At 47.4% G+C, this 142,946-nt stretch overlaps 3 protein-coding genes across 13 annotated transcripts; 1 reads left to right on the top strand and 2 right to left on the bottom strand.

Annotated features, from left to right (window-relative positions):
* Positions 1 to 30,160: 30,160 nt before the first annotated feature.
* On the bottom strand, positions 30,161 to 37,808 carry MRPL46 (mitochondrial ribosomal protein L46). Of its 3 annotated transcripts, none has more exons than XM_084817339.1 (4): positions 37,590 to 37,808; positions 35,270 to 35,468; positions 33,083 to 33,256; positions 30,161 to 30,350 (listed from the first exon to the last, which is right to left on the bottom strand). In XM_084817339.1, the coding sequence occupies exons 1-4, from the start codon at positions 37,797 to 37,799 to the stop codon at positions 30,250 to 30,252; spliced, it is 684 nt and encodes a 227-aa protein (XP_084673465.1). In that variant the 5' UTR covers positions 37,800 to 37,808; the 3' UTR covers positions 30,161 to 30,249. The 3 variants fall into 3 exon arrangements, with proteins under 3 accessions (XP_084673465.1, XP_084673464.1, XP_084673466.1); XM_084817338.1 differs by having other exon boundaries at positions 30,281 to 30,703; XM_084817340.1 differs by lacking the exon at positions 37,590 to 37,808 and adding an exon at positions 36,576 to 36,982 and having other exon boundaries at positions 30,281 to 30,703.
* Positions 37,809 to 40,042: 2,234 nt separating this feature from the next.
* On the top strand, positions 40,043 to 60,883 carry MRPS11 (mitochondrial ribosomal protein S11). 3 transcript variants are annotated; one of them, XM_084817341.1, is made up of 7 exons: positions 40,043 to 40,119; positions 45,456 to 45,573; positions 46,132 to 46,254; positions 47,514 to 47,612; positions 51,764 to 51,893; positions 56,663 to 56,728; positions 60,454 to 60,765. In XM_084817341.1, exons 2-7 carry the CDS (start codon positions 45,458 to 45,460, stop codon positions 60,559 to 60,561), a joined length of 642 nt encoding a protein of 213 aa, XP_084673467.1. In that variant the 5' UTR covers positions 40,043 to 40,119; positions 45,456 to 45,457; the 3' UTR covers positions 60,562 to 60,765. The 3 variants fall into 3 exon arrangements, with proteins under 3 accessions (XP_084673467.1, XP_084673468.1, XP_084673469.1); XM_084817342.1 differs by lacking the exon at positions 45,456 to 45,573 and having other exon boundaries at positions 60,454 to 60,883; XM_084817343.1 differs by lacking the exon at positions 45,456 to 45,573 and having other exon boundaries at positions 46,135 to 46,254.
* An 18,313-nt stretch (positions 60,884 to 79,196) lies between these two features.
* Positions 79,197 to 117,463, bottom strand: DET1 (DET1 partner of COP1 E3 ubiquitin ligase). Of its 7 annotated transcripts, none has more exons than XM_084817332.1 (6): positions 117,328 to 117,415; positions 112,489 to 113,639; positions 100,633 to 100,823; positions 96,722 to 96,913; positions 81,666 to 81,737; positions 79,197 to 80,977 (listed from the first exon to the last, which is right to left on the bottom strand). In XM_084817332.1, exons 2-6 carry the CDS (start codon positions 113,569 to 113,571, stop codon positions 80,917 to 80,919), a joined length of 1,599 nt encoding a protein of 532 aa, XP_084673458.1. In that variant the 5' UTR covers positions 113,572 to 113,639; positions 117,328 to 117,415; the 3' UTR covers positions 79,197 to 80,916. The 7 variants fall into 7 exon arrangements, 6 of the variants coding, with proteins under 6 accessions (XP_084673458.1, XP_084673459.1, XP_084673461.1 ...); XR_014785405.1 differs by lacking the exons at positions 79,197 to 80,977; positions 81,666 to 81,737 and adding exons at positions 86,637 to 88,208; positions 88,910 to 89,046; XM_084817333.1 differs by lacking the exon at positions 81,666 to 81,737 and having other exon boundaries at positions 80,827 to 80,977.
* Positions 117,464 to 142,946: the final 25,483 nt, after the last annotated feature.

The raw sequence follows: 142,946 nt of genomic DNA, 5'->3' as shown, positions 1-142,946 counted from the left end.
ATGGGGGATGTTATTTCCAAGTAAACATACACACAACTGCACTGCCAGGCTGCAATCCAAGCCGTGCCTTCAAACAGAGGACTGTCCTCAAAGAGGACACATGGCCACCCTACATTGGGCACGGGGGGCTTTACTTCCAAGTAAACAAGCATACACTTGCACTGCCAGGCTGCAATCCAAGCCGTGCCTTCAAACAGAGGACTGTCCTCAGATAGCCCTTCAAACAGAGGACTGTCCTTTGTAAAGTAAGATGTGTGGCCACCCTATCCTTCCTCCTAAGCTGCTCTGGTACTCTGAGCAACTCCCCCAATTGTGTCATGACACAGACTCTCTCCTGCCTTGCCATGTACCGCCCTTTGCTCCCTCACCTCACTTAGTCTCGTCTATCCAACCCAGCGTTTGTCCTCTAGCCTGTCCGTGATAATATCTCCAGTTGTTGCTCCTCTGTTACTGTTTGCCTCTTCTGGTACCTGATACAGCCTGTTCACAACCACATCACCTGCTTCAGGCCCATGTCCCCATTGCCCAATGCCAGCCCCAGACTTAGCAGGTCATATTCTCTTGAACTGGTTCAGAAAAACGACCTGAGATCTTCCAAAACGGTTTGGAAGGTCCCAAGTAATTTCCGAGTCAGCCGAGGTGAGCTTTGGGGAACTTCCCTCTCTCTCTACTGAAGACCTCTTTTAAAAGACCACCAGGTATCACCTCCCTCTGCTGCCAGAGTGTCTAAGCACCACCCCCTGAGTCTCCGGGTTTGAGGCTGAGGAGATATGACAGTCCTCTCTCTGCTGTCCATCGTCTAGAATTAAGGCTGCAACCCTATGTATGCTTACTCAGAAAACAGTCCTACAACTCCCAGAATTTCCCAGCCAAGAATGCTAGGAGTTGTCGGTCTTTTTTTTCTGTCTAAGCATGCACAGGGTTGCACCTTAACTTAAGCCATCTACATGGGTGTCTCAAAGGAGACATCCATGGAGGATGGCACTCGCCCGCCTCTTGCACTGTGCCCCTGGTTATCATGCATCATTGCTGTTATTGGGGTGGGGTGGGGGGGTCTTGCAGAGCAGGAGGCTGCAAGGAGAAGGACGAGGAGGGAAAGGGAATGGGGCGATTGCCCAGTGAGGTGAAAAGAGCATTTACTCAGCTGAGCAGATTAGAACAGTGTGTCACTTCACCCAGCAAATTATCTTTCTTTTGCTATTTTTTCTCTTCTCTTATTAAAGCCCCAGCCACTCACTGACCAGAATTTGAATGGGGTTGATTTGGGCGCGGGGGGGGGGGTGTCATAGCCGAAGAATGCAAGAATTGCCTTGCTGGATCAGTAACCGTACAACCAGAATTGTGACTGGCTTTCCACATTTTAGCAAATATAGCACGTGTGTGTGTGTGTGTGTGTGCACGCGCACGCGCACACACACACAAACACACATCCTGCCAGTGGGCGTAACATAGTGGTGTGCTATGCCTTTTCAGGAGTGTCTTTAAGTTTTTAAAATCCATGTTTAAAGCTGTGCTAAAATGTTTTCTTTTTCTTTCTCTCTTTCTCTCTTTGATTTATGTCCTGCCCTTTCTCATAAAGAGCCCAGAGCAGCTAACCACCTATACAAAACACACTACACCACATAAACAACATTAAAACCATGACTCTAAAATCACAAATATATAATAACATACAATGCACCCATCAACACAATCAAAAAACAAACAGAGCGCTTGCCAAACCCCCAACATCTGCAAAAATAAATAAGTCTTTAACTGGTGTCTAAATGATAATATCGGGGGGACAGCTGAATTTCTACCAGAAGAGAGTTCCACAGCTGGGGTGATACCACCAAAAGGTCCCTGCCATGTACGGTAGCCCCACAGGCCACATTCCTCAAGGCCACCCCAAGCAAAGCCTCTCTGGATGATCTTAAATCCCAGGGGAGTCGGTACTGGGGAAGGCCAAGGCTGGTATAAGGGGTAGGCATGGCTGAGCACCTTCCATGGACCCACATCCCAGCAGGGGTCCACTGACAAGAGCCTCATGGAGTTGCTCCTACTCTTTACCATTCTGCACAGCTGCAGCTTCCAGACCATCTTCCAGGTTAGCCCCACGTACAGAGTATTGCAATACTCCAACTGGGAAGTTATCAGAGCATGGCCTACTGGCGACAGGTTATCCTGCTATTTAACTGCTATTTTTAAATTAATGTTTTGTGTTAATATTTTAATTCCAATTGGGACGTTATCAGAGCATGGGCTGCTGTCACCAGGTTATCCTGCTATTTAAGTGCTACTGTACCCATATATTAATTTTACTTTTAAATTAGTTTGATTTTTAATTTTAATTTTTTAATATTTTAATTCCAATTGGGAAGTTATCCGAGTATGGGCTACTGTCCATGCTGTCGCCTGCTATTTAAACACTAATGTAATTAGTGTTATTTTAATTTTATTTTTGACATAATTTTAATTATGTCAAGGTAAGCCCAAAAATGTTTTAGCACAAATTTTAGTGCCTCTGACTTAACATGGGCACACTTCCTCACAGCGCCGGCACTCCCATGAAGCAAGGGGAAGCCACCGCCTCAGGTGATAGAGTGGGAGGAGCAGCAAATTGTGGTGCTCCCCCCTGCTCCCATCAGTAAGACCCTCGGTTGCCTCCAGCGGGTGCTCCAGAGAGCCCTGCCAGCTGCTTTCCTCCTGTGGCCTTTCCTGTAGCAAGAGAGCAGCCAGTGGGGCTCTGTACAGGCAATCTCCTGGGACACCCCTCCAAGGAAGGAACCCCATTGAGCCAGGCCTTTCAGATTGGCTGGATCTCTGCAGACCCACATGGCTTGATGGTAAAGGTAAGGGGAAAGGGGGTGAGGGGATGCAATGTGATAAAGGGAAGGGGAGCATGATGCGGTGATGGGAAAAAGAAGGTGGGGTGAGGAGAAGGGGGGATGTGATGCGGGAACAGGGTGGAAGGGGCGGTGGGAAGGAGAAGTGGAGGTGACATGGTAAAGGGAAGGGAAAGAGGGTTTGGGGGGGTTGCATGTGCTCTCTCACCTCAGGCAGCAGGAGAGTTTGCACCCAGGCTGCCTCCTCATCCAAGTGGCCTATCCCAAACCACGATCATGAAGTGTTCTGGTTCTATGTGGCAGAGAAATCCAGTGGCTGGGAACAACTTTTCAGGATCCTGATAATCTCAGCTTTGCATTTGCACATTTTTAAAAGCAATCAGACAAACGAAACAACATCATTATCATCTCTGGCTCTCGGAACTTCTTAGAAAAATGTGAAAATGCTTTAGTACGAGAGTAGAGCAGGATAAGGCTTTCAAGCAATCAAAGAACAAGTCTTAGCAAAGTTACCTCTCATATCCACATTATACCTTGCGTTGCTATCTGTATTCTGGCACTACGTAAACACTTTTGCCGAAACGATGAAGTCTTGAATCATGAATATTTTAACGCATTCACAGAAGCTCATGTTGTATAATCTCATCAAAATCATGTCTGATCAGATGCAACCTAGAGCAAAATCTGCAATGTGTGGCAATAGTAAGATGCTGATGAATGTTTAAGACTACAAAACCCATGATGCAATGACACCTGGAATAAAAGATATCTGCACAACAAAGTGTTTATGAAGCCTTAAGATGACAACCCCCATGACACATTGTGTCCAGAGGCAAAAAAAACGATAAATGTATAGACAAAAATGTCTGGTGCCTTTAATGGAACTGGACAACTCCAGGAAAACCAAAGCAAAGGAGAACGGCTGAAATCTGAATTGTTGTTGTTGTTCAGTCGTTCAGTCGTGTCCGACTCTTCGTGACCCCATGGACCATAGCACGCCAGGCCTTCCTGTCCTGCGCTCTCTCCCGGAGCGTGCTCAAGTTCATATTCATTGCATCCGTGATGCTATCTAGCCATCTCATCCTCTGCCGTCCCCTTCTCCTTTTGCCTTCAGTCTTTCCCAGCATCAGGGTCTTTTCCAGGGAGTTTTCTCTTCGCATTAGGTGGCCAAAATATTGGAGCTTCAGCTTCATTATCTGTCCTTCCAATGAGCAGTCAGGGTTGATTTTCTTTAGGATGGACTGATTTGACCTCCTTGCAGTCCAGGGGACTCGTAAGAGTCTTCTCCAGCACCACAGTTCGAAAGCATCAATTCTTCGGCGCTCAGCCTTCCTTATAGTCCAGCTCTCACAACCATACATTACTACTGAGAAAACCATAGCTTTGATTAGACGGACCTTTGTCGGCAAGGTGATGTCTCTGCTTCTTACTATGCTGTCTAGGTTTGCCATAGCTTTCCTCCCAAGGAGCAAGCGTCTTTTAATTTCATGGCTACAGTCACCATCTGCGGTGATCTTGGAGCCCAAGAAAGTAAAATCTGTCACTGCTTCCATTTCTTCCCCTTCTATATGCCAGGAAGTGATAGGGCCAGATGACATGATCTTAGTTTTTTTAATGTTGAGTTTCAAACCAGCTTTTGCACTCTCCTCTTTCACCCTCAACAAGAGGCTCTTGAGATCCTCTTCGCTTTCTGCCATTAGGGTGGTATCGTCTGCATATCGGAGGTTGTTGATAATTCTCCCGGCAATTTTAATTCCGACCTCTGATTCATCCAACCCGGCATTTCTCATGATGTACTCTGCATATAAGTTAAATAAGCAGGGTGACAATATGCAGCCTTGTCGTACTCCTTTCCCAATTTTGAACCAATCAGTTGTTCCATCTCTGGTTCTTACTGTTGCTTCTTGACCCTCGTACGGGTTTCTCAGGAGACAGGTAAGGTGGTCTGGTACTCCCATCACTTTAAGAATTTGCCACAGTTTGTTGTGATCCACACAATCAAAGGCTTTAGCGTAGTCTAAATTTCATGGAGAAAGCAAGAGAATTCCAGAAATCTGAATAGGAAGATGGATTTTCAGTGCTTGGGACTTTAAATCGATTGCTTGGGGCTTTAAAAATAGAACTGGGACTCCTCCTACAAGATTCACACAGCAGAATATCAGGCCTAAGAGGAGAATTTGAGGATGTTATCCAGGTGACTAATGCCTTATCTACCAGCTCATTATGGAATATTTTGGCTCGCTAACAAGCCATCAGGTATCTCCAGTTGTTGTTCCTCTGACTACAGCTTGTCAGTGCCTTCTTGAGGCCAAAGAACTCTTACCTTCTCTTTGCCCCTTGTCCGCCAAGAGATCTCATGTCTATTTGCAGTACATGCAGTCAACAGTTCAATTTGTCTCCACCTAACTCCCTGATCCTAACTCCGGTGGGAGTCTCCAGTTCCCATGCTGAACCTGCATTGACAGTACCAGATTAATATTCATCAGGAAAACGCAAGCCTACTTGCAGAACCCTGAGTCAGCCGCTTGCAACAGACCCAGACTTACTGCCCTGACTTGGCCCCAACTGGGAGATCATTTCAAATCTCATTAGTGCAACAGGAACAGTCATCATGCACAAGGGATGCAGATGGGTCGGACAACACATCTTCCACCTCCAAATGTCCTGTGGATGTAAGGTCTCAAGCAAATGGCTGCACAAATACAGTTATCTGGTTCAAATTCTGTAGACTTGTCTACTAAAAGGACAATTGCTTGCTGCTGGCCTGATGCTATTCATTTCAAAGTAGGTCACCAACCATTAAAATAGCCATGACAATGTTAAAGCACAGCCATAACAATGTTGCAGCACAGCCATAAAGAGTACAGCAATACAGAGCACAGCCATACAGAGCAGGTTCATGAACAATGTCACTAATGCCAATTACAGGTAAGCATCCTTTAGTGAGTTTGACAGCAGAAGAACAGGTTTTAACTGACACAGTGTCCTCTGTGCTGTTTTGTAATGTGTAGAGACCTGTGCAGTTTGGCCTAACTGACTGCTCTATAGTTAATTAGGAAGGCCTCTCATACAGGCCGGTAATTTACAGCTTCACCTTGAAGCTCTTTTGGCCAGCTGTATGATCGCATCCTATGAGACAAGATATGTTTCACTTCCTGTGGGAAGGAAAGCCCCCCTTCTCCTGAATGGGGAGAGATGTGTGTGCCAGCGTGTCAGCTCCTGAATTAGGGAAATCCAGTGGGCTAGTTTTGCTCTTTGGTCTCACTCCATGGGGGAATATGCACACGACCAGCCTGAAGAACACTTGCCAGTCCTAGGGGAACATCTCGTATGCTGTGGGAATCCCTGTCCTGCTCTAGATCAAGTCTTGGCTGTTTGCAAGCAAGTACAGGGAGCGATGCAATAAAGTAGTCAAGTTGGCAAGCAAATGGTCAGGCACACAGGTTGCCGCCCAAGGAGGTTTAAGCTAAGGCAAGAGTGGTCAAAATCCAGGCAGAGGACAGAGCACAGGCAGGCCGGCAGGCAACAAGGATCAGGCAGCAGCAGGAGTAGTCAAGATCACAAGCAAGAGGTCAAACACAGTAAAACAGTCAGGTACGTTACGCAGTCCGGAAGCAGGGTCGTTGAGCAGTCGAAAAGGTCAGGAAACAGAGCATCAGTCACAGGGCACAATTCAGGAGGCAAGGGAAACGGCAGAGGCTGGATGGACCAAGTTGTTCCAAACCTGGCTGGGTTTCCAGTGAAGCCTTTTAAGCCCAAAGCCAGCTTGACCCACCCAGAGCTCAGCTATGACAGCTCCCTTTCCAGAGCCTTCTCCTGAGGAGATCTCTTCTGGAGGTGAGCACTCCTTCGCACAGGAGCCCTCCTAGCCTGCCTTTTGAGGCGACGATGCTCCTGGGGACCATGGGTGGCTCAGCCCCTGCCTCAGAGGCAGAGTCCCTCTCTCCTGAACAGGATGGCCCTGCAGCCACTTCCCCAAGGGTTTAGGCTCCTGTGGGTCTGGTGGCAGTCCCTGGTCCGAGGAACCCTGGGCTTCTGGGGCCTCTAGCTCCTCCTCTGAGGAGGACTCCTCCAGTCAGGGCAGGACATCTCCAGGGTACAATCAGCTGTGGCAGACATCTACTTTGTCAACTGAATGGACGTGAGCTTTCTTTGCATATTCTTTTTGCCTCCATTTATCAATCATCTGTGTATACTCAATAAACTGTTAAACTGATCCATTTGTGACTGTGTCTCACTTTGGCACCCACGAATCTGGTTTGAAGGGAAACTAAGTAACTCAGGATCCCAAAATCAATACACATCCCAAGAGCTAAAGGTTGCTACATCCATGTGAAGCTCTTTGCAAGCCCTTTCTAAACCTCCATAAACCATGCAAAACCTGAGCTACCTGACCAAAGCAATATTCCCTGCATGGCCTAAGCTTCCTTGGAGGTCAAGCTAAACTTTGCCAAACCTGATCTGCCACATAGCTGAGATTTATCCTTGATTCCTCTGTGCTTGCACGCTCTTTTCAACATGGCTGATGGCATGTATGTGCTAAGAGACCCAAATCTACAACTGCAATAACAACAGGGCACAAAATCAACACAATTGCTGGAGATGGATTAACCTAGGGCAGGTACCCAGATAGCCAGAGCCAGTTTGATGAATATCTTTAGAACATATAATTTGATATGCTCCAAACCTGTAGTGTTTTATGTGTGTGAAACTGGAATGCTTGCACTTTAGATTTGCTTTTCAAAGAGGTTGTTATTTTTTTTTATTTATTTATTTATTTATTTATTTATTTATTTATTTATTTTCATTTCTATACCTCCCAATAGCCAAAGCCCTGGGCGGTTCGCAAAAATTAAATTTTCACAAAAAATTTAAGCGGTTGGCAATGCTATGCCTTCAACATGTTTTGAGTTATAACTCCCATAATCCCTGACCCTTGGCCATGCTTGCTGGGACTGATAGGAACGGTAGTCCAAAACATTTGGCTTCTTGAGACAAAGGACAAGATGGTCCCCCTCCCATTCCACATAGAAAAAAGCTGACTGGACTGGGAGTTGGATCTTTCTTCAACACTGGAAATGAGACAGCACTCTCCACCACACCTAAAGCCAGAAAGCTAGCTTAGGGGGAACGGGGCAGGCTGCATCGCCCACAGCTCTCTCCTCCAACATCTTGCTGCCACCTCCAAGCATGTGCCACCTGAGGCAACCGCCACTCTCTGCCTAATGGTAGGGCCAGCACTGCAATCACAACAGAGCTGTCCAGGGTCCTGACAGACCTAGCCCAGTGATCCTGAGTAGACTGACATAACTCTGCTCCATCGGAAATGCCACTGCCTCAGATTGACTCCCCTGGAAACCTTGAACCAAGATAGACAAGACGCTAACAGAAGTGATACAACAACCTCCCCTGACCCCAGCTAAGGGTAGAGGGCTGATGTAAACTCTGTGTGTGAAGAAACTGCAATTTGGGGGGCAGAGCCAGAGGGACACAATGCAGGGGGAGGGGCACGCTCTGGATTGAAGACACCTGCAGATGCAGGTCTCTCTCTCTGGGAATCTAATGTGGGGCAGTGGATCTCTTGCCTGGTAGGAGTTTGTATGCCATTTGCCCCCTAATCTACTTGTACATTTGTTAATAAGCCAAGTATTACAAGAGTAATAGCAACAACAGCAAAAGCTAAAAGCATGGGGCTGGGTGGGGATAGATGGAAAGCAGTGGGGAAGGAAAGAGGATGAGGAGTTTAAATATGAAATGCTTGCTGGTGTAATTTTAATTGTTATCCCTATTGTGTTTAAGTTTTGCCATGGCCTGGTTCAGGGCCTCTCAAACTGGGCAGGTTCATAAACCCAAATAAACGAACAAATTCAATATGCACTGGCAGGTGGTAAACATAAGGGGACAAATAAGCAAATCAATAGATGCACTTGGTGAAATAGATGCACTTGGAAGCCATGCAGCTTCTGTACACAGGCACCACTGTGGGCCTTGGGCATAAATCATCTGATTGAAAAGGAGGGTGGGGGGAAACAAAGACACACTGAGAGACAGAGGGTCAGCTTTGACACCCAACTCATCCCATACCGCTCAGTACTGGAAGACTGCCTCGTCTCGCCGGCAGTTAACTCCCGACCACGCTGTCTCACCAGCTGCACTGCTGCAGGCTGCGCGGCCGTGGCAGGAGGCATGGCTGGCAGCAGGCTGGCTGCTTTGCCGATGCCAGATGGCAGCCGAGATTACGAGAAATTTGATTTTGAAATAATCCATAAACCTGGTGAGCCAACGTCGCTCCGTATGCATTATCTTGTAATCCTGCCGAAGAGAACATTTTCAAGCAAAGAGACTAATTCCCCCTCCCTGCAAGGGCTCTAACAAGCTCCAGATAATCCCCTTTTTGTTGGAAGGTGCTTACAGGAAAACCTGAGAAGGCGAGAGGGGGGCGTCTGCCAACTCCAGAATGGAGGCGGCGGAAGCCTGGCTCAGTGGCTTTGCGAGTCAGTGGCAACGCAATGCAAGGAGGGTGAGCAGATGCGAAGGAAGATAGGACCAGGGATGGGGGAAGAGATTCATTGGCATTTTAACGCAAACTTCAATGCAATCTTTTAATGCACTAGCATGCAAACTGAAGTGCGGTTATGCTGCGATATTCGCACTTTCCCAAATGTTGCGGTGCAGTTCTCCCCCCCAAAAAGTGTACGGGAATGCATATGTTAGAGGAAAGAGTGCACAGAAAACATGCATATTTGTGAAAATAATATATAAAAACACATTATATTAGGGGAAATGGCTTGCAAACAATCCACATCTTAGGCAAAATTGCATACAAAAATGCATCTCTTGGGAGAAATGCGGACCCAAATGCAGATGAATTTTCATGCTGATTTTAAAAACAAAAATTGCAAACCAATGAATTTAAGATTGGAAAAATGAGAAATTGAGAGAAAGAAGAATTGATAGATTCAGCCATTTCTAGACCAGACTTCTGTGGCACTAATAATACTGTACAAGAGGTGGGATTGGCAGGTGCAGTTAGCATGTAAGGGGGTTTGTGTTGGTTTGTTTTTAAAATGTCATTAATTTTCCAAATACAAAGACATACGAACAGGAAAAAATACGTCACATTTAAATCTAGTTATTGACAGAGGATTGTAGTACATTTAACTTCCCCCTCCCCCTGCTTTACTTCACAGACAAAAATATAGGTTGAATCCATTGGTTGCTTAAGAGGTTTACTTTATTTTGCATAATAACAAATTCTATTTAGTCTCTTTCCAATAATCTGAGGCAAGGCTTTGGCAAATATTGCTGCTCATGTTGTTAATTTGCATAGGAAATAAAATTAGGGCTGTGCTCTGCTTTGACCCAAAGCCCGAGCTCTGAGTCGAAGTGGGGTGCTTCAGGCTGCATCGGGCCTCCTCCGAGGCAAGACAGAGGCATCACGAAGCAGCATGAAGTGAAGCGGGTCACTCCGAAGGGCTTCAGTGCACTTTGGAGCGATCCAGAGGCCCAGCCGCCACGCCGCTGTCATTGCCGGCACCTAGCCCCCAGCTCCTTACCTGGGTCCTCTGGACATGTGCTGGCAGCAGTCCTGTTCCGGGGTGGGGCATTGTTAAAACGGCTCCCCCCATTCCCCAAAACAACAAGACAGCTGCCGGCGCACATCCAGAGGGCCTAGGAGCTGGTGGCGGCAGTGGTTCCCCCTGTGGCAGCCCTTCCTCATTGCAAGCTGCTGCCACTGGCCTCACTGAAGCCTTCATGGGTCTTCGCAAGCAAAGGGCCCATGAAGGCCTGAGCAGAGGCAGAGGCAGAGGCGGGTGCCCTCCCCTCTGGGCAAGGAAGGGAGAGAGCGCAGTTGGAGGGCAACTCCTGCCTCCACCGCCTGACTCAAGCCTTCATGGGCTTCTTCCAAGCAAGGAGCCCATGAAGGCCTGAGCAGAGGCAGGAGTCATCCTTCAACTGGGCACCTTCCCTTCCATGCAAGGAAGGGAGAGAGCGCAGTTGGAGGGCGGCTCCTGCCCTCATGCCTGTCCAATCTGTGTGGCCTCTTTCCATGCAAAGAAGGAGGCTGTACAGGCTTGACAGGCAGCCGGTGCCTCCTGCCAATCACCTGTTCTTCCCTCCTTGCAAAGAGGGCAGAACAGGCAGTTGGCAGGCCGCAATGGGCAGCAACAGCTCCCCCAGCAGCGCTGGCCGTGACTTCCCCAGTGGTTCCCCCAGCGGTTCCCCCAGCAGCAGCGGCTCCCCTGGTGGCACCAGCAGCAGCAGCAGCTCCCCTGGCAGCACCCTCCCCCATGGCCTAGGCAAGGAGCTGGGGGCTGGGCAGCATGTCAGGGGGGGGCAAAGTGGAATTCAGTTGTCGAAATCGGCATTGTTAAAACGGCTCTCCCCATTTATCATCCAAAGCGAGTCAGGGGGCAAATCATCCTGAGCCAAATTGGGCCCACCTCGGAAGCCCTGAAGCAGCCTCCAAGTTGGATCGGGTGGGTCCATGCACAGCCCTAAATAAAATCATGCCATATTTTATTAAAAAATCAGGTATTTTGATTTTGCCTTTAGCTAACTAGGGCTGGTATGTCAACTTTTTCTGCCGTGGCTCTTTGCCACAGCTCCATGTGCCAATATTTCACTGTTAGAATTTCTGCAGTTTCCCAACTTTTAGCTCTTACCCTGCAGGCTACCACCAGCATGAACACAATTAATTCCTTAGATGTCACTTTTGCATTTTGTTCTTCCCATACTTTTAACAGAGCCAGCACTGATGGAAAGTATATAGTTTGATGTTTTGTCATTTCTGAGAATATCATATTCCCAAACTGTCACACAACAGGACATGGCCACCACATGTGGATGTATATAAAACTCTTGAAGTGCAAGGTTGATAAAAACTGGGACTGTTGGTGCTATTAAATTCCATCATCTTTTGCATCTGATCACCTTAAGGCAGGGGTTGGGAATCTCAAGCCTGGAGGCCAAATCCAGCCCTCTTCTTGGGGTCTCAACCTAGCCTTCTGAGGTTCCACAGGTGGCCACACCCCCTTTCCCAAACCATCAGTCATTTGGTAGTTTCCTGGGTTTTCCCCAGATGGCCACACCCCCTTCCTGGTTTTCCCCAGATGGCCACACACCCTTTCCCCAACCACCAGTCATTTGGTGGTTTCCTGGGTTTTCCCCAGATGGCCACACCCCCTTCCTGGTTTTCCCCAGATGGCCACACCCCCTTTCCCCAACCACCAGTCATTTGGTGGTTTCCTGGGTTTTCCCCAGATGGCCACACCCCCTTCCTGGTTTTCCCCAGATGGCCACACCCCCTTTCCCCAACCACCAGTCATTTGGTGGTTTCCTGGGTTTTCCCCAGATGGCCACACCCCCTTTCCCCAACCACCGTTCATTTGGTGGTTTCCCAGGTTTTGTGCAGTTTTTGCCCCCATTCTAAAAGGTTGAAATGCCTCTCCTAAAGACTGGTGACTGCTGGTAAGAGCTTTCAGCTCAAATATACTGGCATTTGGAGTATTTGGGGCCCTACCACCTTTGCCTTAGGCCACACCCCCTTTGCCTTCAGCCGCACCCACTGGTGAAATGCAGCCCGCAAGGGCTTCTCCAAAATTGAACGTGGCTCTCAGGCTGAAAGAGGTTTCTTGCCCCTGCACTAGAGAGCTAGGGAGCAATCCTATGCGGATAGATGACTGCCTCCAAACTCGGAGGTGACTACCTATCCAATGCAGGGTAGGCGGAGCATGGAGGGAATCCTCTCCTCCGCACTCCAGCCCCCCTTCATTCATGGCCAGATGGCTGATTTCGGCTGTCTAGTCACGGGATGTCGGAGCATGGGGTGGGGCGGTCGGACGACACACAGGAAGTGTCATACCAGCACTTCCAAACTCCCTGCCCTGCCCCCAGGAACGCCCCCTTTCCCCCTGCTGCACGCTGCTCTTCTGAGCGTGGAGTGTGGGGACAACCTGCGCCACCTACGAGGTGACAGGGAGGGGTAGGGAGGCAGTTCTCGGGGAACCGACCACAGAGCATGGGCTCCAAGGTCAGATCCCGGAAACCAACCAATCCCATGGCCATCTATAGCTGCTGTCTAGCGGTCATAGGATTGCATCCTCAGTAGCGAGTCTAGTTAAGACTAGGCAGAAAGGAAAGGCCACTTGGTGCCTTTGTCCGTCTAGATCCCTCGGCTCTTCTCAAGGGGCCCCATTATTCACCAAGCGGCTCACCTGACTGCCTCCCGGAGCCACCCACATCAAGGTGGGAGTTGGCCCAGCGGTTTCCAGTTGCTGATTTAAGGGGCTCATAGCCGAGAGGAAGACACTGCCCAACATGCTGGAGAGACACCGTGAGCACTGATCCAGTTTCCCCCATTTAAAACACTCACACACAGAGAGAGAAGGCAGAGAGAATCAAGCATCTTTGACATTGCCAGAACAATTCTCACCTCCCAGCCGTGTGAGATGCGAGACCTGAATTATTCCTCATCTGGTATTTCCTCCTCCGAATGCCATGGAAACCACTCTGTTCCAGCAGAATCTTGGCTCGATGAAAGACATAAAACATGAAGCCGTTTTTGCAGGCAGCTACCACACCGGCACTCACTGCATGTGTGAATTGGGCCTGTGGCAATTCTATTCTCCTTCACCCAGGAGCAGCTAAGCTTCCAAACTCTTCATAAAGCCACCATTGCAAAGGACTGATGCTTGAGCCTGACACTTCATTTGCTGCTGCAGACACAGGCAGAATTTTGCACAGATCTTCTCCTCGGGTTTCTGTGAGGCAGATAGTTTCCAGAGAGGGTCAGGCAAAGGTCTGAATGCTCCCTAGGGTTGCCTGAGGTTTCAGCCAGTCACTGTGGCTGTGCCTTTAAAGAACAGCTTGATATGTACACATTAGCAGGTGGTGTTTTTTCACTCTGTGCTGCTGCTGGTAAAGGTACAAGGCAAGATTTCTCATCAGTTGGCAACTGAAACTGTGCTCCCCATTTATTTATTTTTTAAATCTCTGCACATACAAAATAATATCTATCCTAGTCTTTTCCTTGACGTGCTAGCTTTCTAAGAGCAGGGATGAGATGGATAGACAGACAGGCATTATGTCATCCAAATTCTAAGTTAACAGCTCGTCGTGTGATCAAGCTGTTAATGAGCTTCAGAAACTATAAGCGCAGAAACTGTATGTTTGAAAATTTCTCCGGGGGGGGGGGGGACACTACACATAGAAATCTAGTAAGTTTGTCAGAAGGATAGACCCCTAAAACCCTGCTTACGGATATCTAGTTTTCCAGGTGCAGAGTATCCAGTCACATGATTCCCTCATCTGCTGTGTGAAGCGGTACAGTCTGACCATGTGATGAGCCATTTAGAAACATGGAAAGCTTCCATATACCTGGGCAGACGATTTATCCATGAAGTCCAAGTAGTATCTACTCCATGGGTCCCCAACATTGCTCCCATGGGTGCCATTAATAGTGCCCACAAAGCTCTCTACTCACTGCCCCCTTCAAAAAAATATGCACCAGGTTCTCATTCCTGTTCCTGAACCTGCCACTGATCAGGTGTTTGATGGGCAGGAAGTGAAGGAAAAAGTTGCTTCCTGCCCTGCCCAACCTTCCTCCCACACAGACATGTACCCTTTGCGCTCTCTCTCTCTCTCTCTCTCTCTCTCTCTCTGCCTCTGGCTCTCTGGCTCTCTTTGTGTCTCTGTCTCTGTCTGTGTGTGTGTGTGTGTGTCTGTGTGTCTGTGTGTGCGTGTCTCTGTCTCCCTCTGTGTGTGTGTGTGTGTGTCTGCCTGTGTGTGTGTGTGGGTGTGTGTGTCCATCCGTCTCTGTGTCTCTGTCTCTCTCTCTCTCCAATCCCAGTCTCTAGCCTCACTATTTCTCTCCCCCAACTGCTTTCCTCAATTTATCTCCCCCTCCCCTTTGCCTTGCTTTTTCCCCTTCACTCCTGGCCTCTAGCCTCCCTATTTCTTTACCTCTCTGTTTCTGTCCAACTCCTAGCCTCTAGCCTTGTTCTTTCTGTCCCCACAACCCTCTTTTCTCTACTTCTCTCCCTTTCCATCTCTAGCCTTGCTCTTTCTCTCCCACTCACTCCTTTGTCTTGCTGTTTCTCTCCATTCCCAACCTCTAACCTTTGGGAGGTTTGGGAGTGGGGAGAAAGTATACTTTCTCCCCACTACCTGCTAGTCAAAAGACAAGTAAGACAACAGCTATAGATGCCATTTTCCCATATATATATATATATATATATATATATATATATATATATTCAGAGCCCCCCTGCAGCCCATGGGATGAGGTCTGGGGAGCAAAAATGCCCCCCACAACTCCCAACATTTTCCACCCCTGGTGTAGAAGGTCCCAGTTCAATCCACAGCATCCACAGGAAAGGGGGAGATCTTCCCCTGCTACCCCTTAAGTTCAGAGAGTTGCCGCATTTTTCCCAAATGGAGATCAACTGACGTCCTAACGCGTAGAAACCCCTAGATGGCTGTTCCTTTGTAGTTCCTCTGAGTCTCAGGCAATTAGCATCTGTATGCTTCATTAGGTTGAATGGAATTAAAGCCTTGGAAAGCAGCCCTTTGTCTGCGTGTTGATTCTGGCTATTGGAGGATTCAGTGGGCAACAGGGGTACCCTGACAGCAACAAAGATGGTGAGAGGCTCGGAGACCAGCTCCGCTAAGGACAGGTTGAAGACATTGGGTATGTTCAACCTGGAGAAGAGGTAATTAAACACTGGAGGCTGGTGGCTCCGATGTCAGTGGGTGGTAAATCCACTCTGGGTTTCAGTCAGGACAAGTCAGAACTCTAAAGGAGCTATCCAAGATGCTTCTGGCTGGTTCTGACTGAAACCTGGAGTGGATTCCCCACCCCGCTGGCATCAAGAGTGACCAGCCTCCAGTGCGGTTGAGTAGTGATAGGATTGCCATCCATTTGAAGTGGTGTCACACAGCTGATGGAGCAAATTTGTTTTCTGATGCTATAGAGGAGAGGACCCAGACCAATGTGTTCAAATGGCAAGAAAGGGGATTTTGAATCAACATAGGAAAGAACATCCTGGGGGTATGAGTTCTACAGTGGAATAGACTCTCTTGGAAGGTGGGGGACTCCCCTTTGTTAGAGGTTTTAAAGCGGAGATTGGATGGCAAATTATTGGGTGTGCTGTAGCAGCAGATGTCCTGCATCAGCCCAGGTTGAACTGAACGACCTTTGAGGCACCCTTCCAGCTCTGTGATCCTCTTGTTCTGTGCATTCATGTGTTTATGAAATTCTCCCCTCTGCATTCCCGAATTAGAGTGTGGAATTACCTGCGCTGCTTTACAGAGAAGCGGTGATGTCAAGTGACCTGCCATTCTTCCATTTTGGATTTGAAGACGTTGTTAAGACTGCTGAGCACACACAGTTTGCCACCATTTTTAGTTCTTGACCTTCCCTCCCCCGCTTTATTTCAAGTTACCAATGCACGGGAGCATGTGAGTGCATTTTATTATAACACCGCCCCAAAAGCAATCCTGTGGTTCGACCACATCAAGGTTCCTTGTTGGTGTAGTGTTTTCATCACTGCGTATCTGAGCTCCTGCACATCAGTGACTTGTAAGTGGAAGTTGGGAAGCCACTAAGGAAACACTGTGGCAAACTGTTCATGTGCCACTTCAGACATGAATTCTGGAAATGTGGGGAGCAGAGGCAATTAATGGAACAGTAACAAAATGGAATGTGGGATATTAGCTCATTCCAAAGTACAATGGTTTACAACGCTGCTTCCAAATGACAGCCAAGTTTTATGTGGCTCATGTCAAACACTACAGATGTCAGCTTTGCCATGCACATGGTGTATTCCAAATTGGAAAACAAAGCATGATGACAACATACTAGTTAGTGCGTGCTCCTAATCCCGCTCTAATTGGGAACTGCAGCCAGGGCTTGGCTGAGAAAGAGAGAGAGAGAGAGAGAGAGAGAATGTGTGTGTTTGTGTGTGTGTGCACGCACGTGTATGCGCGTGTATATATATTACAGAGCTGAAGTTTTATGGAGCATTGCCAGTCAACGGTTGCCACCTAGTGGCATAGATAGATTTGGTGTGCATATTTTAGTAATAACCTTCAGCGGAACATTAGGTCAAACACAAAAGCACTTCTCAAATCAGGCCAAAAATGTGCTTGGAACCAGATGTATAATTTCATGCTGTAATGGTGTAAAAATAGGTCTTGAAGACCCTTGAAGTTGGTGGGGTTTGATTTTAATCCCTCTCCCGTAGCATTAGAACTCAGGGTTATCCAATGAAATTGACTGGTAATAGATTTGGGACGGGGGGCGGGGAGTACTTTTTCACATGACAGCTAATTTAATTATGGCAGCCTTAAGGGATTTGGTACCATGAGATGGGCTGGTAGGCACTCATGTAGATGCTTTTAAAAAGGATTAACTAAATTCATGGAGGGTAGGTCTTTGACTGGTGGGTAGCCCTGATGGCAAATTAGAACCACCATGTTCAAAGGCTAGGGGCAAGCAACAGGGCAGGGCTTATTTTAAGAAGTCTGGCATTGAGTCGGCATGGTTTGGCACCTGTCAAAGACCCATGGCCTCATAAAGGCCCACCACTGATCCCATGCCTGTTGCTGCCAGATCCATGATCCAAGTTAAGATCCCCCAGGTGTGACATCTGACATCATGCTGACACTGCTTGGGGCTTCTTTGATGGTAGTGGTGTGGTGGCAGCATCGGGTGGGGTCTCAGGATGGTGCTGGGCAGGGGAACATTGGCAATACCATACCAAGGATGCACTAAATTCTGACACCAGCCCTGGCAGACAGGATGTGCCTGTCCCACTCCCCCATCCCAAATCTATTGCTATGCCTACCTAGAAACTCTAGTAAATGGTAAGTTCTAGAGTCAGGGAAGGAAGCAGAAACTTGCAGAATGACAACTCTTGCAACACACATACACACATTTAAAAGGAACCCCCAAAGGGCGAAATGGGGACAAAGAAAGAGGAGTAGTGCTTTACAAGAGACAGGTTTCTGGAAATTGGGACTATCAAGGATAAAAAGGGCCAGTTGGAGCAGATGACCCATTCTATTTATTTAAGGATGCAATCTTATGCAGATTTAGACAGAACAAAGTCCTACAACTCCCAGCATTCCCCAGCCAGCTGGGGAGTGCTGGGAGTTGTAGGACTTTGTTCTGTCTACATCTGCATAGGATTGCACCCTAAAGCATTTTTACCCTTCATTTCAGCTGACAAAGGCAACCAGAGTAGTTTACACAGATCAGCAATCACATTGTGTCTCCCCTCAAACTTACAGTCTAAAAGACCCAACACTAAAGGAAAAGAGATTGGAAGGGCGGGGTGGGGGGAGAGCGAACTCGAGCAGTAGTTCTTGGTTGCATGGTTCTTAGGACAACCCGCTGGAATGGGAAACAGTCCAAGAGGACAAGGAGCCAGAAGCTGCTGGTCTCTCAGCAGAGAGAGGGGCCGTAGCTCAGTGGCAGAGCACTTGCTTTGCATGTAGAAAGTCCCAGGTTTGATCCGTGGCATCTCCAGGTAGGCAAGAATCCTGACGGAAACTCTGGAGAGCTGGTGCCGGTCACTGTTGACAATATTAGGCTAGCTGGTTTCCTATGTCCCTATGTTTGGAGCCAATGGAGTAGCCCTGCTTCCCTTCTCTTCCACCATCTGCTGCAGACTGGTAGAACGGTTGCTGCCAGGTGACAGTTGACTGATGGAGGGAGGAGCCTGATGGAGGTGGCTTCTCAACAGAGCTGATGATGGCTCTTCCTGCCTTTACTTCCTTTACTACATCCTGAGAGCAGGGCTGGCGTCCAGGGCCAGTGTCCAGGGCAGGCATGGTTGGGCACCTGCCAAGGGCCCACAACCCAACAAAGGGCCCATTGACAAGAGCTCCCTGGACCTGTTCCTCCTCTCTACCATGGCAACCTGCTTGTTCACCTGCCTCTCACTCTAGCCCTGACAACATTGGCAGTGAGAAGGACACGTAACAGACCACCTGCTTCCTCACTGGCTCTCTGCCTGGCAAGCAAGCAACGGGCAGCAACGATGAGGAAGAGGAGGAGGAATGATCGTAGCCAATAACAATGGCAATGAGAAGGTGGGGACAGGGGCCCATTGAGACTGTCTTGCCCATGGACCTTCAAACACCTGGAGTAGGGATGTACGAAAGTCACTTACCTTTCCACCGATTATGTTGATGGGGGGGAGGCGTTCCGTCCCTCCCCCCGGAATCCTCAATGTGGGGGGAGGCAATCTGTTCCTCCACCCCAGAATCCTCGAACGGCCGGCTGTGCTCCGCGGTGGCTCCGCGGAGCAGCTGGCCAGGCCCAGGCCAGAGCCATCTGCAGCCGGATTTCCGGCTGCGGAGGGCTCTGGGTAAAAACAAAAAACAAAAAACCTCATACCAAATGGCAGCGGCTATGGCCGCCGCCATTTGCGTTCCTTATTTTTGGCTGTCTTAGTCTACATAAATATTTACGTAGACTATTATGGCGAAAATAAAGGGGAACGCAAATAGCGCCGGCTATGCTATTTGTGTTCCCCTTTATTTTCGCCGTAACAGCCTACGTAAATATTTACGTAGACTAAGACAGCCAAAAATAAGGAACGCAAATGGCGGCAGCCATAGCCGCCACCATTTGCGTACGCGGTTGTTGTTGTTTTTAACCCAGCCATGATAGGCTACATAAATCTTTACGTAGCCTATCATGTCTCTGTTTAAAAAAACAAACAAATAAACCTCCAGACTGCAAATGGCGGCGGTGGCAGCCGGTCGGAAGACCAGCCGCCGCCGCCACCACCCGGAACATCCGCCCCAGGTAAGTCTCGTCCCAGGGGGGATCTGTGGGGGGGCGGGGGGGGCAGGCCATTCCGCCACAGATTTCGGGGGGCTGAATGCACTGGCATTCGGCCTCACTGAGATCCGTGGCAGAATTCTCTGACATCCGTAACCTGGAGCAGTCACTCCCTGTGCCTTTATGCTGATGAACGTTGAGCGGCTCACTCCTGCAGGTACTACAGAAAAGCATGAACGAACAAAAAAGTGCTCAGCACTCAATTTCCAAATTAGCACACGGCTCCCTTTTCTTCCAGCGGTCCTTCCAAAGCAACCAAAAGGCAACTGTACCACCGGGGCTATTCAGAATTCAAATGTGCCTGGGATTTGTAGCTCTTTATCTTTCTCGGGGAAAGGGGGAATGGATGGGGGGATTGCTGCGTTCTCCCAGAAATGAGTCGCACCGACAGGTCACCAAACCAATTATGCAGAGCTCACCGATCACTAAGCCAGATAGTGAATGACATCTCAATAAATTCTGATTTGCCCAGAAACAGAGGACCCTGGCTGTCCACCAGCTTGCCCTTCCTGAGCTGTCCTGCTTCTTTACGTGCCTATTAAATACGGATTGCATCTAGTTACTTTCCCAGATATTTCACTCCTCCACCCACCCACCCTGCAGTTTTAATGTTCGGCAATAGAGTGGTTGGGAGGGTAAAGCCCAGCCGGATAACTGTAATGTGCACTATTACTTTGATTAATGAAAGCAAGTGAGTGCACAGCAAGCTGGGAGCTGGAAGTCCACAAACACAGCCCCTAGGACTCGCGGAGTCCGTTCACCGAGATCAGCACTGCAGGCTGCTAAATACATTTTATCTGCAGGGCTGACACCAAGGGAAGGCATGGTCGGGCACTTGCCGAGGGTTCACACCCCAGCAGGGGCCCACTGACAAGAGCCCCCTGGACTTGCTACTCCTTTTCATCATTACAACCTGCTTGTTTACCTGCCTCTTGCTCTGGCCCAGATAACGGAGGTGGTGAGAAGGAGGAGCAGGAGATGCCCCTGCCTGCGGGCTCACTGGCTCTCTGCCGGTCAAGCAAGCAAGCGACAGGAAGGATGAGGAAGAGGAGGATGAGCAATAGCAACTGCTGACAATGAGAAGGTAGACTCACAGAGAGAGGAGACATCGAGGGTGTCTTGCCCAAGGGCTTGCTCTTGGGCAAAAACTTGGTGCTGGCGCTGGGGAAGGCAGTCCTTCGAGTGCCTGGGTCCTGAGCCGTTCAGAGCTTTGTACACTAGTACTAATGCCGTGAATTGTGCCAGTAGCTCACTGATAGCCAGTCCAGAGATTTCAAAACTGGGGTGATATGCTCACATCTCACTGCCCTTATCTGCACATCGGTGGCAGCTTTCTGCCCCAGCTGCAGCTTCCGGACCATCTTCCAAGTTAGCCCCACGTAGAGAGTATTGCAATACCCCAGCTGGGAAGTTATCAGAGCATGGGCTGCTGGCGACAGGTTATCCTGCTATTTAAGTGCTATTTTAAAATTAATTTAATTTTTGTGTTAATATTTAATTCCGGTTGGGAAGATATCAGAGCATGGGCTGCTGTCCGTACTGTTGCCTGTCCATATTGTCGCCTGCTTTCTGCCCCAGCTGCATCTTCCAGACCATCTTCAAAGTTAGCCCTACATAGAGAGTGTTGCAACACTCCAGTTGGGAAGTTATCAGAGCATAGAGTCATAGACTCATAGAATAGTAGAGTTGGAAGGGGCCTACAAGGCCATAGAGTCCAACCCCCTGCTCAATGCAGGAATCCAAGTCAGAGCATCCCTGACAGGTGGCTGTCCAGCCTCGTCTTGAATGCCTCCAGTGTGGGAGAGTCCACCACCTCCCTAGGTAATGGGTTCCATTGTCGTATTGCTCTAACAGGAAGTTTTTCTGGATGTTCAGCTGGAATCTGGCGTCCTGGAACTTGAGCCCATGATTCCGTGTCCTGCACTCTGGCATGATGGAGAAGAGATCCTGGCCTTCCTCTCTGTGACAGCCTTTCAAGTACTTGAAGAGCGCTATCATATCTCCCCTCAGTCTTCTCTTCTCAAGGCTAAACATGCCCAGTTCTTTCTGATAACTTCCCAGTTGCAGGTTTTCAGAATAGCATGTTATCAGTTATCAGAATAGCAATCCTGCTGTTTAAGCACTATTGTACCAATATATTAATTTTGTCAAGGTAAGCCCCAAAATGTCACTGGCTCACTGCCTGGCAAGCAAGTAGTGGCAATGATGAAGAAGAGGAGGAGGAGGAGGAGGAGGAGGAGGAACAGCAGCTGAGGACTATGGTGGCGAGAAGACAGGCTCACTGAGGGAGGTGGTCCGTTGAGGGTGTCTTGCCCAAGGGCTCTCCAAAACCTGGAGGCACCATTGTGTGTGTTTGCCTATCATTGTCAATCGTCCCCCATGACACCCAGCTGCAAGGGGTTGTTGGGTATTCCTGAGGGCAGCCGTCCCTAATGTGGCAGTGTCCAGATGTGATGGACTACAACTCCCATCATCCCCAGCCAGGTCAGGGAAGGCTGCCCAAGGATGGACTTTTGGTTCATGCCGAACACAGAGGCCCAACTGACCTGTCCAGCGCCTTCCATTAACGGTAGAGAACCCTTCCCAGAATCCCCTGCAATGTGTAAAAGTTCCACGGCAGACCTAGAAAGCAGTTCCCTGATGCTAGAAGAAATTTTTTGACAATTGCTGCCTTAACCGGTTGTGCCACCTGCCTGCCATGAGTGGAATTTCTTTTGCGACCACATCATGGGCCCCTGTCTCTCTGAAGACTGTGGATGCCAACTCATGGGAGAGGGAAAAACACACTCACAGCTTGAACTCTAGGAAATGGCGAGCAAAGCCATTTCAACCCAAAACTCCTCAGGCTTCTCGTAGTGAAGAATTCCCAACATAAACAAATGAATACTTTTCAATTTTACTTTATTTTTAAGCCTTGGTGCATTCTACAGGAGGGATTGCCTGCCAAGGCAGCTAGAAATCCCTCCACCTTTTTCCGTTCCAGCAGAATGAGTGCAGTAAAGGAAACATAACGGACAGAGCTTGATTGAGTCTGATTTGCTTTTAATAAGCAGATAAGGGGAGGAGGGAAAACAGTGGAAGCCCAGCTAAAGCGCTTCCAAAAGATCCTGCCTTCCGGAAAGCCAGGAGGCCCAGTTCTCCAAAACAGCAGATGAGGAGATAAACCCATTTCTGGAGTGTATCACTTCAATTTGCATGCAATTGAATATTTCTCCATACAACATAAGTGAATAATTCCCTGAACCAAGAAAATCAAATATTAAGGAGAAGTTTGGTTCTAATATTCTCACTGAGGGCTGGTTTTCTATAGGCAAGGAATTATTTTTCTGGCCTATTTTTCTCCCTCTCTTCTAATACTAGAACCTGGGGTTATCCCATGAAGCCGATTGGTGGGAGATTCAGGACAGATAAAAGGGAAGACTTCACACAGCACAGAGTTGAGCTATGGAATTCGCTACCACAGGATGTAGTGATGGCCACCAATCTGGATGGCTTTAAAAAGGGGTTGGAGAAATTCCAGGCGGAGAAGGCTATAAATGGCTACTAGTCCTGACGGTTATGTGCTGCCTCCAGTACCAGAGGCAGTGAGCCCATGTACGCCAGTTGCTGGGGAGCATGGGTGGGAGGGTGCTGTTGTGCTCACGCCCTGCTTGTGGGTTTCTGGTCGACAGCTGGTTGGCCACTGTGTGAACAGAATGCTGGACTAGATGGACCCTTGGTCTGATCCGGCAGGGCAATTCTGATGTTCTTAACATGGTGATCGCCATTGTGCACTACTCTCCAGATCGGGGCACTTACCCAAGCGATGCAGTCATGCCATTTCCCCCTTTACATCGGGACTCAACCAAAGCCAGTGAGGCAAGCCCACTACCACACTTTGCCATGCATCTCGCTCTTGCAGTGCGTGGCTTCTCCACCCACCCCTCTCCCCTCCGCCCCACTCGTCACCAGAGCTGTAGTTATATCAGACCTTGGGAAACTAATTTGCAGTTCTCTGGTCTGGACTCCATACCCACCTTTTATTTATTTTTCCCCTTCACCGCCTGCAATTGCTCTCGCCTGCCCAAGCCTCGGCAGCTGAGCCGGCTCCCTGCCGAGCCTCCGAGGGTGGTTTCAGAAGAGAGGAAGGCTGAGGTGGAGGGGGCCCTGTGTGCTAAAGAAATCTATTTTATTTATGGCAAGCCTGCAGCTTCAGAACAGTAGTCTGACTTCTAGGAAAAAATAAAAGGCTGACGTGCTGCACTTTAGGCAGCTCATGGAGTGATTAAGAAAAATACGATGGCTTTTCTTTTCTTCTTTTCAAGCTCGGGGCCTCCAGCAAGAGAAGCTCCCAAGCTCCTTGGCGCAATATCTCCAACCATCTTTGGCTCTGTGTTTGGAGTCCCTGCCCAACGGTGCCCAGGTAACTGGAGAGCGGCTCCTTCCTTGAGGCTTGAGAATCCCCAAGTTGCCACTGCGGAGGTGAATGGTATTCTCACGTGGAAAGCGGCATTTCGAATCAGCAGTCGCTCTTGGGAGAGACCAGCACCAGAAGATGGCATGGTCGGGCAGCCGCTGGGGCCCCAAGACCGCTGACAGAAGGCAAGCGACTGGAGACACTGGGAAAAGGAGAAAGAGGAGATCCCAAAGGAGCACTCACAGGTCCAGCGCAGACCTTGTGCTGTCTGAGGTGAAGGACAAAGTGGCAGACACACACACACACACACACACACATACTCGGTGTACAGAAGCCAACTAGACTGACAGTTGAATGTTACTGCAACACTGTGGATAGTGTCTCCCGCTGTACCAGGGAGCAGCAGGCTTGCTTAGACGACACTGATCAAGCCATGTGGTACACATAGCTCCGGCCCAGAACACCTCTCCACCATACCCTGACACCCTCTTCCTATCGGCTACTGCCTCACCCTGCATCACTAGCCAGGCATACGCGCTAGAAACGATTCATGAAGGCCCAACTGTGGAGGGACGTGAAAGCAGGATGATTCCAACCAGCCCTGCTAAAGACCATCTCCATGAAGGCTCCTCCAACTCTCACCACCAGCAGCCATTCCAGCAGGCTGTACGGCGGGAGATGGGAGGAGGGGTGATGTGTTCGAGGACAGCTGTCAGTGCCACACTAGCCTGCTGGCCTCAGGTGCAGTGGAGGACCACATTCCCTTATAGACCACCTATGTGAAGTCTTTTTGAAGAGTCTAGTCTGAAGGGCACACCCTGCAGCAAACTTGTCACAGCAAATCAAGCCTGGGTCTGAACTGATCAGTGCTGGACTGGGGGATTGCAAAGCTCGTGTATGCCGCCTTGAATCCCATCAGGGAAGGTGGGTTCGGGGTATACATGCATAGTATAAATGTGTAATAAATTAAAGGGGGAACCTTGCTTACGAATGGGAAGGCTGATGGACAAATGGGATTCAAAGAAGAAGAAAAGGCTATGGGACTGCTGTGGGTACAGGGCAGGAAACAGTAAAGAACCAAGTGGGGCTGGGAGGAGAGAGAACCGCTCCCAGGAAGGAAAGAGGTCCTACTGTAGGGGCGGACAGATGCAGCAGGGAGAAGTCAGCAGGAAAACAAAGAGAGGGGCTTTACTTAGCCAACAGGCTGCAAAGATCATTGGGCGTGGGTTGTAGGAAGCCACACAGTGGGCAAAATCCAACAGGATCATTCTGCAAACTCGAACAGCACCGACGGAGCTCCACATCTTTCCATTGCGCAACCGGGTGTGCATTACACTTGAACTGTCATTTGCGAGCAGTAGCAAACGTGGAACGCACAACAGGTCGTATAAGCTTTACGTGCAATCGCTCGCACAAACGCAACTTTAGTCAGACTCCTCTCTCGTGCGTAATTCTGACTCGAGTTTCCATTAGCGCACCATCTTTTGCACAAACGGAAGGATACCGTCGGATACTGTCCAATGTCTGCAGGGCCCCTGTCCCAGCTTGGCCACATCCACAGCCATTAGTTGTCCTTTGCCCCACAAGTCTGAAGACCCTCCTTGGAGGCGGGTCGGTCTCCTGGGCCATTTCACTGCTTCTGTTACTCCGCTCAAGTCATGAACGAAGAGCACTCAGTTAAGAGTTTTTATCCCAATCCTTTCCAGAGGGTGGCTGTGTTGGTCTATTGTATGAAGACCTCTTCTGAATAAGTGTAACAGGGAATGGGGTGTTTCGAGCCACTGTTAACACCACTTAAGGCACAATCACTGCCTTGTTGTGGCGAAGGGGCTTGCATAACTCAGTGAAGCCATAAGCTATGCCGTGCAGGGCCACCCAAGACGGACAGGTCATGGCAGAGAGTTCTGACAAAATGTGGTCCACTGGAGAAGGAAATGGCAACCCACTCCAGGATTCTTGCCAAGAAAACCCCATGGAACGTATCACAAGGCTAAAAGATATGATGCCAGAAGATGAGCCCCTCAGGTCGGAAGGTGTCCAATATGCTACTGGGGAAGAGCAGAGGGTATTTCCAAGTAGCGCCAGAAAGAGTGAAACGGCTGGGCCAAACCTGAAAGGACACTCAGCTGTGGATGTGTCTGGTGGTGAAAAGAAAATCCAATGCTGTAAAGAACAATATTGTTTAGGAACCTGGAATGTCAGATCAATGAATCAAGGTAAGCTGGAGGTGGTCAAACATGAGATGGCAAGATTGAACATCGACATCTTGGGAATCAGCGAACTAAAATGGACAGGCATGGGCGAATTTAATTCAGGTGACCATCATATCTACTATTGTGGGCAAGAATCCCTTAGAAGAAATGGAGTAGCACTCATAGTCAACAAAAGGGTGGGAAAAGCAGTACTGGGGTACAATCTTAAAAATGATAGAATGATCTCAGTACGAATCCAAGGCAAACCATTCAACATCACAGTAATTCAAGTCTATGCCCCAACCACTGATGCCGAAGAAGCTGAGGTTGATCGGTTCTATGAAGACCTACAACACCTTCTAGAACTAACACCAAAAAAAGATGTCCTCTTCATCATAGGGGATTGGAATGCTAAAGTAGGAAGTCAAGAAATCACTGGGATAACAGGCAAGCATGGCCTTGGTGTACAAAATGAAGCAGGACAAAAGCTAATAGAGTTTTGCCAAGAGAACATGCTGATCATAGCAAACACTCTTTTCCAACAGCACAAGAGGCGACTCTACACATGGACGTCACCAGATGGTCAATATCGAAATCAGATTGATTATGTCCTTTGCAGCCAAAGATGGAGAAGCTCCATACAGTCAGTAAAAACAAGACCTGGAGCTGACTGGCTCAGATCATGAGCTGCTTCTTGCAAAATTTCAGCTTAAATTGAAGAACGTCGGGAAAACCACTAAACCGTTCAGGTATGACCTAAATCATATCCCTGATGAATATACAGTGGAGGTGAGGAATAGATTTCAGGGATTAGACCTGATAGACAGAGTGCCTGAGGAACTATGAACGAAGGTCCGTAACACTGTTCAGGAGGCAGCAACTCAATCCATCCCAAAGAAAAAGAAATGCAAGAAAGCCAAGTGGCTGTCTGATGAGGCTTTACAAGTAGCTGAGGAAAGAAGGGAAGCGAAAAGCAAGGGAGAAAGGGGAAGATATACCCAACTGAATGCAGAGTTCCAGAGAATAGCAAGGAGAGACAAGAAGGCCTTCTTAAATGAACAATGCAAAGAAATCGAGGAAAACAACAGAATGGGAAAAACTAGAGATCTCTTCAAGAAAATTGGAGATCTCAAGGGAACGTTTTGTGCAAAGACGGGCATGATAAAGGACACAGAAGGCAGGGACCTAACAGAAGCAGATGAGATTAAGAAGAGGTGGCAAGAATACACAGAAGAACTATACAGGAAAGATCTGAATGTCCCTGATAGCCATGATAGTGCGGTCACTGAACTTGAGCCGGACATCCTAGAGAGTGAAGTCAAGTGGGCCTTAGGAAGCATTAGTAACAACAAAGCTAGCGGAGATGACAGTATTCCAGCCGAGCTATTTAAAATCCTAAAAGATGATGCTGTTAAAGTGCTGCATTCAATATGCCAACAAATCTGGAACACTCAACAGTGGCCACAAGACTGGAAAAAGTCAGTTTACATTCCAATTCCAAAGAAGGGCAACGCCAAAGAGTGTTCAAACTACCGCACCATTGCGCTCATTTCACATGCCAGCAAGGTGATGCTCAAAATCCTACAAGCTAGGCTTCAGCAGTATGCGAACCGAGAACTACCGGAAGTACAAGCTGGGTTTAGAAGAGGCAGAGGAACTAGAGATCAAATCGCCAACATTCGCTGGATCATGGAGAAAGCAAGAGAATTCCAGAAAAACGTCTATTTCTGCTTCATTGACTACGCTAAAGCCTTTGATTGTGTGGATCACAACAAACTGTGGCAAATTCTTAAAGAGATGGGAGTACCAGACCACCTTACCTGTCTCCTGAGAAACCTGTACAAGGGTCAAGAAGCAACAGTAAGAACCAGACATGGAACAACCGATTGGTTCAAAATTGGGAAAGGAGTACGACAAGGCTGCATATTGTCACCCTGCTTATTTAACTTATATGCAGAGTACATCATGAGAAATGCCGGGGTGGATGAATCAGAGGTCGGAATTAAGATTGCTGGGAGAATTATCAACAACCTCCGATATGCAGACGATACCACCCTAATGGCAGAAAGCGAAGAGGATCTCAAGAGCCTCTTGTTGAGGGTGAAAGAGGAGAGTGCAAAAGCTGGTTTGAAACTCAACATTAAAAAAACGAAGATCATGGCATCTGGCCCCATCACTTCCTGGAATATAGAAGGGGAAGAAATGGAAGCAGTGAGATTTTACTTTCTTGGGCTCCAAGATCACCGCAGACGGTGACTGTAGCCATGAAATTAAAAGACACTTGCTCCTTGGAAGGAAAGCTATGGCCAACCTAGACAGCATAGTAAGAAGCAGAGACATCACCTTGCCGACAAAGGTCCGTCTAATCAAAGCTATGGTTTTCCCAGTAGTAATGTATGGCTGTGAGAGCTGGACTATAAGGAAGGCTGAGCGCCGAAGAATTGATGCTTTCGAACTGTGGTGCTGGAGAAGACTCTTACGAGTCCCCTGGACTGCAAGGAGGTCAAATCAGTCCATCCTAAAGGAAATCAACCCTGACTGCTCATTGGAAGGACAGATAATGAAGCTGAAGCTCAAATATTTTGGCCACCTAATGCGAAGAGAAAACTCCCTGGAAAAGACCCTGATGCTGGGAAAGACTGAAGGCAAAAGGAGAAGGGGACGGCAGAGGATGAGATGGCTAGATAGCATCACGGATGCAATGAATATGAACTTGAGCACGCTCTGGGAGAGAGCGCAGGACAGGAAGGCCTGGTATGCTATGGTCCATGGGGTCAAGAAGAGTCGGACACGACTGAACGACTGAACAACAACAACAATGAAGACCTCTTCTGAATAAGTGTAACAGGGAATGCGGTGTTTCGAGCCACTGTTAACACCACTTAAGGCACAATCCTATGCCTGCCTGTTTTGACAGAAAAAAGTCCGACAACTCCCAGCATTCCCCATGCCTTCTTTGCCTGAAGTTTGTGGCCACCTCTAAGCCAAACGGGAATTTGCATTAGAGTTAGAAAACCATCACAGCTGAAGCCTGAAAGGTAGGAAGCTGCTCTATGCATTCAGATCATTGGTTCTTCTAACTCAGTGCGTACACCAGCCTTCCCCCACCCAGATGTAGCATTGACATCTGGAAGGCACCAGGTTGGAGACAGCTGTTCTACACAGACTGGCAGCCACACTTCAGGGTTTCAGATAGGGGTCTGAAGCTTTACTTGGAGATACGAGGGTTATCCTGGTCCCCTGTGCATGCAAAGCATGTGCTCTGCCACTATGGATCTATGATCCTTCTTCTTCTGCAAGAGCACATAGAAAGGAACTGTGCACTGCTCTGTCCTTAATTGTCTATTACTGAGGCACCAAAGCCAGAAAGGAGAAGACACATTTGCCAAACGCTTTGGAAAACAAACACCATTTGTCTGTGCTAGGCAAAAAATAACACACACTACGCCAATCTTGCTTTATCAATTGTAACTCCCGGTCCTCTGCTCCATAGATAAAAAAAACAAAGAGAGCTTTCACTCCATTTACTTTCTAAGCGGCTGCAATCAAGGTGTTGCACATGTGTTCACATCTGCATGTAGAATTGCTACCAGCCTCAGGATGCATTGCCCGAAGGGGCAGGGCTGTATTACCTGCCCGCACCACCACAAAACAGGAGTTTTCCAGTTAGCCTTATGCCCCTCCAGTTCTGCCATGCCAGGCAGCTATTTGCACCGTCTTGAGCGTTCAGTCAGCTCTACTGGGAGGCGAGGATACATATATGCAGCTTAAACATAGGACAGATTCCAGCAGGCTGAGTGGAGGGAAATGAATGCCCCTGTTTCCCCTTCTCCACTAGCCCTGCTGAAAGAATTCACACACACCCCTTCCTTTTTCCTTGTGCGTTGCGTCTTTTCAGATTGTAAGCCAGTGGGCAGGGACTGTCTTGTTTAATTGATTATATGTAAGCCACTTTGGGAGCTTTTTGGCTAAGGACCTGCATTAAAATACTCCAAATAAATAAATAACTTGACACTTCTTGGACTCTTTATTCAGCAGAGACAAAAGCAGGCAGGGTCCTTGTCCTCGGCCAAACATGACTCCTGAAAATGCATAAAAAACAAACAAAACACTCAACAGCATCTTTTGCCATGCAAGGCTGCTCCCTGTACTTTTGAGGTTGGCAAGGGAAACAGCTCCAGTGTTCACAAGTCCACCAAGAACTGAGCGACCCGGGAGTGGTACTCGGGTTTCAAGTAGTCCGCCAACTCTCCTTTGCTGACCCACACGTAGTCTGATTTCTCACTGGGTAAAGGCAGGTGGTTGCCTTGCAGGAGAGCTTTGAAGAAGAACACCTTTGCTCCTATGCAGCCATCTGTCTGGGCCGCCTTGGGTAACCTGTACTTGTAAAAGCCACATGGTGCATTCCCAAGGAACTTGGCCTCAACACTGGTTCCTTGTGGGTTCAGGCGTGAGGCAGGGGGGAAAAAGGAGGAAACATCCGTGTCAGAGCAGGCGATACTGCAAAAGCAGAAGAACAGTCTATGCCTAATGATCAAGAACTTTGCTCATGCACCCATTTTTAAGGTGCTTGTCTTTGGCTGGAATATTCTTGTTAGTATTGACTAAAAACCAGGGTTGACACAGCAGTAGTATTTAGCATTTATAACATGCATTCAAAGCACTGCATATAAGGATCCCCAAAGCTGGGCTTGGCTTACTAGCCAGCCAATGGCTGTGTTCACACCTAATGGTATACCAGGATTCCTGGCTTGCTATGTACAGTATGTAATCTGTTCGCCTATACATTAGCGGGACTAAAAACAAAATGTTTAGCTTAGAGTTGTGTCCAAACTTGGGATCCTGGTTTCTTGCTCCCAAACAAGGGAGGATTCCAAGCCAGCAACAAGCCAGGGACAGTGGTGGGCTTATAAATCCTGGCTTGTTTGGGAGCAACAAACCAGGATCCCAGAGTTGGACATAACTAAGTATTTATGGTTTGTTTTCCCATTCATGCAAATATGAAAAACAAAGTGGGAGTGAAGTGAACTGGCTGTGTGCACCAGCATGTTCACAGTAAGCCAGGAATTTTGGCTTACTGTTACATGCGAACACAGCCATTATTTGTGGTCACAACTGACCCTTTCCCAAGTCCTTAGGGTAAGGGTGTATTGTCTTTGCCTATTCACTGGGCTTTTGCAGAAAGCATAAATAGCAAACACCCAATGCGGAGGAAGAAAAGAATCACACCTTAACTCTACTGTGTTTTTCATGAACTGCAAAGAAACTCAGGAGGGGAGGGGGGAGATGGTTTTCTTTGCTTTCGTACTATCTTCTTCCAAGTCCTCCCCAGTTAAGGGGGGGGGGAGGGGGAGAGAGAGAGAGAGAGAAGGGCATCTTTGTGACTGGCATATGGGTCAGGAGTGCCCACCAGTGGCAAGTGGATTTATGGAACCCTGTGTGCATACACACTCTCAACAGTTTTTACAACAACTCTATAAGATAATTTTAATCAGTGGAGGCTCGTGGCTCCAATTTCGGTGGGGCTATGAATCTATTCTGGGTTTCAGTCAGAACCAGTGAGAACTCTAATGGCGCTACCCAAGCTGCCAAATCAAGTACAACACCTTGGATGGCTCCCTTATGGTTCTGGCTGGTTCTGACTGAAATCCAGAATGGATTCACAGTCCCACTGAAATCAGAGCTGCCAGCCTCCTCTGATATTGATATCTCCATGTTGCAAATAGGTGACTGAGGCTGCAAAGAAATGGTTGACATAAGGCTTCTCACCAAATTCACAGCAGAGGAAAGGTCTGAACCAGGAACTTCCTGATTCCCAGCTCTGCCTCTAAGTAACTAGGCACTCCAGCTCTCATACCAGGTGATAATGCCCTCAAACCCAGACCGACCACAGGATGTTGACTAGGACTACTGCCTTGACCCAAGTTGCCAAGTGCTGCAAGAAATCTTGATACACCATTTTCACAGAACAATTTGCAAAGGTCGCTCACAGTTTCCATTTGGAAAGTTGGGCAGGATATGCATTTAAGAAAGACATACATTTGCAAAGGGCCATGTGCCACTTGGCAAGAGGGTAAAAGGTGTTTCCGAAGGAGCGAGGGTAGAAAACGGCAAGCATTGTGCAGTACAATATTTAAGAGCACAAGCTATTAATTAACATAAGCTGAAGTCTGTAGTTTTTAGTTCCCTGTGTATCTTTGAATTAAGAACAAACTGGCTTACACACACACACACACACACACACTCCTACATAAAACTTAAAATAAAAACTAACAGACTTCCATTATGAGCCAAACACATTACAGTAATCACAAACTAGTATAAAGACTCTGAAGCTCCCTACAGAGGGAGGCTAGGTTGGCTCCCTCTCTGTTGTCCTTCCACTGGAAGATAAAGAAGTTTTTATTCAGGCAGGCTGTTGGCATTTAAGCTGGACTGTTGCTGAAGGGGATTTTCAATGTGTTGAGTGTTCTTTATTTTACTGTTGTGTTTTTGTGTTTAATGTATTTGTCTACATGATTGTTTTAATTTAAAAACTTGTTTTAATCTTGCTCATATTATTGTTTGCCACCCTGAAACTACTCTTTGGTGGAAAGGTGGGATGTAAATCAAATAAAGATAATAAAGGGGTATTATGTTTATTTATGCAGCACCATTTATGTACATGATACCTTAGAAAGAATGAAGGGACAACTTCCTGATGCCAAGGCCCTGATAGTCTAAAAACAGACACAGAGAAAAGGGAAGCAAACAGAGGTAGGAGGAAAAGAAACAGGGGAAGAATACGGAATATACACACACACACGTCACTAACCTGAGAGGGTAACCAAGGCCCTTTCTGCTGTGGCTCGCAGAGTCTCCCCATCTTTCCACTCTGTTTGGGGTAAGAGCCAAAATTCTTGACTGCCAACCTTTTGCTTAACCAGCAGCAGCAGGTTCTGGTCCAGCTTCCTGTTCAAAGATGTCCGATCATTGTTTCTGTCAGCATCTGTTAAGGGAAGAATCCAATATCACAGACATCCAGACTGCTAGAGAAGAACAAATCCAGGTGTGTTTCCCAAAAGTCTTTGCGGAACTGCTATATGAGACCATACTGAGGAGCAACACTGGGTACAGGTTGCCTAGACAACATGCTAGCAAGCATTTAGATGCCACTGGCAAATGCATCATCCTTCGCACCTTCAGGTGACAGGCAAAATTGTGTACTCTTCTTCAAAAGGTCACTTAAATAGTTCCATGTCTAATTTCAACATGGTGACTTATTAAAGCCAGCTTTTTGTCTGTAGGGCTCTGACACAAATACCTTCAGGGCACTGTGAAATTCTGAAGTACATGACCTTTTAGCAACATCTACCTCTAAAAATAAACTGCCCTTCTTCAAAAAGTCTACAGTTGAATTCACGAATCATTTAAGCCAGGCTAACGCTGAAATGCAGACTGGAAGGTCGGCAGGACAGCAGTTCGAGACCCGAGTGCCGCGTGACGGAGTGAGCTCCCGTCTTCAGTCCCAGCTCCTGCCAACCTAGCAGTTCGAAAGCAAGAAACTGCAAGTCAATGAATAGGTACCGCTTTGGCGGGAAAGGTAACAGCGTTCCGTGCACCTCGGTGTTCAGTCATGCCGGCCACATGACCACGGAAGCGTCTTCGGACAGCGCTGGCTCTTCGGCTTAGAAATGGAGATGAGCACCACACCCTAGAGTCGGACACGACTGGTTGGGGACACCTTTACCTTTACACCTGGATTTAGCCAGATTTTGTACTGTTTCTTTCAGACAGCTGAAATGTGAGCACTCTACTAGGCAGTCAGATGCTCAACTATGATCAATCCAGTCACCAAGAATTGCCTCGAGGTGAACAAGTAGAGAAATTAAGTTGGTCCTTTTAGACCACAAATGGCTGTTACATTTGCATGGACAGTAGGGCTACTTTTTTGTTTGGGCTTGTATCTTATTTATTCATTTCATTTCTATACCGCCCAACAGCCTACATTCTCTGGGAGGTTCACAAAAATTAAAACCGTAAAACACAACATGATAAAATATAATATAAAACCTTTACAAGTTTAAAACAGAATAAAACCAAAGTAAAAATCAGCAGCAGTGTAAAGATCTAAAAACATAATAACAAATTTAAAAAGGGAACTGAAGGACTAAGAAAACCCAGGGAAAATAAAAGCTCTTCACCTGGCACCAAAACAACCACAATGCAGGCACCAGGAGAACCTCTCTGAGGAGGGTATTTCACAACTGAGGTGCCACCACTGAAAAGGCCCTCTCCTTAGTTGCCACCCTCCTCATCTCTTTTGGTAGGGGCATGCAGAGGAAGGCAATTTCCTCTAGGAATCTAACTTCTTGAAATTATTGGCAATGCTGAACTACATAAAAACAAAACAAGTAAGACCTGAAACAAAATGCTGCTGTCAACTGCAAGATGTGAGTTCGCTTTGTTTCATCCAGACTCAATTCAGCAAATATATTTAAAGTTTGAAGCTTTAAATATGTTTCTAGTGCGCTTATTGTAATCAGTGGTATTTAAAAGTGATTAACTTGGGTTGGCTTATATTGTGATGATGATGGTGTTTTTTTAAGTTTGTGTGTGTACGTGTGCTGGGGGGAGATAAATCAAAGGACTTGTCAAATGTAGGTGGAGTGAGAATCAAAATAAAAATCAGATTTCTATGTGTCTTTTTTTGAGGTGGTGGGGTACCTTCAACTGTATGAATAAATCATACAATTCCCTTCGGCGCAGTGCAAGGCTTGAATATGTTTGTGTTTTAGTTGGAAGTGGTATTGCTTTCCCCTTTTCTTGCACACAACACAGCTCCCCTTCAGACACAATCCAGTTTCTCTTACAAAAGAAGTAGACACAGTCAATAAAAGCAGCCCCCTTCCCAGCACGCTGCCCTGCATTCCACCTCCACTAGATTAGAACTAAGTCAGAGCCCAGCCAGAACCAAGCATGCCCAACAAGGTTCCAGCATGGGGGAAGCATGGACTTGAACCTGTTATCCGTGGGGCAGGACTGAACTTCCGGAATTTCTGTTCCCATGCGTCTTCAAGATCTTGGGCCAGCACAATCTCCTTCCCGGTGTCGTCGTCATCGTCGACATCATCAAACTTGTCTTTCCTTCTCTGCAGACGCTGCTCCTCTGCCAAGCAGCGGAGTTCATGGTCTGAATACAAGCTTTTCTCTATCTCTATCTGGAGAGCAAAACCAGTAGGTCAGATCTAGAGACAAAGTTTCTGCAAATCACCTTCGCGAATGCTGTATTGCTTAGGAACTCTGGAAGTCTGCAAGACAGTGATTTTGTTGCAGTATGTGACATGTAGCATAGATAGCACAAAACAGAGTGGATTGGAGCAGAATCCTGGGAATCAATCTTCTCTGTTTTCAGGATAGGAATGCCATTTAAGCGGTGGTTGTGACCATGGTGTCTTGCAAAATTAGTAACAATGTGAAGGCACAGAGAAAAAAAATCTGTGGTTCCCCGCGCACACACACACATTTTTTCAAGCCTTCACATCTCCAGCAATGTATTTGTTATGGTGAAATAGAGCTCCCTTATATTGGGGATCCTGCTGCAATAAGCAAAAGCCCCCAGAGGATCCTCAGAACATCTATCAGCACCCAAATCTTTATTTCCACTCCTCATCAATCCCAAAACCCCGATTCTTATCTCCCTAAACTGGGGTCTGTGCCATGATGAAGAGGGATGGGGAATTGTGGGGCAGTGTACCAAAGGGAGGGGGGTAGGCCATCCATGGCGGGCTGCACAAGACCTCGGCCCACAAGCCATGCTTTGCCCATCCCTGGCTTAGGGGAAAATGTGTGGCTTTGTGTGTGAAAGAACCAGAAGCTGAGTTCCTGTACTAAAACAAGTTTCCAGTCTGAGCATGTGCTGAGAAGCACCCTGTTCTTTCATTCGAAGCTTGTATCCTTCAGACACACACAGACCACTATTTGGCACTTGGAGGATCTCAGGACTCTAGTTAAAGAAAATGTTTATCTAGTAAACCCTAGATAGCTTCTCTGAGTTTTAATTTGGTCCTTGGGCTGAAAGAGGTTCTGCACCCCTGCTCTGTTTGAAGGGTTATCCTGCCCAGTTGTGGTTTAAAGAATCCTATCAAGGATTGATAAGGTGCCGCGGTGGCTTAGTGGTTAAGGCGCTGAATTGCAGACCGGAAGGTCAGCAGGACAGCAGCTCGAGACCCGAGTGCTGCGTGATGGAGTGAGCTCCCGTCTTCAGTCCCAGCTTCTGCCAACCTAGCAGTTCGAAAGCAAGAAATTGCAAGTAGATAAATAGGTACCACTTTGGCGGGAAAGGTAACAGCGTTCCGTGCACCTTGGTGTTCAGTCATGCCGGCCACATGACCACGGAAGCGACTTCGGACAGCGCCGGCTCTTCGGCTTAGAAATGGAGATGAGCACCACACCCTAGAGTTGGACACAACTGGTTGGGGACACCTTTACCTTTATGAAGGATTGATAGCAAGCAACTGGACAGCGCAGGCACAGTTCACCTGGCCAGTCTTCCACACTACAGTAAAATGTACTGTTTCTATTTAAATTATCGTAATTTATAGTATATTTGGAGCACAAAATGATCTTTGAATCAGGGTCTGGATTATAGAAACATAGAATCATAGGGTTGGAAGGGACCTATAAGACCACTGAGTCCAACCCCCTGCTCAATGAAGGAATACCGGTCAGGACATCCCTGACAGATGGCTGTCCAGCCTCGTCTTGAATGGCTCCAGTGTGGGAGAGCCCACCACCTTCCTACATAGTGGGTTCCATTGTTGTAACGCTCTAACAGTCAGGACATTTTCCTGATGTTCAGCCAAAATCTGGCTTCCTGTCACTTGAGCCCATTATTCCAAGTCCCGCACTCGGGGATGATCGAGAAGAGATCCTGGACGGTCTTTCGTTAATTGTTTAAAAACTGTAGGTATATGTTGTCTGTGTGTGTGCTCTCTGCTTATACGTTTGTATGCAAATGATTTTGCACTTTGCATAATATATTTTCAATGGGTTTTTTTTATTTTTATGAACTGCAGGAGAGCTTCAGCTATGGGGCCGTATAGAAATATAATAAATCTAATTATGTCTAAAACTCCATCTACACATATATATTTGCATATGCAAATCGCAGTCCTCTTGTCTTGTGCTTTCTTCCCTCTTATTTTGAGCCAGTCTTAAGTGGCCATCCTAAATTAAAAGCAAGTACCAATCTCTTAAAAGGGAGGGGGCACGCTCAAGCCCTCCCCCCGCCAGCCCCCAACACTGCCCGTTCCGCGCATGCGCCCCGTTCCCTGGGTCACCTGCCGCAGCAACTCAGCCATTTCCTCCTCCTCCGGGCTCGTTGCCTGGGTGATCCTGGGCAGCCTCTGCAAGCAAAGCGCCCCGAGGAGCCTCCATTTCGGCGCGGCAGCCGCGGAGGCAAAAAGGCCCCTCCAGCGAGGGCGGAAGGGCCCCATGGACCGAGCCCTAACAGACCCGCCCAGCAAAGCCCTGCCGAAGGGCGCCGCCATCTTGCCCCCGCCGGACCACAATGCACCGCGCTAGTAACCCAGCACCGTTAGAAACAGGGAACGAGAGAGAGAGAGAGAGAGGAAAGAGAAGAGCTGTACGCAGCCTGCATTTCCGGGAAACATGGGAAGCCGCCCTTCGCACAGAGATAGGAAAAGTGTAGAGGGACACACAGGCTAAACTGCCTGATCCGCTAACATCTTTTTTCTCTCAGTTCGCCGGGGCTTGGAAGCTACCCATGGGAATCGATGCAGAAATCCGAGGTTGTTATTGCAGCTGTGCTGGACATGCCCCTAAACAAGAAAGGAAGGAAATATAAGGTAGAAGTAAATGTAGGGGCTCTTGGGGTGAGCTACCTCTTCTTTGGTGTGATTTTTAAAACACGGGGGGGGGGTGTTAAACACTTGAGTCGCAATCCTATGCATGCTTAGACAGAAAAAAGCCCGACAACTCCCAGCATGCTGGGAGTTTTAGTTTTTTCCCTGTCTAAACATGCATAGGATTGCACCCTTAGGGCGCAATCCTATGCATGTTTAGACACCTGAGTCGCAATCCTATGCATGTGTAGATAGAAAAACAGCCCGACAGCTCCCAGCACGCTGGGAGTTTTAGGAGTTTTTTCCCTGTCTAAACATGCATAGGATTGCACCCTTAGGGCGCAATCCTATGCATGGTTAGACACCTGAGTCGCAATCCTATGCATGCTTAGACAGAAAAAAGCCCGACAACTCCCAGCACGCTGGGAGTTTTAGGAGTTTTTTCCCTGTCTAAACATGCATAGGATTGCACCCTTAGGGCACAATCCTATGCATGTTTAGACACCTGAGTCGCAATCCTATGCATGTGTAGATAGAAAAACAGCCCGACAGCTCCCAGCACGCTGGGAGTTTTAGGAGTTTTTTCCCTGTCTAAACATGCATAGGATTGCACCCTTAGGGCGCAATCCTATGCATGGTTAGACACCTGAGTCGCAATCCTATGCATGCTTAGACAGAAAAAAGCCCGACAACTCCCAGCACGCTGGGAGTTTGTTTTTTCCCTGTCTAAACATGCATAGGATTGCACCCTTAGGGTGCAATCCTATGCATGTTTAGACACCTGAGTCGCAATCCTATACATGTGTAGACAGAAAAACAGCCCGACAGCTCCCAGCACGCTGGGAGTTTTAGGACTTTTTCCCCTGTCTAAACATGCATAGGATTGCACCCTTAGGGCGCAATCCTATGCATGTTTAGACACCTGAGTCGCAATCCTATGCATGCTTAGACAGAAAAAAGCCCGACAACTCCCAGCACGCTGGGAGTTTGTTTTTTCCCTGTCTAAACATGCATAGGACTGCACCCTTAATTGTGGAAGCAATACTGCATACAAATCAGAAGAGCACAAAACGTCTGCCTGCGACTGACCACTGGATTCGGGCTGGTATGAGGGCTGAGGGTGCAATGTTTCTAGACTGGAGGTCTGCTGCAACCTGAGGCCGACCGAATGCTGGACTAGATGGACCCTTGGCCTGGCCCAGCATGGCTCTTCTCCTGTTCTTATGAGGGCCTTTCAAAACTGCCTCCTTCTGACCCCCAGCATGTGGAGCGTGGGCTACACTGCAGGGCTGTTTTTAGCCGTTCTTTCTCGGCCTCCACACACACTGCAGTAGGGGTATAACGGGCTGCGCATGCACTAGGGTTTGAGCTGGCAAGGCTATTTTGTGGAGGCTTTCTCTACACGCTTGAAGGCCTGAGGAAGAGCAGCGACTCCTGTCCTCGCTGCCACCTTGAGGGCGCGCACGCTGCTGCCTAATCAGAGCGCTGGCAAAATCCTGAGCGTCTCCACTGAGATCTATGGGCCACTCGCTTCCGGCCAGGAGGGAGATTGTAAGACGTCGTCTCCAGTGCGAACTCAGAAATTCCCTCACCAAATAATGCATCTCTCGAACCTAACACACCTGTGGCGCCTCGGCATGTTTCTCTGTGTCATGTCGCTCTGCCCTTTTGGCACCTCTACGGTGACATCCGGTCTGAATTTGGTATTGTGCGATAAGAACCGTTCTTCCGTACGGATCCCTCGAGGCCTGGGCGCCGCCATCTTGGGTCGAGGCGTGGGACTTAATAGGAGTACGTTCTCCTGACGGACCCCTCCTACTTCCTACAGGGCGCCGCCATTTCCCCATCTGTGCCGTATCGCGAGAAGAGCGTTCGACCGTGGCTCCGCCCGCTTCCCCCTTGAATGCCTTGCGAAGCCCGGCGAGGGTCCCTGACGGTGGCGGAGGAGGATCATGATTCCTGTCTTGGCGATTGCCCGGCGAGGGCTTTTCGGGGGCGCCTCGGGGTAAGATTGGCGGCATCGCTGAGGTGCACAACTGGCGTGGCGTGGCGGTTAGAGTGCTGGGCTATGACCCGGGAGGCTCAGGTTCGAATCCTGGCTTGGTCACCAAGCTCTCTGTGTGGCTTTGGGCCTTTCACCTCTTCTCCGCATAACCTACCTCGCAGGGCTGTTGTGAAGGCAACATTTGGGGAGGGGAGTCGGAAAAGCGTGTACGGCTTTGGGTTTCTTGTAGAAAAGATGGGGCATACAAACAGTACATGAGCAGGGGGCGGTGGGGGGGAAGCCAGGTCATAGAACCATAGAATAGTAGGGTCGGAAGGGGCCTACAAGGCCATCGAGTCCAACCCCCTGCTCAGTGCAGGAATCCAGGTCAGAGCATCCCTGACAGGTGGCTGTCCAGCCTTGCCTTGAATGCCTCCGCTGTGGGAGAGCCCACTGACTTGGAGCTTGCAGTTGGAAGTTTAGACAGCGTTGGAAGATAATATTGCAAGGGAAAGGCCAAGAGTAACGGGATGCATATGTGCAGAAAGTTGCAGGTAAGTGCACTTGTTTGGTGGGGAGATATGTGGTTAGTATTGTGCAGGGATTACGGACTAGAGACCCAGATTCAAATCCCTACTTGGGCATGAAGCTCACTGGGTGACCTTAGGCTAGTCATTGTTGCAGCCTAAGCTACCTCACAAGCTTGTTGTGAGAGTAAATTGGAGGGGACCTTGAGGTCCTAGGAGGTCAGGCTGGAGAAGGACACAGCAGTAATAATAATAAGGTTGGTGCAAAACTGTGCTGGCCTGCTGGCCCCATGCCTAACTATGCCCAACCTCCTTACATGCGACACGCACACCCTCTGCCACGCATGCAGCCTATTCCTGACTGAACATCTGCATAAGGCTATACCTTGGGTTGGCAGTGAAGGCGAAAGAATTACACTACAGGCTACAAAGTGGTTAAGCTGAAAAGGATTATCAACTTTCCGCCCTTCCTCTTGTGCACACAGAAATCAAGCAAACCCCCCACCGCACCAGTAATGGAGATAAAATGAAGGGGAAAGCGTTAGCTTAATTTCCATGCTGGGTCAGGAATACGGAATGTGTAGAATCTGAAATATTATACTTGGGCACAAACTGATTTGCTTTAAGTGTGTTTGAGAAGGGAAAAATTCAGAGATGCCAAATGTAAAGAAGATTGTGCATGGATAACATAAGGTCTGAACTAACTGGTCCCCAAGTAAGACATAGGTTTTTCATTTTTCCTGACTAAAAATCTCTCTCCCGCTTTCTTTCTCTCTTGGATGCTAGTCTTGATGGCTATGTGTTATCTCCAGAACCAGAGGCAGTGAGCCTATGTACACCAGTTGCTGGGGAACATGGGTGGGAGTGTGCTGTTGTGCTTGTGTCCTGCTTGTGGGTTTCCCGTGGGCAGCTGGCTGGCCACTGTGTGAACAGGATGCTGGACTAGATGAACCCTTGGTCTGATCCTGCAGGGCTCTTCTGATGTTCTGATGTTCTCTTTCTTTCTAGAGCAGCCTTCCCCAACATGGTGCCCTTCAGATGTTTTGGACTCCATGTTCCATTAGCCCCAGCCAGCATGGCCAGTGGTCAGGAATGCTTGGGAGTTGTAGCCCCAAACATCAGCACCAGGTTGGGGAAGGCTGCTCTAAATAGATTTAGATAAAAATGGCCCCATCAGGCTGCTGTGAAAGGCTCACGAGCAAGGCATATAAAAATTTTAAAAAGGGCAATTGCCTTAGCTGTGTGTTTGATGAGTTTCTGCTTCTTGTTTCGGTGTTGGATTGCCACCTTGTTCTCTCTCTCTCTCTCTCTCTCTCTGGCCTTTGTCCTGTCTTTCAGAGAAGCCTGACCTGCAGAAAAGTAGTAAGGGAAGGTTTTCTTGGCATGGATGAGGAAAGCATCTCTTGCTTTATTTCCCTGTGTGTCACCTTGTTGCTAAAGGCAAAGGAGCACTAAAAAGAAGAAGCAGAAAAGTGCCAACCGAACATAGCTGCTAAAGATGCAGGATCTCAGCTAGGAAAAAGTGGCAATGTTTGAGGATGCTTAAACTAAGAAAAAGGGCATCAAGGCAATGCGGATGGCCATGCTTGGGTGTCAGGAGATGAAACGTTAGTTGTAGTTTGGAAGTGGGTGAAGTTGGTTCTGGGATTGAACTGGTTCAGTGGGGAGAAGCAAAATAACAATTAAGGTGGCCACTTGTGAATTGCCAAAAAGGAGGAGATGCATCATCAAAAAAAGAGGACACAGATTTGCATGAAATTTGCATGTGCCTATTTATAGGTATAGATATGAATCTAGAAATAATTATTATAATTCAAAGTACATCTCACCACAGAGTGGAAGATAGTAACCAGGTGGCCTGTGCGCCTTGCTCCGTCGGTTCTCCAGGTGCTGTTGATGGGCAGCTTTAAGGCCCAGCTCTCCCTTCTGACGGTTCTTTATCTTTAAACCAGGCTTGGACTGGACAGCCCTTCAAATAGAGGACACCTTCAAAATAGGCGAAGGTCTCTTCTCGATCATCCCAGAGTGCAGGACACGGATTCATGGGCTCAAGTTACAGGAAGCCAGATTCTGGCTGAACATCAGGAAAAACTTCCTGATTGTTAGAGCAATACGACAATGGAACCAATGACCCAGGGAGGCGGTGGGCTCTCCCACACTGGAGGCATTCAAGATGAGGCTGGACAGCCATCTGTCAGGGATGCTCTGATCTTGATTCCTGCATTGAGCAGGGGGTTGGACTCGATGGCCTTGTAGGCCCCTTCCAACCCTACTATTCTATTATTCTATGATAGAGGACAGTCCCCTAGCAGCCCTTTCTGTAAAAGAGGACACATGGCTACCCTAGATATGCATACAATTTCCTTTACTCAAACAACTCCATGGTTCTGTATTCACAGTCGTGACTGTGGATTTGTCCCTAAGCATGTGTGCTGAAATGGTAAATGTAGGACTTGAAAAACTGATCAATAATAGAAACCCTAAAGCTCAGCCTTCCCAGCCTTGTGTTTTGCTTTTGGATCAGATGCCGGAAAGAAAGGGCATGTACCCCCCCCCCCCGCCATTTTCTATTTGTACACCTTGGTGCTGAATAGGCAGCTTTTCTGCTGAGCTCCACCTCCAGGACCCATCAAAAATAGCTGGGTTTCTCCACTGAGCCTGTGTCAGGCTTCCCCTTATGACCTGGACCCCCTGAGCAACTCCTTAAGGATCTCTTGCCTCCTTAAGAATCCCACCTTCTTTCTTTTTCCCTTTCCAGTAATTTATTTATTTATTTATTTATTTATTATTAAATTTATTAATCGCCCATCTGGCTGGTCACCCAGCCACTCTGGGCGATGTACAACATACAGTAAAACAGTTTAAAACAATAAAATTCTACCATAAAAACATTTTCTAAAATACCCTAACCCACCCCAAATGCCTGCCTGAACAACCACGTTTTTAATGCACGACGGAAGCTCATTAAAGAGTAATGTGGGGTTTAGGCTGTAGACATGGGGTGATTGACACTCTAGACACAGGGTTTAACCACAACAGTGTACTGGTAAATTAAAACAAGCAAATCACAACTAAAGGTACTTGCACAATAGAGCTGAGTGATACAAAAGGCAATAAGAGAAAATAAAAGTTGTAAAATGAAAGTTCCTTTACCCTAGCTGTTCTTAGTCTTCTCCAAGCTGCTTCTTCCTGCTCCCTCTTCAGGGTCTGGTCTCCCCAACTCTTACTGGCTCTCTCACTTTCTTTATGAACCCTCAAAATCAAAAGTACTGCTTCAAACCTGAAGAAGTTAAACTTAACTGGGGAAATGAAACTGAAACTTAACTGGGGAAATGAAACTAGTCCTCTATGGGGATACCACCACCACCCACAAAAAAAACCAGGCCTCTAAGCCTGACCGTTTTTCCCTTTGCTTCTGTAGGCCTCAAACCTTCACAGCCTGCTTTGGGCTCCACCCGCTAACCGAGAAGCTCCACCCCCAAGCCCTGCTCTGGTCTAGAATCTGATTGCAAGAACTGCTAACCCTAGGGCTTGATGTCTCCTTTAGGGCTGTACCACCAGATGCACATAGCACACTGAGGAACGTCTCCTGGTGTCTTTAGTCAAAAAGTTCATGGGTAGCAGGGGCAGAGGAAGGCTCCTTGCCCACGACCTTAGACCAACCTTTTCCAACCTGGTGGACAGCAACTCCCACCAACCACAGCCAACATGGCCCGTGCTGGATGGTCTGACTCGATACACTGGGTAAAATCCGACATAAGCCCTACTTAGTGTAGACCCACTGAAATGAATAGGACTTAAGTTATGTCGGATTTTACCTACCATATCTATTTAGTTCAGGGGCGGGTAACATGGGGAAGTTTGGGGGTCACTTTCCACCTTGGGGATTGTGAAAAAACAGACAGTTTGCCAACTTATTTTGTTGACAAACGGTGACGTGGGCTTAGAAGGGACAGATTTTGCTCATTTTCAAGCTGCGGGGGGTGCACTAGAGGCCGGTGTGTTTGTGTTATTTAATGTTTAAGACTCCTTTCTCTCCCCTCCACCTCCATGTTCAAACTACCCAAACTCCATCTATGGGGGGGTGGGCCGGGGGGTGGGGGAGAACGTTTAGGAACAGAACCACAAACAGACTTCTATTGTGTGGGTAGAACATTTATAAGACCAGAGATGATGGTATTTAAATTTCCAGGGCTGCACAAGGCATTTCTTTTCTTCTTGGCTCTGCTTATGCCAGAGCAGTTGGTAGTTATTGCAGCAAAGCCATTGGTTAATGTAGAAATGCTTGTGCCCTGACAAAGCGAAGCAATCTCTCCCCCCCGCCCCGCATACAAGGTTATAGACAGACTCTCTTAATTACTACAAGCGGTTGGACAAGGTTGCTACATTCCAGATGAACTTTCTTATTTGTCTATGCTCTTCACCACAGCTGCTGTTGAACTAGAAATATACAGTCTTTCAAACATGCAAAGGCTGCCCTTCGTCTTAGAGAGATAATGAAAAGCAACTCATTTCTATTTTTACCTAAACATCCTTGAACCAAGAAGTTGTGGTTCTTTTACTTAACTGATTGCATTTTTCTTTTCTTCTTCTTAATTCTTGGCTAGCATTTTGAGTGTTGTCTGTGTGTACTATGTTTTGTTCCGCTTCTTGCCTGCCAGAATTATTTCTATGCCCTTGTACAATTCTTAACTTTGGAGTCGGGGGACTTGAAGAGGTGGGTCAGACTGGAAGATTGTACTGAGGCTTTGGCAGTCTAGTAGCAGCTATCTTAGCGAGAAAGAACAGTCTCTACGGGGAACCATTTTTCTTACTTTCTTAATCTACCAGCAATGCAGAGATTTAAAATAAATAACAGATTTAAAGCAATGGAGCTAAGAGACGAAAACGCCTGGGAAAAGAAAAAGGTCTTCACCTGGCGCCAGAAACAGCACAGCATAGGCACCAGGTGAGCCTCTCTGGGGAGCTCATTCCACAACCAGGGTGCCACAGCGGAAAAGGCCCTTTTCCTCATAGCCACTCAGCTCACTTCCTTTGGCAGGGGCTTCTGGAAAAGGAGTCCTGAAGATGATCTTAGAGTCCAGGCAAGTACATATGGGAAGGGATTAACCTGGCCCCAAGCTGTTTAGGGCTTTGGATGTTACATAGGCATACTGCCTGTGGTACCGAGGTAGCCATTGATAGCTTTATTCTCCATGAATTTGTCCAATCCCCTTTGAAAGACATCTAGTTGGTGGCCATCACTATGTCTTGTGGTAGCAAATTCCACAGTTTAAAGGGTGCTGTGTAAAGAAGTCTTTTTTCTGTCCTTGAATCTCTCCCCATCAGCTTCATGGGATGACCCCGTTGGGCCTTCTAAGCACGCTACCCCACCCCCTGAACTAAATCAGATGTTGTTCATATCAGCAGGTAGAATTGATGGGCTGCCACAAACAGAAATTCTGTTATAAATCCTCAACGTGCTTCCCCAAACTAATCTGTGCTTCGTGCTTCACCCTTCTTACAGCAGTTGTAGCCTTGCCCTGTCTCGGAGCATGAAGACGGGTGTCCAGAGGCTTCAGGAGACAGCGGAGAATGTAGCCAGTCTGGTGGCTGAAGAGCCAGAGGCTGTAAAGAAGAGAGACTTCAGGTGAGGCAATTTGGTGCTTTCAAGGAAAGTGATGGGATACAACCCTGTCCGTTCTTCTGTAGAGAAAGAACGACGCACGCAGTTGATGTAGTGAGCGGGTATCGTCCAATGCAGAGTACCGGCATGCATTTTAGCTGTGGCATTGGAGGACCACTGTGAAAGGTAAACTTAACATGTAAAGCAGGGGTGCAGAACCTCAGGTTCGGGGCCGAATTAGGCCCTCTGAGGTTCCTCAGAAGGCCATGCACTCTTCCCTTGGTTCTACCCCCTTTCCCCCCATCCATCAATTGTGATTTCCTGGCTTTTGTGCAGTTTGTTCCTCATTCTAAGTGGTTGAAATGCCTCTAAGGCATAGTTAAAAGCATTAAAGGCTAAAATATGCTGGTATTTTTGGCCCAGTCATCTCGTCTTCAGCCTTGCCCCTTTTGCCGTTGGAATGTGGCCCCTGAAAGCTCTTCTGAAAAAGAATTTGGCCATCAGGTGGAAAGAGGTTCTGCACTCCTGGTGTAAAGTTTCAAAACAGTTTTTGGAGTCTCTTTTTCAGAAGATCACTTCTTGACCTCAGCCGCTTTGGAGTTGTGTCTTTCTGCCAGTGCTTACAAACCATTTTTAAACTGTGCGTGAAATAGTTTGGTGTTAGGCCGAGCTGAAAGTTCTCAATCGAGCTTGCAGGGTAGGGGGAGGGAATCTCCAGTTTGTACACCTTTTTCATTCCTTCGCTAATGGTTTGTGGTCCTTGCTATGACCCCACTCCTGCCAGGCACCTTTTTATAAGCTGTGCCAGAGTGGGGGCTGGAAACATTGCCTTCACTCTGATTTGGCTTTGTATATCATCCCGTTGCCAGATCACTGGCCTTCGTAGCATTGTCATGATGCCAAATTGGTCTGAGGGAAAAAAAGAGGGAGCAAAAGGGCTCCCAGCAGGAATGAGGAGTAAAGCTGTATCACCAGGAATTGAGGTGCACATTTCATCTCTCTTTATAAGGCCTCTTCCCTCAAATATCACTCAGAGAGGGGACTGTACCTGTGCATGGGGTAATGGAATGGGCAGGTGGAGGGAAGATTTCAGCTCAGCCTTAATTTAGTTTCTATTCGTGATGAGCATCTTTGAACCAAAATAGAAGTTCATGTTCTGAAATGGTGACTTCTTCAACCATGTTCATTTGCTGGAGGTTCTTTTCTCAAGGCTCAGACTGCAACAAACTTAGCACTGAGGTGCCTAACGTGGGTACGTCCTTCCTTCCCATTTTCCTTTTCAGCTTTTTCCCCCCAGTGCCAGGAAGAGAGAGCTCTCTGAGGTGGGCTGGAAAGAAGTTCGAAGAGATCCCAATAGTTCACATCAAAGCGACCTATAACAAGTAAGAGACCAGCTTCCCCACACGTGGTGCTTGTGCAGACAGAGCTGCCCAGAGCGTGCAGGTGGCAGGGTGGAATCTGTGACCTCGAGCGAGGGGGGTGGAGAGGGACGTCTTGGGCTCAAGATGTTCCAGGGGAGTCTGGATATTTGGGTTCTGGAGTAGTGGGGAAGCTCTTTGGGGCGAGGATAGAAGGGAATCTGTCCCTGGACTGTAAACGTTCGGGATTTTTTTTTAACCATGTGTGTTCTGTTTTCTTTCGCCCTAATAAATCCAAAGTGTCTCACAGCATTTAGAAATTAACAACGGCCAGCCTTGGAGCAAGTTCTCCCGCTGCCCAAGGAGGGAGAGCACATATGCCTCCATCGCCTCAACCCGCTTACTGCCACATCACTCACCACCGCTTGCCCACTGGCTCACGCTGCAGATCCCCTCAGCATGAGCCAGAGGGCAGGTGGGCTCTCTGGAAAGCTGCGTCAGCAACCCAAATGCCTGCCTGAACAACCCAAGTTTTCAATGCGTGGCGAAAGCTCATTAAAGAGGGGGCATGGCGGAGTTCTCTAGGGATGGAGTTCCACAGAGTGGGGGCCACCACAGAAAGGGCCTTCTCCTTCATCCTCACCAGCCTTCCTGTCCTGGCTGATGGGTCAGAGAGAAGACCATCCTAGGCTGATCTTGTTGAGCGGCCTGTCTGGAATTATTCCTACCCTTATCCCTTAACCCTTATCCTATTCTTGAATAAGGCCACCTTATTCTTATCTTATTGTTAAGATAACCTAATAGCAGTTTTTAGAGCCTTGGTTCTTATTGCAGAGAGGGGGGTGGGAAGAGATGGGGGGCTTCAATAAGGCCACTTTGTGAACTTTTTGGAGAGAGAACTTTGGAACCTGGGAAGTCCCTAGTTCACAGCTCATCACTTAGCCAATATGCTCCAGTGCAGCCTTCCCGAACCTGGTGCCCTCCAGATGTGTCAGACTGCAACTCCCATCATTCCCAGCCAGTGAACTGGGGTGGTAAATTTTCCCATGTGTTACTGTTATTTTTTATGTTTCTTATTGTTCCATTCTATCAGTTTATTGACAATAATGAATAGAGGCCAATTGCAAATGAAGTACTAGGCTAGCCTGACAGTTTCAATGTTCTAATTAATGTTTTTCAGACTTTTTCCCCTAGTAAATAAGTGAGAGAAGACATATATGTCACTGATTTGTAAGTGAGGGGTGGGGGAATAAAGCGACAAGCGGATCAGGAATGAGTATGTATTGTACTGGGTTTTAATGATCATACAAGTTGTAAAAGTTGGAATAGATTAGTGGTTGTCAGCATATCATGCACAGATCTTTGGGTTTCTAAAATTAATTAGTGTGTCAACAGTTTTCAGTACTGTTTTTTTTTTAAATGTAAACAAAGTGAGGGAAGTACATGCTATTGTCTTTAATTTTTTAGCAGTATTCCAGTACAATTTCTACATAATACAACATATAATCACATTAAGTGTACTTAATCACCCCGCCCCCGCCGCCAATATTTTAGGTCAAATACTTGTGATGTATTGGAACAAAAAAATAACATGACGTTCTCTCTCTCTCTCTATTTACTAAATACAAATAAAATAAACACTCTAAATTAAATCACACTCAAGAGCAGCAGAAATTTGTCCAATGCAAACTGAAATTATCTGAAATTACCATGCAAATTGTCCTGTGAGCATCTCCCTAATTTTCTGGGAAACCCATACCCTTATTCGCAATGATGGGAGTTGTAGTCCCACACATCTGAAGGGTCTGAGGTTGGGGAAGACTGTTCTAGTAGATCTCAAAGACCTTTTCAAACAGGCTTTTGCCTGTATCATTTTGAGGAACGTGTTTTAACTGGGGGGGGGGGGAGCCTTCTCCTTCATGGCACCCCATTTATGGAACACTCTCTCTAGATGCGCTTTGCCTCCATGCTGTCAAGCTGGTAAGTTTCCCTGATGGCCCGGGGAAAGCTGGCAGGGTGCTATGGCACACGTTCATTCCTGGGGAAGCACCATTTCTGGCTTAGCTAGCAACGCAACTCTGAGCCACATCGTCCCCTTTAGGCATTCATCTTGTGGGCACCAGTCCAGGGGTGGGGGAGAGCAAAGCCTTGTAACTAAGCCCACAAATTTACTAGCAGGCAATTTTTATTTTTATTTTTTTACTAGTTCCGAGGCTACTGGACAGTGTTTTTAAGAGTTCTGGGGTTTTCTCCATTTTTTCTGGGATTTTTTTTTCCCCAGGCCTTCACATCTCTATTCTTGGCAGGTTTTTTTTTAAGCCTTCTACCAAGTGGCCTGGTGGAGGTGTTAGCACAGAAGCCAATCCGACTGGCAAGAGGAGGGATGGGCCAATCCATCCCTCTGCTGCCAGCCAGCTCACCTACCTGCATAGAATTCCTGGTCGCGTAGGGCGACCAGGCTAGTTCTTAAATACGAAGCTGGGGAGCCTGAACAGATACTCTGCAGATCATGTTGTATGCACAGAGGCCTCTGTCCATGTGATTAGGAACCAGTTGGTGTCGGGGTTCCCGGCTGCATAGACGGAGCCCTCCATGCGTTCAGCGGTATTCATAGGGGCACAGTTCATGCGTGAATTGAATAATCATAGAATAGTAGGGTTGGAAGGGGCCTATAAGACCATCGAGTCCAACCTCCTGCTCAGTGCAGGAATGCAATTCAAAGCATCCCTGACAAGTGGCTGCCCAGCCTCGTCTTGAATGCCTCCAGCGTGGGAGAACCCACCACCTCCCTAGGTCATCAGTTCCACTGTCGTATTGCTCTAACAGTCAGGAAGTTTTTCCTGATGTTCAGCCGGAATCGGGCTTTCTGCAACTTGAGCCCATTATTCTGTGTCCTGCACTCTGGGATGAAGTGGCGGAGCCTGCCACACCCACACAGCCCACTGGCATTCAGTGGATGCATGAGCTGACCACCTGGATGGGATTTGTAGGGCAGTGACATAGGTTTTGCCCTGCAGCATCCACAGGAAAAGCCCCGCTGGCCCAGGCCAACAGTCTTATCTAGTCTGGTATCCTGTTTCCTGCAGTGGCCAAACAGCTGCCTCTGGGATACCCCCAAAGAGGACATAAAGGCGAGTGCCCTCTCCCCTTGCTGCTCCCCCAGGCTCAAATGGAACTGTATTTTCCTACGCCAGGAATGCCTTTTTTGCTTCATCCTTAATGATTTTGTTTTCTTCAGTCACCTAGAAAGGGGCGTTCTCTAGTGAACGCCTGTTCCAGTCAGCCATCTGCCATTGGTTGCATACTTTTTGATCCCCACCAGAAACACTGCAAGAGTTTAGTTAAACTGTCACAGCTAGGAGCTGTTCTCCAGACAATCAGAAGAGTCGCCAGAAAGCATATGGACTTCTAATGGGGCTTCACTTCGGTCGTCTTGTCCTATATTGATCTGGGGTCCCGATTCTGTCAGGCCCCAGTCAGATTAGACTCTTTGGATTACCAAGATGAAACTAGACCACTTGTGAAAGGAATGACAGTTTATTGATAGAAAGTGGATGCAGAATACATATGAAAGAAAGCTCACACCCTTCATTAGCCAATGAAGCTATCGCAGCTGGGTGTCCATCTGGGTCCCCAAAATAAGACAAGACATCGTTCCCCTAGGACTGGCAAAGGTTTCTCTTGGCTGGTAGCACGCGTATTCCCCCTTGGGAACAAAGCTTGCCGGTTGGATTGTATAGATGTCTCCTTCAGCTCAGGAGTCTGTCATGTGAAACACAGTCCCTTCCCGGGGGGCAGGGCCTGGGGGGGGGGGGCTTTCCTTTCTGAAGGTGCTTGAAGCATCACAGGCTGGGAAGTCAATCACCCTTTTCCTGAGAACAGGGCCCCAGCATGGGAGGGAAAGTTACTCAGCTCTTCTGTGAGAATCAAGGCACGACACCCTTATCTTTAGAAGGATGAGGAAGCTTGCCATAGATCAAAGAGCTGTGGCTCTATTTGCCTGGTACTAATTAAGGTGTGTGAAAGGCCTACTTAATTAGCTATAAAGCTGCTGGTTAGGCCAAACTACACAGGTCTGTAGGTGGCTCCCAACAGCATTTACGAATGCTGTGAAGTCTGCCGTATTGCTCACCAACAAGCTCACCACGTGCCCCTCCTCTCTGTCGTGTCTGCAGCACTCACATCCTGGTTGCCTCGCACGAGAACATCCCTTTGGTCCGCTCCACCTGCGGCACCGAAGGGTTCAAGAATGCCAAGAAGTCCAGCACCATTGCTGCACAGACAGCTGGAATCGCGGCAGCAACTGTAAGTGATGTCCACCTTGCCCTGCAGCGTAAAGCTTAAAGTTTCCTCAAGTGAAAGGGTGAGGGCTCATTTACACACGTGGGGAATGGCTGGACTCAGGCTTGTTCTCGTGAATCGACAGCTCTTCTTTACACAGGCAGGGAATCCCATTGTGTTAATTACTCACGCGCTTAGGCTGCTCTTGGATTGTCTGCACAGAGGTTTTGAACCCCTCCCATCCCTGAACAGCAGGGACAGGCAACATTTCGGGGCCATGGGCATCTTTGGCAGTTTGAGGAACGGTGCTAGGCCTCACCACAAGATGGCTGACATCAGAGGCAAGGCAAAGGACAACTCATCTTCCCCAAAGGCTAAGTACAAGGCAGAGGTGGCACCTGACCGCCCAACCCACTAAACAACTCCTTTGAACCCACAGTTTTCAGCACCAACAGAAACTTATTTTATAACAGCCCCGGCTGCCGGTAAGAAAATGTGTCAGTTATTTTAAAAAGTGGGAGGTGTAGGCCACCATGACAGGTGCCAAGAAAGGTGCTCAGGAGGCACATTAGTGCTCAAGGGCACCATGTCCTACCCCCTGCTGTACAGGCGAGATCATGATGAGTAAGTTGTTTGCATTTAAGCACATAAGAGGAGCTGTGACGGAGGGCTGATCTCCACCTTTCCCAACCTGATGCCCACCAGAGGTTTTGGACTTCAGATCCCATCAATCCCAACCAGCATTGCCAATGGTCAGGCATGCTGGGAGTTGTAGTACAAACCATCTGGAGGGCATCAGGCTGGAGAAGGCTGTCCTATCTAATCCAACATTCTGTTCGCTCTGTGGCCAGCCAGACGCCTGGGGGAAGCCCACAAGCAGGACCTGGGTGCAACAGCACCCTCCCGGCCATGTTCCCCAACAACTGGTGTACATGAGCCCACTCCCTCCGATCCTGGCAGTAACATGAAGCGCCCTGATAGATTGGGATATATTAAGTGGTGAAAATAAACACAGTTGACAAACCTAATACGTAGCAACTTTGCATCTTAAAACTTCAATTCCATATATCTAATACAGCATTCAAATAAATTCTGTACAAGCATTCAAATGGAAAATAACCGTTTTTGAATAAATAACCATTTGATGTCTTCAAATTAAAACTTTCAGCTATCTTATTTCTCAATTAAAAAAAGAAACAAAACACAACCAAACACATTTTGACCATAGGTCTAATTCAGTAGTTGTTTGTGCATGCATTTGTGTGTGTGTGTGTGTGTGTATTTCTCACACACGTGTGTGCACACATTTTATATATACACACATGGATACATTTCCTTTTTGGTTTGGATATATTTCCTCTTTGGTTTGGAGTAATGTAAAACATAACCAAACACGTTTTGACCATAGGTCTAATTCAGTAGTCGCGCGCGTGTGTGTGTATTTCTCTCTCGCGCGCGCACACACACACACACACACACACTTTATATATGCACACACATGGATCTATTTCCTTTTTGGTTTGGAGTAATATACAGCCATCACAACAAGTAGCCATTGTCGTACTATATGCTTATAGACTAACACTTGACTTCCTGAAATAGAGCTACATTTGAACAAATCAGCCCTGTGCTATTTGCAAGTGCTTCAGGCCTCGTGAGATCTGCCTCTCTTTTGTTTTCTGCTCAGGAGGCCTGGATTGCTGCCTCTTGTACCCATTTCCTGTATGGAAGGCTGGGAATTTCCTTCTCTGCCAAGGCAGCAGGCAGCAGTGATGAGAGGGATGGCCTAGTCACTAATCCCTGCCCTGGTTGACCAAACTCATTGGCCCCTGCTGTGGAGCCACCATGGCTTGCTTCCTAGTGCTGAAGGATGCTGAGGAGCACGTAAAACTCCATCTTCCAACAGGAGGCAGAACGTGTTGAGAGCTCATCCAGGACTGCAGCTCTGGAACGTTTTCCACAACCAAGGCTGCGATCCTGAGCACACTGACCTGGGGGTCATCTCCACTGAACGCAGGGCACAGGGTTATGCTGAAAGCCCCTCTTTGCACACTTTCTCTTTCATTTAAAGCAGGGGGTGCAGAAGTTCTGCCCTGAGGGCAAAATCCAGCCCTTCCAGGATTCCCAAGCTGGCCATGCTCCCCTCCCCTGGCTCCACCCCCTTTTCCCCCAGCCACCAATCTTTTGGCGACTTCCCAGCTTTTGTGCAGTTTTCTCCCCATTCTAAAAAGTTGAAATGCCTCTTCTGGGGCTTAGTTACTGGCAGTCAGAGCTCAAAGGGACAGTCTGCTGGTCTCTTCTGTATTCTGGCTCCACCCCTTTTGCCCCGCCCAGCATTGGATCACGGCCCCCAAGGACATTCTCCGAAATAGACAATGGTCTGAAAAAGGTTCTGCATCCCTGATTGAAAAGATATATAAACCACCCTTCCTCCTTAGGGCTACCAGGGCAGTGTACAATACAGCATGGCAATAAATAGTTATATAAACACAAAATACAATAAAAATGATAAAATACGATCATGAAAGCGATTGCAAGGCAGCCAGGACAATAAGACAAACAACCCATGTTAAAGTGACCAGGCAATCAGATTACACATTAGGTACATGTCTAGGACTCCTGTGAAATGTATGTATCCTACAGGTACCTTCACTGGATAGCTGGGACTGGCTGCATTTCTTCCAGTAGACGGTATGCTTGCTGGGCTGGTGCCAGGAGTCGGCATCATTGGGTACCTGCCAAGGCCCAAATCTCATAGGGGGGCCCACAGCTGAAAGATAGAACCGCTGTCCTTTCGGTTGTGCCTCTTGTCATGCCTGCCTACCTGCCTGGTCACTCTCTCTCCCACCAGCCCAGAGTTCAGGCAAGGGACATAAGCAAGGCCAAAGGATCAGCCAGTCCAGCTGCCTGCTCATTTACTGGTACACAGGATCTAGCCATCCATCAGTTACCTGAGCATCAGCTGTGCAATAGCTGTGAGAGGAGTGACTGGATGCTGTTTCAGAGCCTCGTAGGGCCAGGGTGCAGTCGGGGGAAAGGGAGAAAGAGAGGGGAGAAAAATGGCACTTGGAGATGGTAAGTGGATATATAAAAATGTCCGGGGGAAGCGGTTTTACTCTGTTGTAGCAAAAACAATGGTCACCTTAAACGTGTGCAGGACAGAGAGAAACAGCTTGGACTGAGTGGGCGCATACAGATGGAAGAGGTGGAAGGAAAAAGAAAGGTACAAGGACATATTCTGTCACAAAGATAGACACACGTAGATAGAGAAGCGGGGGGGATGCGTGCTGGAACATTTCACCAAGAAATCCACAGCAATTAAACGTTGCACGTCCCACTTGTAGCTCAGTTGTTCCTGAGCTGCGCCATGGAAGATAAATCCACTTAATCAGTAGAGGCTCCTATACGACCAAGTACCCCACCCCAAGAGCAGGATGTCCATAGCATCCCTGCCTGATTTACTGCCTTGCCCTTACCTCCAACTAAACCCCCTAGGGAGGGAGTAATCCTGTGCTATCGCTGCATCAGGTATGGTTGGATTGTTCCATCCCGATGCAGGAAACACAGCAGAATTACCTGCCCTCCAAGGATCTGCTCCTCTGCATGAGTTGCTGTTCTGGCCTTGCCTCCATCCAGTCAGCCTTTCCTGGGAAAAGAAACATTTGTCCATCTCCGCATCGGGTATGATTGGAGTGTTCTGCTACTCCTGGGAACACCACAGATTTACCTGCCCTCGGAGGAGTCTACGCACAAGTAACTGCTCCGGCTTTCCCTCCTAATCAACCTTCTCTGGAATTCTGCCATGGGTTATGTGATGGATTAGATTAGATTCTTCCGTTCCTCCCAGTGCAAATATGCTGCAGAGTTACCTGCCCTCAGAGGAGGCATGACCAGAACGGAAATATAGAGGGTTGGGGTGCTCTGAAGGGAGAGGGTTCTTAATCGTACATGCTCTAAAACAGGCATGGGGAACCTGTGGCCCACTAGATCTTGAACATCAACTCCCATCATGGCCAATGGGCAGGGATGATGGGAGTTTGAGTCTAGCAACTGGAGCGCCGCGTGTTGCTAATCCCTGTCCTAAACGTGTGTTGTTGTTTTTTACATGTAGAATTTGCGGCTGTGGGGAGGAAGTGCGGTATGATGTCTTATCAGAAATTGTTGAAACATTGTCATAGATAAATGGGCTGGAGATCACCACTAGATGGCAACCTTAGCATAGCAAAGTTGTGGTATCCAGAAGATGTTGGTGGGTGTGGGAAACCTTCCACAGAGCTGCAAGCGTAGTGGAAATAAATGTTCTAGAACTAAGCATTCTGATTTTCTGAATGCAACAAGCTCTCTCGCCTCGCATGCATGGGTCCACAGTGACCATCCACAGCCCGCTTTTTTGTGGCGGGGTGGGGGAACTTTTATTCTTGCCCAGAAGCCTCCAGGGCAGGCTACCACTCCCAGAATGCTCCTCTCCATTTAACATGATAGATCTGGTAGAGAACAACTCGCATTTATTCTGCAAGACCATTGACCCACCTAGCCAGCTACTGTCTACTTTCTGGCAGGGGCTGTTCCACCCAGAGGTCTTCCCCAGCCCGCTTTCTGATACGTATTGTCCTAGCAGATCCCAGGAATTGAACCTGGGAGTCTCCTGCACACGAAGCATGTTTTCTCTGCTGCTGAGCTATGGCCCTCCCAAAATGAAGGGCAGACAATATCAAGGCAAAATGTTGGGGTGGCCATAATAATGCTCTGTGGCTAGACACACAAAAAGGTTTCTTTTCTCTCCCCGCACCCAGAAAGCCAGCGCGAAGGGCATGTCCTATGTACGAGTCATCGTCAAAGGCCTGGGACCTGGGCGAATGGTACGTGCCTGCAACTTCTTTTTTTTAAAAATCCTTTTATGGAGTGCCAGCAGTGCACATGGGAAGAGGAACAAAATCCAAGGGTGTGGCTGTCTCTCTGTCCGCTCCTGTGTTGTGGGCTGCAGGGCTTTGAAATAAGATGTCCCAGGGAGGGAGTCTCACTGGAGGAGATGGGTCCGCCTTGGGCAATCCCTCCCTAGACCAGATCTGATCTCCTGAAATGAACCCTTCTGCCCTCCTGAAGCTGCTTGTGGTGGGAGGGAAAATCATAGGAATGTAGTAAGCTACTTTTTTTTTTCTTTATCTCTTTATTTCATTTGTATACCGCACAATAGCCAAAGTTCTCTGGGCGGTTCACAAAATTAAAGCCGCAAAAATGCAACAGAAAATACAGTATAAAATATAATAGTTTACGGGTGCTGCAATCCTATGGATGTTTAGACAGGAAAAAGTCCTACACCTCCCAGCCAAGTTGGCTGGAGAATGCTGGGAGTTATAGGACTTTTTTCTGCCTAAACATGCATAGGATTGTGCCCTAAACCTACAGAATAAAAATACAACCAGAGTAAAACGTAGCAGCAGTGCAGATATTTGAAACGCAATAGCAGATTTCATAGAATCATAGAATAGTAGCGTTGGAAGGGGCCTATAAGACCATCCAGTCCAACCCCCTGCTCAATGCAGGAATCCAAGTCAAAGCATCCCTGACAAGTTGCTGACCAGCTTCATCTTGAATGCCTCCAGTGTGGGAGAGCCCACCACCTCCCTTGGTCATTGGTTCCATTGTTGTATTGCTCTAACAGTCAGGATGTTTTCCCTGATGTTCAGCCAGAATCTGGCTTTCTGTCACTTGAGCCTATTATTCCATGTCCTGCACTCTGCGATGATCGAGAAGAGATCCTGGCCTTCCTCTCTGTGACAACCTTGCAAGTACTTGAACAGCGCTATCCTATCTCCCCTCAGTCTTCTCTTCTCAAGGCTAAACATGCCCAATTCTTTCAGTCTCTCATCATAGGACTTTGTTTCCAGTCCCCTGATCATCTTCGTTGCCCTCCTCTGAATCCTCTCCAGTTTGTCTGCATCCTTCTTAAAGTGTGGCGCCCAGAACTGGACACAGTACTCCAGATGAGGCCTAACCAGTGCCAAGTAGAGGAGAACTAGTACATCACGTGATTTGGAAGCTATGCTTCTGTTAATGCAGCCCCAAATAGCATTTGCCTTTTTTGCAGCCACATCACATTGTTGGCTCATATTCAGCTTGTGATCAGCAACAATTCCAAGATCCTTCTGGCTTGTAGTATTGTTGAGCCAAGTATCAATTTAAGACAGCAGAGCTAAAACACACTGGAATGCTAAAATGCTAAAAATGCCTGGGAAAATAAAAAAGATCTTCACCTGAAGAGGTGGGTCAGATTGGAAGACTGTAGTGAGGCCTTGGTTTTGAATGCAGTCTAGTAGCAGCAATGTTAGTGAGGAAGAACATTCTCTATGTGGGAACCATTTTCTTAACCTACCAGCAATACAGAGATTTAAAATACAATAACGGATTTAAAACAGCAGAGCTAAAAGACTAAAATGTCTGGGAAAATAAAAAAGGCCCTCACTTGGTGCCAGGAACAGCACAACGTAGGCACCAGGCGAGCCTCTCTGGGGAGCTCATTCCACAAGCGGGGTGCCACAGCAGAAAAGGCCCTCTTCCTGGTAGCCACCCACCCACCTAAGAAGGACCCCTTGAGATGATCTTAGAGTCCAGGCAGATACATATGGGAGGAAGTGATCCTTCAGATAACCTGGCCCCAAGCCATTTAGGGCTTTGAATGTTAATACCAGGCCTGTGGGCTAAATCTCGCCTGTGTGGAGTCCAAATCTGGCCCTCTGCTGTTTCCCAGAAGGCTACGACCCCGTTCCCCAGGCTGCCAATAATTTGGTGGTTTCCTGGCTTGTGTGCAGTTTCACCACCACCACCTTCTACAAGGTCAAAATGCCTCCCCTAAGGCTTTAAGCTAAAATGTGCTGGGGTTTTGTCCCTGCCCCTTTTCCTTTGGCTCCACCCCCTATTTCCTTCGGCTCCACCCACCACTGGAATGTGGCCAAAAGAGGTTCGACGCCCCTGTTGTATCAGACCATAGGTCCATCAAGCCCAGCATTGCCTACTCCAGCCTTCCCCAACCTGATATCCTCCAGTTATGTTGGGCTCCAACACCCATTATCCCCAGACAGCAGAGTGGGAAGGGGTGGAAGCTGGATATGCCTGTGGTTTGCTTTGGAAAGCAAGAGGCGGGTGAATTTGCTTCCACCGTGCCCCTTCAAAGTGACCTGCTGGCAAAACTGGTGGTTCCCCTGAGGTCTACAAGCATGTGTGGCTTTTGATGACTTTGTCAGAAGCCTGAGATAGAATCATACAGTTGGAAGGTACCTCCAAAGGACAATTAGTCCAGCCCCCTGACGATGTGGGAACTTTCTGACTGCTCCCAAACCTGGCATGGACAGAGGAGGCTTACACTATCTGGGAAAGTGAAATGCTCTCAGAGTCCCTAGCATTCAGACATAAGGAACATTGCTTCCCAAATAGGGTGAGGAGTTGCATCTTGAGCAAGGTAGGGTGGAGAAATGCCCCTGTCCACACTCCAGAATGTCATCTTGCATTGTGGCTAAGAGACCGAGCTGTGATTAATCAGAAGGATCCAGGTTTCAGTTTCGCTCTGCCATGAACTCAATATTGGGCAAAACCACTATCTCAGCCTTCCCCCAGCCTGGTTCCCCTCCAGATGGGGTGGGCTGTGACTCCCATCATCTATGCTGGTTGGGGGGGTTGGGAGTTGCAGCCCAACACAGCTGGAGGGCATCGGGTTGGGGAAGGTTGCACTATCTTCTCAGCTGTATGGGTTTACTCTAAGTATGACTAAGGGTGCAATGTTATCTGGACACCCTCAGAGGCTGATAGCCATCCTATGCGGGTGGGGGAGGAATGCAGAGGCGGTTGTCGCCTTTGTGCTCCTCTCACCCTGCTTTATTGCTAGACGGATGATTTTGCCCATCTAGCTGGGGCTCTGAGGAGTGGGAGGGAAGGAGGCTGGGGCAGCCGGAGGCCGGCCGCCCCAGTCTCCTCCCGTCCCCGTGCCAGCTATGAGGGGAAGGGGAGCTCAGACCACTGGGTCCGAGGTTGGAGAGCTGTCTTCGGCCTTGGATCCAGGAATCTGGAGCACCCTATGGCCCCCCAGACTCTGCCTAGGGGCCAAAGGATTGCTTTCTAAATCCAGAACCAACCTTTAAGGTGGGAAGGAGCTTTGAACACTTTAGGCAGAGCCATAGTTCAGCAGGAGAAGACTCCAGGGTCATAGTTTGGTGGTAGAGCACACGCTTTGCCTGCAGAGGCCCCAGCTTCAGTCCCCAACATCTCCGGGTAGGGCTGGAAAAGACCGCTGTCATGAACTGTGGGAGCCGCTGGTAGTCCCTGTAGGCCAGGGGTGGTCAACTTACAGCCTTTCAGATGTTTTGGCCTACAACTCCCATTACCCTTCACCATTGGCTCTGGGGGCTAGGGCTGATGTGAGTTGTAGGCCCAAACATCTGGAGGGCCACAAGTTTCCCATCTGCAGTGTAGACAGTGCAAAGGTACACGGACCAATGATCTAACTCGGTATAAGGAAGCCTCCCCTGTTCCCATGTGAAGAGCCAAATGCTGTGTTGACTGAAAACGCACGACGTCTCTGCCTCTCTTTCAGGCAGCCATCAAAGGACTAACCATGGGCGGCCTGGAGGTGATTTCCATTACAGACAACACCCCAATTCCACACAACGGCTGCCGGCCTCGGAAGCTACGGAGGCTGTGAAGCGGGGAGGCTGCAAGGCAAGGAGAAGAGAGAGACTGTGTTCGGTTCCCTTGGATGTCTGGTTCTCAAGCGGCAGTGTCGTTCCACCCCTCCACGCAGCTATCGAAATGGAGGCAGGCTTGAGTTTTGCCCCTAGTAGTACAAGCAAGAGAGTGTTTTTTTAATCTTATGAATGAGAAACATCTATAAAGTCTGTATGTTCAACCGCTGTCTCTGTGTATCTCTCTCAAGCACGCACATAGAATTGCCTTTCCGCTCTGCTGCTGTTTTCCTCTTCTGAACGTGGCATTTCAGAATATTGTTTATTTGTTTTAAACTGTGTGTTGTATCAAAACTGAAACAAAAAGGGGTTCTGGTAAAATCAGAAAGGGCGTAACAAGCCACTTATTGTAAAAAGAGCCAGCCACAGGCACTGCCAAGCAATTTCCCACACATCTGCATCTGCCAAAGCAAAAGAGGCTGCTTTTTCCATTACGTTCTCATTGTTGACTGGAAGAAGTTCTGTTTGTTTGGTTTTTCTGATGATCTGACTACCCAAATGTTTGGTTCTTAGTTCTCCCCCCACCACCACCTTTGTGCATTGGAATAAGTAACGCGACGGGTCTTCGGCAACGCCTTCTTCACAGACATGGTGGGTTGGATCCAGAGTTAATCTTCCAGGAATAGAAGGGCTGCTTCTGTTGGTGGGGAGAACTGAGATCCAGCAGAGCCTCTTCTCTGGGGGAAGGGGGCAGGGTGGCGATTTTCACCGATTCCTCCTTCCTGCCTCCAGCATCACCTCCCACAATGTTCTGGAGTGTCCCTGAATCCTCCAGGGCAGATTTCCGGAGTGGGGAGGGAATCTGTGATTATCATAGAATAGTAGGGTTGGAAGGGGCCTATAAGACCATCGAGTCCAACCCCCTACTCATTGCAGGAATCCAAGTCAGACCATCCTTGACAGATGGCTGTCCAGCCTCATCTTGAGTGCCTCCAGTGTGGGAGAGCCCACTACCTCCCTAGGGAATTGGTTCCATTGTCATATTGCTCAGCTTGTGATCTACAACAATTCCAAGATCCTTCTCACTTGTAGTGTTGAGCCAAGTATCCCCCATCTTGGAACTGTGCATTTGGTTTCTTTTTCTTAGGTGCAGAACTGTCAAGGGCTCCTTGGAGGCTTCTCTCAGTCTAATCCAGTAGCCAAGTCCAGACACAGACAAAGGGATTCCTTTCAAAGCTTTATTCTTTTACAACTTATCTACTATACCGTTTGCAACTAGATCTGAGCAGCACAGTACCTATGCCCTAAGTTGGAACAGTTGGTCCCCGTTCGAAAGGGAATCACTGGCAGACCCCTGAACTTAAGGACTAGGGAGAGTCCCTCCCCTTTTCCCTTGGATTCTCTGGGCGCAGCCGTTGTTTGCGCGCCAACTGGGCACTACGCCTCCTTTCCGCACCCTCCATCTGGCGCCGCTCTCTGTGTCGGTGTCGCGCGTCCACCAAGTCTGCTATCCGCGCTCTGTCACTCCCTGGACTGCTATCTAAGCTAGGAATGTGGGTGGGAGGAATCTCTGTCAGCTGTTGGCCCTGGGAAAGAGGAGCGCGCTCCCCTCCCAGGAGCGACTGCTCTTCCTCAGAATCAGAACTACTCTAGGATTCTATGGGCTCAGTGTCCACCCTGACAAGAACTTGGCATTTATGCCTATTAAATGTCATTCTGTTGTTTTCTGCCCAACGCTCCAGTCTATCAAGATCACTTTGAATTTTGTTTCTGTCTTCCAAGGTATTAGCCATTCCACCCAATTTTGTGTCATCTGCAAATTTGATCAGCATTCCGTGCACCACCTCCTCCTCTTCCCCTCACCTTCCGCCCACAAGATTATCCAGCTCACCGAGTTCTGCTTGGTGCAACTCTGGATCCAACTCGGTGTCTCATGTAAGGGGTCGACAAATCCCCGGCTCTCTGGCAAGCGGGACACCCTGCACTGCACAGATCTGTGCCCTGGGGGTCTTATTTCCACCATAGTTTCAAGCAGGCAAAAAACTGCAGGAGTCCCCTTTGAGCAGCAGCAGCAGAGACTCCTGTTTCTTGCCTTCCAGGGAGGAGTCCTTCTGTGCGCACCAGAGGTCTCAAGGGAGGGGAGGGAAGCAGGAGCAGCCGCAAATAATGGCTGGCTCACAAGCCAAGCCGGTGTTTGTGGACGTCGTTGGGTGATGTAACGCTGTTATCTCCTCACATCAATCAATCGCCGCCGTGTTTCACAATTGCAAAAGGTTACCTTTGCCGTAAGCAACAGCTGTCTGCAGAGGCAGCTTTAACCACTAGCCAAGATGGGCACCCCCACACACGCCAAAAGTGGAGATGGTGAGAACCATAGAGGATGGCAGAGTGGGAGACGCCTGAGACACTGTGAGTTGGCCAAAGACACTATTAAGAGCACAGGGATCCAATCTCTCCAGTGGCGGCTGGTTACTCCAGTTCCGGAGGGGCGGTATTTCCATGCAGAGTTTGTTTTATTTATTTATTTATTGCATTTTTATCCAGCTCCTCAGCCAAAAAGGGCCCCTAGAGCAGCTTACAATCAATGAACAAAGAAGACGGTCCCTGCCCACCGGCTTACAATCTAAAAAATGCTGTAGCTGCATCCTGCGTTGCAGAGCCTACATTGAGCTGGGCATTGGATCAGATGATATCCAAGGTCCCTTCCAACTCTATGATTCTATCATTGATAGGCTGATTAGTGGCACCTGGTAACTCTAGTTCTGGAGGGGCTTTGTTTCCATTAGGGGGTTTCGTTACCACCAGCCAGAACTCTAAAGGTGCTATCCAAGGTGCTGAACCCATTTGGGGGATGTCTCAGCACCTTGGACAGCAGCTGTAGAGTTTTGACTGGTGTAACTAAATCCTCAAATGGAACAACCGCCCCTCTGGAACTGGAATCACCAGCCACCACTGAATTGCCCGCGCTCTCTCTCTCGGGTTCTGATCCGGGGTAGTGGATTTGCTGTGTCGTAAGGGCACTTTTGTTTCGCCTCCACTTTTGCTCAGTGTGTATATTTTGTAAATAGAGCAAATGGTATGAAAATGTCCTAAGTCTTTCCATGGGAGGCTGGAGCTCAGTGGTAGAGCACCCGCTTTGCATGCAGGAGGTCCCGGGTTCGATCCCCAGCATCTCTAGGTAGGGCGAGGAACAAATCCTGCCCCAAAGCCTGGACTGGTGTGCCGGTCCATGTCGACAATACCAGGGTAGATGGACCAAGGGTCTGACTCGGTAGAAGGCAGCCTCCGACGTTCCTAACTCTTATGAGGGTAGTGCTGCTGCCCTGGAACCTCCCAAGGAAGGGAGAGGAGAGAAGCACATAACAATGAGTTGACCATGCGCGTGCATGCACACCCCAGTACAGCAGAACAGAAAGTAGGGTTTTGCCCTGCTTCCCCCGGTTTAAGTGATGCTGATCTCAAATATTATCTGCTCCTGATAACCTCCCAGCTGCGGCCCACGATACTGACTATTGCAGCCGGGGAGGCTGGCTGATTAGTCAAAGCGGGGAGCTCTGCTTCTAGTTAATGAACAGCTAGCAAACATACTTTGTTTTGTCATGACCGCTAATGGGGCGTAGATTGTTCCCCTTGGTCCAGCTGCCAGCTCCAAAGCGAATGTTCTTGTGTCTGCCTTCTTCCCCTTGATTCCATTATTTTCCTCTCTTTTTTTGGTTCCTAATGTTGTAATCAACTCTGCTCTTCTTTAAAAGAAAGGCTGCCATGACAACCAGGCAGCTGTTTTTAACTCCTTGTTAGGCACTGAAACAGGCATTTTATCTTCTTCCTTTTTTCCTTTTTTAAATTTTTTTTAAAGGAAATGATGTTGTTTTTGCTTCTAACCGTTTGTATTTGAACACATCGAAGAGCGAGATCTGGAGATAGATAAATATACAGATATAGATATATAGATATGGATATACATTCTCCTTAGGAAAGGGGAGCAAACCTAAGCCCACAACGGAACAAGAAAATGTAGAATATAAAGACTGCACACGAAACTGATCCCTGGAGAAAATGTCCACCCAGGACACACACACACATGCAGGATTGTGATGATGAATTGTATAACAGTATGAAAAGTACAGAATGTGGGGAGAATATAGAGGTTCATATTCCTTCCCTAATAACAGAAGAACTTGGAATCTTTGCAGTGGAGTTGATTTGTAATAGGGGTTGTTGTTTTTTTACAAGCTATTTTTGCTTGTACAAAGGAAATCAAATAGTTGGAAACCCTTCACCATAATTCGGTCATTCTTCTCAGGTGCTGAATATCTGATGTATTCATTAGGCACCCCACCATCAACGATAGCTGTTCCCCCCAACTCCAGTCTGTATATTATTATTACTATTATTATTACTATTATTGTATTGCTATTATTTTTATTATTTTTATTTTATTACTATTACATTACTATTATTATTATTATTATTATTATTGCTGTCATTATTATTATTACTATTATTATAATATTTCTATACCACCCCATAGCCGAAGTTCTCTGGGCAGTTTACAAAAGTATATATATAGAATTAGTGGAGTAGTCAACAGATGTTGGCTGTGTGTCCTCTTTTACAAAGGACATTCCTCTGTTTGAAGGTACCATGTATTTGAAGGGCTGTCCAGGCCAAGTCGGGTTTAAAGAGTAAGAATGGTATGAAAGGAGAGCAGGGGCCCTGAAACTGACCCCCAGCTGCACCTGGAGAGCAGACTGGGGAGGCACACCACACAGGTCTCCTACCTGGTCACAGTCTTCCCCCTTATAATGAGATGAACTGTATTTCCATTTATTTCTAAGTTTGCATGTGTACCTATAAATCAGCATTCGCCATTTTCATGCAAATCTGTGTCTTTTGCCTCTTGTGTTGTGTCTCTCCTTTTTTGGCAATGCATAATTAGTGCTGTGATGAACAGAGGACGTTCTGGTTTCCAGTGATTGCCTTCCGCCACTTGCCTTGAAAGCAGCCACATACCTGGTCACCTAAGACAAGCGAGAATTGCTTTGGGTAACCAGGCAAGGAAACATTTGTAACTTGGAAGACAGACCAGGTTCTTTGTCCTTTCAGGCTGCTGCTGTACCTCAAATACTTTCTGAAGGCAAGCGGAGTGAGCAAAGTGCATGCCCATCAGCTTACGAGCTGCTTCAGTGTGGCGTGATCCTACACTGCAGGGGTGAGGCATGCGAAAAATGCGATCGCATGGCCAAGAATGATTGTCCTGAGGGTCCTGATTCCATGGAGATGATCCATGTGATCAGCCCTGCCCATGTGGCTGAGCAATCCATGTTGAAATCGCTCCTACCGTGCTGAGCATGCATTTGAAAGGCAGCTGTGTTAGTCCTGTGTCAGAGGCTTATGGGAGATACATACACCTGTGTGTGTAAACATCTGTGATTTAACAGCACACACTAGAAGAACCCTCTTAATGATTCAGTTGCATCAGGGGTGGGCGACTCCCGCTGGTCTGAAGCCAAGTTCGCCTGCCAAGAACCCAGCAGTGGTCACACCCTCCCTGGAACTGCTGCCACCGCTCTGTCGAACAGCCCACCGAAATTCAGCGTGGGCAGAAAAGTCGCAACTTTGCTGTTGAAGGGGGTATGTGGGGAACATGCACCTTATTTAGCAGCAAAATTGTGGTTTGTTTGCTGCTGTTGAATTTCAGCTGCACATTCAGCAGAGCAGGGGTGGTGGGGCTTGCAAAAAAGGCTAGAGGGGTGCATGCAGCTCGTGGGCTCCCCACCCTTGAGTTTCATTTTCCTATGAACAAAAACTTTAGTATTTCTAAAGCAGAAAAAGAGCAGCCTTTGTATTTAGAAAACAGACACATGGGTCATAGCAAGCATCCTCTTAGGAGAGGCATTCCCACTGGTGTGAAATGGTAGGGGGAATGCCTCTTCTAAGATGGCAGTTGCCATTTGCAGTTTGTATGCACACTTGTGTTCATTCTCTTTTTTTAACCGTTGCCCAACTACTGAGAGCCAGGGAGTATCAAACAGCCTTTCACAAGCTCTGCCCTCCAGATGCATTGGACTACAGTTCCCAACATCCTCAGTCAGCATGGGGCTGGCGATGATCGGTGTTGTAGTCCAGCACATCTAGACAGCACCAGCTTGGGGAAGCCTGACATATAGAGTGTTGCAAATCTCTGCTTAGCCGTGAAGCGTGTGATGTAACTTTGGGCCAGTTCCTCTCTCGCTCCACTTTGCCTACCTCACAGGCTTGTTGTGAGAATAAAACAAAACCATGTGCACTCCCCTAAGATCTTTGGAAGAATGATGGGATATAAAAGTAATAAATAAAATGGGGCAGCTTTTTGTAGATCTAAAAGCTTCTCATCAGTTCAGCTTCAGAGGCCTAACAGTAACAAGGATAGCACATCCCCTGCAGTACAGAAGATAGCTTACACGTTAGTAAACAAAAGCTACCACGCGATGTTATGCAAGGCAAGGCCATCTGCAACATTTCCATTGTCATTCTGTATTACTGTAACACACCAGAACTGAATTAGCTTCAAATAAGCCAGTGTGGCCTTCACTCACAACACACAGACACAGATGGCCTGGCGCCAAAAGTCAGCATGGTTGGGCACCTGCCAAGGGCCCACACCCCAGTAGGAGGCCCACTGCCAAGATCCCCCTGGACCTGTTCCTCCTCTTCACTGCTACAACCTGCATGTTCACCTGCCTCTCACTCTGGCCCAGACAGCAGTGGTGGTGAGAAGGAGGAGCAGTAGAGGCCATTGCCTGATTGCCCATGGGATCTCTGCCAAGCAAGCAAGGAGAGGGAAGTAATGATGAGCAGGTGCAGCAGCAGCTGATGATGATGACAATGTGAGTTCTTGGCACTAACAGAGGATGACCAACTAGGGATGTCAGAGAAATCCACAATGGAACCCAGTGAGTTCAGATTCTTATAAATCCAACCCATGGGTTCCACAGCAGACTAGCTGTTCCCCTGTCAGGCAGATTCCACAGACTTGCAGACCATTTTCCTAACTGTTGAGAATTTTGCACAAAGTTCGTTGTAAAAAAATACGCAGAAATAAAAAGCGGCCAAAAATGTGCATTTCCCCCATAGGCTGAAGCATGCAAATGTGCAGGGGGGGGGGGTTTGCTCATTTTGTGAGAATTTATGCACTTTTGCATGTGCAAATCAGTGCAAATGCAAATTTGCACAAATTTGGAAACTAAAAAAAAAAAAATCCAATTCCGTTGATGGGCAGAAGACAGAATGAAAGGCACCTGACAACCTGCAAAACACAGACGGAACGGATATTATACAATCTGTACCTCCCTAGGGCCAACTGAGGGTGCTCTCTCCAAGGGTCTTCCAAAACCTGGAGCCAGTACGGGCACTCCCTGATTTTAAAAAATTGCCCTGCCTGGTAAATCAATAAAAGCTTCACCCAACTGGCCTTACAACTACATCTCTTGTGGCCATATCAATCAGTCCCTCCTCCAGGGTTCTGAGGGCCTTTAGGCAAGACACCCCCTCTCTCAGAGAGTCTACCTTTGCACCATGGTCCCCAGCAGCTCTTGCTCCTCATCCTCTTCCTCATCATTGTTGCCACTTGCTTGCTTGACAGGTACAGAGCCAGTGAGCAAGGAGGCAGTGGCGTCTTCTGCTCCACCTTCTTACCCCCTCCATTGTCTGGGCCAAAGTGAGAGGCAGGTGAACAAGCAGGTTGCAATGGGGAAGAGGAGGAGCAACTCCAGGGGGGCTCTTGTCAGTGGGCCCCTGCTGGGGTGTGGGTCCTTGGCAAGTGCCCGACCAGGCCTACCCTTAACACTGGCCTTGATATCAATAGTAAAGTGGCCCTCAGACAAGGTCAATATTTGCATACGCCATCCTCTTCCAACTCAACGCAGCAAGCTGGAGTTTCAAAGTTTGTACGGACGCACAAATGTCGGCCTGTGAGATGCTCCTATTTATCATGGTGAATGTGCGAACAGCCTCAAGATGTAGCACTTGGGCCTTGGTTTTTGTTTGGTTTTTTCCACGCACCCCCATTAGAATAGCATCTGCAGAGGCGCAAAGATCAGTCTCGAAAGCCGACCTGTCGCTGGGAGGGACGTGACCTCCTTATCATGCCGGTGCAATCTGGTGCCTGCCTTTCCATCCCTTTGTGTTTGCTTTGCTCTTCAGATCCTTGTGTATCTCGCTTGGGAGAGGCAGGTTTTACCTTTCCAGCTGCCCATTAGGCCATGGAAATGTAACATCTTGCTATGTTTGCTTCCTCGCCTGATCCTCCAGCTCAGCATAATCTTCGGGAGGGTTTGCAAACAAACTCCGTGAGTCCTGCCTTTGTCTTTCACCCTTCATGGTGGAGGAGGGTGGGAGGGAACCTCCATAGCAGAATGAACTCTGGACATGTGGCCAAATGAAGGACAAAGGGGAGCTCCTGGGAGCTTTCCTAGACTCGACGGCTTGATGTAGCTAAACAGGGACATTAACTGTTTTCCCGCAGTCAATGATGTTGCTGGTGAAATCTGGTTTTGCGGTTGCATACAGCATGCCTCTGAATTAGGGATGGGTGACCATTTCGTTTCAGTTTGGTTTTGATAAGAATTTACCAAAATTCACATGGATCTCCATATGCAGGATAAAAAGAACTTGAGATTTAAAAAACAAAAATGAATGTGGGAGAAACCAAAACTGACAGATTTGTCCATCCAGGTCCAGATCTTTGATTGCTTGGCTCTTCAAAGTCTGGGTTTGAATCCCTGTGTATCCAGCTACTCTGGTGCTGAATTAAGGCTGCCCCCTCTTTTCTTCTGACAGACCTCTCATCTTTAACAGTTACACAGCAAACAGGTTACAACATGATCCTCTCCCTGCTAGGAATACCTGTACCAGCTGAATTTTGCCAGTGCAGGTGGGTGAGAATTCTGTTTCAGTTCAGTTCTCATCAATTCAGTGGATAAGATTTTACCAGCATTTGCAAAGTTCTTTATACTCAAGAGAGAAAGAACTTGAGATCTTTAAATAAATCGAATTCAGGAGAAACAAAACAAAAACAAAAATATATACTTTGAATCTTGTATATGCCAAGATTTTGTAGGGTTGCAGAAGAAATGCATTGTGGGGAAAAATTCAGCTTCCCAAGCAGCTCCTCCTGTCCTTCACCTTTCCCCTTCCTTCAAGCAACTTTCTAGTCCTTTTGACAGGAATCAGTGGGGGGATCCTCTCTACTTCAGTGTTGCAGATGGACTTGCCTGAAGTTAGCTAGACTGGGTTAAAAGCATTCTATAAAACACTAACCTATTACTAATGGGGTTTAGTCAGCCTCCATCCCTATCTGCAGAGGCACTTGGCAGGAGTGCTCTCTTTGTCCCCCACTCTTTGACCTTGCCTTAGAACAGCCTTGTATCTCAATGGGATGTCTTCCAGTTGTTGCTGAACTACAATTCCTATTGGCCAAAACCAGCATGGGCAATGGTCAGCGATGGTGGAGTCGGAGTCCATCAACATCTGGAAGGCACCACATTGGGGAAGGCTGCCATCCAGCAGACAAACAGAATCCAGATGGTTAAGCAAGAGGTTAAACTTCCTCTATATGCGGATACTCTTTGTATCTGATGATCTACATAGCTCTGTGCCTAACTTCAGGGCACAGATGAGACAATCCAGAGGCCTAAAAAGTGTGTGGGTTAATACCAGCTGAGATATTAGAGCAGCAGAATTCAGAGTTCCAGTGCTTGGGAGAAACGTTTTAGCACTCTGTGTTGTATATTGCCCATGTCTATGACTAGCAAAAGCAGAATCTATTATGCAAGTTAAGAGAAATCATGTAAATTTGCTCAGTTGATGCAGATTGTCAAATTCAGCTTTTCCAGATGCAGAATTTTGATTGCTGGGTCTCAGAATTTTAATGTATCATCATCAGCATCAGCATCAGGGATGTATGAGAAATTCGATTCAGTTCGTTTTTGATCAAGATTTATCCAGTTTGCACCTTCTGAACTGATCATGGACTCAGATGCAGTCTGTGGTTGAAGCCTGTACGTTTCTGACTTTGCAGTATAAATATTAACACACATCAGACAATTACCTCTACTATTATGAACTAATAAGTTCCGAATATTCTGGTTACATTCTGTTTCTAGTTCTTCATGTAATCCAACTGAAATCAGTAGTGGTGAACCACAGAGCTTGCACTGTGATTTGTGGACCAAAAGAAATGCACTCAACGGCATGTGAAAAATGCACACTATTGAAGATGTGCACAAATATGCTTTAATAAATGGGAGAAGAATGCATACCTTTCAAAGATGCACAATATGCATAAAAACGTGTATGGATTTTCATGAGAACAGGAAAAAAAAAACCTCACAATTGGGTACAGACTCGAGTTGGAACAAGCTTCGAAATGGAATTTGGAGAACTTCAGTGAACTCGAGTTTTGCACGTCCCTAATAATCGTCATCATGCAGCCCTGTTGGGGACTGTTAGCTGGCTTGAAATGGCACATAAGGTGCAAGGTATGTCTCTGGTTCAGTTCAATGTCATGGCAAGCCATGGGTAGGTGGAAAAGCTATGATTTAGCATGATGTCCACATTGACAAGCTATGACTTGCAATGAGTGGCAGACAAACCAGAATTGAAGGCAAGCTGGATGGAACCAATCACCTCACTTCGTCAGTCTGTTACACGCCACAGAGCAAGAGAAGGGGTGTCAAATATTTGGGCTATTTTTCAGTGCAAATGTTTTGTTCTGTGGTAGATTCTGGAGTGCGGGGGGGGGGGACGGTAGTCCCCACTAGCAGCCACTGTTTTCTCCCGGAAGGCCCCTTGGAACAACATTATAACATTACGCAGCATCGTTCCAAGGGGTGGGGGGAAATTAAACATAGGAAAAAAGTTTTAAAAGGTACTGCGACTTCTGCTGCCAAAGTTAAGTCCCCTCCCAAAGAAACGTTTGCAAACATATGCACGCATGCATTTTGAACCCAGCATTTGTTAGGCTGAACTTTTGGTTCGGTATTGCTCGGAAGTAGGTATGCAAGCCCATGGTTTGGCTGGATGTTGACAAACAAACTTAGTTATTGCCACCACTCCAATGCCAAAAGCTGCCACACCCTAGAGATGAGAGTGCTAAATGGACTGAAAACCAAAGCATTCAGGAACCTTTGGGGTAGGCAACCTGGTGCCCTCCAGATGCTTTGGACTACAACTCCCAGAATCCCTAACCCCCTGGCCATGCTGCATGGGGTTTATGGGAGTTGTAGTCCAAAATATTTGGAGGGCGCCAGGTTGCTTACCCATGCACTAAACCATGGTTGGCCTGCTGTACGTTTGGAAGCTCAAACCATGGCTTGGGTTCTAGACTGCAGTTAGTGCAAACCATGGTTTGTCATGATGCCTGAACTGAGACTCTGCCGTTAAGCCATGTGAAGAAGTGCTGGTGAGACACATGGCAGAGAAACCACCATTTCCTAAGCCCCGCTTGCTTGGACTGGCCAGGGCAGAAGGCAATGGGGAATTTCCCCCCCCCTTCCCACCTCCCATTTCCTCCAATGGGAAAGAATTTACTACGTGAACCCTTGGGCTAAAGTAGTTTCCAGCTCTGTTTGGGGGCATGTCAGTGGAACGAGTTAGGTTAGGATCCTGTGGGTCTCTGGCCATCTCAGCATGCTCCCAAACTGCCTTGTTTTCAACCCCACCACCAGCAAAGCACTGCCAGCTGGGCTGCCTGGGCGGACCTCCATCTCTGCAGTATCCTATGACCCAGTGCCAGCACCAGGTTTTTGAGGGCCCAAGGGACAGCCCCCCCCAATGGCTCCCCTCCCTCAGAGAGTCTAAAAAGGTAAAGGTGTCCCCAACCAGTTGTGTCCGACTCTAGGAGGTGGTGCTCATCTCCATTTCTAAGCCGAAGAGCCAGCACTGTCCGAAGTCGCTTCCGTGGTCATGTGGCTGGCATGACTGAACACCGAGGTGCACAGAACGCTGTTACCTTTCCCACTGAAGCGGTACCTATTCATCGACGTGCAATTTCTTGCTTTCGAACTGCTAGGTTGGCAGGAGCTGGGACTGAAGACGGGAGCTCACTCCGTCACGCGGCACTCGAGTCTCGAACTGCTGTCCTGCCGACCTTCCGGTCTGCAATTCAGCGTCTTAACCAATACCTTCTCATTATCATTACCATCAGGTTCTATTGCTTCTCCTCCTCGTCGTCATCATTGCTACTACGTGCTTGCTTGACAGGAATAGGTAGTCATATCTACTGCTCCTCCTCTTCAAAACCTCCATTATCTTGACCAAAGTGAGAAGCAAGTGAACAAGCAGGTTGCAACAGGGAAGAGGAGGAACAATTCCAAGGGACTCTTGTCAACGGGCCCCTGCTAGGATGTGGCCCCTCAGCAGATGCCCAGCCATGCCTACCCTTGATGCTGGCTGTGCTATGGCTCCTGGGATGACCCCCCCCCCCCCAGGAACATAGGATTGCACCATAATTGAGGTTTGAGTTAAGCCTGCCCCCAATACCCCTAAAGTGTTGGATGCCTTTGCATTGGTGACCAAAGTGTTTTCTTCACCACTTGATCATTTTCACTCAGCGTTTTTCAAACCTTCACAGGTTGGTCAACTTGTGTTTTGGGTGGGAAATCCTTCATAATCAAATGTTACTTATTAAATAAAATGGGGGAGGAAGATGAAAAGGGGAATAATTATAACTTATTAATCAGCATGGAATTGTCTTTTCTTTTTCTTAAAAAAAAAATACGCTGATTTCCCTTCTTTTCTCATTCAGGCACTTCCAAGCATGTTAACTTCCCTTTCTGTCATGTAAATGTGTCAGGGGCTTAGTTCTGATGCCTATTTGTGTTTCAATGACATTGTTAATGAAGGGTTTGCACCTTTTGATACATGGCGGTGAATATATGGGGAAGGAGAGCTGTGGCAGGGGGCGAGGTTTGCAGGGAACGCTGGGAGGAGAGAGGACTTGTTGAGAAATTGAATGGAAGTTTCAGGGAAGTCCTTTGGCAATCTCTGCCTCCCTACACACCTGGGATGCAGAACCTCTTTCAGCCCATGGGCCAAATTCAATTTCAGAGAAGCTCTGGGGGACTGCCTTACAGTGATGGGCAGGGCTGAACACAAGGGATGGAACCAAAGGCAAGAGGTCAAAATACCCCAAATACCAGCATATTTTAGCTTAAAACTCTGACTGGCAGTAACTAAGCCTTAAGAGAGTCATTTCAGCCTTTTAGAACAGCGAAAAAACGGCAAAATATGGAAAACCACCAAACGATCAGGGACAAGGGGGAAGGAACCTAGTGATGTGGGGAAGGCAAACCCAGGAGGGAGGGATTTGGACCCCAGCGCTGAGGTTCAACACCTCTGCAGTGTGCGTTTGACCAGGGAGGAGAATATGACTGGCATCTAAGATGGCCACTGATGCATCGCTCCCAAAGAGGAAACACATCACCAAAAAAAAAGGAGACTGTTTTGCTATATATATCTATACCTATAATCTATATCTATAGTCAGGGCCAGAAATATTGGAAGAAGGATAACTGTTTTGGCAGTTGGCCTCTGTACACCACCACACTGAAGTTGAAAGGAAACACACCCTGATGGGAGTGAAGTCAGGACTTTCAGCTGTAATTCAAGGAGCTTGACAAAAGTGGGGCACTAACCATTCAGGAAGGACAGCCAGTGGCATACACACACATCCATCATTGGTGGCTCATAAGTAATGGAACAAACCAACATCATTTCAAACTTAAGGATCACCTTTAATACCTGGATAAAAATCCTTTGCAGTCAATGACTGCCTGAAGTCTGGAACCCATGGACATGACCCAATGCTGAGTTTCCTCCCTCGAGATGCTTTGCCAGGCCTTTACTGCAGCTGCCTTCAGCTGCTGCTTGTTTGTGGGTCTTTCTGCCTTCAGTCTTGTCTTCAGGAAGTGAAAAGCATGCTCTGTTGGGTTGAGATCAGGTGACTAACTTGGCCATTGAAGAACATCCCGCTTCTTTGCCTTGAGAAACTCTTGGGTAGCTGTTGCTGTATGTTTTGGGTCATTATCCATCTGCAATATGAAGTGGTGTCCTATCAGTTTGGCAGCATTCAGCTGAATCTGAGCAGAAAGTATAGCCCTATGCACTTCAGAATTCATCCTGCTGCTTTTATCAGCAGTCAGGTCATCAATAAACACCAGTGACCGGGTTCCATTGGCGGCCATACATGCCCATGCCATAACACTGCCTCCACCATGTTTGACAGATGATGTGGTATGCTTTGGATCATGAGCTGTTCCTTTCCTTCTCCATACTTATCTCTTCCCACCATTCTGGTACAAGTTAATCTTGGTTTCATCAGTCCAAAGAATCTTATTCCAGAACTGGGCAGACTTTTGTAGGTGTTTGCTGGCAAAGGCTAATCTGGCCTGTCTGTTCTTGAGCGTTACCAGTGGTTTGCACCTTGTTGTGAAGCCTCTGTATTTACATTCATAAAGCTGTCTCTTGACTGTAGATGTTGACAATGACATGCCTACCTCTGCAAGAGCGTTCTTGACCTGGCTAGATGTTGTGAAAGGGTTCCTCTTCACCATGAGCAGCATTCTGCCGTCATCCACTTTAGTTGTCTTCCGTGGTCTTCCAGGCCTTTTGCTGTTGCTGAGCTTGCCAGTTAATTCCTTCTTTTTCAGGACGTTCCAAACTGTTGTGTTGGCCAATCCCAATGTTTTTGCTATCTCGCCGATGGGTTTATGTTGTTTCCTCAGCCTGATGATGGCCTCCTTCACTCGCATGGATACCTCTTTGGACCTCATGTTAGAAGTTCCAGTGAACAGTTACCAAATGCAAATGTAACACTCAGAACCACCTCCAGGCCTTTTATCTGCTTGATTGGTCATGGGGTGCCCAGGAAACAGGCCACACCTGGCCATGCAGCTGCTTGTCAGCCATTCGTTCCATTACTTATGAGCCACCAATGATGGGTGTGTGTGTATGCCACTGGCTGTACTTCCTGAATGGTTAGTGCCCCATTTTTGTCAAACCCCTTGAATTACAGCTGGAAGTCCTGACTTAGCTCCCATCTGGGTGTGTTTCCTTTCACCTTCAATGTGGTGGTGTACAGAGGCCAACTGCCAAAACAGTTATCCTTGTTCCAATATTTCTGGCCCTGACTGTATCTTTCACTTTATTAGTAGTAGTAAGGCAACCAAATACAGGTTGTAGCCAGACATATACACTTCTGAGAATAAAACATACATAAAATAGAGCCTCTCATATACAAAGAATAAAACATACAAAATCTTAAGTCTCGAGGTAGGCCAGAGAAGTCTGTCTAACCTGGGCAGCCTTCACAGCAAATTTAGCAGTATTAAACCTCTCTGGGCTGGACAATAGGTGTTTAATCCTACCCATATCACTGAATGTAGGGATCTTTGCTACAAGATGCTGCAAATATTTTTGCCTGGGTCCATCATACAATTTACAAAACAGCATATAATGTATGGTGTCCTCTAGCTCTTGGCTGCCTCAAATGCCTAGGCTCTGTTCTCTGGGAATTTTCTTGTATATATAAATATAAAAATATCTCAATATCACATATGCTGATAATGTTTAGGCATAGACATGCATTTACAAATAACTATAATTTAAGTAGAAATAGAATTTGGAATCTAAATAGAATTGCCTTGCCTTGCTGGGTCACACAAAAGGTCCATGTAATCCAGCATTTTGTTTTCTAACAACAGCCAGACAGACCACTCTGGAAGCTCGCAAGCAGGACACAAAGGGGACAGCGATGCCCAATGCTTTGCTCCCAGCACCTGGTCTTACAAGGTACATGAAGACAACTGTGGGCCCGATCAGAGCAGCAGCACTGTGAAGGAACTGTTTCACCTGTTCCACCCGACCATTTCCCCCATCCTAATCCCTCTCCCCAAACTGCAACTCGCCTTTTTGGGGCAGGGGTGGATTAAAGGTGCTACTTAGGTCAGCCCTCCAGATGTTTTTGGATTTCAAATCCCAGGATTCCTAGCCCATTGGCCATGCTGGCTGGGGCTTCTGGGAGTTGTAGTCCAAAACATCTGGAGGTCACCAAATTGCCTACCCCTGCGCTGAACCATGGTTGGCCTGTTGTACATTTGGAAGCTCAAACCAAGGCTGATTTAGGTTTTTAAAACATTTACACCATACCCTTCTGTAGGATTTTGTACTCTTTGTGTAGAAGTTTAGATTGTGAGTTTCTTGGGGCAGAGACCTATCTTTTCATTACTCTGTCAAGTGGTGCGCTGTGCTATCTCCTCCTCCTCCTCTCCGCCACCACCTTTTGGAGCCCTTGCAGTTTGCTTTCTTAAACCCCTCCCACCCACTTTCACGCGCCAGTGCAGCTGCAGGCCTTCTTAACCCGCTCGCTTGCCTCTCCGCATTCCTCAAACGCAATTTGGCAGGGTAGAGAAGTTCAAGGGCCCTCCAGTCGTTGTTTTTGTACTTTCGCAGCCCTCTCCACTCCTCGCAAGACACCCCGGCTTTAATTGGCACTCTTTCAGTCTCGGGAGCTGCTTGGGGGCTTTTGTTATCGAGCTGGCTAAAAGCACCCAAGAGGCCTGGGCACTGATGGAGGGGTTCAGTAATGAAGGAAGGGGGATTTGGCAGAAGCTGCCAGAGAGCAGCACGTCTTCTTTTCTCAGAAACGCTGAACGGGAGGACAGACACCCTCCCCCCACCACTCTTGTATGGGTTTAGCTAGGGCAAACCGTGCACTCATCTGGCCAGGACAGCGCAGGCTCCTGGTTTCAGAGGGCCCTTGGGCAAGCTGCCCTCCATGGGTCCCCTCCCTCCATAAATCTACCTTTGCACCACCCCAGCTGATCTTGCTCCGTGTCCTCTTTCTCATCCTTGCTACCACTGGCTTGCTTGCCAGACAGAGCACCGGTGAGCAAGCAGGCAAGGCCATCTCCTGCTCCTCCTTCTCACCACCACCGCCGTTGTCTGGGCCAAAATGAGAGGCAGGTGAACAAGCAGGTTGCAGTGGGGAAGGAACCTACAGGAATTAGCCGCTGAAGCTTTTCACAGCATGGAAAGAAACATCACCGCCGGCTAACATTTGCTGATCAAGCTGCCGTTAAAAAGACAAGAAGAGGGTCTGTTTAAAAAAAAAAAAAAAAGTAACACTTGGTGTGGAACTCTGTACATGCTCAGAGGCCTCCAAACCTACAATTTTTGGTAACTAAAAGGTAGCCAACTTATTTGCAAAACCTGATCCAGTAAAGGGCTGGATGTGCCTGATCTCATCTGATCTCGGAAGCTAAGCAGGGTCTGCCCTAGTTAGTACTTGGATGGGAGACCGCCTTGAAATCAGGCTTCCTGCATTGAGCAAGGGGTTGGACACAATGGTCTTGTAGGCCCCTTCCAACCCTATGATTCTATGAAACCGAAAACACTGGAATTTGCCCAGTGCAGAATTCAGTAGCTTGGCAGAGTGGCAACTGACACCGGTCCCTGACTGAAGTGAAGAAAGATGATTGCAATTTTCCTCTCCTCCTGCCCTAAGGCGAGCAACTTTCCTCAGCAATTGTCGGAAATGGCCCTCTTGCCACTCTTTGTGGAACCCGAAGCTTTCATTTATTCCTGGATGGTTTATGGCAGATGCACGTCCCTTTATTGGCTTGTCAGCATTCAGATCTGCCGGAGCCGGCCAACACAACAAATGAAAACAAGAATTAACTCCGAGGCAAGCTTCTGAGCAACGCTGGAACTTCCTGTATGCTTTTCTCCACCATGCCACAAATGCAGCCCCCACTGTTCATCAACTCCAGGACATACATAGCAAAATAGATCACCGCTTTGGATCATTTGGAGGGGTCCGTTTAGTGCCAGAGACAAGAGGCAGACAGACATTCACCATTTGTCTCCAGAGCAGAAATTACGTGGCATGATCCAGATAAGCTCTTATTTCACCTCCTTTGTCAATGCAGCTGATCTCTAACCCCAAACCACTCTTCATGTTTTGATCCTTTTAACACCCTCTCAATTATTGTATGTTGCAATGTGCTCAAGGATTAATAAATTTTGAAAATCACCAAATCCTTGATTATAAGTAACTTACTTTTTCCTATGCATTCAGGGATGACGTCAAGGATAGGCATGGTGGGGCACTCGCCAAGGACCTATACCCCAGCAGCAGCAGGCGATGGTGAAGGCGGCGGCAGCAGAGGAGGCGGTGGCCCAGGTAAAGAGCTGGGGGGTTGTGTGGGGGCATCGGGGGGGACAAACTGCTTCGGGTTCGGGGCTAAGGCAGGTCGGGGGGCCCCCGAATCTGCCCGAGCCAGAACGGGCCTGCCTCGGATCGGGGGATCCCTGCACAGCCCTATTAAAAATGAACTGAAATGAAATTCTCACCCATCTGCGCCAGGCAAATTCAGTAGATACAGCTATTCCCAGCACAGAGAGGTCCATCTTGTACCTGCCTGCCATGTAGCTGTTAAAGATAAGGAGCCTGTCAGAAAAAAAGAGGTGGCAACCCTGATTCAGCACTAACAGTTGAATACCCAGGGATTCGAACCCAGACTTTGAAGAGCCAAGCACTCAAAGCCCTCGACCTGGATGGACAAATCTGTCAGTTTTGCTTCCTCCCATAATCTTTTTTTTTTTTTTTTTTAATCTCAAGGTCTTCCCATCTTAAATATGAAGAAATTTGTGAATTCTGGCAAATTCTTATCAAAAATAAATAGAATTATCACCCATCTCTGTTCTTCACACAGCGCGTGAACGATGGAATTCTCTAGCACAAGATGTAGTGACAGATGCCAACCTGGATGGCTTTAAAAGGGAATTAGACAAATTCCTAGACTATATGGCTATCAATGGCTACTGGTATTACCTACCAGAAGCAGCACACTTTTGAATGCCAGATGATGGAGAACACAAGTGGGTGAGTGCTATTGTGCCCATGTCCTGTGGGTTTCTGGGACAGATGAGGAGCCCAATGGCAGTTGGTCCTAGCTGAGCCAATGGAGAGGTTCTTACCCCTCCCTCTGCAGCAACCCCTCCTCAGCAGTGGAATGACTGCTGGTGGAGACTGTTCTTGGAGGAGAGGAGCTGAAGGGCACTTAGTCCTAACCCAGGGGTGGGCAACCTGTGGCCTTCCAGATGTTTCGGCCTAAAACTCCCATGATCCCTCACCATTGACAATGTTGGTTAGGGCCAATCAGAGTTGAAGGCCAAAACATCTGGAGGGCCACAAACTGCCCACTCTTGTCCTAAGCAGATCCTTGGAGAAGCCTTGCTATTCTTTCTCTGTCACTGCCCTCCTCTTCTGATCTTCCTACTCACTACATCTAGCAACCTTTTCTAGCATATGCCAATAAAATAAATTAATTAACAAACAATATTTTTGGGTGAACTGTTTCAAAACCTACAGATGTCAGGATTAGCTCTCTACTTTCAAGGAGCTTCACTGTTGTTTTGAAGCAGAAGACAGAATTCGATCAGGCAGTTCTCCTTCCTGATCCCCCCATTCCCATCTCCAGACTACATTCTACACCTATGGGTGTATATCTGCTCTAGCAACATGGTCCTGGCCTTTGGCGGAGGACAGGAAGGCCTGGCATGCTATGGTCCATGGGGTCACAAAGAGTCGGACATGACTTAACAACTGAACAATAACAACTGTGGTGTTACTCACAGTGTGGGGGTGGAGGAACGGCCCTTGATCCCAATTAATTCCAAACCTTGAGAAGCTCTTTGTCATTAATTAGAGTGGAAAGGAACAACCCCGCTGCATACAGATCATGAGAAATTCTCTCAACCATATTTGAAAAATTGGTATTTGGATGGCATCTTCCATAAGGTGATTAAAAGAAGAATCAGAGTGTTGTCTGATCAGTTCTAAGCAACACAAAGCTTTGGGCCCACACAAGAGAATGGAGACGGCTCTTTCCCATGCATCGGGTGGACAAAGAACCACTCTGTTCCACTCCAGATATGCCACCACCACCTCACTTCCGTTGCCATGCAGTGAGGACATCCCCACGTCGGGAGCCGATCTGGCAGGGCCATCTCTCCTGGTCGTCATGGTTACATGATTAGCAAGAGCTCCATCCTGACGGGTGGGGATGTGGGGAGAGATAAACTTTCCCTTTCCCCCAGAGCACTCTCCAAGGGCAACAGGTACATCTAATCCCAGCAGTGCTGTGTTTTAAGACTCTGACAAGCATCTGAGAGTTACCAAACAGCCAACCCGAAGCTTTGCACCTGTTGTTCGGGGAGGGCGACACGGCCTTTGTCTTTCTTATCTTATTAACGACTTAAATCAGATCTGACGATGGGAATTTCCAGAGGCATCCAGGACACATCTGCTTGCTGCCTTGGCTCCGTTCCAGTCAGGGAAAGTCCATCTTTTCTCCCCACTTTTCCTTGCTTCTGCAGGTGCTGGAAAACCCACTGGAGAAATGTAAAACAAGAATCCCTGTCAGCACCAACTCGGCCGCTTCCAGATGTCGGGTGCCATGTCTGTCACTTGGTGGCTGCAGCATAAAGGGAGGAGTTGCAATGTGAACAAGCCACCAAGGAGATCAATCGCCACCAACAGGACTTTCTGATCCCCTTGTATCATCGATCTGGTTGCGTTTCCAGTGGGATCAGTCCACCTATTGGACCAGCGTTGGCTCTGTCCTGGTTGGACAGCCAGCAAAGCGCTGGCTCGTGGACCTTCTCACCATCATTGCCTCCTCCCAGTGGGCTAAGTCCCCATTCTAACTACCCACAACGCCCTGATGTTATGTTGCTCTGGGGAACTGTGGAAATGGCAGGCATGTTCACAGACCAAGCCATTGCTGCCACATAAGCTCCCAATCAGGCTGGTGGGGGGAAGGACAAGCATCAGCACCAGTGGGTCCTGCCAGAGTTCTTGGGCCTTGGCAGTGGCCTGAAGGTTCTGCTGCTACAGACCCTGCATTTATCCACCAGTCGTCAAGAGCTGGGGCATACACAAAGGTTCACCATGTGGGTGACTTCATTATCATAGGGACTTGCATGTCATAAAAAGCACTTTCATTTGTGCTTTTCAATTCACACATTCAGCAGCCAGTCATCAAGAACAGAGAAATCTGGTGGTGTACATCTGCCTTACCCAACATGTTGGCTGGGAATGATGGGAGTTGTAGTCCAACACATCTGGAGGGCACCAGGTTGAGGAAGGCTGCTGTATATGAAAGGGTGAACAAGTCTTATTCCGCTCCATCGCAAGCATACACTTTGTAGGGGACTTGAGAGCCAGCATAGTCTAGTGCAGGATAGGCAGCCTGGTGCCCTCCAGATGTTTTTGAACTACAACTCCCACAATCACCACCCACTGACCATACTGGCTTGGGGCTGATGGGAGTTGTAGTCCAAAATATCCAGAGGGCATCCAGTTTTCTACCCCTGGTCTGGTTGCTTAAAGTGTTGAACTAGGGCCAGAGAGACAGGGGTAGAAACCCCATTCAGCCATGAAATTTGCTGGGTGACCTTCGGTCTGTCAGCGTAAGCTAACTCACAGGATTGCTGTGAGGATAAAATGGTGGCGGGGGGAGAGAGAGAACCATGTACACCACCCCATGTTCCTTGAAGGAAGGGCAGGATATAAATAAAGCAAATACATTGTGGTCCTCCCCTGTAATGCGTATTAATTGCATTGGTTAGATCCGAGGAAGCTCTGAACCATGGATCCTCAGGCCTCTCAGTCTGGACCTCAAGACTCTCCTCAGACCATGCGCCCTCGCTGTCCCCGTTCTGGGTTATTGATATTATTTACTCTGTCTCACTCTGTCCCCCACCTACAAAGCTGATGGAGGAAACCTTGCACAAATTGGGTAAGGAGAATTCCTGGGTCCAAATACTTTTGTTTGTTTTTGCTTATTGAACGAAGAATAGTCACATCCGTAACTCCACCCACTCTGGGCTCTGGCCACACCTATGGCTAGAGCACAGACCCTGACAGGTTTCAACCGAGGTAATGCAGACATTGACAGGAAAAGATTCCCCAACAGTTAGATTAAAGCAATCTTAATTGGTGCTGTAGTCTTTTGTCTCTTTGATTTGATTTTGAAATTTCAACAGATTTTTGATCTCCATGTACAGCGGTTAGAACGACGGATTCTTCCCTAAGATCCAATTTCACTGTGATGTTAGGAACGTAATTCTCAGATAAGCTCAATGGCAGGGTGCCTGCTTTGAAAGCAGAAGGACCCGGGCTCGCTCAATCCCCAGAATTTGTTGTTAACTGCCCAGACAGCTTCAGCTATTGGGCTGCATACAAATGTAATAAATACACAAATAAATCTCCACTGAAAGGATCCGAGGCAGCAGAGGTGGGAAAGCCCCCTACCAGAGATCTTCCAGAGTTGGCTGAGCGCCGAAGAATTGATGCTTTCGAACTGTGGTGCTGGAGAAGACTCTTACGAGTCCCCTGGACTGCAAGGAGGTCAAATCAGTCCATCCTAGAGGAAATCAACCCTGAGTACTCATTGGAAGGACAGATACTGAAGCTGAAGCTCCAATATTTTGGCCACCTAATGCGAAGAGAAAACTCCCTGGAAAAGACCCTGATGCTGGGAAAGACTGAAGGCAAAAGGAGAAGGGGACGACAGAGGATGAGATGGCTAGATAGCATCACCGATGCAATGAATATGAACTTGAGCACACTCTGGGAGAGAGCGCAGGACAGGAAGGCCTGGCGTGCTGTGGTCCATGGGGTCACGAAGAGTCGGACACGACTGAACGACTGAACAACAACAACAGTATATGATATGAGGCTAGATGGACTGATGGGATAATCCTTAGTTGTGCGTAATTGACATTATGCAAGGAATTTAGTGCAGGTAATGGAAGTAGGGTAGTGGCTAAGAGCGCTAGTCCTGAGCCAACAAATCCCCAGTTTCAAATATCACCATAGCACAGAACTCACTAGGTGGCCTTTGGCAAAGCATCTCTCTGTTTCAGCTCCCATCGCTGCAATACGGGGATAACATGAGGCTGTAGCAAGGGAGTGAAGGGAAGTAGGGCCATTATCGGTTCCACTGAAAAGCCAGCTCCATCAACTGTTTCCTGGTAGCAGCCATTCTGTCAGGCTGAGAGGAGGGAGAGAAGGACGGGGCTTCGCATCAGTTCTGCTGAGAGATGAGCAACTTTGGGTTCCTCCTTTCTTGGAGGTGCTCCTATTCCAGCTGGTCATTAAAAAAAAAAAATTGTAACTAAGAACAAGTTTGCTTCTCCTCCCTCCCAATCCATTTTCCTTTTGTGCTGTGTCTTTTAGACTGTAAAGCCCGAGTGCAGTGCCTGTCTTGTTACTGATCTTTGTAAGCCACTCTGGGAGCCTTTTTCTGGCAAAAGAGCCAGTTAAAAGCACTTCAAATTATGCTGGCCTTCTTTACAGGGGGGCACTTGCATGGATTTCTGAAATGACATATGGGAAGGGCTTGGAACCTTCAGAAGTCCTGTAGCACCCTCCCCCAACCAGGTGACCTCTAAATGTTTTGGACTAAAACTCCCAACATTCCTTTTCATTGGCCAAGCTGGCTGGGGCTGATGAGTGCTGAAGTCCAAAACATCTGGAGGACACCAAGTTGGGCAAGGCTATCCCACAGAAAGACTATTATAGAACTTGCAGCTAAGAGCCAAACTAAATGTTCCCATCACATATTGTTCCTGAGTCTGCTGGGGAAGGGTTCTGCTCCTCTCCCCCATGTGCACTTTTTGTATTTTTTTTTCCTCACCCTCCTTTTATAAACAAACACGGCAAACACATTAATAAATAAACCTAGCTGTCCCTATCATCTGCCCCTTAAACTTCAGGTGTATGGAAGCTTAGTTTCCGAGAGAAAAACCCTGCTTCTGGACTTATGCAAAAGGCTTCCTGTACGCATAGGTAAGTATGCCAGAGAAAGGGAGGAGAAAAGTCAGTGTTAAAAAATAGAGTTGTGGTTTATTTCATTTTCTATCTCACGCAGGTAACAAATTTACATCCTAGCCTGGAAGAAAGAAATATATGAAGTGTACATATTTCCCCACGTACCAAATTCTTCTTTCATGTCCCCTAAAAGCTTTGAAGATTTTAAGGGTGGGGGGTGGAGGGAGGTGCAGAGAAGAAATGCTACAGATAATACACTTGTGGGCTTGGTCATGCTGCATCAAGATCGCTCACCCTCCGTTCATCAACCTACCCCCCCCCCTTTTGCATTTACAGCACTTTCTAAATCATCAGGTCCTGTAGAAATGTAGTGATATCGACAATGCTTTTTCTCTCCCATCTTTTTAAATATTAAGAGGGTGAGATCAACGCAAAGAGCAGCACGGCTGAGAAACTTAGGCTGTGTACACCACCTTCAACATCTTAATCCAAATTTCTAATGGCACATCTATAAAACAATTCCGAGATCGCATTCCTGTCTCTTCAAGATAGGATGCCATGGTTGTCTACAAAACTAAAAAAGACCTTAAAAATACCCTGAAGTAGTGGCTTCTCTTGATTTCCTTGGAGTTGTAGGGCCAAAATAGATGTGATGCTGGAGGTGGCAAGTACTTGTCTCCCAACACCCCCCCCCCCATGTGGGGCTAAATATCAGCTTTGGAGGTAATTTTCATCAGGAAACACAGCATGTGGAGGAACAAGCTACATATCCCAACTCCAGCACCTGGTTCTGATCAAAACTGGAGTCAACTCAAGGGTATTTTAACAAAGGATTGGGAGACCCAATCATGGATGTCCTAAATCACATCAGTTTTAGACCCTTAATAATGGAGTCTAAGGGTTAGTATAACTTGGGGACAGGGGATGGAGAAGTGATGTTGAGAACTTTCAGAAAGTGTTAAAGGGTGGACATTTTGTCCATTAACTCTGGAGACTGCATTATGTTTTCTTCGACTATGAGGAAGACTACGTATGAACGTGGTTTGGAACTTGAGCAAAACACTTGGGGAAGTAGGTTAATACCAAACCAGGAAACACAGCATTCCAAGGCAGAAAACAATTAAGTGCTTGTGCCTGCATATTCCAGAAGCATCCAAATGTGAAACCATCCACCACCACCACGGAAAAAGTCTCTGTTCTGTATAAATGTGATCAGCGAGGGAGTGACTTTGGATAGTCTAAACACACAGGGTGAGAAGAAATATTGAGTTCATGCTTCCCGTTACTGTGCTTATTTAGAATGAATGAAGCTAGGCTGACACACCTCCCGAGACATCTCAAAGACAGCAGTACTGTACGCAGAAAGAAAAGGAAAACTGGAACTCTCTTGAAGATAATGTAGTGATGGCTGCCAACTTGGACAGCTTTAAAAGGGGATTAGATAAATTCATGAAGGATAAGGCTATCAATGGCCACTAATCATGATTTCTATGTATTACCTCCAGGATCAGAGGCAATATGTCTTTGTATACCACTTGCTGGGGAATACAAGCGGGGGGCAAGGGGGAGTTACTATTGCATTCACATCCTGATCATGGGCTTTCCATAGGTATCTGGTCGGCCACTGTGGGAACAGAATGCTGCACTAGATGGGCCTTTGGTCTAATCCTACACAGCTCTTATGTTCTTTGACAGAGAGGCCAACATCTTGGAATGATGCACCCTTGTGCAGTTCTTATCCCAGCCTTCTTGCCCCAAGCCCACTTCTAGTGCCATATATCTACAAAAGGTAGCAGTAAAGATTAATAAAATGGAGCCAACAGCATGTTTATCGTTTGAACTCCATTTCATGAATCCTATCTACAAAAGGCAACCAACATTTCAAGAGGAGGGGATGCTCTGACCATCTCCGAATGAGCATCTGCCTCCAAGAACCTCACACTTTTTTTGAGGTGTTAGCTCTGCCTCAACCTGCTAGACAGGCATAATGAGAATATGAATAAAAGCGCTTGCAACGCCATTCTGAGGCAGCAAGGGTGAGGGAAAAGAAATGCAACCAAAGCAACCATTCAGTCCTATCCCCTAAATAGTGGCCATGAACCTCCCAGAGAATTGTTCCTGCAGTGCACATCCCTTGTACAGCCCAGCTGCTAGGACCTTGCCATCCAGCTCACATCCAGGACTACTCATCAGCTTTTCAGTTCTGTTCTGTTTACATGCCTCATTTTAATCCACGAAGCCAAAGGTGTCTTCGCAAAAGCATTCTCATTCATTTCCTTCATCACTGGGAACCAAGACTCAGCAAAGCCAAGGATGCAGGCCGCAAGCTACTTGTTCCAAAGGGAAAGAGAACCTTCTAGACAAAGCATGTTCAAGGCCTTGGCTGAGGCGAACTGCATACGACTGAGAGACGGATCCAAACACCCGTGTTACCAAGCTAGGTGACACTACTCACAAGGCCTCATTCAGACCTCCCAAGTCCTGGAAGCCGTTAAGGGCCAGTCCATAAGTCCATGTGGCATCCCCAGATTCTGTGACTGCACAGCACTGGGAAAGGGCAACAGGAGAGTGGGAAACACTGTCCTCATCGTATCTTTCCCCCTCTATATTTCTGACTGAGCACAAAGTCTTCAGTTTGGAGCATGTGGAAATCCCCTGCAAGATGCACCTTTCAAGCCTTGCTTCTTCTTGAGAACTGTCAGGACAGTGGGGCTGAGGCACAATTATGAGCTGTGATTTTGGGTAGGTGTCCAAGATGTGCCAATCCTTGAATGTGGCTGGAAACTGATGAAGGATGGAAGACGGCTTTCTGACTCGACCAATGACTTCAATGAATCCTGGGCCATGCCTGTGCTGTGGTCTCCAGTGACCAGCGCAATTTAATGAGGGCTTCGTTTAGTGCCTCTGTTAGTCACTGGCAGCCCCTGTGCAGCTGAAACAGCATGGCAGGAATCTCCTTTGAGTCTTCAGTGACTGGCAAAATAAAATCCCACCCCCAACCCTACACAGTCCAGCCCCCATCTCACTAGCAGCCCTTGGGAGGCGGGCCAGTTTAGGTGGCAGCATGGCTCAGGTGGAACAGAACAAGGTTAGCACAAAGACAAAAGAATGGTCTGTTTTCCTCTCCACCCCCCACCCACTACTTTTTAAAAAGATGCTTCTTGATCCTGAAACAGTGATGGGAGAGCTCTGCTCTCAGTTACAAGACAAAGCTGAGAGGAAGACTGAACTCCTTGGTGAAATGTGAATGGTTTCTCTGTTCCATGGTGCTTACCTGGCAGTACCACCCTGCCCCCAGCCCCCAAAATACAGAGGTTATTGGAGCAGGAGGACTTTACAAGAAAATCTGTTTGGTTCATATAGAATGACCAAAGGGCTAAAGCCTAACAAACATAAAGAGGAGAAGCACAATGAACTCTGGATTCATCGGCACTCAGCTGTGAGAGCCAAATGCTGTCGGCCAAAACAACACAGTGCCATCAGGTCCTCAAAAGGTGCGTGGCTGTTTGGTTTCTTAGAGCATGGGTCTAGCTTTGGTGTGTCTGTGACGAAATGCACATACGCAACGCCCACGGGTGCCATAGATGAAAAGTAGGCTATGTACAGCCGTGACGCATGTGGAAGTTTACAACGTATTCAGCGTTAGTCCGTTGCACTGAAATAGCAAAGGGCTCGAAAGGGTGGAAGGTGAATGCAACCAAGCGCCGGACCGTGTGATTGATGGGCCGGCCCAGGAGTCCTGCTTGGATTTCAAACTTCAGAAGGCCAGAATCTCGGGCATAGAATCTGCAAAGGAGAGGGAGAGAGAGAGGCAATGATGCTTGAAGGACACTCATGAAACTGAGTAAGAGTCAATCTCTTGCGATTCCACAAGTGAAGGAACAGTTACTTCGAGTAGAGTGAAAACAAAACAAACAAAAACCAGGCAATAAGATAGGATTGTGAGAACCATAAATCCCATAAATACTATTTGGAAAAATAAAATTTTGTCTTTTTTATATAATGGTCAATAATGGGATTAAGGGAGCAATCCTATGGGGCTAGGCAGCTGCCCCCGAACTAGGAGTCGACCTCCTATCCAATGTGTGGCAGGAGAAGCACAGAGGGGACCGTCTCCTCTGCACTCCTGCTGCCCTACATTCGCGACTAGATGGCCGATTTCAGCTGGCTAGCCACAGGACTTTGTAGCGTGGGGTGGAGAGGCCGGACAACACATAGGAAGTGTCATACTGGCACTTCTGAAATCCCCACCCCGCCCCCAGGAAATCCCCCTTTTGCCCCACTCCATGCTGCTCTTACGAGTGCGGAGTGCAGGGACGATCCACACCACTTACAAGGTGGCAGGGGAGGGAGTAGGGACATGGATCTCTGGTAACCAACCAATCCTATGACCGTCTAGCTGCTGTCTAGCGGCCATAGGATTGCGCCCTAAAGCACATTATGGGTTAACCAGTGAAATGCCCACCAAATGGTATAAAGGTGGAAACCTGATAGGAGATGTGACTGTAAAGATGGGCTGTAGCTGAGTGGCTCGGAAAGTGTAGCTTGATCCTCTTCTCTTCTCTTCTCTCTATGGCACAGAGCCTATGCCCAAAGCCTCATTCTTCATTATTTGCTTCATGGGCTGTGAAGTAAAACAGTCTTTGCTGCTTGGTTGATAGGCATGCAACAAGGTTTGAAACAAGAGTGGGGATTGGCGTAATGGCTGCCAGTGCCACAAAGGCACAGATGGGTTCATAAATCAGTGATGTGGCCCTAGGCAGCTCCTAGGAGGAAAAAGGCATTTGGGGAGTTCTCCTCCAGATAAAAGGGTTGCAGATTTCCCAAACACAGCCTATTGCCTCCCCGACCTAGGTTTTCAAGGGTACCTCTCCTGGCCATGCCAGCAAAACAGTTCTGGAGGAAATGGTAGAAAGATAGCCTTTACAGAGGTGTGGAACATTATTATATAAGGTTTGTCTAGTGATCCTCAAAACCAGCCACAGTTGCCCTTATGACAATGAATGAGCAATCACCTTCACTGGTTAACCCTGGTTAAGAGGAAAGACATACAAGTCTTTATTCATGTGTTAGGAATGTGAACAGGAGCTCCGTGGTGAAAGGGGCTGTGCATATACCTCCAGCCACAAGGCCATGGCACTCCTTCCACCCTGCGATTACTAGCACCGTATTCAACATAATGTCTGCAGCAGGGAACCTCCTGTTTTTGTGGAGGTTCTCTGCACGGTTTAGAACCCGATTATGCACGGCTTTGAATTGTGGTGAGCCTCCTCAAGTACAAGGGCTGCCCCCCTCCCACTTGAGAAGTTATGGAGGACATGGAGAGGGTGGGAATGAGAGGAGTGGTGCCATTTGGTGGTTAGGCTGAAAGCCAGTGTGGTGGAGCGGTTAGAGTGTTGAACTGGGACTTGGGAGATCTGGGTTCTAGTCCCTACTTGGCCATGAAGCTCACTAGGTGATTTGGGGCCTGTCGATGACTCTCAGACTAACCTACCTCACAGGGTTGTTGTGATGAGAAAAAAATGGGGAGGAGGATCATGTACACCACCTTGGGCTCGTTGGAGGGAAGGCAGGATATAAATGTAATACATAAACAAACAAACTTTGGGGATGAGGCTAAACAAGCAACGCCACTGCCCCTTTCACCACAGTTAGCCTATTCACGAAAGTGATGCCTGAATAGGGCTGCAATGAAACCCCCATTCAGCTTGCCTAGCTAAGCACTGTTCCCAGAGGGCGTCTATAGGAGACACTAGCAGGACCTACTTACCGCCTTGAAAGCAGAGAAGTGGGAGAGGTGGAGAAAATTCCTTAACTTTGGCTTGGTCAATGCAGATGTTGTGCTTAAGCCTGGTTAACACAAACCATGGTTTGTGAACCTGCATTAAACCATGGATTGACTTCCTAGTTGGCAGCCAGTCACAGCTCACTGGCAGATCACATTTTGCATGCATAAGTTCCCTGGTTCAGTCTCCAGTTAAAATTACCTCAGACAGCAGGGCTGGCAAAGCCCTCCACCCAAGACCCTAGAGAACTCCTGCCATTCGAGGGCAGACTATGCTCCACTCGATGAACCAGTCAACAAGGACTGACTCCGAACAAGGCAGGTTCATCTGTTCCCCCACCGGGTGGGGACTGGCTCGCTTCTTCATGCCTCTCTCGTGCCTCTTTTGTTCTGCAGGTAGTCCTCCATGGTGCATCTTCAGCCTACCTAGGGCCTGAACTAAACAAGTTGATATGTGAATGGCCAACCTTTGCAGCACAGCCGGGCCAGATGTCCTTTTGGTTGCCTCAAACTCTCCAAGGGACAAGTTCATTAGCTAGCCACCCAGGGAACTTTATGTTATGGGATGCCATAGAAATGCTGTTAATCAATCAACTGCCCAGCAGCACAGCTGCTATGAGGAAACTGCATTGCACGAGTGCCCAGCCGTGGGCTTAGGGTCAGAGTTACCATCACAACAAACCACCTTCAGACAAAACACATACCTGGATGCCTACACATTGACTGGGCTCACAGGAAGTGGTCTTATGCCAGGTCAGACTGCTTGTCCATCTGTCTACTCTGACCAGCAGCACCTCTCCGGGGTCTCAAGCAGGGGTCCTCCTCATCACCCGCTACCTGATCCTTTTGTAACTGGAGATGCCAGGGACTGTATCTGGGACCTTCTGCATGTGCTGCGTCACTAAGCTATGATCAAAGAGGATCCGAATACAGTTTGGCACTCCTAATGTAAATTTGACTTTGCAGCGGCAGTTCCCAAACTGCGTTCCAGGAATTCCTCAGAAGCTCTAACCAGAATTTCTTGGTAAGGAGGTCGGAGCCACCACTGCCCATCATTCCTTGCAAATTGTGGCCATGGGGAGGAATGTTGGTGGGCTCCAGGACACATTCTCTATTTAGGTGGGGTCAGGGTGAGTCTGCAACAGGCACGGACAGTGCCCTTCATTAACCAAGTTTCCCCCTAGACACTGCCCGGAATCCTTTGCAATACACTGAGTTTCTATGGAGACGTTCATATATTCCACGGCAGACAAATACAGGTGGAAAGTGTTTCCCAAAGGAGGGACGTTTGACAACCAGTGCTTCACAGGAGAACATATGCAAAAGAGACAGAACAGCCCAGGCCCAAGGGGATACAGTCCCATCACATGAACTGCTTCTCCCCGTCCTCTTCACAGGCTATGCTTGCGTAGCTCCGTGCTTTCAGCTCAAAGCGTCCTGCTACTCGAGCAGATCCCGCGCATTCTCCCCAGTAGGCTACCCTTTCCGTTCCTAGGCCGACCACTTCAGCTTCAGACAGAATGGGAAGGAGGATGCTCTTTCAAATAAGTGGACACCCTCCAGATTTCAATAATGCAGCCTGCTGAATTCCACACATTCTTTCTAAATGGCCATTATTCTCGTTCTGCTCTTGAAAGCCCCAGCTAGCCTGACAACTGACAAGGACTAGGTGGAAGAGCAAACAATCTTAACAGCTTGAAGAGCTGGAACTACCTTGATAGCTGGCTTTCTAAATGGTTCCCTCCTCTGCAGGAGGAGCTGTTGGGGGTGGCGGTGGGGGAAGGGGAAAATAAAGGGAAGGGGAGCTAGTTCTTTTCCCTCCCACCCCCCAAAGTGAAATATGGTGTGTTGTCTGCTCCTCGCATTCCAATTCGGGGCAATTTACCACACTCAAGAAGAACACCCTGTAATCTCCAAGATGGGCTCTGTTTGGTATTTTTAAATCTATTTTTGAAAAGTGCTCTGCAATCAGAGGCCATTTCCACAGGCTCACACGCAATGGATAAATTAGACACTGAAATGCAAGATGCGTGTCAATGAGAACAGTCATATGAACATTTCCCTCACTCTGCCAATTGTTATGAAAATAGAAAGTTTACCTGCAAATTGTTTGCTTCCAAAAGGCTTCCAAATAGGTTTCCTGTTAAGCTTTTAAGCCCCCTGACCCCAAGCCTTCCATAGACAGGGGCTGTAGACAGAAAATTGGACCATTCTCCTAACTCCCTTCCTCTTTTGCCCCACCCAAGGCTCTATGCTTGGCTAGGGGGCAGCTGACAAATCCCTTGTGAGTGCGACAACCGGGGAGGGCCGGAAGCCCTGAAGTCATTCAGCCAACACAAAGGCTGGAAAAGCAAGGGGTGGCTAGGCCAGCAGCTGGAGGAGTAATGCTGTATGGCCAGGGAGGAAGAGAAACCAAAGGCAGTGCACGCGTGACAATGGAACAATGCTACAGCGCAGGAGAGCAGCAACAACAATCCTGCGTGGAAGAAAAGCTTAAAGCCCCTGGCGGATGGGGAGAGACTCAACGGAATGACAGGAGAGGGCCCAAAGCAGCTGGCCAACTGGCCACCACAAGGGGCAGAAGCGACACACCTGAAAGTGAGACCGATGCTGGCACGGTGGCAATGCTGTCATCACAGCCACCACAAGGGGCAGAAGCGACACACCTGAAAGTGAGGCTGATGCTGGCATGGTGGCAATGTTGTCATCACAGCCCATCACCAGCATCAGAAGCCTACATAGGTAAGGCAGACTGGGTCAGGGACTCAGGCAGGCTGAGAATTAAGTCTCCAACCCAATCAAGGGAGCCTGGCCTGCTCCCCTGGAAGCCTCCATCTCCATCTTGCACTCAGGCCCTGCTCATCAGCTTCTTGGAGGTGTCGGCCATTGTGGGGGAATAAGATGTTGGACTAGATCAGGGTGAGGGAACCTCTTTCAGCCCAAGAGCCAAATTCAATTTCAGGGGCTGCATTCTAGTAGTGGGAGGGGCCAAAGGTAAAGGGGCAGGACCAGAGGCAACGAGGGTGGAGCCAAAAGGACAGAAAAAACACCTGGCATACTTTCACTTAGGAGAGGCATTTCAGCCTTTTTAGAATGGGGAAAACTGCACAAAAGCCAGGAAACCACCAAACCATTGGTGGCTAGAAGAAAGAGGGGGCGGTCAACAGAAGAGGTGGTTATCTGGGAACCCCAGTGGGCCAGACTGGTTCTGAGGTTCCCCAGCCCTGGACTATCATCCATCACTTTTTCCAGCTTTCACTTTTGAACTTCACCCTTGAGGGAGGCTTGCAAGCAAATCAAGCCCTGCTGACTCATTTTAAGGCACAAAAGGTTAAGTATCAAGAGCAGTGTGGCACAGGCAAGACATGACTGAATTAAGACTGGATCCTCAATTCAAATCTCACCTCTGCCATGAACCAACTAGCTGGCCTTGATGATTCTCCCTCAGCCGCCACATCTTCAATATTTATTCACTATTATTCATTCAATTTATGCCTTGTCTTCCTTTCCTATAAAAACTCCAGGTGGCTAATCACATTAGCTTAGCCTACAGGGCTGTCGTAGGATTATAGAGACAATGTATGTGAAATGTTTTGAATGACTAGCACATGATATATTCAGATTATTACATTATACCTTGTTTGTTATGTCCCTGAATCTATGGGAAATGTTGTTGTTGCTGAGAGACCTTTCTCAAAAAGACTCAATGAGACTTACAACAAAATCAAAACATACAAAATTTAGAAGAGCTAAAATGATTCTCTACTAAAATACAATCACCCCATAAACAACTAAAACATCAGTGGTAACCATAAACAATTCACCTGGTGCATTTAACAGCACATCATATGCCATCAAATGCCTGGAAGGGGAAATACTTAACCTGGCAGTAAAAAGATAACAATGTTGGAGTCAGGCAAGCCTGGGAGAACATTCCACCATTAGGAGGCCATCACCGAAAAGGCCCTCCTCCAGATCTCAATCAGTGAAGGGCTCAGACGTTGATCATAGGGTATGCGTATGTTCATACTGGGAGAGACAAAGGAGGGCAGGCGCTATAGCTCAGAGGTACATGCTTTACATGCAGAGGTCCCAAGCTTTGGGGGCGGGGGGATGCACATTCCAATGGTCAGTGGGGCAAAAATGTATTAAAAAAATACCAGCATATTTCAGCTTAAAGCTCTTGCTGCCAGTAACTAAGTCCTCCGAGAGGCATTTCAACCTTTTAAACCAGGGAGAAAAAAACTGCACAAAAGCCAGGAAGCCACCAAAACAATTGGTGGTTCGGGGAAAATGGGTGGGTTCGGGGGAAGGGGTACGGCCCCCTGGCAAACACTGGGCTGGATTGGGATCCCAGGAAGGCCAGAATTGGACCCTGGGTTTGAGGCTCCCCCCACGATTTAGCAATTTATCATTACGACTGAGAGCACAATCTGTTCTGCCTTGGTCAAGCAAGTCTCTCCAAAGGCTGGGGCCCACCCCCTCCAACCGAAGGAGCTTCTGTTTAGGAAGCAGGCACCGGAGACACAAGAACTACTCAGGAGCTCTGAAATGCTACATGTTGCCTCTAGGCTTCTGAAACCCCAGCTGCGGAGCCAGAGGAACGTGGGTACTTGCTTTTGTTTACTGCAGGAGTCCGCTATTGGGAACATCCACAGAGTTGCTGCCTTTTGTTGGGGAAAAAACCACGTCACCATCTACAGACACAAGGCTGCCCATTGGAGCTTCTCAGGGCATCAAGGACAGCAGCAAGAAAAACAAGCTGGGGCGAAAAAGCTGGGATGATTCATATACATGGAACACTTATGACTGGTAGACAGCAAGAGCGAAATTGTCCCAATGCTACACAAGTACTGCAGGGACTGAAAAGGAGGAACAGCCGTATCTGTGGCAGGCAGGAAATGATCCCCCCCACCCCTCAAAATACCCTGGATGGTAATAAAAGGGAGAGCTTTTGAATTGTTGCCCATCTTTCTAGGAAGATGGAGAGAATCAAGGCCTGGAGTGGCTGCGTAGTATCAGTTCCAAGTGTCTCTTTCATTGCTAGATGCAATTAAGAATATCAAAACACGAGAACAGTCTATATTGGATCAGGCTAACCTGCCAAGGTTGGATAGAAGCCAGTAGACTTTAGGTGGGTATCTCAGGCTCTAAGATTCACTGGGGAGAACAAAATAATATTAGATGTTTCAGGAAGACCCTGGCTTGTTAGCAGCTAAGGATTCTTTTCCTGCAAGAGTTGAAAGAATGATGCATGGGGAAGAGTAACTTTAATCATTTATTGGCAGCAGCTGATGAAGTTCAGCAAAATGGGGCATTACTGGATGCCCGCAGAATATGAATTCAATGCCTTCCACTGCAACAACATGTGCATGCAATTAAATTTTGTGATCCCTTATTGGGGAATATTGTTTACTAGCCCTTAAGCACTGGGTATTTGGATTTCTTGAAACATATACATGAATTCTGTACTTCTGATTTCAGCATCATGTGTGTTGCATTTAGTTAGTGCATCCTTTGTGGGGCGTAACGTCCCTTAGCTTTCAAGCACTGACTGTTTGGATCTCATGTGAAATACATATGATCATACTTTGCAATGAAACATACATTATTTGGGGGGCATACGTGCTAGAGTGCAGTAATACATCAGTTGTGGCTTTTTAGCACTTTTGGTTGTTTGGAACAGGTTAAGGAGGGTGTAGTCCCGCCTTCTCTGTGTTCACAGGTAGCTTGCCCCTGTACATGGAGGCTCAATTTAGCTGTCATGACTTCCAGTGGAGCAGAGAGGTAAGCCTCTCCAGAATGGAGAGACTATTCTATGGGTGATGTCACACTCCCCCTTCACAATCAACACACTCCAAGATACCAGGTTTCAGGCTCACTAGTTTATTAGTTAACAACCAGGTTCTTTACAGATGCACATTCTAGGAAACTCTCAGGCTACAAAGAAAATAGCTACTCCACACAATTAGGAATATCAATAGAGAGGCCGAAGTGGAAGTTCAAGAAGTTGCCAGCAGTTTGAACAAGAACTTCTCGGCCAGACTAGCTTTGGAGGGATGCAGTGGCATCCCTCCTTCAGCGGCTATCACGCAGAGCCAACCGGGTGGAGAGTGTGAGCTCCGCCTCTAACCTTTCCCGCTTCGCTCTGCAACAGACCCTAACATCCCTCAAGTCACACCCCTCACTCTCCTCCTCTCCTGAAACCTGGGTTCTCATGGAGGAGGAAAGGGGGGAGGCCTTCAGGTTGAGCCATCTGTGTGCCAAGGTCTTGGGAAGAAGGCTTTGCCATATCTGAGCTCACTAGGGAGGGAGCCTCCCCCTGTTCTGGCTGTTACCATTCTGAATCTGAGCTGCTTGATATCTCCACACCCTCAGATTCATTCCTGACAGGTGAGTACTGAACACCCCGATAACCTGTCTCTCTTTTGTTCATTTCAAAATGCAGAACATATACAACAGCATCATGCATTCAAACTCTAAATGTGGGCAATGTTTGAGGCACTCTGCATACCTGATAGGGTGATCACCACATGTCTTGGGGCGCTCCATGACCGAAACCCACTTGTCGTCATAACTGAAGAGAGAGAGGTCGAGGTAGGGGCTGCCACTGTATGACTGAGCACTGATTGGAAGCTGGCCCAGCAGCCGCCGTACCGCCTCTGTGTGCCCACCATACTTTGCGTTCACAATAGTGTCCTTGAATCTGAAGCAGACAGGGTGAAAGGACAGAGTTGAAAGGAACAAAACAAAAATCTCTCCTCTCCACCCCCACACAAAACCACTGCATCTTAGCCTTGGGAAAAGGAGAGATGGAAAAGCACAGGAAAAATTCCACGCTCATGAAAGGAGAGGAAAGATTAGGGCTTAGATGGAGCACAAGTGACAAGTATCTCAGGAAGCAGGATTGGGAAGAACCTCTGGCTAAGGCCTTGGAGAGCTGCTGCCAGTCATTGTACAGGGTTAGATGGAGCAATCAACGGGCTGGTTCAGTATAAAGCAGCTTAATCTTTGTTCTTCTGAAGACTTGTCAACCAGCTAAATAATCCTCCACATTTTAACCAACAATTGATCACCACAGTGGTTTGCAAAGTGTGCTCCAGCAGAGAACCCTGGGGTTTCTTGGACATTGCTAATCATGGGCTCCTCAGTGAGATTTGTGATGGCTGAGCAACTTGCTCACCACCACTGACACCCCTCCCCCTGGAATTTGCAGCCCCAGGGTGAGTTCTAGCCATGCAGCCTAGAGTTCTAGGCTGGGGACGTTCTAGGGTGCAGCCAGTGTCTATGCGGGCCACTGCGAGGATGAACAGGCTTGGGCAGAACTTCAAACAAACTGAGTGAGAGTTCTGGAACACTTTCCAGAATCTCCTGCAACACAACTGGGGTTCGATGCCAAGGCAGATGTGCCCAAGGATCCTAGCAGCAAATCAATGTGGAACAGATATCCTGTGGCTAAACAGTTTGGAAACCACTACAGGAGTTAATCAATTAAGTGCATCTGGATATTACTAAAACTTCATCTTAGCTACCTTTCTGAGATGCTTTCCTTCAGGAAAAGAAAAAAGTACAGTTGAGACTGCAATCCTGTAGCCACTCACCTGAGAGTAAGCCCTACCAAAGTCAATGGGACTTGCATCTAAGGAGACATATTCAGGGCTGTGCTGTCAATAAACTAAAACAGAGATGGGGGATATGTGGCTCTCCAGATGTTGTTGGACTGCAACTCCCATCAGCCCTAGTCATCATAGCCAATAGTGAGGGAAGATGAACAGATGGCAGTCCAACAACATCTGGAGGGCTGACACATTCTCCATCTCTGAACTAAAGCCATCACTTGCTGTTTAAAAAAGGCAACCTTTATTAAATTATTTTGCCATCTCTGTTAAAGTAACACAACAGAACCAACAGCCTTAAAAAAACAACTAAGACTTGTCCTCAAATCACAGCCTAATTAAAACTGAACCCACCAATCAATCAACTCAAGCCTTAGTTGATTAATCTGCCAATTAAACCTTTCAGCCCTGTAAGAATTTAAAGTCTCTGCAATAAACTGGCCACTTTAGTCCCCAATCAGCATTCATGTTTTGTTTGTTTTTTGGAGGTAAGTGTTGAACTAAACTGATACGAATTGGCTTCTTCCCAAGATCAGGAGCCCCTAAGCTACATGATATGGTAGAGATCAGAAATGGGGAGAGAGAGAGAGATTAGTATCACAACAAATTAATCTAGCTTCTCCCTCTGAGCTACATGAAAGGTGAAAGGTTTAGAGCTACAGATGGATCTTCTAAGATCGAAATATGTTGTTGAAATCCATCCACTGCAGCCATTATTCAGATTATGCAAAGGAAAAAAATGCAGCTGGAGGGCAAAAGGCTTTGAAGAGTAGCCTGTCCTTGACAATCTGCCTGAAAAATTCCTTCCAGTAAAGAGACTAAACTAGTTTTCTTGCCTTGAAGATGGGAGAGAGCTGTATGCTCTCTTCACTAGAACCAAGTACAATTCACAAATAATCAATATTCTCTTTGTTGCCGCTTGCGTGTGGAACATCTTCCTTCTCTTATACCGCCCACCACTCTTTATTTCAAGCCTGAGCTCAAAACATATCACTTCCATGAAGCCTTGTTCCAGTCCCTGAGCCTTCCTCCCCATTCAGTGTGGGGAAGAGGTTAGAGTGCTGGCCCAGAACTGGGGTGACCAAGTTTCAAATCCCCATTCAGCCAGGAAGTTCATTGGGTGACCTTGCCTTGAAGATGGCAGATGGCAGAAGATGATCATTGGCTGACCTTCCCTGAGAGGATGGCCTTATCATTCTCTTAGCCTAAACTACCTCATGGTGACGTTGTGAGGATAAAACTGGGGGAGAACCATGTATCTTGATCTCCTTGGGTGGAAAATGGAATAAAACTGAAAAGAACCAACAAACAAAGACCACATACATGTTAACTTGCCTCTGATTATATCCTGTTGTCCCCAGTCCCCTACATCAGGGTATCAAAGGCCAGCATGGCAAATCCAGCTCTCCAGGGTTGCTCAGATGGCCACACTGCATTCCCCTGGCCCTACCCCCTTTCGCCCAACAACCAATTGTTTGGTGGTTTCCCAGCATTTGGGCAGTTTTTTCCCCCATTCTAAAAGCTCAAAACGCCTCTCCTAAGGCTGAGTTCCTGGCAGGAAGAGCTTTCATCTAAAACATGCTGCTATTTTGGTCCAGCCCTTTTACCTTTGACCCTGCGCACCACTGGAATGCAGCCCCCTGAAGAGCTTCTCTGAAATTGAATTTGGCCATTGGGCTGAAAGAGGTTCAACACCCCTGACCTATATGTAGTGGCTAAGAAAATAAAGGTGCAATCCCATGCATGTTTAAACAAAAGAACATCCTACAAGTCCCAGTATTCTCCAGGCAGCACTGCTGGATGGGGAATACTGGAAGTTGTAGGACTTTCTCCTGTCTAAACATACATAGGATTGTGCCCTAAGTTGCGAAGCAGGAACTTAGGAAGCTGTATTAAGACTATTCGTCATTCTAGCCCGGCATTGTCCACTGTGACTGGAAGCAGCTCCCCAGAGTCTTTGGCAAAGAAAGAGCTCTCCTGTCACCTGCGACATGATCCTTTTTCAACTGGAGATGCCAGGGACTGAACTATTGTTGGAACTGCCCAGAGAGCTTCAGCTAATTGTTGGGAACTACCCAGAGAGCTTCAGCTATTGGGCGATACAGAAATGTAAATGTAAAGCAAGAAACTGGGGACTTCTGCACGGAAAGCGGGTGCTCTACCCTCTGAGCTTCCTTCCCCAAGTCCCTGGATCAAATCTCACCTCTGCCATAAGCTCGCTATTTGACCTTAGGCAACACAGCTCCCTGAGGCCTCACCACTTGCAACATGGAGACAATGACACTAGCCTGCCTTACGTGGCTGTTGCAAAGATGACCGATAATGTACGTAAAGTACTTGGGACATTTTAAAGCAGGGAACAGAGGCTCAGGAGCCAAATCTGGCCCTCCTGGGGTCCCAATCACCCCCCTGGGGTTACCAGATGGCCACACCCCTTCCCGTTCCCCCCAGCCATAACTGCTTGGGTGGTTTCCTAGCTTTGATGCAGTTTATTCCCCATTCTAAACAGTTGAAATGCCTCTCCTTAGGCTTAGTTACCGACAGTAAGAGCTTTAAGGTAAAATATGCTGGTAGCTTTGGTAGTTTGGGTCTCACCCCTTTTGCCACCACTGGAATGCAGCTCCCAAGAGCTTCTCCAAAATGGAATTCGTCCCTCAGGCTGAAACAGGTTCAACCACCCTGCTTTAAAGAAATATATAATGCTAAATATTATTTTCAAAGCACCGCCTCCATTGATAACAACAAAGCCAGTTAAACTTAATTGGCTTTGAGGACCAACTAGCCACCCTGCGCAATCCAAAGAACTCACCGACGTTGGATCTGCCTGGCAAAGTTGTTGCTCGAGGCTGAGCAAGGGAACTGGACCACCTCGCTGTGAAGCGTGGCATTCCGGAAGAGGTCGCAGAAGTTCTCAAAGAGTTCCAGCAACTCATCTGATGTATTCTCAAAGACAGCAATCACCTCAGTTGTCACCATGTTGTACACAACAAAAAACGAAGGCTGAGAGACGGAGGAAGCAGAATTAACTTCAGCAGAGTTAACACGGGTACAGGCAGAAGCCCTCTCGGCGAGTAACTCTCCCCACAAACCAGTTAAACCAACCAAGGTAGATGCTATTTTGTGGCTGGACAGAAGGAATCTGCATTTCGCCAGCCAGCTCATTGTACTTTCCAGCCAAACTCAATGGGTAACAGATTAACTATGCCATTAACTGCCATCAAATTATTTACAAAGCAATGTGAAATTCCTCCAATTCAGGTTTTGTTTTGCTTATTTCAAACAGGACACATCAGTGTTCCTGTTTCCTTTCTCCGCCAAACCCGGTGTGTGTTTTTTTCAGAATGGCAGATTTAATTTTAGTTCCTGCTGGGTAGTGATATTTAAGCCAGGTGGTAGCTGGCAACCAATTATTTCCCCCCTGTATATGCAGAGAAGTGAGAGTTGGTAGGTTTTATTTGGAGGTGGGGTGGGGGTACTTATTTTCTTTTCCTGTCTTAATATTTCCAACATGCCGAGATGAGCCTTTTAAAGTGCATTGTGCTCCACTGTTGCCTGTAAATGGTGTACCCTTCAGAGTCCCCCGCTGTTGGGGAAATGAAAGACGGAGCGCCATTAACAATTTCTTTTGAATTACTGGCGTTCTTATCCAAGAATGTCCAAAAGCTGCAGTTTGGTTTTGCAATCAGTCATCTAGGTACTTGCGAAGAAATCTTTCCCTATGCTGTCTGTACCATGGACAAATTATCAGAATCACGATTATTTCTGCATGTCTAAAGATTCATTGCTCAAGTTTGTACAAAGTCTTGGGAGTCCTAGCTTTCATTCTGAAAAAAAAAAAAAGTTTCTAGTCCATATTGTTGAAAATTATATATAGCATACTCACTTAGAAAGATATGAAAAAAAAAAAAAACATTTTTAAAAGTCCAAGGCAGTTTACAACAGATCAGTCTTCCCCAAACCGGTGCCCTCAGCATGTCTTGGGACTACATTCCTCATCAGCCCTAGCCAGCCATGACTAGCTGGGGCTGATGAGGGTTGTAGTCCCAGCACATCTAGAGGATACTGGGTTGGGGAAGACTGCAACAGATCATAAAATAATGGGACAATAATTATCAATATCTTCAGCAAAAGGAGATTGTTACTTTGTCGTGGTGCTGGAGCTTGAGCACCTCAATGATGTCATGAGCTAAACCGTGAAGGGACACCCAAGATGGGAAGGTCATGGCAGAGAGGTCAGACTAAATACGATCCCTGGGGAAGGAAACGGCAACCCACCCCAGTATTCTTGCCGTGAAAACTAAATGGATCAGTACAACCAGAGATATGTCGGTATACCATCGGAAGATAGGACTGCCAGGTCGGAAGATGGTCAAAATGCTCCTGGGGAGGAACAGAAGATAAGTTCAACTAGCCCCAGATGTGATGATGCAGCTAGCTCAAAGCCGAAAGGACGGCTAGCAGCCGATGGTGCTGGTGGTGAACGACGAATCCGATGTTCTAAAGATCAACACACCATAGGAACCTGGAATGTAAGATCTATGAGCCAGGGCAAATTGGATGTGGTTATTGGGGAGATGTCAAGATTAAATATAGACATTTTGGGTGTCAGTGAACTGAAATGGATTGGAATGGGCCACTTCACATCAAATGACCACCAGATCTACTACTGTGGACAAGAGGACCACAGAAGAAATGGAGTAGCCTTCATATTTAATAATAAAGTGGCTAAAGCAGTGCTTGGATACAATCCAAAAAATGACACCATGATCTCAATTCGAATTCAGGGTAAGCCATTTAACATCACAGTGATCCAAATATACACCCCAACCACAGATGCTGAAGAAGCAGAAGTAGATCAGTTCTATGAGGATCTGCAGCACCTACTGGATAGTACGCCAAACAAAGATGTTATTTTCATTACAGGAGACTGGAATGCTAAGGTGGGTAGTCAAATGACACCTGGAATTACAGGCAAGCATGGTCTGGGAGAACAAAATGAAGCAGGACATAGGCTGATAGAATTTTGCCAAGACGACTCACTGTGCATAACAAACACTCTCTTCCAACAGCCTAAGAGACGACTTTATACATGGACTTCACCAGGCGGTCGACACCGAAATCAGATTGACTACATCCTTTGTAGCCAAAGGTGGTGGACATCTATGCAGTCGGTAAAAACAAGACCTGGAGCTGATTGTAGTTCAGATCACGAACTTCTTATTGCACGATTTAGAATCAGACTAAAGAGAATAGGGAAGACCCATAGATCAGTTAGATATGAGCTCACGAATATTCCTCATGAATATGCAGTGGAGGTGAAGAATAGATTTAAGGGGCTAGATTTAGTAGATAGGGTCCCAGAAGAACTATGGACAGAAGTTCGCAACATTGTTCAGGAGGTGGCAACAAAAAACATCCCAAAGAAAAAGAAAACCAAGAAGGCAAGATGGCTGTCTGCTGAGACACTGGAAGCAGCCCAAGAAAGAAAGAAAGCAAAAGGCAACAGTGATAGGGGGAGATATGCCCAATTAAATGCAAAATTCCAGAGGTTAGCCAGAAGAGATAAGGAATTATTTTTAAACAAGCAATGCACGGAAGCAGAAGAAGATAATAGGCTAGGAAGGACAAGAGACCACCTCCAGAAAATTAGAAACATCGGAGGTAAATTCCAGGCAAAAATGGGTATGATCAAAAACAAAGATGGCAAGGACCTAATAGAAGCAGAAGAGATCAAGAAAAGGTGGCAAGAATATACGGAAGATCTGTATAGGAAGGATAATAATATCGGGGATAGATTTGATGGTGTGGTCAGTGAGCTAGAGCCAGACATCCTGAAGAGTGAGGTTGAATGGGCCTTAAGAAGCATTGCTAATAACAAGGCAGCAGGAGACAACGGTATCCCAGCTGAACTGTTTAAAATCTTGCAAGATGATGCTGTCAAGGTGCAGCAAATTTGGAAAACACAAGAATGGCCAACAGATTGGAAAAAATCAACTTATATCCCCATACCAAAGAAGGGAAGCACAAAAGAATGTTCAAACTATCGAACAGTGGCACTTATTTCACATGCCAGTAAGGTAATGCTCAAGATCTTGCAAGGTAGACTCCAGCAATTCATGGAACGAGAATTGCCAGATGTACAAGCTGGGTTTAGAAAAGGCAGAGGAAATAGAGACCAAATTGCCAATATCCGCTGGATAATGGAGAAAGCCAGGGAGTTTCAGAAAAACATCTATTTCTGTTTTATTGACTATTCTAAAGCCTTTGACTGTGTGGATCATAACAAATTGTGGCAAGTTCTTGGTGGTATGGGGATACCAAGTCATCTTGTCTGCCTCCTGAGGAATCTGTATAACGACCAAGTAGCAACGGTAAGAACAGACCATGGAACAATGGACTGGTTTAAGATTGGGAAAGGAGTACGGCAGGGTTGTATACGCTCACCCTACCTATTCAACCTGTACTCAGAACACATCATGCGACGTGCTGGGCTTGATGAAGCCAAGGCTGGAGTTAAAATCGCTGGAAGAAACATTAACAATCTCCGATCTGGAGATGATACCGCTTTGATGGCTGAAAGTGAGGAGGAGCTGAGGAACCTCATGACGAAGGTGAAAGAAGAAAGTGCAAAAGCTGGGTTGCAGTTAAACCTCAAAAAAACCAAGATTATGACAACCAGCTTGATTGATAACTGGCAAATAGAGGGAGAAAACGTGGAGGTAGTGACAGACTTTGTCTTTCTAGGCGCAAAGATTACTGCAGACGCTGACTGCAGCCAGGAAATCAGAAGACGTTTACTTCTTGGGAGGACAGCAATGACAAATCTTGATAAAATAGTTAAGAGCAGAGACATCACACTGACAACAAAGGTCCGCATAGTTAAAGCAATGGTATTCCCCATAGTAACCTATGGCTGCGAGAGCTGGACCGTAAGGAAGGCTGAGCCAAAGAACATCGATGCTTTTGAACTGTGGTGTTGGAGGAAAATTCTGAGAGTGCCTTGGACTGCAAGAAGATCAAACCAGTCCATACTCCAGGAAATAAAGCCAGACTGCTCACTTGAGGGAATGATATTAAAGGCAAAACTGAAGTACTTTGGCCACATAATGAGAAGACAGGACACCCTGGAGAAGATGCTGATGCTGGGGAAAGTGGAAGGCAAAAGGAAGAGGGGCCGACCAAGGGCAAGATGGATGGATGATATTCTGGAGGTGACAGACTCGACCTTGGGGGAGCTGGAGGTGGCGACGGCCGACAGGAAGTTCTGGCGTGGGCTGGTCCATGAAGTCACGAAGAGTCGGAAGCGACTGACCGAATAAACAGCAACAATTATCAATATACCATAGTTGAAGGCAGAACTTAAAAAACCCAATTTCAGCAGGAGTTAAAACCCATCGGAGGTTAAAAGCCTGGGAAAATAAAAAGGTCTTTGCCTAGTGCCTAAAAAAGTGCAGTGTTGTTGTCCCTGGGAAGTGAATTCCACTACTGGGGCACCACAGCTGAGAGCTCCCTCTGCCTCAGTCAACATCCATTTTACTTCAAGTTAGGTGGCAGCTGTAGCCAGGACTGTCTTTGACCAGTTCAGGCTGGCATGCCAACTGCATCTGTTCCTTACGAGGTCAGACCTGGCCATGGTGAACATGCCTTAGTTACATCTAGGCTGGGTTACTGCAATGCACTCTACCTGGGGCTGCCTTCGAAGAGTCTTCGGAAATGGCAATTGGTCCAGAATGCAGCTGTGAGCACGCTGGTGGACACTCACTGGCCGGACCCTATTACACCCTATTACACTGAGGGCTATGCTGGTTACCGATTTGTTTCCAGGCACCACTCAAAGTTGACAAACACCTTTAAAGCCCTAAATGGCTACGGTCCAGGACACTGTAGGGCTCACCTCCTCTCCTATCAGCTTCTCTGTGCCCTAAGATCTGACAGAAAGGCCCTGTTCTGCCTACCAATTATGTTGAAGGCACGACTGATGGGGGAAAGAGAAAGGGCCTTCTCTGTGGCCATACCTAAATTGTGGAATTCTCCACCCCAGAGGCTGAAGGAGCATCTTCTTTAACAGCATTTTGCCCACATGGCAAAGACCTTCCTATTTAGGTCTTTGTTTTATATGATGTAAGCTTTAAGTGTTGACTTTGTTTTATCTGCTTCATCTGTCTGTTTGGATTAGTTGTTGCTGATATTGTGCAATGTCATTGTCTTTTATTATTGGTTTTAATTGTTCTTAGCCACCCTGACTGGTGTATAAGCACCAGAAGGGTGAGCTATACATTTTTATATAAATAAAATCAATACATTAAAATACTGTTTGCATTCCCAGGGCTTGGCTCCTGATGAATTCCTTCACTTTGTGACCGGTTTTTGTTTGTGTGTTTTTTAAAATATGTGTTTAGTGTAGTGAACCTGATCACTCACTGGGCACAGGGAGGTGTCTGGAGATTCATTTATTTATTAATTTGAAGTATTTTTTATGCCGCTCCTCAGCCAAAAAGGTTCCCAGAACGGCTTACATGTAATCCATTAAACAAGACGGTCTCTACCTGCTGGCTTAAAAATACATGACACACAAGGAAAGAGGAACAGGGAGAGGAGGGGAGGGGAGGAGGAGAGGAGGGGGGAATAATTATTTCAGCAGGACTGTTGGGATGGCCACATTTCCCCTTCTCATCTGCTCAGTACAGCCTGCTGGAATGGCTGCTGGTGGTGCCAGCTGAGGGAAGAGATCATGGCAGTGCAGTGCACAAGCAGACTGACATGGGATCAAACAGTCCCTCAGGTGCCTGGTTCCCAAGGGTTGGGCTTGAAAGGAGAGCACTAGCACTTTGGCTTGTGCTTGGGAATGCACCGGGACCCTCTCCTACAACAATCCCAACAGGCAGGGAAGGCTGGAGGGGCCTGAAGTATCCTCTTGCCCCTCGCCTTTCCCAACTCTCCCTGGAAGGAGACAGAGCCCGAGATGAATCAAGGAATAGGTCATCGTCCTTAACCACGGGTTAGTGACTCATGACTCACAGCTGGCTGGGTTGATTTTTCTTCTTGTTTAAATTGGGGAGAGCAGGAAAAATGTGTAATTTGACTGTTAACTGCTCAGCCCCCAAATCAACATTGGAAGATGGGGGCCAGAAGGGAGGGGAGCAGCCTATGCCAGCAGTGAGAATATACGTGTCTCCTTTCCCCAGGCAAACAGCTATTTCCCATTCCTTTGAAGTGTCTGGAGCTCTTTCTCTTTCATGGGAACGAAGACACTCCAGCTTTCACTGCCTTTTGGGATAGCTGTAGCAGGGAGACTTTTGGGATGCCAAACCATCAGCCACCTACCTGAGCAGTCATAACATGCAGCCAGGTTCTTATATAAGCCTAAGGTTTTGTTTTTATAGATAACGGAAATTCACCTGTCCTTTGGGGCAACAGTGTTTGCTTTTGTCCCTGCTTAAGCCACAAATACAGTCATGCACCGCAATGAACAACTCTAACAGCGCACAATAATAGTCTTCACAAACATGTAGGAAGAAAGCCAGACCATGAAGCACATGGTCTTCGATGTCTATATACTAATGCCCAGAGTATGGGAAACAAACAAAATGAACTTGAACTCTTAATACAGGAGGGAAATTATGATTTGATAGATGTAACTGAGACCTGGTGGGATGAGTCTCATGACTGGAATACAGCAGTTGAAGGATATAACTTGTTCAAAAAGAACAGGAGGAACAAAAAGGGAGGTGGGGTTGCACTATATGTGAAAAATATATATCTCTGCACAGAAATACAGGAGGATGAGCTTGGTAGCCCTATCAAGAGTATCTGGTTGAAAATAAATGGAGCAAAGAATAAAAGGAACATGGTGGTCGGAGTCTACTACTGGCCACCCAATCAAGGAGAAGATGAGGATGAAACTTTTGAAAAGCAAATAGCCAATGTTTCAAGGAAGCATGATGTAGTAGTAATGGGGGACTTCAATTTCTCCCATATTTGTTGGGAGATAAATTCTACAAAACATGGCCCCTTCAGGTAATTCCTGACTTGTGTGGCAGATAACTAGAGGAAGGAACTAGAGGATTGGCTATCCTTGACTTGATCCTAACCAACAGAGATGACTTAGTGGAAAAAGTAGCAGTTACAGGAACTCTGGGGGAAAGCAACCATGTTATACTTGAGTTATTGTTTCTAAAGGAAGCAAAAGCCGAGTGTAGCCAAACGTGTACCCTGGATTTTAGGAAAGCTGATTTTAATAAACTCAGAACAAGGACCTGGAGGTATAACCTCAAGGACCTGGAGGTGCCTGATCTTGTCTGATCTCGAAGCTAAGCAGGGTCAGCCCTGGTTAGTACTTGGATGGGAGACTGCCTGGGAATCAGGGTTCCTGCATTGAGCAGGGGATTGGACTCGATGGCCTTGTAGGCCCCTTCCAACCCTACTATTCTATGATCAGCAAGGTCCCATAGCAAGCGACTTTAACGAGAAAAGGAGTCCAAGATGGGTGGGAGTTTTTTAAAAAGTAAATTCTAAAGGCACAATTACAAACAATTCCAACATGAAAAAAAAAGGTGGAAGACAACAGAAGAAGCTAATGTGGCTTCACAAAAAGCTTAGAGATGACCTGAAAACAAAAAAGTACACATATAGGAAGTGGAGAGAAGGCCAAGCAACAAAGGAAAAGTACAGGCAGGTAGCACAGAATTGGAAGGCTAAAGCTGACAACGAGCAGAGGTAAGTGAGGGATGCTAAAAGCAACAAAAAGACTTTCTTCAGCTATGTGCATAGTAAAAGACAGAGGAAAGAAATGGTGGTTCAGCTATTAAATAAGGATGGCAAAATGATAACAGATGACCAAAAAAAGGCAGAAGTGCTCAATTCTTACTTTGGCACAGTCTTCTCCCAAAAGAGGGTTTATGACCCCCCTGGCAAAGGCGAAGTTCAGGCTGAAGGGGCAGGATTGCAGCTTGAGATCGATAGGCATATGGTCAAGGAACACCTAATTACTTTGAATGAGTAATAAAGGAACTGGCAGAAGAACTCTCAGAGCCACTGTCTATTATCTCTGAGAAATCATGTAGGATGGGTGAAGTGCCCGATGACTGGAGGAGGGCTAATGTTGTCCCTATCTTCAAAAAGGGTAAAAAGGGGACCTTGGAAACTACAGACCAGTCTGACATCAATCTCTGGGAAAATTCTGGAGCAGATTATAAAGCAATCACTCTGTAAGAACCTTGAAAACAATGCAGTGATTACTCGAAGCCAACATGGATTTGTCAAGAACAAATCCTGACTGATCTCATCAGATCTGATCTCATTTTTTGATCAGGTAACCTCCCTTGCGGACTGTGGGAATGCTGTGGACATCATATACCTCAACTTCAGCAAAGCTTTCGACAAAGTGCCCCATGATCTCCTGATGAGCAAACTAGCTCAAAGTGGGCTAGATGAAACAATGATCAGGTGAATCCACACTTGGCTACAAAATGGGACTCAAAGAGTGCTTATCAATGGGATCTTCTCAAACTGGGGAGAGGTAATGAGCAGGGTACCGCAGGGCTCAGTCCTGGGCCCAGTGCTCTTCAACATTTGTATGAATGACTTGGAGGAGGAGGTGCAGGGAATGCTGAGCAAATTTGCACATGACACAAAATTGGGTGGGACAGCTAATACTTTGGAAGACAGAAACAAAATTCAAAGTGATCTGGATAGACTGGAGCGCTGGGCAGAAAACAACAGAATGACATTTAATAGGGATAAATGCCAAGTTCTGCATCTAGGGAAAAGAAACCAAATGCACAGTTACAAGATGGGGGATACATGGCTCAACAACACTACAAGGATCTTGGAATCATTGTAGATCATAACCTGAATATGAGCCAACAATGTGATGTGGCTGCAAAAAAAGGCAAATGCTCTTTTAGGCTGCATTAATACAAGCATAGCTTCCAAATCCCGGGAAGTACTAGTTCCCCTCTACTCAGCACTGGTTAGGCCTCATCTGGAGTACTGTGTCCAGTTCTGGGCACCACACTTTAAGAAGGATGCAGACAAACTGGAGAGGGTTCAGAGGAGGGCAACAAAGATGATCAGGGGACTGGAAACAAAGCCCTAAGAAGAGAGACTGAAAGAACTGGGCATGTTTAGCCTTGAGAAGAGAAGACCGAGGGGAGAGATGATAGTGCTCTTCAAGTACTTGAAAGGTTGTCACAGAGAGGAAGGCCAGGATCTCTTCTTGATCATCTTAGAGTGTAGGACACGGAATAATGGGCTCAAGTGACAGGAAGCCAGATTCCGGCTGAACTTCAGGAGAAACTTCCTGACTGTTAATGTGACAATGGAACCAATTACGTAGGGAGGTGGTGGGCTCTCCCACACTGGAGGCATTCAAGATGAGGCTGGACAGCCACCTGTCAGGGATGCTCTGACTTGGATTCCTGCATTGGGCAGAGGGTTGGGCTCAATGGTCATGTAGGCCCCTTCCAACCCTACTATTCTATGATTCTATGATCATCAGAAGACCTGCTGGCAAATGACATCTCTTGGTCACAGTGCTAAAAAAAACAACCCTGCAGTAGGTTGCAAAGTGAAGAAGTGCAATAGGAGAAAAACTCAAATAATGCAAACAATATTAGGCTTGAAGTCCAACAACAGTCTTCATAGAATGTTTGGGAACTGGATGAAGGAACAAGAAATATCATTTTTTATTTTGAACATCCTGGACTGATGTAACAGATACAGTTTGGGCCTGACTGTCATTAATAGTTTGGACAGCAAAGAGCAATACAATAAATTAGAGGCCTGAAGTCAAAACATCTGGCTCGTTACGCCAAATTAGTACAAAAACATCAACCTTCTTCACCTTTGCAGTATCTAGCCATATGCACCTCTACTCTCCCTCCCAGTTTACCAACCCCATATAGAGTTCCCATTCCATTCCTCCTTCCCTACACCCTTTCACCTGTCCTGTCCCTCAGATCACAGCAGCTGAGCCAATGGCAGCCAGAGACCCTCTGCCTGCCCCCTACCCTCCACTTGCAAACCAGAGGCTTCATCACCATTGCCACAACATCCCTCAGCTACTGCATTACAGTAGCAATTATCACTCACACAAGGGAGAAGAATCTGTCATTATTAAATCATATGGGAAACCTGGCTATGTGAAACAGAGATGCCAACAAAACATGAAACCCCTCTAAGAGGAATTCCCCAAGCTGGTGCCCTCCAGATATGCTGCACTACAACTCCCAGCATCCCCCGCCATTGTCCAGGTTGTGTGGCAACAATGGGAGTTGTAGTCCAACACATCTGGATGGCACCAGCCTGGGGAAGTCTGTGCTGAAGTGTTTAGGTCTATTTATTTACCCATTTATTTCTTAAATTTCTGTACTGACCAATAGCTGAAGCTCTGGGCAGTTCACACAGTTAAAACCACAAAATACAACAACATGATGAAACATAATATAACGCTTTAAAAAGTTGCAAACTACGATATAAAACCAGAGTTTAAACCAGCGGCAGTGTAAAGATCAAAAAATACAGTAGCAGATTTAAAACAATAAACACTGAAACATTTAAAATGCAGAGAATAAAAAGATTGGAAAGGAATAACAAATAATGACAGGGGCATGATAAAAGCTTTTTATAAAATTACGAATGTAGAAGAACAAATGGATGGAGGGGGTGGTGTTTTCTCAATGTTTCCTAATGGCAGAACTCAAGGTCACCCAGTGAAACTGATGGGCTGTGGATTCAGGGTGGAGTCGACAGACATACAAAAAGAACTGCTTCACACAATGCATTAAATTATGGAACTCACTGCCACAAACCAAGGCGGGGACTGCTGACTAAGATGGCTTTTAGAAAGGATTGAACAAATTCATGAAGGAGGATAAGTCTATCTCCAGCTATTAGCCAGGGCAGGTAATAGTAGGTCAGCCAACATCTTCCATGCCATCCTAGGCACAATTTATCCAGCATGGGTGCCTGCTTTTAACACGCCAACTCAAGTAAAAAAAAATGACATTGAGACTGGCCTACTATAAATGGAACCTTCCACAGCTCTGAATAACAGTTGTTGGAGGGGCAAGAAATAAGGGAGAGCTGTTGCCTTTATCCCTGGGTGCTTACAGTAATCATCTGGCTAGTCACTGCTGGGAACAGAATGCTGGGTTAGAACCCCTCAAGACCCAAGAGGCCTTTTTCTGTTAACACACACAATCTGAAAGCAGCATACTGACCAGAAGCATAGACTGCAGCAGCCTTCCCCAACCTGGGTCCCTCCAGATGTTTTGGACAACAAGTCCCATCAATCCCAAACAGCACTGCCAATAGTCAGGGATGATAGTTGACAGGAATGGAAGGGGAAGTAGCTCAGTGGTAAAAGAGCATATGATCTGCATGCAGAAGGTCCCAGGTTCAATCCCTGGCATCTCTAGGTGGGGCAGGAAAAATACCTCTCTGAAACCCTGGAGAACCTCTGCCGGTCTGTGTCGGCAGTACTGGGCTTCAGGGACCAATGGTCCCACTCAGTACAAGGCAGCTTCTTATGTTCCTATGAGTTATAAGCCAAAACATCTCGAGAGACCCATATGCTGGGGAAAGCTGACTACAGGATTTATATGCATGACTACAGACTTCACCATCGTGTCAGGTTAGTTCCTGACAAAGGTCAGATTCTTACCTGTGAAGGGTCCGTCACCCGTAACGTGACTACATCTTCACTTGTGTACTTGATGAAGAGATGGTTTTCATCCAATAGCTGCATCTTCCACATGCGCAGCTGTCTCAGCTGGTCAAAATACTGGAAGAACCTCCTTTTAGCCATAGCGCTCCCATCCTGCTCTGCCCGTCGCCACAAGTAGACCAGCAGCCTGTGTTTCAGAGAGTTTATGAACGGCTCTTTGTATGGGTTGGCCATGCCTGTCTGAGAATCCCGTTGGACCTCTGGATAGACGGCAGAGAGCGTGAGAAGGTCATCCTCATAGCAAAAGCGGCCAATGGTTCGTACATCAATGAAAGTGCCCTCAGGTGTTACCTGAAAGACATGGATGGTTTGCTGCTGTACAGACAGAATAGCCAGGATATTCTTATACAGGTAGAGTCCTTGGTTGTGGGACAGGATGACTTTGTCGCATTTGAACGTCCTGGTGTCACACAGCCTGCCTGTGTGAAGGTCTATGATGTGCAAAGAGTAATCTTCCAAAGGGGACCTAGGGTTAGGGGTCACTGATTCACTGTTGCGGTAAACCTCAAAGAAGGGAGGGTGGGGCTCCTCAGGCAGATAGGCAGCAGAGCCAACAATAACATAGCGGCAATCGTCCGTGAACAAGCTACATTCGCGGTTCAAGTGCTCACCATTGGAGGCCACATTGGTAATGTGAAGGAGGACAAAGAAACGTTCAAAGAGCCGCCCGCGGATGTTGATGGACCTCTGGTCATTGCCATTAGCCAAGATTTCCCCATCGTAGCCCTGGAGGAGGTCCTCTGCTGCTTGACACCCCTGATATTCATAGATCTCCAAAGAGGTCTGATCCGAGGAGAAGGCGATGAAGTACCTTCCATCAGGTGAGAACTTCCGTAAGAAGCAGGGTGGTTTTTCAACATTGACCACGGTAAAATTGGGGAAGACATTTTGGTGGAAGATGCGGACCTGGTGCCAGTGGGTCCCAGTCTTGCCAGAGGTGATCCTTCGACGTTCCAGACGGTAGATGACATTTTGGTTCTGGATCCGACGAGGCCTGATGGTTGGGGCCTCATGATCCATACTATCTTCTTCAAGTAGAGAATGCCCCAGGCCAGCTGGAATCAGACAGAGCCCCAAAGCAGATCATGCTGTCAAGGAAAGGAGAATGTGGATGCTGTGAGAATGAGGCTGCAAGGAGATGTCATAGGAAAGAAAGTCAACCCCAGACTCACACACAGCATCTATTTAAGATTATACCACTGTTCTCACTAACTACAGGCAATCCTAAAGCGAAATCTGAGAAATGGGGTAAGGTGGGACTTTGGCCCATGAAATTTCTGCCACAATAAGGGCGCAATCCTATAGAGATGGACAGGCGCCTTTGACCTCCCCTGAACTTGGAGGCGACCACTTATCCAATGCAGGGTGGAAGCAACATAGAGGATTCCCTCCTTGCTGCAGCTGCCCTGCACTTTGCTTTAGACGTGCATTTTCGCGCATCTAAGTGCGGCTTTGGGAAGGGAGCAGTAACAGAGCTGGAGACCATAGGAAGCCGTCTAAAACAGCTTCCATGGTCTCCTCCCATCCCTGCCCCCAGGAACACCGTTTTCACCCCTCTGTACTATGAACACAGAGGCAATGGCACGGTTCTCTCCGCCCGTCTACAAGGGGGCGGGGGAGGGAAGCATTATTTCCGATATACAACCTCGTAGCACTGTCTACGAGCTCACAGTTGGGAAACTGAAAAATCCTACCTCCCTCGATGCTGTCTAGAGGACATAGGATTGTTCTCTAAATGTGTCAACTTTTAAGTCACCTCAGTCTTTACAAAGATTATTTGTACTGAGTGCCACAGGAATGACTATCTGGTTATTGGCCATTGTCTATATGCATGCATTCAATGCACAAAGTGTGATCAGGTTGTCTGAGCTGTAACATCATGTTTACAAGGTATCTGACAACAAATTTGACAAATGTACTTGTTATATGTGTTTTAAACTTTGCAAGGAAGAAAGCAGGGGGGAAAACAGTCCTCCCCTGGTCTTGCAGTGAAGCAGGAACAATCTGGCCTAATAGATCAGAATATTAGATGGGGCAGATGAACCTACTGGCGTAGCGTCTCAGGAAATATGATCCGAACTGAAACATGAACATTCTCTCAGATGATATCAAAGAATTATGAAAAGGCATGCCTGCTATTATGCAACCGAGAGTGTACTAGAAATAAAAATAAAATAGGAATGAAGATACAACAGTTCTCAAATGCTGATGCTTAGAAGCAGGCTTTAACAAAGAAAATATCCATGCTGCCAGCTAAGAAGTGCTAAGGTTTGGAAAAATACTGAAAATAAAACAGGTATAAAGGCCTCTGTAAGAACAGACTCATTAATCCTCCATACAACAATTTAGGTAAGTATCAGGGGATCAGATAACACCACAACATCTGCCACAATAAAGATTTCCACCCTCCCTCAAAGGAGTTCAGGGCTCCCCTCTTTACCTTTATCCCTGGGGCCAGCAACTGTTGGGCTGCCGGATATTGTTGGACTGTACCTCCCATTGTCTCTCACTATTGGCTATGCTGGCTAGGAATGATGGGAGTTGTTGTCCAACAACTTCAGGAGGCCAACAACTTGCCCATTCCTGTTTTATCCTTATGACTATGTGCAGTAGGTTTGGCTGAGAAATAGTGACCAGCCCACAGCCACCTAGTCAGATTGAACGGGGATTTCAATCCAGGTCTCCCTGGTCCAAGTCCAAATACTCTATTAGTGTTTCTCAAATTCCTGACAGAATACAGTGTGCCTCAGCTCAGTTAAAACTGAATACGTATCTATGCTGTTCTTGTTTTTAAGGGTGTGTAATAATTGCCATAGCACAGTAGTAGAGCATATGCTTTGCACTTCGAAAGTCCTAGATTCAATCTTCGGTACCTCCAGATGGAATGAACTTGAGCACACTCTGGGAGAGAGAGGAGGGCAGGAAGGCCTGGCGTGCTATGGTCCATGGGGTCATGAAGAGTTGGACACGACTTAACGACTGAACAACAACAACCTCCAGATGGAACTGGAAGACTCTAGCCTGAAAGCCTGGAGAGCTGCAGCCAGTCAGTGTAGAGAGTACTAACCTAGATGGACCAATAATATGACTTGGGCTAGGACATCTTTGTATATACTCCAAGGGCGCAATCCTACGCCCACTAGACAGCGGCTAGACGGCCATAGGATTGGTCGGTTCCCAGAGAACCACCTCCCCACTCTCTCCCCTGCCGCCACATAGGTGGCACAGATAACCCCCGCGCTCGTAAGAGCAGCATGGAGTGGGGCAAAAGGGGGCATTCCTGGGGGCAGGGCGTGCGGAAGTGCCAGTATGACACTTCCTATGTGTCATCCGGCCTCCGCACCCTGTGCTCCAATGTCCTGCAGCTAGAGAGTCGAAATCGGCCATTTAGCTGTGAATGCAGGGTGGCTGGAGCGCGGAGAAGACGATCCCTTCCACACTCCTCCCACTGTGCATTGGATAGGTGGTCACCTCCGAGTTTGGAGGCGGCCGCCTATCCCCATAGGATTGCTTCTTAAGAAAATCTCCCATCTTCAAAGGCGCACATGCACCATTCCTGCAGAAGTCCTGTTCTAGGCAGGCGGAAAGGAGGAAAGCCTAGAGCAGGGTCTCATGCAGAAATGCAACAGGTAGCCTCCTCCAAGGATGGGTAACTCCATGCACCCCATACTAGGAGTGTCCGTTACTGGGCAGTATAGAAACGTAATAAACGAATGAATGAAAATAAATGAGCCCGAGCCCAGCATCAGGGGTCAGCACGATCAGGCAGCAGCCGAGAGCCAACAGGCTCAGAAGGGCCCATCCCTGACCATGCCGGCCGCTTGGTGAATGGCAAGTGCAGAGCGTAACTGAGTGCTGACATGGCTCCAATTCAAAAGCGCCACCACCGCCGTCATGGGTCTCACTGCCAACCTGAACAGTTTCCCCAGGGGTGAGATGGCAGCACTTCTGAAAGGGGACCAAGTCAACTCTGCATCTGCCACCCATCATCTTGGATTCCTGAATACAATTCCAGATGTCGACACTGGCTCCTATTCAGAAGTGTCCCCCCACCCCCGCCCCGAAACACTTGGGAGGCTGGGCAGGCAGGAGGCAACAGGCAGAGGGGGCCAAGCAAAGGAGGAGGTGGAGGCCGACAAGGAGGAGGGGGAAGCGACTGGTGAGGAAGAGGACACAGCGGCCACGGAGAAGGGGGCACTGCGGACCAGGGAGAAGGAGGTGGGCAAGAAAAAGACGGGCAGGCAGGCGGAGGCAGCGGTGGCTGGTGGGGAAGACGGGGAGGAGGATGGTGGGTGGTGGGGAGAACCCATAGGCAGCACCGTGCCTGGGGGCGGGATCCAAGCACAGCTGAGGCAGATACAGGGCAGTGGAGGCTGACTGGAAGAAACCGCGGAGCTGAGATCAGCAGACCATGCTGATGCCGCAGGCACCCTCCGCTGCGGGTCCTCTGGGCTCCGCGGAGAGTTACTCGGCCGGTTTATTTCTCACAGGGCACCGCTGGGGAAGAGCTGCTCCCTCCCCGCCCCCCACGGGCCGGGCTCCTTAGGCGGGGCGATGCCCGGAAGCCCCTTTCCGAGCGCTAGCCGAGCGCGTCAGCCGCCTCGCCGCGGGACAGGGGAGGCGCAGGCCCGAGGCCGCGGCGCGGCGCGGGGGAGAAGCAGGGGCGCCCCGCGCCCAACGGGCCTCAGCGAGCGCGACGGGCGCGACCCCGCCTCGCCGAGCCTTCCCCGCCCGCCCCTCGCGGGGCCGCACAAGAGCCCGGCTCCCGCAACTCACTCCGCGGCGGCGCCCGCCGCCATCTTTCCGCCGAGGGAGGAGGGTCCGCCACTGCCAACGAGTTCCCCATAGCCTACTGGCGCGCCAGCGGCAGGAGCGTACGCGCCCCGAGCCGGAAGCTCGCCGCGCTGCCGCGGAGCGAGGCGCGCGAGAGCAGGGGGTCGACCGCTCTGCTTCGTTTCCCCGCTTCCGCTCCCAGCAGCGGACCCTGGTGGCCGGAGGGCGCGCGACACCCACCCCAGCCCGCCTCTCCTCCCGCGTCGCTGCCATGGCAACCGCATCATCGCCTAAGATGGCGCCATGGCAACCAGCTTTCTAAGAGGGAGGGCTCCTCATGGCAACGGAGGCGCGTTAGCAACGACTACCCCGCCTCCCACGGCGGGATGCTCCATGGGCATCATCATGTGCTCTACGGCAATGGCCACCTTCAGAGGTGGCGCTGTGATATCTGCCCCACAGAAGAACCCTTCTGGGGCAACCTCCCGCATTCCCACCCCGCGCACACACACGCCTTATAGTATGGGGAGGAGGAAGCATAATGCCAGTCCCCTTGGGGTTGCCATGCCAACCACTCTCATCACTTGGATGCCTTGCCATGACAGCCGCTGCCTAGCAGGATGCCATGACAACCTTAAGCACCATGACATCAGACACACACACACACGCAGGCCATGATAGCAACGATGACCCCAGTCCTGCATCATGCCAGCCGCTATCCCAGAATCATATGTGGATTATTGCACCACCCCAGTGGGATCCTTCAGGCACTATGACAATCTGTTTCCTCAGAAAAGCTTCATCATGGATGTCAGGAATCATTCCCAACATCCATGCATCACCCTTGTGAGAACAATGGGGCAACTGATTTGCTCCACGAGTAGGGAAAACATAACACGCACGCCCCGTCACATCTTGTGGTAGTAAGGCTCTGCTTTTGAACCCTGAGGGAATACACTGTTTGCTCTGTATTCTGCTGAGGAAACACCTAAATTAAGCTATGGAACTGCAGAACATTGCAAATAATTCTAGGGCATGTCCTAAGGCAGGGGTGGGCAGAACATAGAGTGGGATCTACATGTAGATTTGAATTATTTGAAGTCACTCTCCAAGGGGTTCTGACCCTCAATAGTTTAAAAATTGTAACTTAAACTGCAAGGACAAAATATCTCTGCCTTGGCTAACCTTGCAGTAATCATTCTTCTCTCAGCCTCAGTGTCCCTCACCTGTAAAATATGAGTATGAGTTAGTTGCCTTTGACCAGGTTTTTGTGCAGCTCTGTGGTCCAGTTTTAGAGTTTTCTCTTAGAATACTTAATATGTAGTAACTCACATGGACTTGTAGATGCAGGCTAATGAGTGGGGGGGGGGGCTCCATACCCTGAGTCACCATATTGCATATGGCTCGACCCCCTCGGCCACTATTTTTCACTTATCTCTGGTTGATGGACCTCTGAATTCTATTAAAAAGTAGATCCCACAAGCCTGAAGTCTGCTCAGCCCTGTTCTAAAGTGCACACTCCTTTCATGCAGGGCCCTGGCCAGACCTCTCTTCGGCCACACTATAGCTCCACATGAACTGAGATTGCACCCTGGGACACCCCCAATGCTCTCTTGCAGCTGCATATTACAGAGAATGAGTAGGAGTGGTGGGCAAGCTGACTTTTAGGGACACTTTTCTACCATGACTAATCTTCTCTAATTGAAAACCCTATGATAAGCTTCCATAGAATTGCAGGGCTCCTGGAACACAGTTTGAATACCACGGTTATAGGGTGTCTCTGCCACATACTAACATTGTCAGATTCCATCTTGGATAGAACCCCTCTATTTAGAAGAACCATGTGGGATGTTTGGCAAGATCCCTCTTTTCTCATCACTACAGCAATATAATGGAGAAAAAATAACATCAACTGAACTTGTCTCTCGGTCCTTAAAGGACACAACTTGGCCATGATAGAACTAGCAACCTTAGGCTTTAACAGTCCTCCTCCTCTGGGAATACATTGATGGAACGTTTTGCTTACGTATCCCTCACAGCTGTGCAATTCTGCTGTGGAGGACCCAAAACAGCAGGACCAGCCTTACCATTAGAAAGAGTGAGGCCTCTGGCCATTCCCCACTGTTGGAGGGCAGAACTCTGTATCACAGGGTTTGCCCTGTGCTACCAAAGCAAGCTTTGAATAGGGGCGGGGAGGGGGGCACTATGTTGTCCTTCAACTCGGGCAGCAAAAAGTCACCCTGCAAAACAGGACATGATGACATGAATGACAGGGAGGAGCAGACTTATGCCAAATTCTGGTCTTCCTCAGACTCTTCCCTAGCCCATAGGCCAGCATATTGTTACATTGACAATATGTGTAGGTCAGTTAAAAATACTCTCATTGAAGTCAGTGGAAAGCAAACAACAAAAAACAGACTATGCAACCAACAGTGCAGCCTTATGCTCCAGATATCTCGGCTGAAAACCTTTATGACGCCAGCTTAAATGGCTAAGAGCTATGCCAGTGCAAAACAAAAATGGATGGCTTGGGGAAGGGGGCTATAGTTATACATCTTTTTCATTACCTTGCATTTCCTTGAAGACTCTCTAACTCCTTCTGTATCTTCCTTTCCTAGCAAAGTTTTATTTTTTTTATTATATTTTTTTCCAGTGAAGCCTCCAACCCCTTCAGAGAAAGGGCTCACTAGACCAACACTGACATCTGAACCTTTTAAAAATGGATGGTGACCTGGACTTATTGAACACACACACACACACAGAGAGCGAGACAGAGACAGAGATAGACAGAGAGAACACACCCACGTTCATAATGTTTGTGATCCATTTACGACAGGGATGCACAACCTTTTCGGCCCTGATGGCCGAATGTGGTGCCGTCTCTGGAATCGGGCTGCACGCACATACACACTGACCCTATTCACATGACATGCTGGGCTCACAATGGGTTATCTAACCCACAATGAGCAGTGGCACATGCAGGGCACATGCAGCCACCATTATGAATATGCAGCCCCCAATGGGGTTGCAGCATGTCATCAGAACCCGGCCACTGTGGGTTATCTGAGGGTTAAATAATCCTCAGTTTGTAGTAGGGTTATGTGACGGTTGTTTAAACCTCGTATAAGCTACAGTGGCGGGGTTTGGATGACACGCTACAACCCCATTGGGTGTTGTGTATTCATAATGGCAGCTGCACACGCACAGCATACGCCATGGCGCAGCATGTGTTAAACAACCCACTGTGAGCCCAGGGTAGTGGGTGACTCAGCCCAATGCCTTCTAACTGGTAGTGTTAGGAGCTGTGCAGTTATTAATCCACCTTCCAAGACAACCATCTATAGATTTAAAAACCTGATATAAATGTATTTAAAGGTGCAATTCTGGTGGCAGCAGAGAGTCATGAGGGGCACATGATGTAGGCCAGCCTTCCCTAACCTGCTGTCCTCCAGATGTGTTGGCCTACAACTCCCAGCATGCTGGGAATTGTAGTGCAAATCAATGTTCAGAAATATTGCACCCCCTGCCCCTCTGGCAAAACCTTTGGGGGGGTGGGTAATGATCATGATGAAACCCATGATGGATTGCGCCATTTCATCAGTTCAGGGAGCTGTGTGGGGGGAACTGTTCCTGCTTGAGTTCACTGTTTGGAAAACATATTTTAATGGGAGGTTAGAAGAATCAATATCCCTGCTGGGTATTGAGGGTTCGATTCCAAATTCAGACACCATGGGTTCTCCTCTTGCATTAATGAAAAGTGGCTTAAATCGAAGAATAAATCTATTTTGGGGATATTATGGAATTAGGTAAACAGTCGGACCCTGGTATGGTGTGAGGAACCCCTAGGAGGAACTGCTTGTAGATCCACGTTGCTATTGTAAGCAGTGACCAGCAGACTTCTCTCCAGTTATGCCATTCCCCTGCACCCCCAGCCTTTTCAGTCATCAATGGGAAACTTACTTACTCTTGGCCTCATACCTGAAGCTGTTGACATGAAATGAGTTTCTTCACATCAAACTCCACCAACCTGTTACCCTCAATATGTTTTGAACTACAACTCCCATCCAGTATGGACAATGGCCAAGAATTGTAGGAGCTGTAGTCCAAAACATCTGGAGGGAACTGTGTTGGGGAAGGCTGCTCTACATCTATACCAGGGGGTAGGTAACCTCCAGATGTGTTGGACTTCAACTCCCATTAACCCCAGCCAGCAAAGCCATGCGCAAGGATTATGGGAGTTTTAGCCCAAAACTTAAGGTCATCTTCAGAGGCCCTCCTCTGGGTGCCTGCACCAAAGGAATCTAGGTAGGTGGCTATGAGAGAGAGGGCTTTCACAGTGGTGGCACTCTGCTTATGGAATAAACTCCCCAAAGAGGGTCGCCTGGCACCTACGTTGTTACCTTTTGGGCACCATCCAAAGGCCTCTCCTTTCTCCCAGGCATTTTAGAGATCTTTGTTGTTCAGTCATTCAGTCGTGTCCGACTCTTCGTCACCCATGGACCATAGCACGCCAGGCCTTCCTGTCCTCCGCTCTCTCCCGGAGTGTGCTCTTTAGAGATCTAGTTCTAGGTTATTATGGCTGTTTTATTGATTCCTGTGTGGTTTATTGTTTATTGTATTGTGTTTTATTCTTTTAAATATTTGTATTGTATTTTATATTTTTAATTGTGTTTTAAAATGGCATTTTAGTTTTATAACTGGTTGTAATCTGCTCAGAGGACATTAGTTACTGGGTGGATTAGAAATGTACTAAACAACAACAACAAACAATCTCTGGAGGGCACCAGGTTGCCTACTCCTAAGACATACATGCATATATACACACACACCCATACCTCATTATTAGGATTCATATCCTCAGTTGTGTCAATGCTTAGCATCCACCTTTGACAGAAGAAAATTGCCATCAGAAGTACAGCTAATGGGAATGAAGGAGATGTCCTTTTCTGTTGTAGCACCACAAATGTGGAACGTCTGAGATCTGCCTTTTGGTGGGCAGTGGAGACATATTTATTCTAACAGGCCTCAGGGGGATGGCTTTTAACTGATATGATTGTATTGTAATGGGTTGGTGGTTGAGAGAGCATTTTAAATCATTATTCAGTGTGGCAATGTTTTCGGTGGTTGCTTTGTACTTCTGTAACGTTTGTTGGCCATTTTGACTAGTCTTGAAATAGAAAAGCAGGACAGAATTACTGCTTGGAAATAAGTAGTACCTGCTGGCTGCTGTTTCACAGCTCTCTACTTCCCTGTGTGGTAGGCAGTTCCATGGTCAACTTAGTTGCATTGAAATCTTAAAGGGTATTAGAAATATCTGCTTATTTACAGACATTTACCTTGCATATGGGAGAGCAGACAAACACTTGGGCACAGTGCACATGTTTAAACCAGACCACTTCCCCCCAGGAAACAGAATTCACTTGGAACCTGTCCTCTTCCCCTACCCTCCCAACCCCAAAATGTTCCATCTTGCCTCCTAGCTGCACACATTCAGGGGATCTCTACACCTCAGGTTTACTGCGCATTCATGGTTGATCAGTCACTGAATTGTGTGGGTCCATTACATGACATCGTTGTTGTCCAGTCATTATTCCACTATTGCCTCCCACCTATCCCGTGTTTTCCTCAAATGGAAAAAATGGGGTATTTTTCCAGATATGCGCAAATGGAGTGCCATGTCCTCCCCGTGTATTTCTCCCCTAGCGTGAATGAAGCACTGAGTGTGGATGTTGGGGGTGTGGTCATGATGCCGAAGGTGGTGACGAAGGTCTGATGGGCGTTCAGCCTTCTCGCTCCTGCGCCATTTTGGTTCCTCACCATTTTCAGCCTGTCTGTTCAAAACAGAGCAGCAGAGCAGCAGAACGGCAGAGAGGCAGGGACTGGCCAAAAGCATGGAAGACAGAGGCAAGGCCCGGGGAGATCGGGGTGGGGGGCTGTCAGCATGTCACTGCCCATCCACCAGTAATGTGCAAGGGCAGGGAAAGGGCCAGGAACCCAGGAGCAAGTATCGCCGAACCTGGAGTGCGTGTAATGCCTCTTCATGGAAACATAACGCTATGGGAATCGCCTTCTACAGAGAAGGAATCAGTTGTGATCCTGTATTTAAAACGGAAGCGGAAAGCCCCATTTTAAATGCAGGATTTTAGGCTGGTGTAGAAATCCCCTCAGACTTCTGCCTCTTTTGCTGGCCATATTCCAACTACCAAACTGTTTCCTTTAACCCTATTCCCATAGCTGGGTGCGTGTGAGGGATGTGCATGTGTTCAGTAGCTAGCAGCCATCAGTTACCAAAGGACGTTCAGCAGGCAAACTATATAAGAGTTTCAAGAGTCATTTATTTTTTGTTTGTTTTTTTTTAAAAAAAGGTGTATGTGCTTGCAGCACTACCTTGACTTCTGATAGTCTATTCAGTTATGGTAGATTCACAAACATATATTCCTCCCTGGGTTTTGAAATAAGAGACAGAAGAAAGGAGAATCAGAGTGCCTTGAAATGAAGAAGTGTGGGTTGCTATATAGATGGAAATGATACTATATGGAGAGGCAAGTGTGTGTGTGTGTGTGTGTGTGTGTGTGAGAGAGAGAGAGAGAGAGAGAGAGAGAGAGAGAGAGAGAGAGAGAGAGGATGGAGATTAAATAGTGGTAACATTGAGGGCTGATTGGAGTAGTGGTAATATGGGGGCTGATTGGAGTTTATGAAACTCTGTACATGGAAGCTTATGACTCAATTCACATCTTACAACAACCCATGGGTTTTTAAACTGTGGGTTGTTGTGAATGAAACAGGAGTGAGCTAATTCTTGCCACCCGCTTGGTCTAGCTGCAGCTGGGCAGAGTTAACCAGCCCAGAGACCCTCCATCCATGAGTTGTGTATCATGACATCCAAACCCAAAATTATGGGTTGTTGGGGGAGAGACAACTCAGAGTCAGGACCCATGAACAAACTCTGGGTTCTCTCTCCCACAACAACCCACAATTCTGGGTTCAGAGAACCCAGGGACAGAGCATCTTTGGGTTGTTTAGCTCAGTGGGAGCTGATAGCTATGAGCCAGCCCGCTCGCTTCTGCTCATTCATGACTATGCAGGGTTTAAAGAAACCCTGGGTAGCTGTAATGTGTAGGTCACTGAAGGGAGAAGAGAAACTATTTCTTCTACGGGCATGGATTGGCTTCATTTTATTCTGTTCTTCAAGTACTGCTCAATCAAGGACACCAAAGTACTTCTCCAGTACAGCTCGGTATAGCTGCAGTTGACCTGAATAATTTACTCCAACATGCGCTTTCCTCATGCTGCAAAGACAGGTATGTCTTGTTCGTTTGAAGCAAGACTCTCACTTCCCTACCAGAGCAAGATACTTCAATAAGAGCAGAGAAGAGGAAGTCAAAAACTGGCCTAGAGCCCCTGTTAGTGAGGAAATCACCCAGTAATGGATGTATTGTTCTGTGGCTAATTTGATTTCACCATCTTCCTCTCTCCGCCTCCTTCAAGAAAGTTTTGTTGGGAAAGAAAGCTTTTCCCCAACAGATGATACCTGAGAGCTATAACAGAGAAAGAGGAAAGGCAGGGTTCTCTCATCCTTGGGCAGATGTGGCAGGCCAAGGACAAACAAGCAGGATAAGGTCATGTCTCCTATGCCTCTGGCAGTTTCCTCTCTTGTCTTCCATCCCTGGCATTGAAAGGGGGGGGGGGACTGACAAACTAGGTAGCGCATCTCCCAGTGGATTTCCATCAGGATAATTATGAGGGTCTTGCCTGGCTTTTATCTATCCATCCACTGTTATAAGGCTGCCCTGAGCTGGGCTGGAGCTTCAACCAACACATAGTCTTGCAGTCTTGTACTGGATTAACACTGGCCTACAGAAATATAGCTGTGTCCCCAAAGAACCTCTTTATATAAAGCAGGGTGGGCAACTCATGGCCCTCCAGATGTTTTGGCCTACATCTCCCTCCATCCCTCACTGTTGACTATGCTGGCTGGAGCTGATGTGACTTGTGGGCTAAAACATCTGGAGAACCACCAGTTGCCCACCCCTGAAATATACTGTAGTTTCCAAAATGAGTTAGAACAAGCTTGGGCATAAAGTAGATCTCCAGATATTTTGGACTTCAACTCCCAGCATTTCTGACCATCGGCCATGCTCTAGGGGCTTCTGGGAGTTGAAGCCTGAAACATCTGGAGATCTACTGTTTGCCCACCCTAGGTCAGAAGAGAGCAAAAGAAGGAACAGAAAGCAAACTAGGACATTGTAGTTGGACCCTGTCCTGTCCTGTCGCAGAATGGTGAAAGGCAGGCTGGATTTTCAGGCAGTTAGAGAGCTCCAACTTGCTCCAACAACACCCAGGGCTGAACTGAGGTGTCTTATCCCTGCATGCTTTGCACTTTGGATAGCTCCTTTAGAGCTCTGACTGGTTCTGTTTGAAACCCAGAGCAGATTTACAGCCCCACTGACATCAGAGACACCAGCCTCTACTGCCTGCATGGCCAGATCATCCTGCCTAGGCTCCACCCCTTCCCAGAGAATTGGGAGGACTTAAAGGGGCAGTCCTCTGACCTGGAGCACTAGGTCTCTTCTCCATTAGTTCCCTTCAGGCCTGTGCAGATATAGAGGCTTAGGGTTGCCTAGGGTCCCTCGTGTGGAGGGAGTTGGTTCATTGAAGGGGGGAGTTGTTACAGCCTTAGGGGTTACTGTCTCTGGAGATCCCAATTCAGCGGTCTCTGCCTCCATGCATCCATGGCTGACAGGCTCAACCTGTGATGTTGGGTCCTGGGTTGGTTTCCAGCACTTCTAGTCCATAGGGCGGTCGCTTATGCATCATCAAAAAAGAGGGCACAGTTTTGCACACAGCTTGCTTACGGTAATGCATAGCAATAGATAGATGCACATTTAGAAACCATCACTATAATTTAATTAGAAATGCAAGACATCTCATCATAGTGGAGAAGACTGTAACTAAGTGAGTTGTGTGTCTGCTCAGACCACTCTCCAGGTGCTAATTGGTGATGGGCATCTTCAAGGTCTCTGCTCTCTCTTCTTAATCTTGAAACCAGGCTTGGATGGGACAGCCCTTCAACCAGAGCAGCCTTCCCCAAACTGATGCCCTCCAGATGTTTTGGACTACAGCTCTCAGGATCCCTGACCATTGGCCATGCTGGCTGAGGTTGATAAGAGTTGACGTCCAAAATATCTGGAAGGCACCAGGTTCGGGAAGGCTGAAAGAAAGGATTGTCCTCCGTGAAATAGGATGTAAGGCTACAATTGGGCTGGCCCCTCCTTGTCTGTTTCAGTGTCAAGGTGGGAGCCCTGACAGACTCATTCACACACTCACACACACACACACACCCAACACTTGCAGCTGTCTAATTTTCAAAGCTTCCACAGCTAGAAAGGTTCAGTCGGATCTATCATTTAGGAGATGTGCCTTATCTGAAGAGGTTTCATTTCTCATGCCACTGCCAGAGTATTATTTCCCCATAGATAATATCATAGATTCTTTGTTTGGATATAAGGAGCTGCAGCTGCCTCTTTGATGTATTTCAACCCCAGTCTCCTTCAGCAAATCAAAGCAGGCACTGAATGTCTCCTCTCTCTTAGTGCACAGAGTTGGGCATAAGAGACCAACATGGATTCCATGTACTCATGCTAGCAGCCTCTGCTCAAATGGTCTTGTACTTAAGAGTGTAGGAAAGTGGGTTGCAGTGTGGAGTGCTCTTGTTCAAGATTCCAGCCAGCCTTGCCCTCTTTCTTACCCCCTTTCGGGATATTTCATTCTATTCCCCCTCGCCCTGCTGCCAGTTTTCCAAGATTACTATTTTGACCCCAGTCTGCATTCCATTCCCACAAAATATGCTCAGTTCTCATTTGGTTGTTTGAGGGGTTTGCTTGTTTTCCTTGCCCAAAATTTGTTTGTACTTCTGCAAACTTGAGTGTGATAATCCCTCCCTCTTGTGCATAGATGGCACCATTTTGACTAGATAAGGATCGTCACTCACCCTAAATATTGCTAATAGAGGGAATTGTTTGAATGGATTTGCTCAAATTTTCAGGGCAGACTTTGTGGCAGGGCATTACACCAGTTATACCTCTGTTTTTTCTCCTAAGGAACTTCCATCTCCAGGCATTCCAAATTGCCACTTCTGATACCCAGTTAACAGCATAGCTACTGAAGAGGGCGTAAACTGAAACATTTAGCTTAAAATATATTTTCAATACTCTGTTAGTCTTTCTATCTTTCGTGTGTGTGTGTGTGTGTGTGTGTGTGTGTGTGTGTGTGTAGTTGCCTTATACTCAAACAAGCCATTGATCCATATAGTTCAGAAGTATCTACTCTGACTCAGGGCCAGCCCTATCATTAGACAGAATGAGGCAGTTGCTTCAGGCAGCAGATGCTGGGAGATGGTGGCGAAGTGTTGGAGGGGACAGCTGTGGGCCACATGGCCTGCCCTACAACCACTAAGCTAGGCTGCTTCCTTCTGTTGTGGTGGAGGATGCTGTCCCATCACCAGTGTTGAGGAAAGATTCAACTGCCAGTCCAGTCAGCATTCGTACATGGAATGGGAGGGGTCACCATCTTGTCCTTCGCTTCAGGCTGCAAAATGTCTTGGGCTGGCTCTGTTTTGACTGGTAAAAACTCCAAGACTTCTTAGTCTAGTCACCTGAGAGACTTTTCATCAGAGGTGTTAGACTGAATTTAGGACCCTCTGCCTGTAAAGCATGTACCCTATCACTGTGCTATACCCCTTCCAGACAAGGCTTGAAGACCAATGAAATGTAAGTTATCTGTATTGTCTGTATGATAATAAATTGGATCTCTGGACCAATCCCATTGATTTCAGTGTGTAATTTACTTCGGAGTCAACAGGGTATGGACTGGGCCACTAGACTGTGATTCTTATTTCTGTGGTAAGTATGTCCACACTTGCATCCTAACTAAGTTTAGGTCTCAAAGATAATGATTTATCCAAGGCCACCCAGTGAGCATCACAACTGACGCATACATTTAACCTGGAATATCTACATCCCAACCCAACACTTAGCACTCCATTACATCAGCACAATTCCTTGTGTTTCGTGATGCATTTTAAGGCAGAGGTGTTGAACCTCAGGCCTGTAGGGCAACTCAGGGTTGCCTAGGGCCCAAATATGGATTCCCCAGAAGGCCACACCCTCTTTCCCTTGGCCATGCCCTCTTTCCCTTGGCCCTACCTCCTTTCCCCTGGCCCCAACCCCTTTCCCTTTGCCATGCCCCTTCCCCCACTGTGGGTCATTTGGTGGTTTCTTCACTTTGGCACAGTCTCCCTAACCCCATTCTAAAAGCTTGAAATGCCTTTCGTATGGACTAGTTACTGGCAGTAAAATCTACTGGTACTTTTTGGTATTTTTGGCACAACTCCCTTTGCATTGGCCCTGCCCACCACTGGCATGTAGCCAGAGAGCTTCTCCAAAATGGAATTTGGCCCTCCAGCTGAAAGAAGTTCAACATCCTTATTTTAAGGAGATGAATGAAGACAATGTTTTTACACCACTTAGGCTGGGTCTATTCATGCTGCAAAATACAATGGAAGAATTTTGACTTTGTAGAATGGGCTGCACCATTTCAAGCTGCAAGCAGGGACAATATTTTTGAATGTTCTCCCATGTAAAAACAAAAACAAAAAAACTATGCATATGTTCCTGGAAGTAGTAAAGTAGCACAGCAGGGATAACATTTCTAGCTAATGTTCTGCTTTTAGGGGATCTTCTCTCTCTTTCTCTTTTAACATACGGAAATATGGTGGGGGAGGGGGGAATGTGATCCCCACACTTACAGTCTGGAGCGGCACAGTCTCTCCTACCATTTCAGGACTTACCACTTCCTTCCCATCTGCTGTATGTGTAGACCCACCCTGAGTGTAGCATTTACTTTGCCTTGGCACCTGAGACTTCTGCAGATCAGATGGTAATTAAGACATACAATACAATTCCAATCATTAAAATGAACAAGGGTCTAATTCCACTGTTCTCTCCATTAAAAGTTCCCCGTGCAGTTGTGTTGATGTATATCCTTTAAGGTCAGAAGGGGCTGTTACGAAAATCACAGTTTGTGCCTTGCGTGTGATACAGGCAATTGAATTGCTTCCAATTATTACAATACCAAGGCCACTAAATTGTGTTTGGCTAACGGTGCATCTGTTGGCTCGAGTCCTGTAAGTCAATAGCATTGGTGGGAGTTAGGACTGGATAGATGTGCTTTGTTGTTCAAACAGGTGCAGGAGACAATGAGCTTAAGAGTAATGCTGGGATAAATTTGCCACACAGGGACATAAATTCCTGGCCCTGCGGCAGCCAGATTATACCACCAAAGATTCATTTCTTTCCTGTCTGACTTTCTTCCTCAGGTGTTTCCAGTCTGCATCACTAGCCAATCTTTTTTTGTCAAGCATTGTTCCCAGGTGAGCTTTATCTGGACCCTTTCATTGTCCCTGCCAGATCATGGAAGGAACCTCCTCCTTCTTTCATTTAGATGAAATGGCTTCATCTAAATCTATTATATATATATATATATATATATATATATGTGTGTGTGTGTGTGTGTGTATACACATGTACATGTGTAATATATAATAATACTAATACTAATATATTAGTATTATTAATTTTTGTGAACCACCCAGAGAGCTTCTGCTATGGGGCAGTATAGCAATATAATGAATGAATGAATGAATGAATGAATGAATGAATGTGTTGTTGCTCCAATCCCTCCTTCCGGAATGGCAAGGAGGAGAAGGATCAGCAACAACAGTGTCCTCAGCAAACCTTTAAGATTGCTCCTCTACCCCCTTCCCCCCCTTGCACCCTGTTCTCACAGTTTTAAAAGCCAGCCAGCCTACCCTCTAGGGAGGTCTCCTGTTTTCCCTCCTCACCTTCCAGAAAAACCATTTTAACACAAAATGCTATTGTGGTGTCAACAAAATAACACCTTTGAATAGCCACTGATAAACTCATCTTCCATGAATCCATCCATCTATCTGGGCCGGCCCTACAATTAGGCAGAGTGAGGTGGCTGCCTCAGGTGGCAGATACTGGGAGGTGGCAGCAAGGTGTTGAAGGAGACAGCACTGTGCCAGGTGGCCTGCCTTCCACCCCCTAAGCTAGCATGTTCCTTTCAAGTGCAATAGTGCACCACCCCATTGCCAGTGTTGAAGAAATAATTCAACTGCCATTCAGTCAGCTTATTGACGTGGAATGTGAGGGAGGTGCCATCTTAACTTTTGCCTCAGGCAGCAAAATATCTTGGGACGACCCTGCTATTTATGTATCACAGCTTACAGTCATGGCTAGCACAATATCTGATGATGTCCTGGGTCAGAGATGCAGAACCTCAGGGCCAGGGGACAAGTCTAGCCCTCTAGTGGTCCCAGTCTAGCTTTCTGGAGTTCCCCAGAAGGCCACAGCTCCTTCTAATGACTCCACCCCTCCCACTGGATCCACCCCTTTCCCCAACCACCAACCATTTGGTAGTTTCCTGGCTTTGTGCAGTTTTTCCCCCATTATAATTTTTATTTATTTAATTAATTTCTATACCGCCCAATAGCTAAAGCTCTCTGGGCGGTTCACAAAAACTAAAACCACAAAATGCAGCATAAAACAATATAAAAAAAGAAAGCTTAAAACCACAAAATGACAGTACAGCCAGAATAAAACCCAGCAGCAAGGCAGAGATTTAAAATACAGATTTAAAACTGCAGAGCTAAAAGACTAGGAAGCTAAAATGCTAAAATACTGGGAGAATAAAAAGGTCTTCACCTGGCGCTGGAAGGAGAACAACGTAAGTGCCAGGTGAACCTCTCTAGGGAGCTCATTCCACAGTTGGAGGGCCACAGCAGAAAAGAATATAGAAGATTGAAATGCCTCTCCTAAGGCTAAGTTACAGGCAGTAAGAGGAGAAATACTCCAACAGTTTCTCACAGGTAGGGATCACAGTTAGCAGGGGCATTAGCACAGCTTCTTTCTTTTTTTCCCCCGAAGGGGTTTTTTTTGGGGGGGGGGGTTTGTGCTGCTACTGCAAGTGGCCAGAGCAGTGACTGTGTTGGCAGCCTGGTCCCCATTTTACATCCTTCACAATGGCTTATACCTCGCATTGTTTCAGGGCATTGTGGGGAGCGGGCAGGGGGGAATGTGGCCACTACAAAAAATGGTGGAGAACCTGGATCCCCCAAGTCCCAGTCCAATGCTCTAACCACTACACCACACTGGCTTTAAAAGAGGATTAAACAAGTTCTTGAATAGATTTATCAACTGTGTTCAGCTGTGGCAGCTCAATGGAGCCTCCATGTTCAGGGGCATTGTTCCTCTGAATACTTTCTGCTGTGGGACAAATATCAGAGAAAGACTGTTGGCTTTTGCACCTTGCTTGCTAGCTTCCCAGAAGCATCTGAGCGACCATTGTTGGAAAGAGGGTGCTGGACTGGGTGAGGCCTTAGTCTGACCCCTTAGCCTTTGGATATCCTTTACAACCCAACAGTGCCCATCTTAGCTCCAGCTTACCCAATATATTGTTTTTTGGTCTCCCTCTGATTTACCTGGTTCTCTTCTGGCTCTAACCCAGGGATGGGGAACCTGTGACGAATCGGATGTTGTTGGGCTTCAACCTCCAAGATCCCTTGGCTATGCTGGCTGAGGCTGATGGGCATTGCAGTCCAATGCCTGCAGGGTCCCCATCTCTGCTCCAGCAACTGACCCACCAAATATTCCCTTGCTTTTGTTTTTCCTGGCCAGGGCAGAAGCTTTGCTAGGCACATAAAAGATTCAGGGTCCAATCTTTCCATTGGAATCAATGGAAGTTCCCCCCTGCCCCAAGCTTAATTGCCATATGGAAGGGAATGGGGGGGGGGGAGTAGGCAGGCACAGGGAAGGGAGCATTAATCCTTCCCTCCCCAACTGTGATCCCCTTGGAAATCCCCCCCCCCCGCTCTGTATGGCAGCTAAGCTTAGGAAAAACCACCCATTGGCACTACAGGAAAAGGTTTTCTTTTTCTAAGCTTAATTGCCTTGCAGTGGGGAGGGTTAAGGCTTTTCTTCCTAGCTGCAATCCTCTTTGAAAATTGTCCCCTGAATGGCAATTAAGCTGAGCAAACAACCCCCCAAACCTTCCATTGACACCAATGGACACTTAGGGCTCTGGGGACTAGATCCAGGCTGAGATGATTCTCTACTGGGGGCAAGCGGGGCAGTGACTTTCCACATGTACCCCACCCACTTGTGGCAGAGACAACTAGGTATGTGTGCAGCTGCCAATTGCCACATGTGATCTTCCTCTGCCCTCCTCTGGTAATTGCAATAGAATATTGAACATCTGCCCTGTCCTCTGCCCTACCAGCCCATGTGGGTACCAGCCACCAATGGATCCGGGGCTGTGGGGAAAATATTCAGGGCTGGAGCCCCCTGTGTCCAGGCCTAGCAGTGCCCCTGGGGTGGGTTGTCAATAGTTTTGAAAGCACATTTCCAGTCCTAGCTCCGGACTTGTGCTTTAGTTGTGGAATGAAGGTTGGGTTCTATGTGAGAAGTACCTTTTATGGAGGGCGAGGTTTGAAAGCTTCTGTTTCTCTGGTTTGTGTTGAAATCTGGAGTTGCCATGTATCATAGCTTTTAGCTGTGCTCTCTCTCTCTCTCTCTCTCTCTCTCTCTCTCTCTCTCTTTGCCTTAGCAATGTACGAGAGAGAGAGAGAGAGAGAGAGAGAGAGAGAGAGAGAGAGAGAGCGCAAGAGCGAGAGCGAGAGCACAAGAGCTAGAAGGAAACAGGAGCTGAGAAGGGTGCTGGAGAGAGGTACTCACCCGTGCCCACTTCACTTCACTTCACTTCCTCATCTCTCCCCCCCCCCCCACAGCACACACACACTTTGAAAGGGAGAATGTCAGGGGTCTCTCAAGTTCCATTTGCTGTCTGCTGGCCTGTCCTCTTTCCCCCAGGCTGAGTGGCTTATTATGCATTCCCAGCACAAGCCATGAAGGCACTCAATGCTACTTCATAAGTGGAGTAAATATAAAAGAGATGCAGGGATGTGGGAGGGAGATGGCTGCTGAAAAATACTAGAATTTGGGTGGTTTTCTTGTTTTTTTAAATATTATTATTGACTGATGTGTAGGGCTGGAGCTCCTGTTCCATTATGGGAGGGAAAACACAGACACACGGGTATATAAATCTTGATGGCCATGGGATGGCTGATGGCCCCTGGCTTTCAACAGGAAAGACATATTCATAGAGGAGCAATCTATTGGTGGCTATCGGGCTTGGGGGATGAATGGAACCTCCATGTCCAGAGGTAGCAGAACACAGAAAATCACTTGCTGGGGGTACGCAACAGGGGGGGTGCTATTGCCTTCATGCCCTTCTGGGGACCTTCTTGGAGACATCTGGTTGGCCATTGCGGGATGGCGAAATCAAGAAAGGGGAAAGTGTGTATACCTTGACACACAATATACAATGAACCCCTAAGTCAAAGGTATGCCAGTATTTCTGCAACTTCAATGTAATGTAATAAAATATCGAGCACCAAATTTATTTAACCTATAGATATAATACCCAATTATTTAAAAAGCACAACACAAAAACCAAAGTCTGAACAATATAATGTAACAGGTTCTCATCGAGCCCAGCACAGGCTACATAGGAATGAAAAAAATCAATATATAGTCCATAAGATGAGAATAATGGGTTGGTAGTTCATATCACTCCTTGCTGGATGCTCATGGAATTGGCGAACAGAAGAAAATACTTGTTGATCTCAAAACAAAGCTAAATATGTTTCTGCCTATGTGGCCTTCCTCAGTGGCTTAAATCAAAACAAAAATTTTATTTATTTATTTATTTATTACATTTATATCCCGCCTTTTTTCCTCCAAGGAACTCAAGGTGGCATACATAATTCTCCTCCTCCATTTTATCCTCACAACAACAACCCTGTGAGGTAGGTTGGGCTGAGAGTCTGTGACTGGCCCAAAGTCACCCAGTGAGCTTCCATGGCCAAGTGGGGATTAGAACCCAGATCTCCTGACTCCCAGTCCAGCACTCTAGCCACTACACCACACTGGCTCTCACTAGAATTAAAAATTAATTCTTTTAAAAATGAATCCATTAATATTCAATATTTACACTGTTCACACAGTGGCTGACCAGCTACCCAAGGGAAACTCACAAGCAGGACATGAGTGCAACAGCAGCCTCCCATCCATGTTCCTCAGCAAGTGGTATACATAGGCATACTGCCTCTGATACTAGAGATAGTATACAGCCATCAGGACTTGTAGCCATCAGTAGCCTCCTCCTCCATGAATTTGTCCAATCCCCTTTTTAAAACCATCAAACTGGTAGCCATCACTACATCTTGTGGAAGTGAATTCCATAGTTTAACTGTGTGCTGTGTGAAGAAGCCCTTCCTTTTTTCTGTCCTGAATCTCCCACCAATCAGCTCCATGGGATGACCCCAGATTTTAGTTATATGAGAAAGGGAGAAAAATGTCTCCCTTTCCGCTTTCTCCACACCATGCATAGTTTTGTACATCTCTATCATGTCTCCCCTAACCCTCCTTTTTTCCAAGCTAAACAATCCCAGCTGTTGCAACCTTCCCTCATAGGGGATTTGCTCCAGCCCCTTGATCATTTTAGTTGCCCTTTTCTGCACTTTTTCCTGCACAAGGAACAGTATATTGTTTAGTGCTGTGCTAAAAATTTATCCCACATCATCGTCGTCGTCGTCGTCGTTGCGTTTCTATACTGCCCCATAGTTGAAGCTCTCTGGGTGGATTACAAATGTTTTCAACCATTCTCATTCAATTTGATAGAGGAGAAATTGCTTTCGAAAAGAAATTCAATGGTGAAGAAATTTCGGAGAAATTCTGGGTTGAGTTTGGGTTTCTTGGGATTACCTTACTTACAGGGTGGCTGAGGAGCGAGCACAAGTGTCCTGTTTTTCATTGTACAGTCATCTCTCTAGCTGCCTGTAGTCTCCTCAGCTTCCTACACTTCAATTCAAGCCCAGTTTAAGGCACCATGGGGTAATTCCTCCCATAGGGTTTTTTTCAGTTCAGGACATGCAGGCTGCCTGGGAGGCTAGCTGTGATTAGATAAGCGCAAAAACACCACAAAAATAAATTATAAAGCTTCCTGAATGAGGCAGAACAAGGGAAGCCTCTTTCATGGGGGGCGGGGGGGGGAGAAACCTTTCAGGAAATTGGAGGACAGATTCTGGCAGAGTACAAGCTCCACCTCATCCCTGGAGCTGGACACAACACTGCCCCACCTGCATTGTAGTGGATGCAAACTGGGAGCTAGCCTGCCAAGACAGCTATTGCAGCAGCACCTCCACCACCCCCAAAAAACCCTTACCAAAAGAGAAAGAAGCTGTGCTACAAGCCCTTCCAATGGGGAGCCCTACCTGGGAGAAACTGGAGAATTTCTCCTCCCCCTGGAGAAGTTCAGTGAAATCGTCTCCCACAGTTCTCTGCCTGCAAGAAAGGTGGAGAATTCCAAGAGGCCATTTGCGCACAGCTCTAATATTGTTGTTGTGAAAAAACATTTCTCCTCAGCTACTGTGAGAACTGTGGCTAAACTCAGGGGGAACAGGAAATTCTGAGCAGTGTGGATGACAGCACACTGCTAATAAAAAAAGTGTTGGCACATGTCCCTTCTCCTACAAGTGAGAAGGATCTTGGAACTGTTGTAGATCACAAGCTGAATATGAGCCAACAATGTGATGTGGCTGCAAAAAAGGCAAATGCTATTTGGGGCTGCATTAATAGAAGCATAGCTTCCAAATCCCGGGATGTACTAGTTCCCCTCTACTCAGCACTGGTTAGGCCTCATCTGGAGTATTGTGTCCAGTTCTGGGCACCACACTTGAAGAAGGATGCAGATAAGCTGGAGAGGGTTCAGAGGAGGGCAACAAAGATGATCAGTGGACTGGAAACAAAGCCCTATGAAGAGAGACTGAAAGAACTGGGCATGTTTAGCCTTGAGAAGAGAAGACTGAGGGGAGATATGATAGCACTCTTGAAAGGTTGTCACAGAGAGGAAGGCCAGGATCTCTTCTCGATCATCCCAGAGTGCAGGACACGGAATAATGGGCTCAAGTTACAGGAAGCCAGATTCCGGCTGAACATCAGGAAAAACTTCCCGACTGTTAGAGCAATACGACAATGGAACCAATGACCTAGGGAGGTAGTGGGTTCTCCCACACTGGAGGATTCAAGACGAGGCTGGACAGCCATCTGTCAGGGATGCTCTGACTTGGATTCCTGCATTGAGCAGGGGGTTGGACTCGATGGTCTTATAGGCCCCTTCCAACCCTATTGTTCTATGATTCTATGAAACTCTGGCTCCAGTACATCACTGCCTCTGGACCTAGATGGACCTTTGATCTGAACCAGCCACGCTTTTCTGATGACCTTGTGTCCTCAGATCTAATCAAGTGACAGGCACTGCCAAAAACATGTGATCAGGCCATACACAATGTTTGCCGAAATATTGCTACTTCTGGCTGTATCATGATGTTGATTCATAAGTGGAGATCCGTGCGGATTCATAGATGTGGTATTTCCAGCATAACATTTTTCCAAGGTCCAGGTCCTCTTCACTCTCTCACACATTTGTCCCTATGCCATGAGTGCTGCTAATAATTCAAAAGGGGGAAAAATACTTCTGAGAAGTTGGAATGTTCATAAACATTCCACAACCCCCCATCAGTTGAGCTGATGGCCAGGAAGGACTCCTTTTCAACTGAAGCCTGCACTCTCATAGACAATAGCGAGGGAGGCTTCAAAGACTGTAGCTTGTTTTTCTGCCTTATTTTGTCTTGTTGTGTTTATTTGATTTTGGGGTAAACTGAGGGGAAAACACCCACTATTTGTCTGCAGATCCATGTGTTTTGTGTTTTAAGGCCATATGTTTTTTCTATGATGATAGTAAATGAGTATCCTAAAAGTCTGATGTAGAGAGCCAGAGTGGTGTAGTGAGTAGAGTGCTGGACTGGGAATCAGTTCCAGATCTGGGTTCTAGTCCCCACCCAGCCAGGAAAGCTCACGGAGTGGCTTTGGGCCAGTCACAGATTCTCAATCCAACCTACCTCACAGGGTTGTTGTTGTGAGGATAAAATGGAGAGGAGGAGGATTATGTACACTGCCTTGGGTTCCTCAAGGAGGGGAAAAGGCAGGATATAAATGTAACAAAGAAAGAAAGAAATGGTCATCCAAAGCTGGGTTTGGCTTCACAAGTAAAATGAAGCAAATCATTCTTTAGATCTAATGAAGAATGGTTGGGTGAACATTCCTCTAAAGCAGAGATGGAGAATGTGTGGCCCTCCAGATGTTGTTGGTCTGCAGCTCCCATTATCCTTCACCACTGGCTATGCTGGCAAGGGCTTATGGGAGCTGCAATCCAACCACATCTCGAGAGGCCAGGTGTTCCCATTCCCACTCTAGACCTTTCTCTACCATAGTCCTACAATCCCAGAGAGATTCAGGTCTGGTACCAGCTGTTCTCTGAAGTAAAAAAAAAAAAAGCAAACTACATCTGTGCTAGTCCATAAGAAAAATTCCAAAATCTAAGATCAGACATTGCTTTATTAGGAACAATCACCTATGCACAAACTTGTGAGCAAGGTTTCAAAGATCTCCAGATGGCTTCATCTGGGAAGACCAGATTTGGATGTTGTCAAAGAGTTGTTTTTGTTGTATTTTTATGCTGCTCCTCAGCCAAAAAGGCTCCCAGGGCAGCGTACATATAATCAATTAAACAAGACAGTCCCTGCCCACAAGCTTACAGGATAAAAAGACACGACACAAGGGAAAAATGGGGAGGGAAGAGGAGAAAAATAAATTCTTTTAGCAGGGCTGGTGGAATGGCTCTGCTCTCCCTCAGCATCCTGCTGTAACTGCTGCTGGGAGTGACAGTTAAGTGAGGAGGACCCTTCATGAGGGAGGTCTTCAGCCAGATTGTTGGGTTGGCCCTGCTCTCCCTCTCATCTCCCTCAGCTCAGCCTGCTCTCAAGCCATCCTGATAGGTTCCCAAGCCATCTCCTCCTCCACCACCACCAACAGCATCATGAGAGAGGCCGCAGCTCAGTGGCGGAGCTCATGCTTTGCATGCAGAAGGTTCCTGGTTCAATCCCTGGCTTCTCCAGGTACAGCTGGAAAAATTCCTGCTTAAAATCCTGGAGAACCGCTGCCAGTCAGTGTCAACAGTACTGGGCTAGGTGTACCAATAGACTGACTCAATATAAGGCTTTCTATGTTCCTGTCATCATCATCAAATAGGGAACTAAATTCCCTGAATTTAGCAGTTATCATCTGGCTCAGGGGTACCCCAAGGTATGCAAAAGTACACACACAAAAAAAACCCTTCAGAAAAAGGGCCCACTAAACAGCCCAGCAAGGAGTGGGTGCACAATGCTGACAAACAGTGTGGGGAAATCGAACATCTTGAGCAGGAGCACTCCGTGCTGCAACATCTTGTTGCAGACCCCACTTCTTGTTGTTGAGAGCTATCAGTGAACAAGGTGCTTTACAGAGAAACATAAACCATCCAGGGTTTGCTGCCCAGAGAAGACTACAATCTAAATTCAGGTGGTGTTCCCATAAGCCAGGGGTGTCGAACCGTTTTGGGTCCAGGGGCTGGATTGCCCCTTTGGATTGCCCCTCTGCTTCTGGCTTGATGATGTCAGGGGGGCAGGGGCCTGTCCGTGACATCTGGGGCAGGCCCCCATCCCCTGGCATCATTGGTGAAGCCCGACGGGCCGGATCAGCTAGGCTCGCGGGCCACATTTGGCCCCCTGGGCAGAAGTTCCCCATCCCTAATGTAAAGGAAGACACCATCTAAACAGAAGGCAGGAGAAGCAAAGCTAAAGAGGGGTAGAATGCCAATGAGGGCATTGACACCTCTTAAGGTTAGTTGGGGATGCAGATTGGGGAGGGGGGTTGTAAAGCCAAAGGCTTCACCAAAGAGGGAGGTGAGAAGGCAGGCAGGTGGCACCACATCGAGAAAGAGTTCCAGGCATAGGAAGCAGCCCGGGCGAACGGGGGGAGGTGTTGAAGTGCTTCCCAGTTTGTTGTGCCTATCTGTCAAGGCTGCCATTCCCCCCACCCCCGCCCCTTGACGTGTTGTCAGGGCGCCCAAGGCAAACGGGTGCAGCCGGGCATCAAGACAAATGCCATCCGGGAGGCTGGGACGCGCTGCCTCTGCCCGACGTGTCCAACAAAGGGCCAAGGCAGAGGCGGAGGAGGGAAGAGCCCATCAACACACTGAGGCTTCAGGGGAAGCGCACACAAGGCCGGCAATGAAATTAGAGGTAATTGTGAGGCCTGAAGATTCAATAAAAAACCTGGGAGGATGTCAGGTGAGGGAAGGGGCTGCGTAGCCATTTCTGTAAATTGAACAGATGTTCCCTGCCGGTGTCAATAATCAGTTACTGATGACGCTGTTAAGCAAACAGCACCAAGTCTGCCTCAGGAGCTCCGAGGCTGATAGGGGACATCTGTTAGCGCCACGTTTGAACTTTCTGCAGTGGGGTGGGGTGAGCTGAGCAGGCGTCTCTCGCCTGGGCTGGGGTTTAATGAGGCCTGGCGCCATTCGAGAAAGCTAGCCAGCCACTCCCTCGCCTGATGCGGGGCGGGGGGGGGGGGCAACAGGGCTGCCACTGTGGGACAGGGGCATCACATCCCTCTGACACTCATCCAGTTCAGGGCAGTCACAGCTTGAAGGTGGGTAGGTGGGGGCGGGGAGAATCTGGAAATTATTCATTCTCCTGACCTGCATGTCACTCGGCCGTCTGCAGCTTTCCTGCCAAAGGAAGATGCTGCCCATGCAGGAGCAGAACTTCTGAGCTTTCTTTCTTTCTTTCTTTCTTTCTTTCTTTCTTTCTTTCTTTCTTTCTTTCTTTCTATTTATTACATTTATATCCTGCCTTTTTCCTCCTTAAGGAACCCAAGGTGGCGTACATAATCCTCCTCCTCCTCTGTTTTATCCTCACAACAAGAACCCTGTGAGGTGGGTTGGGCTGAGAGTCTGGGACTGGCCCAAAGTCACCCAGTGAGCTTCCCTGGCCGAGCGGGGACTAGAACCCGGATTTTCTGACACCCAGTCCAACACTCTCGCTAATACACCATAAGGTGTCCCCAACCAGTCGTGTCCGACTCTAGGGTGCGGTGCTCATCCCCGTTTCTAAGCCGAAGAGCCAGCGCTGTCCAAAGACGCTTCCGTGGTGATGTGGCCGGCATGACTGTACACCGAGGTGCATGGAACGCTGTTACCTTTCCCGCCGAGGCGGTACCTATTTATCTACTTGCAATTTCTTGCTTTTGAACTGCTAGGTTGGCAGGAGCTAGGACCGAAGACGGGAGCTCACTCCGTCACGCGGCACTCGGGTCTCAAACTGCTGTCCTGCCGACCTTCCGGTCTGCAGTTCAGCATCTTAACCACTAAGCACACCGCGGTCCCCATAATACACCATACTGGCTCTCTTATGATGTAAACGGCAATGGTAGGAGCATAGGACACTGCCTAGATGGTCCGCTGTTTTGCAATGAGTTTCAGACACCCCTCCAAGACCAGGACATGCATACATGGCATCCACTGCATCCCCCAGAGCTGCCTTCCCCAACTTAGTGCCCTCCAGATGTGTTTATTTTAAACAAATCTGTATCCTGTTTAACTAGCCCTTGTTGGGCTAGAGTTCATAGAATCCCCCTACTCAATGCAGAAATGTGCCCCATCCAAGTACTAACCAGGGCTGATCCTGCTTAGCTTCCAAGATCAGACGAGATCAGGTTCATCCAGCAACTCCCAGCAACCCCAGCCAGCATGGCCATTCAGAGTTATAGTTCAACATATCTGGAGGGACCAGGTCAGGGAAGCCTGTCCTAAACGGAACCCCATCCAGAACTGGGAAATTCATTTTTGGAAACTGGGCAATGTTTGTAAGCGAATTCGAATTAGGACCCCATCCCCTTCAAATATTCATTCTGGTCACATCATCTTAGGAGATTGGGTGGCTAATTCATAGGAACATAGGAAGCTGTCCTATGCAGAGTCAGAGACTTGGTCCATCTAGCCCAGTATTGTCAACACTGACTGGCAGCAATGGCTCTCCCGGGTTTCAGGCAGGATTCCTTCCTAGCCCTACCTGGAGATTCTGGGGCCAAACCTGAGGCCGTCGACATGTAAAGCAGGGGCTCTACCACTGAGCTATGGCTAGGGATGTACGGATTGTATAAAATCCGCTCCGTCTGTGTTTTGTGAATTGTCAGGCACATCCGTTCACAAACGGATGCAATTTTTTTTCGCTCAGCAGAAAAATAGACAAATAATTCCATAAGGGGGTTCGCAACAATTTATGTAATTTTCCTTAGTGCATAACAATTAGCGTATTTTCCCCCTTCCATTCAATCTTTCCCCACATCTATTTACCAGTCTCAGCAGAAACTTGCATATTTGCATATGTGTAAATTTCAGGAAAGTTAAAAAAAAAGAAAAGAAAAAAAGATCCGAAAGTCCATGGACTCCATGTGGCCTGAAGAGGCCGGTCCGCAGCAGAGTCTTCAGGTCGGATTCTTAGAAATCTGAACTCATTTTAGTCCATCTTGAATTTCTCCATCATCCCTACTTATGGCCCCATGATGATGATGAAGATGATATGCGCTTATATATAGTACTTTTGAGTATTCGCAGCACTTCCCATGCATCAGTAATCAATGCGGCCACTTCATCAGCTTGTGTGAGAGACCAGCTGTGTTTGAGTGCTTCCCCCTGAGCTATTTCCATTCACGCTGGCCATGATAAGAACAACTCTGTAATGTTTAGAACTGGTGCCTGAGTTAGCTTTTATTCCTCTGCCTTCCCCATTGCTTTTTTCCTCTTGTGCTGTCTTTTTTAGATTGTAAACAGGGACTACCTTGTTTTTAATCTGTAAACAGTACATAGTACATTTTAGGTGCGTTCGAAGGCTATTAACAGCAACAAAAACAACCCTACCAGGTAGGCCAGCATTATTTTGTTGTTGTTGTTGTTGCTGCTGCTGCTGTGTTTGTAGTTTTTTTAATGTACTTGTGCTCCCCCCTTTTTGTTAGCCATCTTAAACTTTTTAGGAAAAGCAGGCTGTGTTCGAAATAAATAAATATTTATTTGTTTGAAATAAATAAATAAATAAATTTATATTTATAAATATAAATATTTATAAATAAATAAATATTTATAAATATATTTATAAATAAATAAATATATTTATTTGTTCGAAATAAATAAATATTATCCCCATATTACAGACAGGAGGCTGAGAGAGAGAGAGAGAGAGAGAGAGAGGGAGGGAGGCTTACCTAGATCATGGTAGAGGTGAGATTTGAACTGGGGACCTCCTGGAAGTTCCTGGTTCACCACACAATCTCTTAGTAGATGCTACACTATGCTGCAGTATACTGCACAGGGGCTCAGTTCTAGAGCTTCTGTAGCATTGGAGCTAAGGATACTGAACGGTAAATTACAAAGTCTGGAGTTCAAATCGAGGGGAGCACCTCTATTTCCTCAGTCATAGCCCCCTGTTATAATGAGTAGAAGCAGCAGCTGCATTTTTGTTTGCAGGGAGGATCAGTTTCAGCTTT

Source organism: Heloderma suspectum, chromosome 11, assembly GCF_057233095.1.
Source record: "Heloderma suspectum isolate Gila_16-S chromosome 11, 16-S_ref, whole genome shotgun sequence".
Taxonomy (NCBI): Eukaryota; Metazoa; Chordata; class Lepidosauria; order Squamata; family Helodermatidae; genus Heloderma; species Heloderma suspectum.
The sequence above is the reverse complement of the archived record's forward strand: the minus strand, read 5'-3'. Positions and strand labels throughout refer to the sequence as shown.

Bases quoted from the DNA above. Each gene is read 5' to 3' on its own strand.
- MRPS11 (XM_084817341.1), top strand. From the start codon at position 45,458: ATGCAGAGATTTAAAATAAATAACAGATTTAAAGCAATGGAGCTAAGA. The intron at 46,255-47,513 runs GTGAGGCAATTT...TTTCCTTTTCAG, and splicing joins GTAAAGAAGAGAGACTTCAG to CTTTTTCCCCCCAGTGCCAG. The intron at 56,729-60,453 runs GTACGTGCCTGC...CCTCTCTTTCAG, and splicing joins GCCTGGGACCTGGGCGAATG to GCAGCCATCAAAGGACTAAC.
- MRPL46 (XM_084817338.1), bottom strand. From the start codon at position 37,799: ATGGCGGCGCCCTTCGGCAGGGCTTTGCTGGGCGGGTCTGTTAGGGCT. The intron at 33,257-35,269 runs GTTCAAGTCCAT...TTCCCTTAACAG, and splicing joins TCCTGCCCCACGGATAACAG to ATGCTGACAGAAACAATGAT. The intron at 30,704-33,082 runs GTTAGTGACGTG...TGAACCCACAAG, and splicing joins GGCCTTGGTTACCCTCTCAG to GAACCAGTGTTGAGGCCAAG.
- DET1 (XM_084817331.1), bottom strand. From the start codon at position 113,571: ATGGATCATGAGGCCCCAACCATCAGGCCTCGTCGGATCCAGAACCAA. The intron at 96,914-100,632 runs GTGAGTTCTTTG...TGTCTGCTTCAG, and splicing joins GCCAGGCAGATCCAACGTCG to ATTCAAGGACACTATTGTGA. The intron at 88,209-96,721 runs GTATGCAGAGTG...TCTCCTTTGCAG, and splicing joins TGTGGTGATCACCCTATCAG to ATTCTATGCCCGAGATTCTG.